Source organism: Ranitomeya variabilis, chromosome 1 (genome assembly GCF_051348905.1).
Source record: "Ranitomeya variabilis isolate aRanVar5 chromosome 1, aRanVar5.hap1, whole genome shotgun sequence".
Classification (NCBI taxonomy): Eukaryota; Metazoa; Chordata; class Amphibia; order Anura; family Dendrobatidae; genus Ranitomeya; species Ranitomeya variabilis.
In genome coordinates, this window is record NC_135232.1 from 183,049,820 (window position 1) to 183,193,998 (window position 144,179).

The 144,179-nt window shown below is 44.0% G+C and overlaps 1 long non-coding RNA gene across 1 annotated transcript; it reads left to right on the top strand.

Moving 5' to 3' along the window:
* Window positions 1-57,401: 57,401 nt before the first annotated feature.
* On the top strand, window positions 57,402-118,862 carry LOC143793832 (uncharacterized). Its single transcript, XR_013220285.1, has 3 exons — window positions 57,402-57,585; window positions 111,569-111,733; window positions 118,800-118,862. It is a non-coding gene; the product is annotated as an uncharacterized LOC143793832 (long non-coding RNA).
* The last annotated feature ends 25,317 nt before the right edge of the window (window positions 118,863-144,179 follow it).

Here is a 144,179-nt window from a genome sequence, read left to right on the forward strand (position 1 = left end):
CTTTTGCATATGGGGGGGCACGTTGGAAGCCCTCGCGTCTTTCTTTGATTGGCTCAACACAGCGTGGCCTGGCATTTCTTTTACTATGTCACAGGATCCCAATAAAATCAACTTTCTGGACACTATGGTCATCCTTCATCCTGATGGCTCTATCTCCACTGACCTCTACACAAAAAACACCGACCGTAACAGTCTGCTGCACTTCACGAGTTTCCACCCCACATCCACCAAGAAATCGGTACCCAAATCCCAATTTCATCGGGTCTCAAAAATCGTGTCAGATGCAGATCGGCGACCAGTTCGCCTACAAGAAATGGCCACTAAATTTACCCAACGTGGGTATCCGTTATCCATCCTACAGGACGCTAGCTCACCTTCACCCCCACGACCCAATAGAGCCACGAACCGTATCCCATTCATACATTCATACCACCCATTCGCCTATATTCTACACAGGTCTATACGTAGGCACTGGCATCTACTAGCAAAGGCCCACCCTAATGTTCCAGAATTCCATAATCCATTCCTTCCCTGCTTTAAGCGCCCCCCAAATCTAAAAGATACACTAGTCCGGGCGGATGTGGGATCAAATAAAGTAGGCCCACGACAACGTTTCCTACAAAACCCCCGCACGGGAACATTTCCATGCCTCAACTGTTCACAGTGCCATAATGTCCTGAAGGGCTCCTCTTTTCATCACCCTCGCTCTGGTAAAACATTTCACATCCCTGACTACTTTACTTGTTCCTCCTCATGGGTCATATACCTGATAAAATGCCCATGTGGTCTCCTATACGTAGGAGAGACCACACAACCCATACGCGATCGGATCTCGAAACATAAGTCCACGGTTCGCTGCAAGCATCTTCTACTACCCATCCCGTCTCACTTTAATACTCAGGGTCACAACATTTCACAATTACGGTTCCAAGTAATTGAGCACATCCCTCCGATGAGACGGGGTGGGGATCGTGTGGCCCGTTTAAAACGTAGAGAGGCCTACTGGATTCACACTTTGGAGACTCTCCATCCGTTGGGTCTAAATAGGGAGTATGACTTGGCTTCATTTATCTGAATCCCCCATTTGATCAGTGATATTCGGTTTTTATATCTTTGGTTAAACTTCTCATCCACAGTAAAGCGGACATTCAGTGGTTCCCTTGATGATGTTGGCAACCTTATATATATATATATATATGTGTGACATTGTAACCTCGCTCCCTGTGTTTACTTCACACGGTCTTACATTGTATATAATGCTGTTCTCATATTGCTTAACATATGTACCATTATACCATGTCATTTTTCTTGCACACAGGCGAAGTTTCAGTATTAAGTGGTTGTATTCATATAACATATGCCATGTGTGTAATTATGTTCTTTCTCTATTACTAGAGCCGCTTATATTGAAGTCACTTCTACCATTCTATGACCACACTGGATCAAGCTCCTCTTCCACTTTCACCATCCCTACAACCTGCACGGCTGAATCCAGCACTGAATACTGGCATAAATCACGGAGTTCCTTCACCATTCACAGGAGCTCCGTTAGGCACCGCCCCCTTTTCTCTATCTGTGTCAGCACTGAGAGACAATCCTACTAGGTGGAACCTAGTTGATCGTAGCATGTTCCCTAGGAACAGCTACACAGAAATACGTCACTTCCGCCGGCCCCTGTCATGCTGGTGTGCCGGCTTCTCAGCCGCACACATGCTTGACAGATACATGCAATTTCTCATGAGGTCACTTCCGGTACTACGAGCGCAAAATTTGTATTGGTGTTCAGCGCCAAAAGGGATACTCCCCAGGCCTATTTAGTAGCGGCACTCTCACTCCCACATCAGACCAGCGGCGGATACCGCGTCTGACCACGGCACATCACGTCTGGCCGCTATCAGGTAATGTTTATTTTGCGCTGCCTTACACCACTCCCATACAGCCCTTTCCATTATAGCGCTCACCTTATGTTTTCTTTACCTCTAGCATTTACATCAGTTCAGCGCTTTGATAAGGTATCTCCACACCGGTACTTTTTCACAATACAGCAACTATTAGTCACACTCCTAACTTACCCCTTATGTGACTTATAGACGCTGCATGTATGTGTGCCCTGAGACACTTCTGTCTCTTATGCCCAAGCCTCACCCTGGTACGGTACGTGTCTCACATTACCACCTTCTAATATCTCACCTAGTGGATAGATTATGCCTTTATATATCGTACGGTCCTCTTCAGCATGTACTCTCACCTATTCTCTTGACCTGCTACCTCATTGATGCCGCACTATAACTGAATCTCATTTATGTATATACTTTTGTTGTTCATATTATTTTTGTTGTTATATTATTTTGGTTTTCTCACCTGTAGTAACTGATGAAGGTCCGTATGTGGGACCGAAACGTTTATTGGGTACTACAAATAAAAATTCACACACGCATCAAGTTGAGTGCTAGGTTTTTTCTTTATCTGACTTAAGGTGTGGGAGCCTACCTTAGCACCATCCATACAGTAGTGCACACGGTTTTTTTCTATAGTCTCTCTGTAATAACGCTGTCACAAACACACTGGGCAGTTACTTATCACACTCAGGGATCTTTGCTTGTCACTGCGGTCATCAGGGCTGCACAGTCACTGTCTCTGATTCAGGAGGCTTCCAAATCTACACCCCCGCATCCAGCCTTGACTCTGGTGGGTATCTCAGCCTCAGTGCCCTCACGGGGAGCACTCTTTTTAGGGGAGCACGGCGCTGCATCCTGCCCTCTCTTTGGCGCGCTGCCTTCTCTCTGCTCTCCCGCTCTTTTCTGACCACTCCCCTCTCTCTTCCCAGCAGTCCCCTGGTCCCCTCTGTCCAGGGCAGAACATCTTCCCCCCAACAACCCAGCTGTCTGACTATGTGGTTCCAGGCAAGGAGCAGGGAAAGCAACCTCCTTACAGTACTCCTCCACCTCTCCCCTTGGCCAATCCCTCCACTAGCTATTTCCAAGTGAATCCAGTTTCAATGATTGATAATGGCTTACAAGGCCGTCTATAATCTTTCTCCTCCATACAGCTCCAATCTAATTTCCCAGTAGGTGTCACAACACAGCTGTCGGGTGGCCTGGGACCAGGGGCTCTTTCCCTGTCCCTAACACTAGGGGGCGCCCTAGCTTGCCCTGCTCCCTGGGATACTTTCGAAGGTGAAGATGCTATTGGCCTCCCCAAGTGCCTTATCTGTTCTCATTCCCCACCCAGGCAAGAGGGGCGCTACTGTGCACCATAGTACACTAACCTGACAAACAAAGCAACACAAACAAGGGTTAGCAGGAAACTCCAGGCATACAAAATATTCACTCACATATAACAGAGGAATGCACCGGGGTGTGAAAGTAGGGGAATAAACCAAAATAGAGAAGGATAAGGAATTATTATTAATAATAATAATAATAATAATAATACTACGCATATAAGCCAAGCAACAGTCACTAATAACTCCTCCAACTCTTCTCATAAGAACTCCTCTCCCTAGGTTAGCCATGCAGCAATAAAGCTAGCTCTGAAAAGGATTTGTATCAGAGCCTAGATTATAAAGAGAAAAGGAGCGGCTAACGAAGCTCAGCTGTGAGCACAGGGATTTTCAACATGTCCGATTAACCCCTGTTCCGCTAGAAGAAATAAACACATTTAAAATGAAGGAGAAGTGGTTCTCAGCGCCAGAGGAAAAGTAATCAGATGCTATGGTCTTCTGGCTCCACACTGTTGCGGTAACCCCGTGACAGTACTCCTCCACTTTCATACATTGCACAACCAATTTCCTCCAAAATTTTTCCCAAGGACCCCCCATTCTCAAGAACTCAGTGCCTCAGCACATCCAATTGTCTCCCACATTTGATACCTTCAGACACAACCTGCAAAGTCATCTCTGTAGGAAAGCCTATGTGACGCCCTAGGGTCCTGGTCGTCACAGTGGCATTGCTTTCCCCTTGGTGAGAGTGATGTCACGCTTGGAAGTGATGAAGGATAACTTTCACCAGGTAATCACTCACATACAACACGTTCATACTGCAGGCCAGAAGGGGGAGCTCTAACCCGGATTAAGGGGAATTTCCCTTATATATTCTGGCTGGAGAGGAAGTTAGAGAGGAGTCTGTCAGAGGACAGAGACGAAGGCAGACGGACATAGAGTGTCAGAAGATCTGAAGGGGCCTGTAGTCAGAGGTACTACAGCTCCAGGATTGAGAGAACTAAGAAAGAACGAACAGCTTGTAGAAGGAGTGCAGGAGAGAGAAAGCGCAGGAGAATAACACCAGTGGAGCAGAGCTGAGAAGTGGCTACCTCCCTGGTTTGTGCAGATTCCGGTAGCCAGAAGACCAGGGCTGTGCTGAACTCTATAGTGGCATAGCTGAAACCAGCAGGACAGCTGGATTGTACATCACCTGTCCGCATTGATACCCAGGAGACACAGTGATATCTATAGGGCCCGGGTCATGATAGAGACCCTGTAAAAAAGCCCAGTTCACCTGCCATATGGGTTGTGTCCTAACTAGTGATGAGCGAATATACTCGTTACTCGAGATTTCTCGAGCACGCTCGAGGGTCCTCCGAGTATTTTTTAGTGCTCAGAGTTTTTCTTGCCGCAGCTGAATAATTTACATCTGTTAGCCAGCATAAGTACATGTGGGGGTTGCCTGGTTGCTAGGGAATCCCAGCATGTACTTATTCTGGCTATCAGATGTAAATCATTCAGCTGCAGCAAGAAAAACTAAAACTCCGAGCACTAAAAAATACTCGGAGGATCCCCGAGCATGCTCGAGAAATCTCGAGTAACGAGTATATTCGCTCATCACTAGTCCTAACCTTTATGGGGGACAGAGAGGAACTGTGAGGACCTTATTGTAAGCCTTAGGCAGTAAAGGACTACAACACTACCGCACTTGGAGGAAGGCTTTGATCTCCACCTGGTAAAGGGGACTCTGAATTCACTTCCAAGCCGGCCGGACCCTGCCTGTCCTGTGATCTGGTGCCCTGGACTGCGGTTGCCTGAAGCCTTCAGTAAACCAGGTAAAGAGACTGCAAACATGTGTCCTCGTTCTTTACTACACCATTTACCATCTTCCATCTACACACTGGGAACCCTGGGGACCTACTTCACCTGTGGGAAGTTATACCATCTAGCTGCCATACCATCACTCCAGAGGACCCCTTTAAGCAGCGTCGGTCCCTACTGACCAAATACCACAGGTGATGTCATGAACACGAACCTTATTCATAAAACCCCTAAAAGACTTCTACTTTAATTGGGCACCCAGGGCCACGGACCGGGTCCCAGCCACCGTGACATCCCTTTTAAGATCGGACCCAGCACCGAGTACCCCACGGCCCTGGCGGGCATTCCACCTACAGTCTGCAATGAACCCACTGCCACTTCACAACCACCAGAACTGTGCCAACCCCTTGACCTACTGTCTCATTCACCATTACCCTGCAGATTGGAAGCCTGTGAGGGTTGGGTTCTCTCCCCCTCTGTAGCAGGCTGTCAGTTTGTCTACTTTATTTTATATATGTCTTACATATGTTATATGTATTTAATGCCTTAACCCCGGAGCTTTTTACGGTTTTGCGTTTTCGTTTTTCGCTACCCTCCTCAGAGCCATAACTTTTTTTATTTTTCTGTTAATATGGCCATGTGAGGGCTTATATTTTTCGGGATGAAATGTACTTTTGAAGGACACCATTGGTTTCACCATGTCATGTACTAGAAAACGGGAAAAAAATTCCAAGTGCGGTGAAATTGCAAAAAAGTGCAATCCCACACTTGTTTTTTGTTTGGCTTTTTTGCTAGGTTCACTAAATGCTAAAACTGACCTGCCATTATGATTTTCCAGGTCATTATGAGGTCACAGACATCAAACATGTCTAGGTTCTTTTTTATCTAAGGCTAGTTTCACATTTGCGTTTAAAAACGCATTTTTTAAAAAAATGCAGGTGGTGAAAAAACGCATGTAAACACGTGCAAACGCTGCGTTTTTTAGACGCATGCGTTTTTGCATGCAGTAAAAAAACGCGGCGTTTTGACGCGTTTACATGCGTTTTTTCATGCGTTTGCGTTTTTGAAACGCATGCTGAGAAGTGTGTGACAGCTGCCAATCATCAAAATTAACTAGAAAACCCACTATAAATAGAAATAGCTAGGGTTAGGGTTAGGGTTATGGATAGGGTTAGGGTTAGGAGTAGCTTTTTATTAGAAGAATGTCCTGGTCACCAGGTCACTGATAAGCCAGCCCCCACCATCAAGGTGATAAAGGGATCCAAACCCTAACCCTAACCCTAACCCTAGGGATCCAAACCCTAACCCTAACCCTAACCCTAACCCTAGGGATCCAAACCCTAACCCTAACCCTAGGGATCCAAACCCTAACTCTAACCCTAGGGATCCAAACCCTAACCCTAACCCTAACCCTAGGGATCCAAACCCTAACCCTAACCCTAGGGATCCTAGGGATCCATAGGGATTGGCTATTATGTTGACCTGGTGACCAGGACTTTCTTCTAATAAAAAGCTTTGTTCAATGTGGACACCCCAAGATATACGGTATTGCTATAGAGTACTATAAATATTAACTCGTAGAGTATTCACTGTCATATTGTTAGGGTTAGGGTTAGGGGTAGGGTTAGGGTTAGGGGTAGGGTTAGGGTTTGGATCCCTAGGGTTAGGGTTAGGGTTAGGGGTAGGGTTAGGGGTAGGTTTAGGGTTAGGGTTAGGATCCCTTTATCACCTTGATGGTGGGGGGTGGCTTATCAGGGTGTATTCTTGCTTTTTTCTATAAAAACGCAAGCGTTTTTAACGCAAGCAAACGCATGTTCTTAAAAACGCATGCGTTTACATAGACAACAATACATTTTTTTTGCCGCAAAAAAAAGCATGCGTTTTTTTGCCGCAAAAAACGCCTCTAGAAATAACTACATGTTGCATTTCCGCAAAAAAACTCAAGCATAGAAAAAACGCATGCGTCGTCAAACGCGGCAAAACGCATGCAAAAAAACCGCATACGTTTTTAATGTTAAACATAGGAAAAAAAACGCATGCGTTTTTTTGCGCAAAAACGCAGCGGCAAAAAACGCAAATGTGAAACCAGCCTTAGTGGTGAAAAAAATTCCAAACTTTGCTTAACCCCTTCCCGACCCATGACGCCACGTAGGCGTCATGAAAACCCGTGCCAATCCGACCCATGACGCCTATGTGGCGTCATGGAATGATCGCGTCGCTGCAGATCGGGTGAAAGGGTTAACTCCTATTTTACCCGATCTGCAGAGACAAGGGGAGTGGTACTTCAGCCCAGGGGGGGGTGGCTTCACCCCCCCGTGGCTACGATCGCTCTGATTGGCTGTTGAAAGTGAAACTGCCAATCAGAGCGATTTGTAATATTTCACCTAAAAAACTGGTGAAATATTACAATCCAGCCATGGCCGATGTTGCAATATCATCGGCCATGGCTGGAAAACCTGAAGTGACCCCCCCCCACCCCACCGATCGCCCCCCAGTCCTCCGTTACGGGGTCCGGTCCCCTCCGTCCTGTGCTCCGCTCCCCCATCCTCCTGCCCGCTCCCCCCTGCTCCTATGTCACCCCCCGGTGCTCCGACGCCCCCCCCGTGCCCCGATCTCCCCCCCTTATACTTACCGAGGCTCCCGGTGTCGGTCCGTCTCCTCGCTGGGCGCCGCCATCTTCCAAAATGGCGGGCGCATGCTCAGTGATCGCTGTGGTCGGTTCTATCACAGCGATCAAAATAAAAAAATTAATAAATAAACCCCCCCCTTTATCACCCCCATAGGTAGGGACAATAATAAAATTAAAGAAAATATATTTTTTTTCTTTTTCCACTAGGGTTAGAACTAGGGTTAGGGTTAGAACTAGGGTTAGGGTTAGAACTAGGGTTAGGGTTACGGGTAGGGTTAGGGGTAGGGTTAGGGTTACAGGTAGGGTTAGGGTTATGGCATGTGCGGATTTGGCTGCGGATCCGCCGCGGATCCGCAGCGGATTGGCCGCGGATCCGCAGCGGATTGGCCGCGGATCCGCAGCGGATTGGCCGCTGCGAATTCGTAGCAGTTTTCCATCAGGTTTACAGTACCGTGTACACCTATGGAAAACCAAATCCGCTGTGCCCATGTTGCGGAAAATTCCATGCAGAAACGCTGCGTTGTATTTTCCACAGCATGTCAATTCTTTGTGCGGATTCCGCAGCATTTTACACCTGTTCCTCAATAGGAATCCGCAGGTGAAATCTGCACAAAAAAACACTGGAGATCTGCTGTAAATCCGCAGGTAAAACGCAGTGCCTTTTACCTGCAGATTTTTCAAAAATGGTGCGGAAAAATCTCACACGAATCCGCAACGTGGGCACATACCCTTAGGGTTAGGGTTGGAATTAGAGTTAGGGTTGGAAATAGGGTTAAGATTAGGCTTGTGTTTAGGGTTACGGATAGGGTTAGGGGTGTGTTGGGGTTACAGTTGTGGTTAGGGTTGGGATTAGGGTTAGGGTTGGGATTAGGGTTAGGATTAGGGTTAGGGTTGGAATTAGGGTTACGGGTGTGTTGGGGTTAGGGTTGTGGTTAGGGGTGTGTTGGGGTTAGGGTTGGGATTAGGGTTATGGCTACAGTTGGGATTAGGATTAGGGGTGTGTTGGGGTTAGTGTTGAAGTTAGAATTGAGGGGTTTCCACTGTTTAGGCACATCAGGGGTCTCCAAACGCAACATGGCGCCACCATTGATTCCAGCCAATCTTGCATTCAAAAAGTCAAATGGTGCTCCCTCCCTTCCAAGCCCCGACGTGCGCCCAAACAGTGGTTTACCCCCACATTTGGGGTACCAGCGTACTCAGGACAAACTGGGCAACAACTGTTGGGGTCCAATTTCTCCTGTTACCCTTGCAAAAATAAAAAATTACTTGCTAAGACATAATTTTTGAGGAAAGAACAATTATTTTTTATTTTCACGGCTCTGCGTTATAAACTTCTGTGAAGCACTTGGGGGTTGAAAGTGCTCACCACACATCTAGATAAGTTCCTTCGGGGGTCTAGTTTCCAAAATGGGGTCACTTGTGGGGTGTTTCTACTGTTTAGGCACATCAGGGGCTCTGCAAATGCAACGTGATGCCCGCAGACCATTCCATCAAAGTCTGCATTTCAAATGTCACTACTTCCCTTCCGAGCCCCGGCATGTGCCCAAACAGTGGTTTACCCCCACATATGTGGTATCAGCGTACTCAGGAGAAACTGAACAACAACTTTTGGGGTCCAATTTCTCCTGTTACCCTTGCAAAGATAAAAAATTCTGGGCTAAAAAAATATTTTTGAGGAAAGGAAACACATTTATTATTTTCACGGCTCTGCGTTATAAACTTCTGTGAAGCACTTGGGGGTTGAACGTGCTCATCACACATCTAGATAAGTTCCTTGGGAGGTCTAGTTTCCAAAATGGGGTCACTTGTGGGGTGTTTCTACTGTTTAGGCACATCAGGGGCTCTGCAAATGCAACGTGATGCCCGCAGACCATTCCATCAAAGTCTGCATTCCAAAACGTCACTACTTCCCTTCCGAGCCCCGGCATGTGCCCAAACAGTGGTTTACCCCCACATATGGGGTATCAGCGTACTCAGGAGAAACTGGACAACAACTTTTGGGGTCCAATTTCTCCTGTTACCCTTGCAAAAATAAAAAATTCTGGGCTAAAAAAATATTTTTGAGGAAAGGAAACACATTTATTATTTTCACGGCTCTGCGTTATAAACTTCTGTGAAGCACTTGGGGGTTCAAAGTGCTCACCACACATCTAGATAAGTTCCCTTTGGGGTCTAGTTTCCAAAATGGAGTCACTTGTGGGGAGTTCCTACTGTTTAGGCACATCAGGGGCTCTGCAAACGCAACCTGACGCCCGCAGACCATTCCATCAAAGTCTGCATTTCAAAACGTCACTACTTCCCTTCCGAACCCCGACGTGTGCCAAAACAGTGGTTTACCCCCACATATGGGGTATCAGCGTACTCAGGAGAAACTGGACAACAACTTTTGGGGTCCAATTTCTCCTGTTACCCTTGGGAAAATAAAAAATTGTGGGCTAAAAAATCATTTTTGAGAAAAGAAAAATTATTTTTTATTTTCACGGCTCTGCGTTATAAACTTCTGCGAAGCACTTGGGGGTTCAAAGTGCTCACCACACATCTAGATTAGTTCCTTAGGAGGTCTAGTTTCCAAAATGGGGTCACTTGTGCGGGAGCTCCAATGTTTAGGCACACAGGGGCTCTCCAAACGTGACATGGTGTCCGCTAATGATTGGAGCTAATTTTCCATTCAAAAAGCCAAATGGCATGCCTTCCCTTCCGAGCCCTGCCGTGCGCCCAAACAGTGGTTTACCCCCACATATGGGGTATCATCGTACTCAGGACAAACTGGACAACAACATTTGGGGTCCAATTTCTCCTATTACCCTTGGGAAAATAAAAAATTCTGGGCTAAAAATCATTTTTGAGGAAAGAAAAATTATTTTTTATTTTCACGGCTCTGCGTTATAAACTTCTGTGAAGCACCTGGGGGTTATAAGTGCTCACTATGCATCTAGATAAGTTCCTTGGGGGGTCTAGTTTCCAAAATGGGGTCACTTGTAGGGGAGCTCCAATGTTTAGGCACACAGGGGCTCTCCAAACGCGACATGGTGTTCGCTAACGGTTGGAGCTAATTTTCCATTCAAAAAGTCAAATGGCACGCCTCCCCTTCCGAGCCTTGCCGTGCACCCAAACAGTGGTTTACCCCACATATGAGGTATCAACATACTCAGCAGAAATTGCCCAACAAATTTTAGGATCCATTTTATCCTGTTGCCCATGTGAAAATGAAAAAATTGAGGCTAAAAGAAATTTTGTGTGAAAAAAAAGTACTTTTTCATTTTTACGGATCAATTTGTGAAGCACCTGAGAGTTTAAAGTGCTCACTATGCTTCTAGATAAGTTCCTTGGGGGGTCTAGTTTCCAAAATGGGGTCACTTGTGGGAGCGCTCCAATGTTTAGGCACACAGGGGCTCTCCAAACGTGACATGGTGTCTGCTAGCGATGGAGATAATTTTTCATTCAAAAAGTCAAATGGCGCTCCTTCCCTTCCGAGCCTTACCATGTGCCCAAACAGTGGTTTACCCCCACATGTGAGGTATCGGTGTACTCAGGAGAAATTGTCCAACAAATTTTAGGATCCATTTTATCCTGTTGCCCATGTGAAAATGAAAAAATTGAGGCTAAAATAATTTTTTTGTGAAAAAAAAGTACTGTTTCATTTTTACGGATCAATTTGTGAAGCACCTGGGGGTTTAAAGTGCTCACTATGCTTCTAGATAAGTTCCTTGGGGGGGTCTAGTTTCTAAAATGGGGTCTCTTGTGGGGGAGCTCCAATGTTTAGGCACACGGGGGCTCTCCAAACGCGACATGGTGTCCGCTAAAGATTGGAGCCAATTTTTCATTGAAAAAGTCAAATGGCGCTCCTTCCCTTCCAAGCCCTGCCGTGCGCCCAAACAGTGGTTTACCCCCACATATGAGGTATCAGCGTACTCAGGATAAATTGGACAACAACGTCCGTGGTCCAGTTTCTCCTTTTACCCTTGGGAAAATAAAAAAAATTTCGCTAAAAGATAATTTTTGTGACTAAAAAGTTAAATGTTCATTTTTTACTTCCATGTTGCTTCTGCTGCTGTGAAACACCCGAAGGGTTAATAAACTTCTTGAATGTGGTTTTGAGCACCTTGAGGGGTGCAGTTTTTAGAATGGTGTCACTTTTGGGTATTTTCAGCCATATAGAACCCTCAAACTGACTTCAAATGTGAGGTGGTCCCTAAAAAAAATGGTTTTGTAAATTTTGTTGTAAAAATGAGAAATCACTGGTCAAATTGTAACCCTTATAACTTCCTAGCAAAAAAAAAAATTGTTTCCAAAATTGTGCTGATGTAAAGTAGACATGTGGGAAATGTTATTTATTAACTATTTTGTGTCACATAACTCTCTGGTTTAACAGAATAAAAATTCAAAATGTGAAAATTGCAAAATTTTCTAAATTTTTGCCAAATTTCCGTTTTTTTCACAAATAAACTCAGAAATTATCGACCTAAATTTACCACTAACATGAAGCCCAATATGTCACGAAAAAACAATCTCAGAATCGCTAGGATCCGTTGAAGCGTTCCTGAGTTATTACCTCATAAAGGGACACTGGTCAGAATTGCAAAAAACGGCAAGGTCATTAAGGCCAAAATAGGCTGGGTCATGAAGGGGTTAAAAAATAAAAATGCACAACTTTCGCAGGCCCGTAGCGTTTCAATTTTTTTGGATCTCGGGTCGGTTGAGGGCTTATTTTTTGCGCACCAAGCTGGCGATTTTAATTCTACCATTTTGGCGCAGATACGTTCTTTTGATCGCCCGTTATTGCATTTTAATGCAATGTCGCTGCGACCAAAAAAAGTAATTCTGGCATTTTGAATTTTTTTCTCGCTATGCCATTTAGCGATCAGGTTAATGCTTTTTTTATTGATAGATCAGGTGATTCTGAATGCGGCGATACCAAATATGTGTAGGTTTGATTTTTTTTATTGTTTTATTTGGAATGGGGCGAAAGGGGGGTGATTTGAACTTTTATATTTTTTTATTTTTTAAAACATTTTTTTTATCTTTTGCCATGCTTCAATAGCCTCCATGGGAAGCTAGAAGCTGGAAGCCTGATTGGCTCTGCTACATAGGGGCATTGCTCAGATCGCCCCTATGTAGCTGAATTACAGCATTGTTATGAGCACCGACCACAGGGTGGCGCTCACAGCAATCTGGCATCAACAACCATATATGTCTTCAGGAGACACACGATGACCCCCGATCACGTGACGGGGGTCAGCGGTGCTCGCATTTCCGCCCGATGGCCAGAAGCGCTTGTTAAATGCCACTGTCAGCTTTTGACAGCGGAATTTAACTAGTTAATAGGCACCGGTGGATTGCGATTCCACCTGCGTCTGTTGCGGGCATATGTCAGCTGTTCAAAACAGCTGACATGTTCCGGATTTGATGCGGGCTCACCGCCGGGCCCGCATCAAAGTGGGGGTTCTGCCATCGGACGTACTATTCCGTCCGATGGCAGAAAGGGGTTAATATATGTGTAACTGATTTCACATTTACAGCACCATGGGATTAATGGTGCTTTAAAATAAATTATTATTATTAATAATAATAATAATAATAATAATAATTAATACAACATTTATAAAAGGCTTATACATTGTAGTAATGACAGCTGCCCAGCAGATGGCAATATAAATGCATGTTACTGAAAACTTCTTTCAAGTAGGAGTCTGATGTTTCAAAAACTCTGGACATTAGGATTAAATATAATAACTTACATAAGCAACAAGGTAAGTAAAGTTCATTTGCATTTGCTCAGTAGAATCATATTACTGCCTATAATGTGATAAAAGTGAGTTTTATTTTTATGGATTTTTTTCATAATGTACTTTTTTGGTTAACAAATTTCCATGTTTATATTTAATTTCACCATGGTTGTCTTTCTCGTAGCCTATGGCACTTGCTCACATACTGCGCTGCTATCTCCACCACGCTCTCTTCTTCCCCCAGCAGGATATATCTGTAGTCTGTAGTCTCTCTGTAGACTCTGGTACATGGTCAGTTTCTATGTTCTGCTGATCTCATTGATCCAGTCATTGACATACCTCTCCTGCCCCTTGTCTGCCATCTTCTTGATTGTTGCTTTTGTCAGGTTGCTTTGGTTGACTGTTCGGTCAGGATGGGTTTGGTTGAGCTGTGTCAGGGGTCCTGGTTTGTGGGGACCACCTATATGTACCATGACTTTATGGTGATGGGAGCTTGGGTTGCTACTCTGTAGGTGAGCCTGGAAAGACAGCGCCCTCTTCAGGACTGCTAGGTGCAGTGGGAATCTGCCCAACTCAGTCCGACAGGCACTGTTGGTGGTGCTCCGATGGACCTGGAGAAGGTGTTTACAGAATTCCAGGTGGAATATTTCTGTTGGGCTGGAATCCCACTTTGACCAGTCTGGGTATGTGTGAGGGCCCCAGACTTCACTGCTGTACAGGAGGATTGGGGTGATTATGGCATCGAAGATTTTTAGCCAGATCCTCACTGGTGGCTTCAGATGGTAGTTTCCTTCGGATGGCATAGGTTTTGCAGGCCTTGTCCTTCAGGGTTTCTATGGCTTGTTTGAAGCTCCCTGACTGGTGAATTTCCAGACCTAGGTTTCTGTTTCTGTAAGAATGCAGTTTAGAACAAATGGAAGGTGCTGGTTCAATCTTGGCTTTCTCCTCTGGAACACCATGATGTTGGTGAATGATGAGGTGAATACGCCTCCTTACCTTGACATGCCAGAGCTGGTATGTCACTCTCCACAAAGAGAAACCTTAGCCCTTAGACCCCAGTCCAGAGCCTCTCACCTAGCCAAATCAGTTCGCATACTTTGCACTGACGAGGGCCAACAGCCCGAAACACCGTGTCTGCGAATTGAGATACCGATTTGTCATTTTTCCTGTCATATTGCATGACTCGTTAAAGGGTTGATTGTGACTTGCATGATCGCTACTTCCAACAGGTGGCACTATAGAGTTCAATTCCTTTGTCTCTGAAGAGGCAATTAGCATATTAATTACACCAAAACTAAGTTGTGACACCAGGGGTCTATAACACTAAGATATGGGGAGTTGCTTGATGAATTACGCCATAGCTGAAGACCATCAATGATTTAAAGGGAATTTGTCACAAGGTTTTTGCTATGTAATCTGACACAGCACAGGATAGAGACCTTTATTCCAGGAATATGCTTCCTGGGTGCAGCAGCTGTGACCGAATAACAATTTTCTCTGTTGCAGTTCTAGCAGAGCTCAGAATGTTGAGTTGTGTACAGTTCCATCCATAACACTGATTGACAATATTCTGTGTGCATTGTATATTGATAGAAGCTGATGGCGGGGATGTGGTTGAACTAGGAGGCACAAGGGCAGCTTATCCTGTAGTGGAGCGCCCCCAGACGCAGGGCCGCGGGGTACTCGGTACCGGGCCCCTCTGTATCAGTTCTGTGGTTGTCACGGTGGCTAGACCCGGTCCGTGACCCAGCTTAGGGGCGTCCAATGAAAGATGTGATGATGGTGCGTGGTGCAGGTCGCGATGAATAACGAGGACACAGGGTTGCAGTCTCTTTACCTCTTTACTGAAGGCTTCAGGATCCTCAATCCAGAGTACTGCTAACAGGGCTGGCTGAGACCGGCCGGTCCGAAGGCACATCCAAAGTTTCCTTTGCAGGTGGAAATCAGTGCCTACCTACTAGCGCCTGTGTGTTGTAGTACCTCCCTGCTGAGCACCACGGGATAGTCCTCACAACTGTTGTGTCTGTTTCTGATGTTCTTCTCTCTCACAACTCGTATCTATTCTGATGTTCTTTCTCCGTCGCCCAGATGATATGGATAGGACGCACCCGTATGACGGGTAGGCCTGGAGTTCTTCCGGGACCCTAGCGTCGCCCCTCTCCCACAATTGCCCCCTATGTCTGCTTAGGTGATTTAGGTGAGACAGCCAACCTAAAATTAACTGTCCTGCCGCTGTTTGAAGTATTGCTTGGTGCCTAATACTTCCTCGGCATTCCGGCCACCGGCTACGCGCCTCAGTAGGATGTTGCCTCGATCTTACGGCACGACTCCTACTGGCTTTATCTCCTTTTTGCTGCGATCTCGTTTCTCACTTCTCCACAATAAACCTCGCTTCTTTTCCTTTCTTAGGATGCCACCGCATTCGAGTGCAGGTGCGGCTCCTTAACGTTCTGTTCTGTTCGCTAGGCCACTGTCAGAATCCCACCCCTGACAGAGACCCCCCCTGAATCTTCCCCTGCAACACCCTCTGCCACAGGATGTTGCCTGGTTCCAACCCAGTCAGCTTCTGACTAACTTCCTGTCCAGCCCCCAGTTTTACCAGATTGTGAGGAGTGGCCTAATACATAGAACCCTTTGCTCCCCCCGGTGGCCAGAGTGTGAAGTGTAAAGTGTGACTGTGATACCTGGTCAGGTGAACTCCTTAAGTGCCATCAGACGTACCATCACTCCCCTTAGCGGCGGAGCGTCAGTACTGCAACGACCAGGACTCTGGGGCGCTGCACTCCCCCCCGGTTAAATCCAGTACTCCCAGACTGGGAAGAAAACAACAATACATGTCAGCAAAAGACATACAAATTTTGAAATGGAATGAACAAGTAATAATAACAGTGCTTCCCTTTATGGGAGGTGAGGACTCTTGAACGTTACAAACAAAACATGGTTAAATATTTTAAATAACATACTATAAATAACTTCTATTACCCAGCCGGGTATTCTACTAAGTGCAAATTCTGAACAATAATTTAACTTTTCCTTTAAGGGCGTATAAGCTGAACCCACTAAAGGCTTACTATAAAACTTCTAAAATATAAATTAACTTCTTCTTTATTCTTCGCTTCTAAGTGCAACATTTTCTTTTTACTCTCTGATTTTTCATATGCAGGACCGCCTGTCTATCTGCCCAGGCTTACTGCCTCTTTTCTTAGTACAGGATCACTGAGCCATCTCTCTATGGCTCTCAGGAGGACTTCACTAACTAACCCCTACGGGTTTACTTTATTGAAACTCGGCTTTCAACTCTTTCCTGTCCTCATTCTCTAGTAACATTATTAAACATTCTCTATAACTATCTAGCTAACTACATACTACTCCTATGTAAAACATTATTACCATCTACTTTCTTTTAAGACAACATTATACTTCAAGTGCAACTAGTGAACGTTCCCTTTAAGAGGGAACCAAGTCTCTTTGAGGTAATGCAGACTCTCTCTATCTGCAAGTCCAGTTAAGGCAAGAGCTTCCATGCTGTACTCAGGAACAATCTCTTCGCAAAGCTCTCCTTCTTGTAAAACCAGTAAGGGGCACCTTTAAGAAGGTGCAAACTATTTACATTACAGTTTGTGAACCATTCACCATCCATGATTCGACAGTCTTGGTAACATTGTGGAACAAAAGCAAAAATGAAAACAAAAGCAAAAATAAAAAGCAATAGGGATCCCGGGTAAACGAAGGGATCCCTTTAAGAACAACCCTGGTCGGGTATTAGCAGCAAAAAGCAGGGAAACAAACAGTTAACTATGTACAGTTTCAGAGCATTAGGATCTTACTCCAGTTCTGGCGGCCGTAGCTCTGCAGGCAGCAGTAGGCGGGGCCATCCGCCTGGGTACCTGCGGCTACCAGGTGTTGTACCAGAAGCCCCCTCGCTCCAGTCAGGGGTCTGGGTACCCACAGTTTTAGATCCTGTAATGACCTGGGTACTGGTCATCACTGCGGCCAAGATTCCGGCTACCACGGTGGTAGCAACAGTGCAGGTGGTGGTCTTGACAACGGTGCAGGTTGGAGTAACCACCGTGGTCTTTGTGGTAATGGTAGACTGGTCACAAGAGGGCGCCTTCGCCATAGGGGACAACTTCACTGGCACCGTGGTCGGGGGCGTCACAGGACCTCGCCTCTTGTGGACATTTAGGGCGAACCACCCCTTTTCCCCAAAGTGCTGGGTGTAGGTGACTTCATCCTCTGGGTAGAGATCCCGATCCGGGTGGCCCTCTCTTAGGTGGGACTCGACATCCCTCCGGTTCACGAACACTTCAGCGCACAGGCCCGGCTCCTTGATAAAGCCCCAGCCCCCGCGGAGTTTAAAGGCGATGACAATGCCCTGCCGACGCGGGACCTGGTGAGTGGTGCGGTCCTTGCGGGCCCGGTCCTTCACTGCTAGGTCCCACTGGTGATGGGCCTCCCACCCGGCCTGGTACTCTCTTTCTTCTCCCACTGTTGGTTTAGCTGGACCTGGTACTCTTCCCAGCTGAGGGCCTCCACCATCTCTCCTTCCTGGGTCGTCACCCCGGGGAACCCCATAAAGTTGGACCCTGGGTTCACCCAGCGGCACACCGTGTGCTCTGCATAGACCGCGCCCGGCAGGGTGATTGGCGAGATCGGGGCCTTTAGGAGGTGCTCCATGCCCGTGGCCTGGTCCCAGGGAAGGAGGCGCTGGAGTCGATAGGTCCCAGGGGGAGGTGGCGCTGCAACTGGGCCTATCAGCAGGTCCTCCGCTATTGGGGCAGGGCCGGCGGGCTTACCGGCTGGTGCAACGTCCTCCCTCGCAGCTGGCTCCGCTGGTGGTGACATCGGTGGAGACGTCGGCAGCAACTCGATCAGTGGTACAGGAACCGAGGTCGGGGAATCCTCCGCTGGCATCTCCTGGGGTGCAACCTTGGTCTCCACCCGCAGCTGGAGGAGTTGTCCAATTAAGTCTTCAATCTCGAGCTGCAGGAGACCCGCATCGGCCGTGGAGACTGGGCCTCTAGACTCCTCCGGGTAGCTGGGGGAGTTCTCCACTTCAACCCCACACTCTGGGTCTGAGCGGTCAGCCATCATGTCCTCCACGTGGGTCACTTCCTGGTCTTTTTCCCGCTCTCTCCTTTGTGGCCGGTTTCTTTTTCGTTGTCTCCGCCCTCCATTGAGGATTAGGAGGCAGATCTCGGCTGCTGACGGACACGTCATCACGGTACAGAAATATTTAGACTGGGCGGCCATTGTCTTTCGCGCTCTTCAGCTTGTCTACGCCCACTTCCATGCCCTTCTTCTTCTCCTGCTCTCCTCTTAGCGCTGTAATGGTGGTGGTTTTGGCGGGAACTTTTGGCGGCAAGTGGCAATTCACAGTCTTTGCAATAAATCACAGTTCAAGCACAATTCAGTCACAGTTCCAAGGCACACATGACCTGATTCTTCAGGATTAAGTAGATCCTGTTCGTGATACCAAGTTGGAGCGCCCCCAGACGCAGGGCCACGGGGTACTCGGTAACGGGCCCCTCTGTCTCAGTTCTGTGGTTGTCACGGTGGCTAGACCCGGTCCGTGACCCTGCTAAGGGGTGTCCAATGAAAGATGTGATGATGGTGCATGGTGCAGGTCGCGATGAATAACGAGGACACAGGGTTGCAGTCTCTTTACCTCTTTACTGAAGGCTTCAGGATCCTCAATCCAGAGTACTGCTAACAGGGCTGGCTGAGACCGGCCGGTCCGAAGGCACATCCAGAGTTTCCTTTGCAGGTGGAAATCAGTGCCTACCTTCTAGCGCCTGTGTGTTGTAGTACCTCCCTGCTGAGCACCACGGGATAGTCCTCACAACTGTTGTGTTTGTTTCTGATGTTCTTCTCTCTCACAACTCGTATCTATTCTGATGTTCTTTCTCCGTCCCCCAGATGATATGGCTAGGAAGCACCCGTATGACGGGTAGGCCTGGAGTTCTTCCGGGACCCTAGCGTCGCCCCTCTCCCACAATTGCCCCCTATGTCTGCTTAGGTGATTTAGGTGAGACAGCCAACCTAAAATTAACTGTCCTGCCGCTGTTTGAAGTATTGCTTGGTGCCTAATACTTCCTCGGCGTTCCGGCCACTGGCTACGCGCCTCAGTAGGATGTTGCCTCGATCTTACGGCACGACTCCTACTGGCTTTATCTCCTTTTTGCTGCGATCTCGTTTCTCACTTCTCCACAATAAACCTCGCTTCTTTTCCTTTCTTAGGATGCCACCGCATTCGAGTGCAGGTGCGGCTCCTTAACGTTCTGTTCTGTTCGGCCACTGTCAGAATCCCACCCCTGACAGAGACCCCCCCTGAATCTTCCCCTGCAACACCCTCTGCCACAGGATGTTGCCTGGTTCCAACCCAGTCAGCTTCTGACTAACTTCCTGTCCAGCCCCCAGTTTTACCAGATTGTGAGGAGTGGCCTAATACATAGAACCCTTTGCTCCCCCTGGTGGCCAGAGTGTGAAGTGTAAAGTGTGACTGTGATACCTGGTCAGGTGAACTCCTTAAGTGCCATCAGACGTACCATCACTCCCCTTAGCGGCGGAGCGTCAGTACTGCAACGACCAGGACTCTGGGGCGCTGCACTTGCTGATAATACACTGTTTACGTGAGCAACAGAAAACAGTCAAGTAAGTGACACATCACTGTAATCAGGGTCTCAGTGCCTACTTCATGGTGCTATCAAATTACACAGCAAAAATCTACTGACAGATTCCTTTTAAAGGAAGATTGTTACCCCTAAAAAAAAGTTAATTACCGTATATACTCGAGTATAAGCCTAGGGTGGAAAATGCAGCAGCTGCTGGTAAATTTAAAAAATAAAAATAGATACCAATAAAAGTCAAATTAATTTAGACATCAGTAGTTTAAGTGTTTTTAAATATCCATATTGAATCAGGAGCCCCATATAATGCTCCATACAGTTCATGATGGCCCCATAAGATGCTCCATACAAAATATGCCCCATATAATGCTCCAAACAGTTTATGATGGGCTCCATAAGATGCTCCATATTAAAATATGCCCCATATAATGCTGCACAAATGCTGATTATGACCCCATAAGAAGCTCCATACAGACATTTGCCCCATACAATGCTGCACAAATGCTGATTATTGTCCCATAAGATGCTCCATAGACACATTTGCCCTGTATAATGCTCCACAAATGCAGATTATGGCCCCATAAAATGCTCCATAGAGATATTTGCCCCATATAATGCTGCACATGGCCCCATACAGATATTTGCCCCATATAATGCTGCACTTGGCCCCATACAGATATTTGCCCCCATATAAAGCTGCACATGGCCCCATAAGATGCTCTATACAGATATTTGCCTCATATGCTGTTGCTGCAAATAAAAAAATAAAAAATTACATACTCACCTCTCAGGCCCCCGGCACTTGCTATATTCACCTGCTCCCCATTCCAGCGCCAATCGCTGCTGTGTCTTCCCCGTCCTCTGCACTGACTGTTCAGGCAGAGGGCATCGCGCCCTCTGACCTGAGCGTCAGTGCAGAGGACGGGGAAGACGCAGCGGCGCCGATGGTGGAACGGGGAGCAGGTGAATATCGCGCACTGCCCCCGCCATACTCACCTGCTCCCGGCGCTGTCCCTTCACGTCTGTTCCCCGGTGCCGGCAGCTTCTTCCTGTAGTGAGCGGTCACATGGTACCGCTCATTACAGTAATGAATATGCGGCTCCACCCCTATGGGAGTGGAGTCCGGTCCATATTCATTACTGTAATGAGCGGTACCATGTGACCCCTCACTACAGGAAGAAACTGCCAGCGTCTGGGAACCAGGGACTGCGCCAGGAGCAGGTGAGTATTTTTAGACAGCTGCCGCTCCCCCTCCCCTGCCGACCTTAAGATATGACTCAAGTATAAGCCGAGAGGGGCAATTTCAGCCTAAAAAAATGGGCTGAAATTCTCAGCTTATACTCGAGTATATACGGTAAGCTACGTAAGCATTTATATAGGGGACTTAGCCCCTATAAAGACCATACCAGTAATATACATTTTAAAGTTATAATTGCAGACAAATTCATTTTAATCTATGTGAGAGTCTTCAGTGCACCCTTGATGTGGTCAATATCTCGGTGCACCATTACGCCCTCCAATTTACATATTCAGCACTGTACATGACTTGAGTTTCTCAGAGTGAGCACTAAATTTAATGCAATGCATGTGCAGCTACACTGGAGGGCCACAGCGGTGCACTCAGTGTCAGGGTGCAGACAGTCTGATCTGCGGCTCCTCTCTGAAGCAGCTTGCATGCAGCTCTGAAGCAGGAATGCAGGAAAGATACGTTCACGTGTCAGTGTTAGCTGATGCCGAAAATTCTGTTTTTCATATACAGCTAACTAAAGAGAAATCGGGAATATTGCTGTCTGCTTGACCAGAAAACAATGTAATGTTGTTGCACTGAGCTGGTGGTGACATTTAAGGCCATGTGCACACGTTGCTGATTTTTCCGTGCATCCGCAGCGTTTTTGATGCTGAGGATCTGCAGCAGTTTTCCATGCGTTTAACAGTAGCATGTTAACCTATGGAAAACCAAATCCGCTGTGCACATGCTGCGGAAAAAAACATGCGGGAATGCAGTGCTGTTTTTTCCACAGCATGTCAATTCCTTGTGCAGATCTGCAGTGTTTCTACACCCATAGACTTGCATTGAGTCGGGCACATCCGCAGCAAAACCGCAGATGTAAAAAAGATCTGTGGTTTAACTGCGGGGGAAACGCTGCAGATCAGGAGGAGGTAAGTGTGTGGGTGGAGTGTGGGCGGAGTGTGGGCGGAGACTGTGCGTGTATGCGTGTGCGGGTGAGGTCTGCGGGCTGTCTGTGGGTTTGCAGGGGTCTATGTGGGGCTGTCGGGGGTCTGTGCGGGGCTGTCGGGGGTTTGCCGGGGCTGTCGGGGATCTGTGCGGGGCTGTTGGGGGTCTGCCAGGGCTGTTGGGGGTCTGCCAGGGCTGTCGGGGGTCTGCCGGGGCTGTCGGGGGTCTGTGCGGGGCTGTCGGGGGTCTTCAAGTCCCATCGGGCTATGCCTACTACAGTGACAGTGATTGACACATTAGCCAATGATGGGACAGTAGTAGACCCATCATCCGGCTAATGTGTTGAATGTAAAAAACAAAAAACAAAACACATACACATATATACAGTACATACAACATACAGTACATACAACATATAACATACAGAACATATAACATACAACATACAGTACATACAACATATGACATACAGAACATACAACATACAACATATGACGTACAGAACATACAACATATAACAAGTACATGCAACATTCAACAGAACATACAACATATAACATACAACAGAACATACAACATATGACATACAGCACATACAACAGTACATACAACATTCAACAGTACATACAACATAGAACATACAACAGAACATACAACATATGACATACAGCACATACAACATACAACAGTATATACAACATACAACATACAGTACATACATACAGTACATACAACACATACATATAGACATACAGTACATATACACAACACATACAGTACATACTACATATGTCAAGGTGAAAATATACTTTCTTATATACCTTTTGTACTTTTATATATCTTATACTGTGAAACAATAAGTTTTCCCTTGCTAATGCAAATGTAACTGTATTAAAGATGGCTGCCAGTGTTCATTCTTCACTTCAGTTTAGAATCTGAAAGGTTAAAGTTTCATTTCTTCTGAAATCGAAACTTGGAAATAGAAAGAAGAGGAGGAATCCACCAGGAGACGTCCGACGAATCAGAAGGACTGAGCACTAGACGGATACTGCTTAAACCCCGCCTGTTGCATTCCTTTTTAGTACCGTGTATTTGGAAAGTAAAGTTCAGTTGGTATGACTGTGGCTGACACATATAGTCACATGAGCATGCACTGAGATTGAACTAGCTACCTGTCTGACTCATTCTTACCCGGTACCACATGCTTATAGTTTAATTTGGAATGACTGGTGAATGAGGGTATATTGTCGTTACGACCCCGACACATAGAGTATATACTCACCATCACCTTGATCCCCAAAGTCATTGTCGACCTGTAAAAAATATTAAAATAATAAACAAACAATATACTCCCTGTGTCCGTAGATATCCAATTAATATGAGGGTCCCATGATCTCCCGTGGAGAGCAGGCACATCAGCTGATGCGACCGCTCACCAGGGCTCCAGGATACAATGACGGAAGATATCCTTCCGCACTGTATCCCTCCGCCTCTGTGAGAAATAGTTCCTACTCTCACTTGTGGCACTGCTGTGTGGGAAAATTCCCACGCAGCTTTGCCATAAAGTGAGACCAATGAACTCAGGTAACCTCTTCAGTGATGCATTGCAGGAGCCATTATCTCCTGTCAGTTCATCACTGGGAAGCATATAGAGCAGTAACATCACCCAATGTCACTGTTCTATAGGGGAGATCGTCATGGGACACTCGTTATTAATTGGACTACGGCGGAAAGGTAGTATACGGTTGGTTTATTATTTTTTATTTTTTTTTGAGTATGGTAAGTATGGTGAAATTAAGAATATTAAAATACTTTTTTCTGTCTGAGTCTTTTATTTTTAAACTCTTTCACTACTATAGGATTAGTAATGGATAGGCGTCTTATTGACGCCTCTCCATTACTAACTGGGCTTAATGTCACCTTACATTAGCAAGGTGACATTAACCCCTTATTATCCCATATCCCACTGCTACAGGGAAGTGGGAAGAAAGGGGCTAATTTCCGGAATTGGCGCATCTTACAGATGCGCCATTTCTGGGGCGGCTGGGGGCTAGTATTTGTAGCCGGGGGGAGGGCAAATATCCATGGCCCTTCTCTAAGCTATGAAAATAAGCCTGCAGCTGTCTGCATAGCCTTTCTGGCTATAAAATATAGGGGGACCCCATGTTATTTTTTTGGGTGGCCCCCCTATTTTAATAGCCAGCTACGCAGACAGCTGCGGGCTGATATTCATAGCCTGGGAAGGGGCCATGGGTATTACCCCATTCCTAGGCTTCAAATATTGGCCCCCGGCTGTCGGCTTTCCCTCTCTGGTGCGGAAAATTGCGCGGGAGCCCACGCCATTTTTTTTCCATTTTTTTTTAAATTAAGCATGTTCATTAATCAATATCTGCCTTGCTATTATATATCTATCGATAAATCTATAGATCGATATCTATGGATATATCCATAGATATATCTATAGATATAACTATGGATGTATCTATAGATATAATTATGGATATATCTATCTATAGATATATTTATAGATAGATGAGCTAAATGATTTACTAGAAAAGACCTACGATAAGAAGAAATCTTTGCCTGAACTGAAAAACTACAGATGGAAATCTTTTTGTCCACCACAGAACCAGCCCCTTCAATACAGAAGGAAGGGAAAATCGACACGATGGATTTACCCCAAAGGGGGACGAGGCAGAAACATATTTCTCAGAATCAGCAACAGGATAAACAATGACACCAAAACAGTAGGGGGCCAGATCTCAGGATTCTTCCCCCAGTGGCAGATGATTTGTTCAAATCAGTAGATCTTGAAATCCATCAGAGAAGGAATAAGAATAAAGATGAGCAGCACGGTGGCTCAGTGGATCGCACTATAGCCTTGCAGCGCTGGAGTCCTGGATTCAAATCCCACCAAGGACAACATCTGCAAGGAGTTTGTATGTTCTCCCCGTGTTTGCGTGGGTTTCCTCCGGGTTCTCCGGTTTCCTCCCACATTCCAAAGACATACTGATAGGGAATCTAGATTGTGAGCCCCATTGGGGACAGCAATGATAATGTGTGCAAACTGTAAAGCGCTACGGAATATATTAGTGCTATATAAAGATTATGATTATTATCTGGCTACTTTCACTCATCAGGTTTTTGCCGTCAGGCACAATCCGGCGAGTTTTGAAAAAAAGGATCCATTTTTTTTCTGCCGGATTCGTTTTTTTCTCATAGAGTTGTATTAGCGCCGGATTGCGCCTGATGGCCACACACTTCATCAGTTTTTTGCCGGATCCCTCAAAAAAGCTGTTTCCGGTGGATGGAGAAAACATATAGAGGAACATTTTTTCTGTCCAGCGAAAAAACGCCCAGCGACTGATCCGACGAAAAATGTATGAAACTGAGATGTGAAATGATGAATCCGGCCTCCGAATCCGTTTTTTCATGCATTTTTCCATTCAAATCATGCACATTTTCCGTTCTCTCTCTCTCTCTTAATAGCAAATATTGTGTGCATTGTATATTGATAGAAGCTGATGGCGGGGATGTGGTTGAACTAGGAGGCACAAGGGCAGCCTATCCTGTAGTGGAGCGCCCCCAGACGCAGGGCCGCGGGGTACTCGGTACCGGGCCCCTCTGTCTCAGTTCTGTGGTTGTCACGGTGGCTAGACCCGGTCCGTGACCCTGCTTAGGGGCGTCCAATGAAAGATGTGATGATGGTGCGTGGTGCAGGTCGCGATGAATAACGAGGACACAGGGTTGCAGTCTCTTTACCTCTTTACTGAAGGCTTCAGGATCCTCAATCCAGAGTACTGCTAACAGGGCTGGCTGAGACCGGCCGGTCCGAAGGCACATCCAAAGTTTCCTTTGCAGGTGGAAATCAGTGCCTACCTACTAGCGCCTGTGTGTTGTAGTACCTCCCTGCTGAGCACCACGGGATAGTCCTCACAACTGTTGTGTCTGTTTCTGATGTTCTTCTCTCTCACAACTCGTATCTATTCTGATGTTCTTTCTCCCTCGCCCAGATGATATGGATAGGACGCACCCGTATGACGGGTAGGCCTGGAGTTCTTCCGGGACCCTAGCGTCGCCCCTCTCCCACAATTGCCCCCTATGTCTGCTTAGGTGATTTAGGTGAGACAGCCAACCTAAAATTAACTGTCCTGCCGCTGTTTGAAGTATTGCTTGGTGCCTAATACTTCCTAGGCATTCCGGCCACCGGCTACGTGCCTCAGTAGGATGTTGCCTCGATCTTACGGCACGACTCCTACTGGCTTTATCTCCTTTTTGCTGCGATCTCGTTTCTCACTTCTCCACAATAAACCTCGCTTCTTTTCCTTTCTTAGGATGCCACCGCATTCGAGTGCAGGTGCGGCTCCTTAACGTTCTGTTCTGTTCGCTAGGCCACTGTCAGAATCCCACCCCTGACAGAGACCCCCCCTGAATCTTCCCCTGCAACACCATCTGCCACAGGATGTTGCCTGGTTCCAACCCAGTCAGCTTCTGACTAACTTCCTGTCCAGCCCCCAGTTTTACCAGATTGTGAGGAGTGGCCTAATACATAGAACCCTTTGCTCCCCCTGGTGGCCAGAGTGTGAAGTGTAAAGTGTGACTGTGATACCTGGTCAGGTGAACTCCTTAAGTGCCATCAGACGTACCATCACTCCCCTTAGCGGCGGAGCGTCAGTACTGCAACGACCAGGACTCTGGGGCGCTGCACTCCCCCCCGGTTAAATCCAGTACTCCCGGACTGGGAAGAAAACAACAATACATGTCAGCAAAAGACATACAAATTTTGAAATGGAATGAACAAGTAATAATAACAGTGTGTAACAACCCTGCCGGCATCACTGCATGGCCTTCCATTCCCCACCTGCCTGTTACATCAACTCACTCACCCAGTGCCATGCTGTGAGATCTGTCTGCTGCCGGCTCCATGCCATGTGCTTCATGGCCGCCTGCTCTGTGTACACTTCCTGGCTGTGTGCATAGGGGGGCAGCGCCAGCCACTCCGGATTCTTATTGAGACTGTGTGCACCTCCCTGGGGTGTTCCTGACCAATAGCCTTGAGGCCTCTGATACTTAAGGCATCCTCACCCATTGGAGGATGCCTGAGCAAACTATTTCCCTCAGTTAGCACTTGCTACTGAGCTGCCAGGTCGTGTCTGTTCCTGTCTCTGAGGGCTGCAACTAGCAGGCCTTCATCTGTGTTCTGTTCGTGTATCCTTATCCGTATCCGTGTCCGTTCCTGTCTGTACTCTGGTCTATGTCCGTTCCTGTTCCTTATTTGTCATTTGTCATTTCCCACTCTGCTGTGTGTACCTCCGCCTTATCTTTCTGCTCTGCTTGCCATTATCTGTGGCTCTGCATCTCTCTGCCTTGTTCGCCACTACCCGTGGCTCTGCGCTACTCTGCTCAGTTCTTCCACAACCTGTGGATCTGTGCCTCTCAGCTTTCCTCTCCACAACCTGTTTCCTCACTCTCTTGCTCTTGGCGTTACCTCCTGCGGTTCTGGCTCTTGGCTCCGCCTCCAGCACCTCCGCCTCCAGCACCTCCGCTCTTGGCTCCGCCTCCAGCGCCTCCGCTCTTGGCTCCGCCTCCAGCGCCTCCGCTCTTGGCTCCGCCTCCAGCGCCTCCGCTCTTGGCTCCGTCTCCAGCGCCTCCGCTCTTGGCTCCGCCTCCAGCGCCTCCGCTCTTGGCTCCGCCTCCAGTGCCTCTGCTCTTGGCTCCGCCTCCAGTGCCTCCGCTCTTGGCGCTACCTTCTCCTTCTCTACTCTTTGCTCTATCCTCTCCTCTGCTCTTCCTGGGCTCTGCCTTCTTCTCTACTCTTAGCTCCTCCTCCTGCTCTTACTCTACCTGTTTCTTTATATTCTCCAGTCTGAACAGGTTCTTGCCTGTTTCCATACACCCACCTGAATACCAGTTCCTATCAGAGTATCAATCCTGTCTGCCAGTGCCAGCTGTGCCCGCCTGTCTGCCTGTATCTCTGTCAAGCCAGTCTGCCCGTCAGGGCCTCAGCCATACCCGTCTGTCAGCCAGTGTCACAGCCGTGCCTGCCTGTGTCTTGTTCCCGGTGGGATCAGCATCCACAGTCCGACTCCACCCTGGAGTGGTACCTGGTAGCTTCCTATTGCACAAGTCTGACCTCACCATCAGAGGCTCCAGCGAACACCTAGGAAGCTACTTAGTTACGCCCCTTCCAGGGAAGTTCGGTCTGTGGTCCAGTGGGGCCACACCCCCAGGCGCCCGCGCCATCCAGTCTCGGCGCGAGCGTTATACAGTGCTTTCCTTTATGGGAGGTGAGGACTCTTGAACGTTACAAACAAAACATGGTTAAATATTTTAAATAATATACTATAAATAACTTCTATTACCCAGCCGGGTATTCTACTAAGTGCAAATTCTGAACAATAATTTAACTTTTCCTTTAAGGGCGTATAAGCTGAACCCACTAAAGGCTTACTATAAAACTTCTAAAATATAAATTAACTTCTTCTTTATTCTTCGCTTCTAAGTGCAACATTTTCTTTTTACTCTCTGATTTTTCATATGCAGGACCGCCTGTCTATCTGCCCAGGCTTACTGCCTCTTTTCTTAGTACAGGATCACTGAGCCATCTCTCTATGGCTCTCAGGAGGACTTCACTAACTAACCCCTACGGGTTTACTTTATTGAAACTCGGCTTTCAACTCTTTCCTGTCCTCATTCTCTAGTAACATTATTAAACATTCTCTATAACTATCTAGCTAACTACATACTACTCCTATGTAAAACATTATTACCATCTACTTTCTTTTAAGACAACATTATACTTCAAGTGCAACTAGTGAACGTTCCCTTTAAGAGGGAACCAAGTCTCTTTGAGGTAATGCAGACTCTCTCTATCTGCAAGTCCAGTTAAGGCAAGAGCTTCCATGCTGTACTCAGGAACAATCTCTTCGCAAAGCTCTCCTTCTTGTAAAACCAGTAAGGGGCACCTTTAAGAAGGTGCAAACTATTTACATTACAGTTTGTGAACCATTCACCATCCATGATTCGACAGTCTTGGTAACATTGTGGAACAAAAGCAAAAATGAAAACAAAAGCAAAAATAAAAAGCAATAGGGATCCCGGGTAAACGAAAGGATCCCTTTAAGAACAAGCCTGGTTGGGTATTAGCAGCAAAAAGCAGGGAAACAAACAGTTAACTATGTACAGTTTCAGAGCATTAGGATCTTACTCCAGTTCTGGCGGCCGTAGCTCTGCAGGCAGCAGTAGGCGGGGCCATCCGCCTGGGTACCTGCGGCTACCAGGTGTTGTACCAGAAGCCCCCTCGCTCCAGTCAGGGGTCTGGGTACCCACAGTTTTAGATCCTGTAATGACCTGGGTACTGGTCATCACTGCGGCCAAGATTCCGGCTACCACGGTGGTAGCAACAGTGCAGGTGGTGGTCTTGACAACGGTGCAGGTTGGAGTAACCACCGTGGTCTTTGTGGTAATGGTAGACCGGTCACAAGAGGGCGCCTTCGCCATAGGGGACAACTTCACTGGCACCGTGGTCGGGGGCGTCACAGGACCTCGCCTCTTGTGGACATTTAGGGCGAACCACCCCTTTTCCCCAAAGTGCTGGGTGTAGGTGACTTCATCCTCTGGGTAGAGATCCCGATCCGGGTGGCCCTCTCTTAGGTGGGACTCGACATCCCTCCGGTTCACGAACACTTCAGCGTACAGGCCCGGCTCCTTGATAAAGCCCCAGCCCCCGCGGAGTTTAAAGGCGATGACAATGCCCTGCCGACGCGGGACCTGGTGAGTGGTGCGGTCCTTGCGGGCCCGGTCCTTCACTGCTAGGTCCCGCTGGTGATGGGCCTCCCACCCGGCCTGGTACTCTCTTTCTTCTCCCACTGTTGGTTTAGCTGGACCTGGTACTCTTCCCAGCTGAGGGCCTCCACCATCTCTCCTTCCTGGGTCGTCACCCCGGGGAACCCCATAAAGTTGGACCCTGGGTTCACCCAGCGGCACACCGTGTGCTCTGCATAGACCGCGCCCGGCAGGGTGATTGGCGAGATCGGGGCCTTTAGGAGGTGCTCCATGCCCGTGGCCTGGTCCCAGGGAAGGAGGAGCTGGAGTCGATAGGTCCCAGGGGGAGGTGGCGCTGCAACTGGGCCTATCAGCAGGTCCTCCGCTATTGGGGCAGGGCCGGCGGGCTTACCGGCTGGTGCAACGTCCTCCCTTGCAGCTGGCTCCGCTGGTGGTGACATCGGTGGAGACGTCGGCAGCAACTCGATCAGTGGTACAGGAACCGAGGTCGGGGAATCCTCCGCTGGCATCTCCTGGGGTGCAGCCTTGGTCTCCACCCGCAGCTGGAGGAGTTGTCCAATTAAGTCTTCAATCTCGAGCTGCAGGAGACCCGCATCGGCCGTGGAGACTGGGCCTCTAGACTCCTCCGGGTAGCTGGGGGAGTTCTCCACTTCAACCCCACACTCTGGGTCTGAGCGGTCAGCCATCATGTCCTCCACGTGGGTCACTTCCTGGTCTTTTTCCCGCTCTCTCCTTCGTGGCCGGTTTCTTTTTCGTTGTCTCCGCCCTCCATTGAGGATTAGGAGGCAGATCTCGGCTGCTGACGGACACGTCATCACGGTACAGAAATATTTAGACTGGGCGGCCATTGTCTTTCGCGCTCTTCAGCTTGTCTACGCCCACTTCCATGCCCTTCTTCTTCTCCTGCGCTCCTCTTAGCGCTGCAATGGTGGCGGTTTTGGCGGGAACTTTTGGCGGCAAGTGGCAATTCACAGTCTTTGCAATAAATCACCGTTCAAGCACAATTCAGTCACAGTTCCAAGGCACACATGACTTGATTCTTCAGGATTAAGTAGATCCTGTTCGTGACACCATGTTGGAGCGCCCCCAGACGCAGGGCCACGGGGTACTCGGTAATGGGCCCCTCTGTCTCAGTTCTGTGGTTGTCACGGTGGCTAGACCCGGTCCGTGACCCTGCTAAGGGGTGTCCAATGAAAGATGTGATGATGGTGCATGGTGCAGGTCGCGATGAATAACGAGGACACAGGGTTGCAGTCTCTTTACCTCTTTACTGAAGGCTTCAGGATCCTCAATCCAGAGTACTGCTAACAGGGCTGGCTGAGACCGGCCGGTCCGAAGGCACATCCAGAGTTTCCTTTGCAGGTGGAAATCAGTGCCTACCTTCTAGCGCATGTGTGTTGTAGTACCTCCCTGCTGAGCACCACGGGATAGTCCTCACAACTGTTGTGTCTGTTTCTGATGTTCTTCTCTCTCACAACTCGTATCTATTCTGATGTTCTTTCTCCGTCCCCCAGATAATATGGCTAGGACGCACCCGTATGACGGGTAGGCCTGGAGTTCTTCCGGGACCCTAGCGTCGCCCCTCTCCCACAATTGCCCCCTATGTCTGCTTAGGTGATTTAGGTGAGACAGCCAACCTAAAATTAACTGTCCTGCCGCTGTTTGAAGTATTGCTTGGTGCCTAATACTTCCTCGGTGTTCCGGCCACCGGCTACGCGCCTCAGTAGGATGTTGCCTCGATCTTACGGCACGACTCCTACTGGCTTTATCTCCTTTTTGCTGCGATCTCGTTTCTCACTTCTCCACAATAAACCTCGCTTCTTTTCCTTTCTTAGGATGCCACCGCATTCGAGTGCAGGTGCGGCTCCTTAACGTTCTGTTCTATTCGGCCACTGTCAGAATCCCACCCCTGACAGAGACCCCCCCTGAATCTTCCCCTGCAACACCCTCTGCCACAGGATGTTGCCTGGTTCCAACCCAGTCAGCTTCTGACTAACTTCCTGTCCAGCCCCCAGTTTTACCAGATTGTGAGGAGTGGCCTAATACATAGAACCCTTTGCTCCCCCTGGTGGCCAGAGTGTGAAGTGTAAAGTGTGACTGTGATACCTGGTCAGGTGAACTCCTTAAGTGCCATCAGACGTACCATCACTCCCCTTAGCGGCGGAGCGTCAGTACTGCAACGACCAGGACTCTGGGGCGCTGCACTTGCTGATAATACACTGTTTACGTGAGCAACAGAAAACAGTCAAGTAAGTGACACATCACTGTAATCAGGGTCTCAGTGCCTACTTCATGGTGCTATCAAATTACACAGCAAAAATCTACTGACAGATTCCTTTTAAAGGAAGATTGTTACCCCTAAAAAAAAGTTAATTACCGTATATACTCGAGTATAAGCCTAGGGTGGAAAATGCAGCAGCTGCTGGTAAATTTAAAAAATAAAAATAGATACCAATAAAAGTCAAATTAATTTAGACATCAGTAGTTTAAGTGTTTTTAAATATCCATATTGAATCAGGAGCCCCATATAATGCTCCATACAGTTCATGATGGCCCCATAAGATGCTCCATACAAAATATGCCCCATATAATGCTCCAAACAGTTTATGATGGGCTCCATAAGATGCTCCATATTAAAATATGCCCCATATAATGCTGCACAAATGCTGATTATGACCCCATAAGAAGCTCCATACAGACATTTGCCCCATACAATGCTGCACAAATGCTGATTATGGTCCCATAAGATGCTCCATAGACACATTTGCCCTGTATAATGCTCCACAAATGCAGATTATGGCCCCATAAAATGCTCCATAGAGATATTTGCCCCATATAATGCTGCACATGGCCCCATACAGATATTTGCCCCATATAATGCTGCACTTGGCCCCATACAGATATTTGCCCCCATATAAAGCTGCACATGGCCCCATAAGATGCTCTATACAGATATTTGCCTCATATGCTGTTGCTGCAAATAAAAAAATAAAAAATTACATACTCACCTCTCAGGCCCCCGGCACTTGCTATATTCACCTGCTCCCCATTCCAGCGCCAATCGCTGCTGTGTCTTCCCCGTCCTCTGCACTGACTGTTCAGGCAGAGGGCATCGCTCCCTCTGACCTGAGCGTCAGTGCAGAGGACGGGAAAGACGCAGCGGCGCCGATGGTGGAACGGGGAGCAGGTGAATATCGCGCACTGCCCCCGCCATACTCACCTGCTCCCGGCGCTGTCCCTTCACGTCTGTTCCCCGGCGCCGGCAGCTTCTTCCTGTAGTGAGCGGTCACATGGTACCGCTCATTACAGTAATGAATATGCAGCTCCACCCCTATGGGAGTGGAGTCCGGTCCATATTCATTACTGTAATGAGCGGTACCATGTGACCCCTCACTACAGGAAGAAACTGCCAGCGTCTGGGAACCAGGGACTGCACCAGGAGCAGGTGAGTATTTTTAGACAGCTGCCGCTCCCCCTCCCCTGCCGACCTTAAGATATGACTCAAGTATAAGCCGAGAGGGGCAATTTCAGCCTAAAAAAATGGGCTGAAATTCTCAGCTTATACTCGAGTATATACGGTAAGCTACGTAAGCATTTATATAGGGGACTTAGCCCCTATAAAGACCATACCAGTAATATACATTTTAAAGTTATAATTGCAGACAAATTCATTTTAATCTATGTGAGAGTCTTCAGTGCACCCTTGATGTGGTCAATATCTCGGTGCACCATTACGCCCTCCAATTTACATATTCAGCACTGTACATGACTTGAGTTTCTCAGAGTGAGCACTAAATTTAATGCAATGCATGTGCAGCTACACTGGAGGGCCACAGCGGTGCACTCACAGTGTCAGGGTGCAGACAGTCTGATCTGCGGCTCCTCTCTGAAGCAGCTTGCATGCAGCTCTGAAGCAGGAATGCAGGAAAGATACGTTCACGTGTCAGTGTTAGCTGATGCAGAAAATTCTGTTTTTCATATACAGCTAACTAAAGAGAAATCGGGAATATTGCTGTCTGCTTGACCAGAAAACAATGTAATGTTGTTGCACTGAGCTGGTGGTGACATTTAAGGCCATGTGCACACGTTGCTGATTTTTCCGTGCATCCGCAGCATTTTTGATGCTGAGGATCTGCAGCAGTTTTCCATGCGTTTAACAGTAGCATGTTAACCTATGGAAAACCAAATCCGCTGTGCACATGCTGCGGAAAAAAACATGCGGGAATGCAGTGCTGTTTTTTCCACAGCATGTCAATTCCTTGTGCAGATCTGCAGTGTTTCTACACCCATAGACTTGCATTGAGTCGGGCACATCCGCAGCAAAACCGCAGATGTAAAAAAGATCTGTGGTTTAACTGCGGGGGAAACGCTGCAGATCAGGAGGAGGTAAGTGTGTGGGTGGAGTGTGGGCGGAGTGTGGGCGGAGTGTGGGCGGAGACTGTGCGTGTATGCGTGTGCGGGTGAGGTCTGCGGGCTGTCTGTGGGTTTGCAGGGGTCTATGTGGGGCTGTCGGGGATCTGCCGGGCTGTCGGGGGTCTGTGCGGGGCTGTCGGGGGTCTGCCGGGGCTGTCGGGGATCTGTGCGGGGCTGTTGGGGGTCTGCCAGGGCTGTTGGGGGTCTGCCAGGGCTGTCGGGGGTCTGCCGGGGCTGTCGGGGGTCTGTGTGGGGCTGTCGGGGGTCTACAAGTCCCATCGGGCTATGCCTACTACAGTGACAGTGATTGACACATTAGCCAATGATGGGACAGTAGTAGACCCATCATCCGGCTAATGTGTTGAATGTAAAAAACAAAAAACAAAACACATACACATATATACAGTACATACAACATACAGTACATACAACATATAACATACAGAACATATAACATACAACATACAGTACATACAACATATGACATACAGAACATACTACATACAACAGTACATACAACATACAGTACATACAACATATGACATACAGAACATACAACATATGACGTACAGAACATACAACATATAACAAGTACATGCAACATTCAACAGAACATACAACATATAACATACAACAGAACATACAACATATGACATACAGCACATACAACATACAACAGTACATACAACATTCAACAGTACATACAACATATAACATACAACAGAACATACAACATATGACATACAGCACATACAACATACAACAGTATATACAACATACAACATACAGTACATACATACAGTACATACAACACATACATATAGACATACAGTACATATACACAACACATACAGTACATACTACATATGTCAAGGTGAAAATATACTTTCTTATATACCTTTTGTACTTTTATATATCTTATACTGTGAAACAATAAGTTTTCCCTTGCTAATGCAAATGTAACTGTATTAAAGATGGCTGCCAGTGTTCATTCTTCACTTCAGTTTAGAATCTGAAAGGTTAAAGTTTCATTTCTTCTGAAATCGAAACTTGGAAATAGAAAGAAGAGGAGGAATCCACCAGGAGACGTCCGACGAATCAGAAGGACTGAGCACTAGACGGATACTGCTTAAACCCCGCCTATTGCATTCCTTTTTAGTACCGTGTATTTGGAAAGTAAAGTTCAGTTGGTATGACTGTGGCTGACACATATAGTCACATGAGCATGCACTGAGATTGAACCAGCTACCTGTCTGACTCATTCTTACCCGGTACCACATGCTTATAGTTTAATTTGGAATGACTGGTGAATGAGGGTATATTGTCGTTACGACCCCGACACATAGAGTACATACTCACCATCACCTTGATCCCCAAAGTCATTGTCGACCTGTAAAAAATATTAAAATAATAAACAAACAATATACTCCCTGTGTCCGCAGATATCCAATTAATATGAGGGTCCCATGATCTCCCGTGGAGAGCAGGCACATCAGCTGATGCGACCGCTCACCAGGGCTCCAGGATACAATGACGGAAGGTATCCTTCCGCACTGTATCCCTCCGCCTCTGTGAGAAATAGTTCCTACTCTCACTTGTGGCACTGCTGTGTGGGAAAATTCCCACGCAGCTTTGCCATAAAGTGAGACCAATGAACTCAGGTAACCTCTTCAGTGATGCATTGCAGGAGCCATTATCTCCTGTCAGTTCATCACTGGGAAGCATATAGAGCAGTGACATCACCCAATGTCACTGTTCTATAGGGGAGATCGTCATGGGACACTCGTTATTAATTGGACTACGGCGGAAAGGTAGTATACGGTTGGTTTATTATTTTTTATTTTTTTTTGAGTATGGTAAGTATGGTGAAATTAAGAATATTAAAATACTTTTTTCTGTCTGAGTCTTTTATTTTTAAACTCTTTCACTACTATAGGATTAGTAATGGATAGGCGTCTTATTGACGCCTCTCCATTACTAACTGGGCTTAATGTCACCTTACATTAGCAAGGTGACATTAACCCCTTATTATCCCATATCCCACTGCTACAGGGAAGTGGGAAGAAAGGGGCTAATTTCCGGAATTGGCGCATCTTACAGATGCGCCATTTCTGGGGCGGCTGGGGGCTAGTATTTGTAGCCGGGGGGGGAGGGCAAATATCCATGGCCCTTCTCTAAGCTATGAAAATAAGCCTGCAGCTGTCTGCATAGCCTTTCTGGCTATAAAATATAGGGGGACCCCATGTTATTTTTTTGGGTGGCCCCCCTATTTTAATAGCCAGCTACGCAGACAGCTGCGGGCTGATATTCATAGCCTGGGAAGGGGCCATGGGTATTACCCCATTCCTAGGCTTCAAATATTGGCCCCCGGCTGTCGGCTTTCCCTCTCTGGTGCGGAAAATTGCGCGGGAGCCCACGCCATTTTTTTTCCATTTTTTTTTAAATTAAGCATGTTCATTAATCAACATCTGCCTTGCTATTATATATCTATCGATAAATCTATAGATCGATATCTATGGATATATCCATAGATATATCTATAGATATAACTATGGATGTATCTATAGATATAATTATGGATATATCTATCTATAGATATATTTATAGATAGATGAGCTAAATGATTTACTAGAAAAGACCTACGATAAGAAGAAATCTTTGCCTGAACTGAAAAACTACAGATGGAAATCTTTTTGTCCACCACAGAACCAGCCCCTTCAATACAGAAGGAAGGGAAAAACGACACGATGGATTTACCCCAAAGAGGGACGAGGCAGAAACATATTTCTCAGAATCAGCAACAGGATAAACAATGACACCAAAACAGTAGGGGGCCAGATCTCAGGATTCTTCCCCCAGTGGCAGACGATTTGTTCAAATCAGTAGATCTTGAAATCCATCAGAGAAGGAATAAGAATAAAGATGAGCAGCACGGTGGCTCAGTGGATCGCACTATAGCCTTGCAGCGCTGGAGTCCTGGATTCAAATCCCACCAAGGACAACATCTGCAAGGAGTTTGTATGTTCTCCCCGTGTTTGCGTGGGTTTCCTCCGGGTTCTCCGGTTTCCTCCCACATTCCAAAGACATACTGATAGGGAATCTAGACTGTGAGCCCCATTGGGGACAGCAATGATAATGTGTGCAAACTGTAAAGCGCTACGGAATATATTAGTGCTATATAAAGATTATGATTATTATCTGGCTACTTTCACTCATCAGGTTTTTGCCGTCAGGCACAATCCGGCGAGTTTTGAAAAAAAGGATCCATTTTTTTTCTGCCGGATTCGTTTTTTTCTCATAGAGTTGTATTAGCGCCGGATTGCGCCTGATGGCCACACACTTCATCCGTTTTTTGCCGGATCCCTCAAAAAAGCTGTTTCCGGTGGATGGAGAAAACATATAGAGGAACATTTTTTCTGTCCAGCGAAAAAACGCCCAGCGACTGATCCGACGAAAAATGTATGAAACTGAGATGTGAAATGATGAATCCGGCCTCCGAATCCGTTTTTTCATGCATTTTTCCATTCAAATCATGCACATTTTCCGTTCTCTCTCTCTCTCTCTTAATAGCAAAGAGAATAAAATTGAAATATAACTTTTATTATTTTTATATTAAAATTACTACCTATATAGAAAGAATGATAAAGTGCACACTATTTCACTCATCAAAGGGAGTCTCAATTGGACCCAGACATTGGGAGTTCCAACCACTTCCAATAGAGTCCCTTTGTGATAATAAATTGACTAATCCAATCCCGATATACATTAAACTGGAAAAAAAACTTTTATGATCATGTACTGCGACAATTATTGCACAATCCCAGTGAAACCCAAGATCTCAATCCTGCAGCCAACAAATCGCAGTCCATGTATGGACTTGATCATGTACTGCGAACAATATTGCACAATCTTATACACATTCAAAGTGTCGATCCTGCAAAAAAAGACACAGTATATAGATAATCCTATTTCTTTTGGGTGCACATGTTTTCACATTTTTTTGTATACAACATATGGAAAGATCTCACCCATTATAGGAAAGGACTCCGACATCAATACTTCAATTCAGCATCGCTGGTTTCCGAGTAGAGGAGTGGGGTGGTCTTGCCCTATTACGCCCTGTAAAGGCTATAGCGGCCCTGACCCCAAAGACTCCCGCCCTTACAAGGGCAGTCCACAGCTGACCCTTACAGCATTCACCCTAATCGTCCCTGTACATCCCGATGCATTTCATCAGTACTCTTGAATCCTCAGGGGACTCCTATGCACTATTTGGGTACACTACTCATTGTAGGGGATATTCTTTTGTTACTCTCGGGCTCTCTTTGCGGTCATTTGGCCACGCCCGATTCTGTTGCCCTTTAAATAGGTTTAACAATTCATTGGTGAGAAAAAAATATATTAAAAAATCTCTCTTCCAATGATAATGACTCACCCATTCATCTGTAACCGCAGTATTCTTCATTATGTGTTGCGGCGCGTGTAGCCAAAATGGCCGCTAAACTTCCGGTTCATGACCTGGAAATTCACATTAGAGCGTAGTATGTGCTCTAGGGAAGAACTGACCTCGGGCTCACTAAAAATGGCCGCTTACCTTCCGGTTCAATCTCCGGACACTACGCCTGGAACGCATTATGCACTCCACGCATATCATGTGAGGCTATTGTGAGTGACGTAATGTTTCGTTATACGCCTCTAGTTTGTCACCAAACGAGCTTCCAAGGCTATTGCAAAGGCGGGGGTTTGTTTTGCTCCTTCATTCAAGCGTTTTATATATTTACATACACGGAGCTGCTGACTTAGTTTATCCCAATCTGATCAATTAGAGAGGTAGAAAAAACAGGGTTCATCCATTTAATCATATAGAGGATACTTCACTAGGTTTTCTTCTCATTTATATACCATTTATACCAAATCAGGTATCAGCCTTATTAAAGTTAGTTTTGGATCAGAGGATATTGCTCCAAAGTCATCAACATTCACCCTTCTCATAATGGGTATAGATTACAGAATTGGTGTTGTCAGGTAGTTTCATATTTTAAATTTTGAATCATGGTATTGGCAGTTTACTAGCTAATTAAAATCAAGGCAGACCCCTATCTTTAGTATCTCAAATGAAGCAATTATAACTAAGTTGCTCGTTGAGCCCTGCTGGAGCTACTGTATTCAGATGAAATATCCATCTTGTTTCTTTTTGTAATATAGTTTTGTCCCAATTACCACCTCTCGGTGGTTTGGTTACTTTCTCGATGCCCATAAACTTAATGGAGTTCGTATTACCACCTTGACACATATTCACATGTCGAGCGATGGGGGTCTCTCTCTTGTGGACAATGTCCCCAATGTGCTCACCTATCCTGCGTTTGAATTCTCTAATGGTTTTACCCACGTATTCTTTCCCACATGCACATGTGGCTCTATAGATTATTCCTTTGCTACTGCAGTTGATGAATTCTCTGATGGCATAATATTTGCCAGTGACATTACTGGCAAACCCATTTCCTACATCAACATGTGAGCACATTGTACAGTGCCCATATCTAAAACATCCCCTCGTATCACTCGTCAACCACGTTTTGACCGTTGGACTTTTAAAGTGACTCCTCACAAATCTATCTTTTAATGAACGACCTCTTCTGTAGGTAATCAATGGTCGCTCTGTTAGTTCTTTTCCAATATCTGGGTCCATCAACAATATGGACCAATGTTTGGTTTAGGGTACCGTTACACTAAACGATTTACCAACGATCACGACCAGCGATACGACCTGGCCGTGATCGTTGGTAAGTCGTTGTGTGGTCGCTGGAGAGCTGTCACAGACAGCTCTCCAGCAATCAACGATGCCGAGGTCCCCGGGTAACCAGGGTAAACATCGGGTTACTAAGCGCAGGGCCGCGCTTAGTAACCCGATGTTTACCCTGGTTACCATTGTAAATGTAAAAAAAAACAAAACACTACATACTCACATTCCGGTGACTGTCACGTCCCTCGCCGTCAGCTTCCCGCCCTGACTGTGTCAGTGCCGGCTGTAAAGCACAGCACAGCGGTGACGTCACCGCTGTGCTCTGCTTTTACTTTACGGCCGGCGCTCACAGTCAGTGCGGAAAGCTGACGGCGAGGGACATGACAGTCACCGGAATGTGAGTATGTAGTGTTTTTATTTTTTTACATTTACAATGGTAACCAGGGTAAACATCGGGTTACTAAGCGCGGCCCTGCGCTTAGTAACCCGATGTTTACCCTGGTTACAAGCGAACACATCGCTGGATCGGTGTCACACACACCAATCCAGCGATGACAGCGGGTGATCCAGCGACGAAAGAAAGTTTCAAACGATCTGCTACGACGTACGATTCTCAGCGGGGTCCCTGATCGCAGTAGCGTGTCAGACACAGCGAGATCGTATGTATATCGCTGGAACGTCACGGATCGTGCCGTCGTAGCGACCAAAGTGCCACTGTGAGACGGTACCCTAAGACATTCCGTACTTCCTGGGCTCCATTGTCAAATGTGGTGATTAATCTCATTTCTCCTCCCCTGTCTGTCCTCTGAGTAGGTCTCAATAGCTCTGACCTGCTTTTGCTCTTTACTTCCTTATAGGCCCGTTTGAGGACATCCATAGGGTATCCTCTCTCTAGGAACCTATTTCGAAGTTCCTGTGCCTGTGCTTCAAAGGATTCTTACGTAGAGCAGTTTCTGCGGATCCTGAGGTATTGACTTTTTGGTATCCCGCTTTTTAAATGTGTTGGATGATTACTATCCCACCTGAGGAGTGAGTTAGTTGCTGTTGGTTTTTTATATGTGCATGTTGTTATCATGTCTTCCTCATTTTTCTTGATCAAGATAACCAGGAATGGGAGTGTGCCGGGATCTATCACGGATGTAAAGAAAAGACCAAGGTCATTGTTGTTGAGTGCCTTTACAAATGTTGTAAAACTTTCCACTGAATGTCCCCATATCACCAGGATATCGTCTATATAACGAATCCAAAAATCAATACATCCGATGTCCTCCCTCTCCACTCCCAATATCTGTGTTTCCTCCCACCAGCCCAGGAACAGATTTGCGTACGTGGGGGCACAAGGGCACCCCATCGCGGTGCCCCTGAGCTGGGGTCTCTCTCTCTCTCTCTCAAAAAAAAATTGATCAGTTGCATCAGTTTTTCACTATTTGCAGAGGATCCGTTTTTTCAAAAATTCGCCGGATCCTGCCTGACGGAAAAAAACTGATGTGTGAAAGTAGCCTAACTATCCATATATCTATCTACATCTATCCATAGATATATCTATCCATACATACAGTATATCTATAGATACATAGATCTATCTATTCATATATCTATAGATCTATCTATATGTAGATCTATCTATATATCTATCTATCTATCTCATTCCTTCTATCTATCTACAGTATATGGGATAGATATGGGATAGATAGAAGGAATGAGATAGATATATAGATAGATGTAGATAGATATATGGATAGATAGAAAGATAAATGGATAAATATAGATATATCTATCCATATATCTATCTACATCTATCCATATATATATCTATAGATAGATATATGAATAGATATATCTATCTATCTCATTCCTTCTAGCTAGCTATCCCATTCCTTCCATCTATCAATCTATCGATTAGATAGAAGGAATGAGATAGATAGATAGATGATAGATATAATAGATAGATAGATAGATAGATAGATAGATAGATAGAAGGAATGAGATAGATAGATGATAGATAGAATAAATAGATAGAAGGAATGAGATAGAGAGATAGATGATAGATAGATAGATAGAAGGAATGAGCTAGATAAATAGATAGATGACAGATAGATCTATAGATAGATAATATCTATCGATCTATGTATAGATCTACTGTATTTATAGATCTATCTATCATCTATCTATCTATCTATCTATCTAGCTCATTCCTTCTATTTATCTATCTGTTCTATTTGTCTATCTATCTATCTATGTATCTCATTCCTTCTATCTATCTATCTATCTATCTATCTATCTATCTATCTATCTATCTATACCATTCCTTCTATCTATCTATCTATCTATCTATCTATCTATCTATCTATCTATATATCTATCTATCTATCTATCTATCGATAGAAGGAATGAGATAGATAGATAGATAGATGATAGATATAATAGATATATAGAAGGAATGAGAGATAGATAGATAGATAGATAGATAGATAGATAGATAGAAGGAATGAGATAGATAGATGACAGATCCATAGATAGATAATATCTATCGATCTATGTATAGATCTATCTATAGATCTGTCTATAATCTATCTATCTATCTATCTATCTATCTATCTATCTATCCCATTCCTTCCATCTATCTATCTATAGAAGAAATGAGATAGATGATAGATATAATAGATAGATAGAAGGAATGAGAGATAGATAGATGATAGAATAGATAGATAGATAGATAGATAGATAGATAGATAGATAGATAGAAGGAATGAGATAGATAGATAGATGATAGATAGAATAGATAGATAGATAGACAGATAGATAGATAGAAGGAATGAGATAGATAGATGACAGATAGATCTATAGATAGATAATATATATCGATCTATCTATAGATCTATTATCTATCATCTATCTATCTGTCTATCAATCTCATTCCTTCTATCTATAGATCTATCTATCTATCTAGCTATCTTTGTATCTATGTATCTATATGTCTATCTGTGTGTGTAATTGAGTGTGGGATGGACAAATGTAAAAGAGGAGATTGGACAAGAAATGACATCACAATTTTGTTTTTGTTCAATAATACATCTTTATTTAGCTTTCAAAAACGCATACAAAAACGCATAAAAAAACGCATCAAAACGCGCAAAAAACCGCATCAAAAACATGCCTGAGTTTTCTGCCAAGAGATGCAGATTCAGTGCAGAAAAATCCGCAGGCAAATCTGCAACGTGTGCACATACCCTAAGGCCATGTTCACACTTTGCGGGTTTTACCGCGGATCCGCAGCGTTTCTGGAGCTGCGGGTCCGCAGCAGTTTCCATTGCGTTTACATTTACATGTAAACCCTATGGAAACCGCAATCCGCTGTGCACATGCTGCGGGAAAAACCACGCAGACACGCAGCGGTTTACATTCCGCAGCATGTCACTTCTTTGTGCAGAATCGCTGCGATTTTGCACACATAGGAATGCATTGAACTGCTAACTTCCCGCTGTGCCCACGATGCGGGAAGTGCAGATGGTACCCGGGGTGGAGGAGAGGAGACTCTCCTCCAGGCCCTGGGAACCATATTTGTGTAAAAAAAAGAAATAAAATAAAAAATAATGATATACTCACCTCTCAGCGCTGCACGCTGCCGTCCGGTCGCAGGGTTGCTGTGCGAGCAGGACCTGCGGTGACGTCGCTGTCACATGACCGTGATGTCACAAAGGTCCTTCTTGCACAGCATCTTTGGAACCAGACCGCCGCGTGCAGCGCCGAGGAGATCGGGACGTCGGAGGGTGAGTATAACCATTTTTTATTATTTTTAACATTACTATTGATGCTGCATATTGCTGCATATGCAGCATCAATAGTATAGGAGTAATCCCGCAGCGGAAACCGCAAAACAAACCGCGATAAATCTGCAGGGATAACCGCAGCGGTTTTGCCCTGCAGATTTATCAAATCCGCTGCCGGAGAACCCGCAGAGGACCCGACCTACGTGTGCACATAGCCTAAAAGGGTTTTTCACTTTCAAGAAAGAGGAGCCCAAACGCTCTGAAATACCTAAAATAACAAATAAAGCAGATACTCACTAGAGGTTATGGAATTTGATGCAAATCATATTCAGGTTGAATTTTATGGTATTCGCAAGTCCCAGCAAATTCGAACAATTTAAGATTCAATTTACGTGCGCTGCTACAAAATGCCTAACTCCTTTTTATACAGTACAGACCAAAAGTTTGACACACCTTCTCATTTAAAGATTTTTCTGTATTTTCATGACTATGAAAATTGTACATTCACACTGAAGGCATCAAAACTATGAATTAACACATGTGGAATTATATACTAAACAAAAAAGTGTGAAACAACTGAAATTATGTCTTATATTCTAGGTTCTTCAAAGTAGCCACCTTTTGCTTTGATGACTGCTTTGCACACTCTTGGCATTCTCTTGATGAGCTTCAAGAGGTAGTCACCGGGAATGGATTTCACTTCACAGGTGTGCCCTCTCAGGTTTAATAAGTGGGATTTCTTGCCTTATAAATGGGGTTGGGACCATCAGTTGTGTTGTGCAGAAGTCTGGTGGATACACAGCTGATAGTCCTACTGAATAGACTGTTAGAATTTGTATTATGGCAAGAAAAAAGCAGCTAAGTAAAGAAAAACGAGTGGACATCATTACTTTAAGAAATGAAGGTCAGTCAGTCCGAAAAATTGGGAAAACTTTGAAAGTGTCCCCAAGTGCAATGGCAAAAACCATCAAGCGCTACAAAGAAACTGGCTCACATGAGGACCGCCCCAGGAAAGGAAGACCAAGAGTCACCTCTGCTTCTGAGGATAAGTTTATCCGAGTCACCAGCCTCAGAAATCGCAGGTTAACAGCAGCTCAGATTAGAGACCAGGTCAATGCCACACAGAGTTCTAGCAGCAGACACATCTCTACAACATCTGTTAAGAGGAGACTTTGTGCAGCAGGCCTTCATGGTAAAATAGCTGCTAGGGAACCACTGCTAAGGACAGGCAAGAAGCAGAAGAGACTTGTTTGGGCTAAAGAACACAAGGAATGGACATTAGACCAGTGGAAATCTGTGCTTTGGTCTGATGAGTCCAAATTTGAGATCTTTGGTTCCAACCACCGTGTCTTTGTGCGACGCAGAAAAGGTGAACGGATGGACTCTACATGCCTGGTTCCCACTGTGAAGCATGGAGGAGGAGGTGTGATGGTGTGGGGGTGCTTTGCTGGTGACACTGTTGGGGATTTATTCAAAATTGAAGGCATACTGAATCAGCATGGCTACCACAGCATCTTGCAGCGGTATGCTATTCCATCCGGTTTGCGTTTAGTTGGACCATCATTTATTTTTCAACAGGACAATGACTCCAAACACACCTCCAGGCCGTGTAAGGGCTATTTGACAAAGAAGGAGAGTGATGGGGTGCTACGCCAGATGACCTGGCCTCCACAGTCACCAGACCTGAACCCAATCGAGATGGTTTGGGGTGAGCTGGACCACAAAGTGAAGGCAAAATAGCCAACAAGTGCTAAGTATCTCTGGGAACTCCTTCAAACTTTTGGTCTGTACTGTATATTGCAGAAGGTTGCATCAGCCTAACATAAGGCTAACAGAACCACAGGGGCTTGCTTCCCCATAATCTTGTAATTCCTTACATCTATGACATCACATGGTATAACATCATGAATCAAGAAGGGATATCATAGCCTGTGAAAATCCTAAGCAGGGAACGCAGCAGCCATTTTATAGTGGACTTAGGATAGTGAGAGGATGTGAGAGCTCAAGCTCAGCAGTAAAGATAGGATGAGAAAGCCATAAAACATAAAAACATAAAACATAAAACAACAAATATTCCAGGCAGTAATAAGTTATATAACTGCAGCTGAGATGTTAGCATTAGTCTGTGAACAATATAGAGATTCAATTGATAAAGGAAGTACGAGATAGTAATGATGGCAACATCACTGCCAGCGTGATTGATCAGTGTGATATGGTGCTTCTGTCCTGACACATTTGAATTACAATTAAGCTTTTTTTCTTCATTCTTAATACACTAAAAAGCAAAAGCAAGGCAGCACAATAGACTTTAAAGAAGAAAATAATCTGAAATCAGTGTCAATCAGAGATAGTTACATAGTTACATAGTTACATAGTTATTAAGGTTGAAGGAAGACTGTAAGTCCATCTAGTTCAACCCATAGCCTAACATGCCCTAACATGTTGATCCAGGGGAAGGCAAAAAAAACCCATGTGGTAAGAGTAAGCTCCATCATGGGGAAAAAAATTCCTTCCCGACCCCACATACGGCAATCAGACTAGTTCCCTGGATCAACGCCTTATCAAGGAATCTAATATATATACCCTGTAACATTATACTTTTCCAGAAGGGTATCCAGTCCCCTCTTAAATTTAAGTAATGAATCACTCATTACAACATCATACGGCAGAGAGTTCCATAGTCTCACTGCTCTTACAGTGAAGAATCCGCGTCTGTTATTATGCTTAAACCTTCTTTCCTCCAGACGTAGAGGATGCCCCCTTGTCCCTGTCACCGGTCTATGATTAAAAAGATCATCAGAAAGGTCTTTGTACTGTCCCCTCATATATTTATACATTAACATAAGATCACCCCTTAGTCTTCGTTTTTCCAAACTAAATAGCCCCAAGATGGTGTGCTTGCTTGTCACGAGTGACTGAACTGAGTTTTTGCATTTCTTGTGCAATCATTTTTGTGAAGGGGAAATAATTGCTTTTAAAAATGCAAATTCCCCCAAATCCAGATATTTAACTACAACTGTCTAACTCACAAAGTGAGTGTTGCAAACATTTTTTTTTCACATTTGTTTTATTAGACAAATTTTACATCCATACATGCCAAACCAATATAACATCCTATTGCAGGTACTTGGCCGGTCCAAGAAGAGCGACGCCCATTGGACCGGACCGCCCCGCCCCGCAGGTGTGTATAATAAAGTTATTTTTCTTCTCCTACAGGTCGGGTTGGGGGCAGATAAACAGCATTATAGAATGCTGTATATCAGCCCTGAAAGGTGATGGCCATGTCTCTGATTGGCCAAACCTGGTGACCGGTTCACTGTAAAGAACCACCATGGGCAGCATGGTGGCTCACTAGTTAATGCTGTAGCCTTGAAGGTCCTGGGTTCAAATCCCATCGAGGAAAAAAACTTCAATGAGTTTGTATGTTCTCTGATTTCCTCCCATACTCCAAAGACAAACTGATGAGGAATCTAGATTGTGAGCCCCAATGGGTACAGTACTGATAATGTTTGTAAAGTGCTGTGGAATTAATGGCGCTATGTAAGTGAGTAAAATAAATAATTAAAACCTCTTTAATACATTACTGTAGATTATTTGGATATATCACATAAATGACAAGAGCTTTCCAGTTACCCAAATCCACAGTTTGGGAGTTATATTAAATACTTACCCTAAAAATATGATTGCTCTTTGACAAGTCGCATATATTAGATATTTTTAAACAACTGAAGCTGACTTTAAAGGTGCCTGACACACTGTTATATTTGTCATCTCTCAGCTTTGATTCATATGTGATATACAGTAAATTTATTCTTAATTAGAATAGACAAGCCACCAAGGCAGAATGGTTTGTGACTGGCGGATTGGTCAGACCCTATGTGATCAGATAGTTATCACCAATCCTTCGGATGTGCTTCGGGCAGCACGGTGGCTCAGTGGTTAGCACAGCAGCCTTGCAGCGCTGGAGTCCTGGGTTCAAACCCCACCAAGAACAACATCTGCAAGGAGTTTGTATGTTCTCTCCGTGTTTGCATGGGTTTCCTCCAGGTACTCCGGTTTCCTCCCACATTCCAAAGACATACTGATAGGGAATTTAGATTGTGAACCCCAACGGGGACAGCAACAATAATGTGTGCAACCTGTAAAGCGCTGCGGAATATGTTAGTGCTATATAAACATAAAGATTATTATTATTATGTGCTATGCATTATAATTATGAGACAAACCATTATAAAATAAAAATGATAAATAATAGGTAATCATATTTTCTTTGCCTTGTGATATGGTCACATAAAGTCGACAACTAAGCGTATCTGCCTCTTATGCGTTTGCTCATGAGTTCCCTTCTAGCCAGATCTATAAATCAGCATCTCAGCCAGAGAGTCAGAACCCTAATCTGTACTAGTGAGGGGCAACAACTTCAAAACAGCACTGACTACCAAAAGGTGTTATTTAGAGATGAGCGAATTGCTTTGAGACAAATCATGAAAAAAAAAAAAAATGTCACTCACCCAGCCCTCACCTGTTTTCTTTGATCTGCACACTAGTGCAGTCTTCCCTGAGCCATCCCTGGCATCGTCCAGCACCTAGCATCTTTAACGCCTCATGTGCCGACTAGTCCAGTACATCATAAAGTTGCAGTGTAGTCAGCCCAAGACACACGGAAGATACCACGTGTTACAAGATACTAAAGTAGGTCTGGTGATGACCGCAGTAAGAACCGAAGAAGACAACCAGACCAGAGCTGGGTTGTGTGGTGGGACAGATGAGGGCAGGGTGAGTATAATTCTTTTTTCCTCATTTATTTATTTTGCTCTGGGTCTGGAGAGACATCAGAGCATGATAACGTACTGTACGACTGACTAGCATTGAATAAATTCAATGCCAGTCAAATTCCATTGCAAAATTTGAGCAACCATGAAAGACTCCAAAGACATACTAATAAGGAATTTAGATTGTAAGCCAAATTGGGATCAGTGATGACAATATCTAAATAAGCAAGCCAAATAACATTAAACCTGAAAAATTCAAATTTTGGCCAATTTGCTCATCAATAGTGTTGTGATGCAGTAACCAGCTGTCTGGGTATAGCAATAGCATCCATCAGCCAATGAGAGGCCAGCAGCTAACGTCAGCGGTCCAGCAGCATATCATGTCACTGCAATGCTCTGTCCTGGCTGTGGAAGAAGAGGACACTGTTCACCGAGGGAGCAGAGAAGGATTTTTCTAATGTGTAATGTGAAGAGCGGCACAAAGAGGATCATGGCTAGTATATGGGGACCAGGCTGGGGAACATGGCTACTATATGGGGACCAGGCTGGGAAACATGGCTTCTATATGGGGACCAGGCTGGGGGACATGGCTGCTATATGGGGACCAGGCTGGGAGACATGGCTGCTATATGGGGACCGGGATGGGGAACATGGCTACTATATGTGGACCAGGCTGGGGAACATGGCTTCTATATGGGGACCAGGCTGGGGGACATGGTTAGTATATGGGGACCAGGCTGGGGAACACGGCTTCTATATGGGGACCAGGCTGGGGGACATGGTTACTATATGGGGACCAGGCTGGGGGACATGGCTACTATATAGGGACCAGGCTAGTGGACATGGCTACTATATGGGGACCAGGCTGTGGCCCCCTGACGAAGGTGTTATCGCCGAAACGCGCGTTGGGGCGGAAGCGCGTCCCCAGGACTCCAGTCTTCTGTACGGTGGGTACCTTGTTTCAGCGGCATTTATTGTGTTGGTCTAATGGGCAGCGGCATGTATTTGTGGTAGTATTATGGTAGCCACTGTCCAAGCACCTATCTATACTTTGTTAATGGTTGCTGATAGCTCGGTTGCCCCCCTTGCACAGTCCATCTATTTTTGTTATGTCTACTTAGTTTGTTATATCTTTAGTTTTCAATTTTGTTTATTTTTTCTAATTCCATACATTTAATTCCCAATCTTGGAGGACTGGTAGTCCTGGGTGCGCCCTTCCTGCTATCCTCTCAGCAGTGTTTCTGTGTTTGTACTATCTTCCCTCTTCCGCCTGGTTTTACATTGTTAAAAATCATTAATAAAGTTTATAGTGTTTCTTACATTTGGTCTGACCAGTTATCATCTTTTTTTCGTTTTTCGTTTATATGGGGACCAGGCTGGGAAACATGGCTTCTATATGGGGACCAGGCTGGGAGACATGGCTGCTATATGGGGACCAGGCTGGGAGACATGGCTAGTATATGGGGACCAGGCTGGGGAACATGGCTACTATATGGGGACCAGGCTGGGAAACATGGCTTCTATATGGGGACCAGGCTGGGAAACATGGCTTCTATATGGGGACCAGGCTGGGAGACATGGCTGCTATATGGGGACCGGGATGGGGAACATGGCTTCTATATGGGGACCAGGCTGGGGGACATGGTTAGTATATGGGGACCAGGCTGGGAAACACGGCTTCTATATGGGGACCAGGCTGGGGGACATGGTTACTATATGGGGACCAGGCTGGGGAACATGGCTACTATATGGGGACCAGGCTGGGAAACATGGCTTCTATATGGGGACCAGGCTGGGAGACATGGCTGCTATATGGGGACCAGGCTGGGAGACATGGCTGCTATATGGGGACCGGGATGGGGAACATGGCTACTATATGTGGACCAGAAAAACAGAAATCGGAAGCCAAAGTCATGAGTACAAATTTGCACAGAAAACTTTATTAAATATTTTTAAAAACACTCCTTTAAATATATTAAATATATTAAAAATGGAGACAACACATGTCAGAAAAACTACACAAAGTAAGCCACGGATGACATATCACCGTTACACCATTAAGTTGGTTGCTCCAAAGAGCTGCTGACCACCCCTATTGCTTTTGAGTATGTGGACTCAAATTTTACCCACTGATCTATAGTTCTGTGGTGGACATAACACAATGTCTATGCTGTATATAAATATAAAGTGCATAGTGCTTCACTAGACATTAAGCAGTAAATAGTCCACAGATTGTTACCATAAATATTGGCCAAATCCTATTGTGAGCCAAACCCTATCACAGTATACTGCTGGGCAAAATAACCGAGTACCGTTTTAAGCAAATACATTGGAGTTTTAAATATCATACATGACCTGCACGTGTAGTCCTGAGCCCCAACGCACGTTTCGCGTTAGCTTCGTCCGGGGGAATGTGTGCCTAGATGCTATATTTAGCTCTATTTATAGTGTTTCCTTTCATAGGTGGCAGCGGTGTTGTAATGGCGCTCACATCGCTGGCCCCGACCACAGCGCATGCGCAGCTCGGCGTCCCACGTCACCGCTCCACTTCCCTGCTCGACGCGTCAGAGCAGGGGGCGGAGTCAGAGACGCGTGTAGACGCGTTGCCACGGCAGCACGGCCGTCCAGGACAACAAGGGAGCGCACCAGCCGCATGGTGGAATATGTACGGGCACGAGTGATCTGTAAAGACAAAGTACAGCAGGATGTATCTAAGATGCATGTATGTAGGTAGATAATTGCTTTTGGATTGTGCGATGTGTATTTTACAGAGGGTAAACCCATATATCAATTAGCTTACAGCTAAGGGGTGTGAAGGGGCGGGATCAGAGATGTGACAAAACATGTTGCTGCAGCAATACGGCAATGCAGAACAATAGAACATATTTGCTGCAGTGAAAGAGGTGTTGCAGACACAAATAATAATGGATACAAAGTGCTAAAAAATGTGTCTAAAATACACCCATGTAAATGAGTCATTGCAATTTACTATTGCAATATGTTTTGGAAAAATATAAATATATATAAATCTACATAAAAGTGAACCTCAATATAGAAAAAGGCTAAAGGCCAAGATTTAGTGTGTGAAGGCCAAGTGAAAATACATATATACAGATAAGTGATGAATAAATAATTAAATTGTGCAGTGTATATATTTTTTAGAAAAATAAGTCTCCATATCCGTTTGTGAAGCTAAAACCAGACGTGCAAGTCCTATATGCCATCCAATATAATAGATGTTGATAAGAAATATACAAATTGATTTAACCACTAAGATGTTAAGCACATACCGGTATCCTAAAAATTATAAGCTAATAATATACAGTTGTGTAAATTGTGGGTACATTTTTTTTTTTTTTTTTTTTTTTTTTTTTTATATGAATATATGTGGACCAGGCTGGGGAACATGGCTTCTATATGGGGACCAGGCTGGGGGACATGGTTAGTATATGGGGACCAGGCTGGGGAACACGGCTTCTATATGGGGACCAGGCTGGGGGACATGGTTACTATATGGGGACCAGGCTGGGGGACATGGCTACTATATAGGGACCAGGCTAGTGGACATGGCTACTATATGGGGACCAGGCTGTGGAACATGGCTACTATATGGAGACCAGGCTGGGGGACATGGTTAGTATATGGGGACCAGGCTGGGGAACATGGCTACTATATGGGTCCCAGGCTGGGGAACATGGTTAGTATATGGGGACGAGGCTAGGGAACATGGCTACTATATGGGGCCAGGCTGGGAAACATGGCTACTATATGGGGACCAGGCTGGGGAACATGGCTACTATATGGGGACCAGGCTGGGGAACATGACTACTATATGGGGACCAGGCTGGGGGACATGGTTACTAAATGGGGACCAGGCTGGGGAACATGGCTTCTATATGGGGACCAGGCTGGGGAACATGGCTTCTATATGGGGACCAGGCTGGGGGACATGGTTACTATATGGGGACCAGGCTGGGGAACATGGCTACTATATGGGGACCAGGCTAGTGGACATGGCTACTATATGGGGACCAGGCTGTGGAACATGGCTACTATATGGGGACCAGGCTGGGGGACATGGCTACTATATGGGGAACCAGGCTGCAGGACATGGCTGCTGTATGTGGACCAGGCTGGGAGACATGGCTGCTATATGGGGACTGGGATGGGGGACATGACTGCAATATGGGGACCAGGTTGGGGACATGGCTGCTATATGGGGACCAGGCTGGGGACATGGCTGCTATATGGGGACCGGGCTGAGGGACATGACTGCAATACCCATAAAATTAAGTCTGTTAAATTAAAACTTTTTCTATGTGTGGCCCATATACCCAGAAGAGTTTCAGACACCTAGTTTAATGTATAATTAATGTCACAAGGCTCTATAACCTATTTCCTGACAGTTTGTTTTCACCTTCCTGATCAGGCCAAATTTTTCATGTCTACAATCACTTCATGTGTCTTTTTACGGGGTAATGATTCTGGAATGCTTCTACATATCCCAGTGGTTGACAAGCACCCTGTAAATTGTTAAATAGGTTTTTCCCTCTACAGTAATGCTCCTAAAGCTAGATACACATCTACCTTGTGCTCTCCACTGAGCATTTATGTTTCTGAAATATTCCATTCAGACAGACCCCCCCAACAAAGCCAATCACTACACTAAATTGAGACAGGCAAAGTCTCACTTGTACTCCGTTTGGCCTCCATTCTGCAGTGTTCATCTTTATAGAGGTATACAAAACTGTCAACTGTGCCTGTGTCAATGATTAAGAAGATGGGACAACACTGGTTAGATGGAACTCAAAATGCCTCCATCTGCCATATTATATTGAATGTTCTGTCGGAGTTTTGCTGTTTTGCTTGAATCATGTCTTTCAGAGATTTAGGTGGAAACCCCAATGTAAGTGCCTAGTGTAGGGAGCAGGATAAATGTGAACCGAGCCTTAGGGAAGCAGAATGTACAAATCAACAGCAGTTCAAGATTTGCTTTTATTTATTTTTGTTATGTTCCATATAACTGATAAGACAGCTTTACTCTTTGGTTTAGTACAAATCAGTGATTCCAGTTTTGCAACCTTTACACCCTAAAAATGCTTTTTGGAATAAAAAGTTTTGTATTTTGAGAGCTATAATTTTTTTTTTTTTTTGCCTGCAGAGCTTGTTTCTTGCAGGATGAGTTACTCTTTATTAGTACCATGTTTTTACCATCTTGGGGTGCATAATATTTCTTTCTATTCTGGTCTTGGATAGGCTAAACAAAGAAAAAATAGAAATTCATGAATTGTTTTAATTTTTTATGGAATAAAAGCGTTAACACAACTTTATTAATCTGGTCAGTATAATTACAGTGATACCAGGATGCCAGATTTAATTATTTTTTGCTAAGTTTTTATACTTTTGCACTTTTGATCAATTTTGTAGAAAAAGAAAATTGTTTATAAATCAACATTTTCTGAGAGCCATCACTTTTTTTTTATTATTCCTCTGAAAGGGCTTAATAGGGTTTTGTTTTATGTGGGAAGAGATGTCAATATCAGAGATAACATTTTTATTTCCATATACATTTTTGATTACGTTTTATTGCACTTTCTGTGCAGCAGAATGATGGAAAAACAGTGTTTTTGCCATGTTTTTTTTCATGGTGTTTACCATAGGGGTTAAATACTGTGAAAGTTTAGAGATCTGATAGTTCCAGATGTTGCAATACCAAAATGTGTACTTTTTTTTTGTTTGCTTGTTTCTATGTAAAAAAATGTATTTATCGGCAAAATATTTTTTCCTGATTTTTATGTCCTCTAATTTTTTTGGGGGGGTTAATATTTTTACAAATTTCTCAACTTTTTTTCACTGTTTTACATAGTCCTTCTTTGGAAATGTTTTATACTCTGCTGGATTAATAGCTTGAAACACTTCTGCGTTGCATTATCAGTCTTCCAATGACAGCAGGCCTCTTAGATGCTGTATTTGGTAGGGCCTAATAAGGCAAGTACCCGGCAGACTGGTTGGTCATTCTTTAACCTCCAGCTTCCACAGCACCCATTTGGGTCACCAATAGGAGAGAGTGAGTCCCGTTTCTTTCCCAAGACTCTGGATGTCATGATCGCTATTGAACCTGAGCTCCAGTGGTGATCACATTGGGCACAATGTCCTTTGCTAGCACAATCAACTGGAAGTACTGGATTGTCCTTTTTCAATATGTACTTCTAAACTAGGATGCACCAGTTTGGCCAATGTCAGGAACTAGTTGAAAGATTAGACATTGACTTACAGTTTGAGCTGAGCAAAATGATTAATGGTTCTGGTCCGATGTCCATAAATCAGCGCTCCTTAGCAGCTGAACCAGGAAATGCGAAATTCTAAAATGCAAGTATCTTGGACAAAATTGTTGGCACCCTCAACTTAGTAATTGGTTGCACACACTTTGGAATAAATAATTGCAATCAATCACTTCTTATAACCATGAACAAGCTTCTTACACCTCACAACTGGAATTTTGGACCACTCTTCTTGTGCAAACTGCTGCAGATCTTTCATATTTGAAGGTTGACTTCTTCTAACAGCAATTTTAAGATCTCGTCACAGTTGTTCAATGAGAGTTAGATCCGGACTCATTGCTGGCCACTTCAGAACTCTCTAGCGCTTTGTTTCCATCCATTTATGGGTGATTCTTGAAGTATGTTTGGGGTCATTGACCTGCTGAAAAACTCAAAATCTAGGATGCAAACCCAGCTTTCTGACACTTTGCACTACATTGCAAACGAAAATCCTTTGGTAATCTTTAGATTTCATGATGCCTTGCAGACAGTCAAAGCACCCAGTACCAGATGCAGCAAAACAATCCCAAAACATCTTTGAACCTCCACCATTTTTGCCTGTAGGTACTGTGTTCTTTTCTTTGTAGGCTTTATTCCATTTTTGGTAAACAGTAGAATGATGTGATTTACCAATAAGCTCTATGCTGGTCTCATCTGTCCACAAGACGCTTTCAAAGAAGAATATGGCTTACTCATGTGCATTTTGGCAAACAGTAGTCTAGGTTTTTTATGTCTCTGTGTCAGCATGCCATACTATTTCATTTCATTCAAATGTCGACAGATAGTTTGCGCTGACGCTGATGCACCCTAAGCCTGCAAGAACGCTTATATTTGTTTGGAACTTGATTAGGGCTGCTTATCTGGACTATTCTGCATTGCAAGCTCTCATCAATTTTTCTCTGCCGTCCACATCCAGGGAGATTAGCTGCAGTACCATGAGATGTAAACTTCTTGATCACATTGTGCACCATGGACAGAGGAACATCAAGATCTCTGGAGATGGACTTGTAACCTTCAGATTGTTGATGTATTTCCACAATTTTGGTTCTCAAGTTCTCACTCAATTCTCTTCTCCTCTTTCTGTTCTCCATGCTTAGTGTGCTTATACACAGACACATAATGCAAAGACTGAGTCAACTTCTTCCCTTTTTATCTGGTTTCAATTGTGATTTTTATATTGCCCACATCTGTTACTTTCCACAGGTGAGCATCACATGCTTGAAACAAAGTTTTTTACTCACAATTTTAGAAAGGTACCAACAAATTTGTCTGGCCCATTTTGGGGGGTTTGTTTGAAATTTTGTTCTATTTGCTTTTTTTTAGATTTTTTTTGTGTTGTTCCAATAGACACAATGGAAATAAACATGTCTATAACAAAATATGTGTATTTGTAATAATTTCTGGGAGAAATACTTCACACTTTCGGCCATGACTGTATATCTCTAAATGAGGAATCGGTACCTTTTTTTTTATTAATAAGAACATGACATGAAGCCGACAAATCATGCACAAGAGAGTTCCTTGTAAACATAGAGCTGGCCTGTTACATGTGCATTCCTCAATTCCACAATGGCAGCTGAAGTGTAGCTCTTGATAAGTAAAGATTATATTTATTGTGTTGACATTAGCTCATGTTGACAGATAAAGGTAGTGAAATTCCTCCATCAGTTGTCGGGTACTAAATTTAAGAATCTAGGAATGTGTTGAAAAATACCTAAAATGTAATTACAAGAGCAATGTCATTCATCAGATTAAAAATGTTGTCTATAAATTAAAATGTGAAAACTAGTTAAGTGAAACAATATCACCCAACATGCAGTAAATCTGAGTCGCAAATGTAAAATAAATTATCAATGGTTGTATTTTAGTCACAGTAAAGATATATATCTTTGTACCGTGTTAGCCAGTTGTGCATAAATATGTGATTCTTCAGAATTTGCATTAGTCTATGCCTGATGAGGAGACCTGAGTAGTCTCGAAAGCTTGCAATTTGTTACCATCTTTTCAGTTAGCCATTAAAAGGTATCAACCACTGAGGACTCTCAATTCCAAATATTTTTGTATTTTAGTCGTAATCTGAAGCTATTGGGCCTTAATGAATATAAAGGATTTCCCAACCAAATGCCATGTAACATTTTGTTTTTATTGTTGTGCTTTTCTGTAACACCAGATAAAACTTTTGACAGATTTTGTAAGCCAGAAGAGAATTGGATTACAGTTGTACAAAAATTGTATGACATATAGAAAAGACGCAAATTATGATTTACGCTAAAATATTTAGATAAAGAAAACGATGCCCACATTGTTGAAGAAGAAAAAACAGACAAAATCAAGTAAAGTTTGCTTTAAGAGGTTATCCAGGACTGTTTAATTTTTTTTTACTACAGGCCAGTAGCAGTAGTTGCTAACTACCTATATGATTTCTGCTGAGACAGAGCAGTCAAAGACTACGGGGGTCAATCAGCATGAAGTCGGCAGTCACACTCCATCTACCGAGCAACCCAAAGGAAGGAGAGCTGCTCTGTTGATGTGGAGCAGCTGAATCGCTGTCAGGAGTGGATGGTTACTGCTCAGAGCCAGTGCCAGGCAGAACAGGCAGGTAGGGCTTGGCTCTGCTCTAATGCGGCGGTTGTCAATTCCGATGTATGCTCCATATGAGCTCCAGGCTCACTGTGCGATATTCCTTTTCGATGTCCCCTGATGATGTTCCGTTTGAGTATCTCAAATGAAACATCATCGAAACGGGAGTAGAAAAACTGCTAAAAAAGAAAGCATTTAGATAGGTCGGGACTGGTCTCTGCTTGCTCGTTCTCTTCTTACAACGTGCAATCACAGTGCGCTCTGTTGACGGCTCGTCACTTCTAATCATAGCTGGTAAGAGATCGCATTTTCACTGTGCTCTGCAGTGAGGGAATGGTAGGGACTTTTTAATTAACCCCTTCACCCCCAAGGGTGGTTTGCACGTTAATGACCGGGCCAATTTTTACAATTCTGACCACTGTCCCTTTATGAGGTTATAACTCTGGAACGCTTCAACGGATCTTGGCGATTCTGACATTGTTTTCTCGTGACATATTGTACTTCATGTTAGTGGTAAAATTTCTTCGATATAGCTTGCGTTTATTTGTGAAAAAAACGAATATTTGGCGAAAATTTTGAAAATTTCGCAATTTTCCAACTTTGAATTTTTATGCCCTTAAATCACAGACATATGTCACACAAAATACTTAATAAATAACATTTCCCACATGTCTACTTTACATCAGCACAATTTTGGAACCAAAATTTTTTTTTGTTAGGGAGTTATAAGGGTTAAAAGTTGACCAGCAATTTCTCATTTTTACAACACCATTTTTTTTTAGGGACCACATCTCATTTGAAGTCATTTTGAGGGGTCTATATGATAGAAAATACCCAAGTGTGACACCATTCTAAAAACTGCACCCCTCAAGGTACTCAAAACCACTTTCAAGAAGTTTATTAACCCTTCAGGTGTTTCACAGGAATTTTTGGAATGTTTAAATAAAAATGAACATTTAACTTTTTTTCACACAAAATTTATTTCAGCTCCAATTTGTTTTATTTTACCAAGGGTAACAGGAGAAAATAGACCCCAAAAGTTGTTGTACAATTTGTCCTGAGTACGCTGATACCCCATATGTGGGGGTAAACCACAGTTTGGGCGCATGGCAGAGCTTGGAAGCAAAGGAGCGCCATTTGACTTTTCAATGCAAAATTGACTGGAATTGAGATGGGACGCCATGTTGCATTTGGAGAGCCCCTGATGTGCCTAAACATTGAAACCCCTAACAAGTGACACCATTTTGGAAAGTAGACCCCCTAAGGAACTTATCTAGATGTGTGGTGAGCACTTTGACCCAACAAGTGCTTTACAGAAGTTTATAATGCAGAGCCGTAAAAATAAAAAATCATATTTTTTCACAAAAATGATCTTTTCACCCCCAATTTTTTAATTTTCCCAAGGGTGAGAGAAGAAATTGGACCCCAAAAATTGTTGTGCAATTTGTCCTGAGTACGCTGATACCCCATATGTGGGTGTAAACCATTGTTTGGGCGCAGGGCAGAGCTCGGAAGGGAAGGAGCGCCATTTGACTTTTCAATGCAAAATTGACTGGAATTGAGATGGGACGCCATGTTGCATTTAGAGAGCCCTTGATGTGCCTAAACATTGAAACCCCTAACAAGTGACACCATTTTGGAAAGTAGACCCCCTAAGGAACTTATCTAGATGTGTGGTGAGCACTTTGACCCACCAAGTGCTTCACAGAAGTTTATAATGCAGAGCCGTAAAAATAAAAAATCATATTTTTTCACAAAAATGATCTTTTCACCCCCAATTTTTTATTTTCCCAAGGGTAAGAGAAGAAATTGGACCCCAAAAATTGTTGTGCAATTTGTCCTGAGTACGCTGATACCCCATATGTGGGTGTAAACCATTGTTTGGGCGCAGGGCAGAGCTCGGAAGGGAAGGAGCGCCATTTGACTTTTCAATGCAAAATTGACTGGAATTGAGATGGGACGCCATGTTGCGTTTGGAGAGCCCCTAATGTGCCTAAACATTGAAACCCCCCACGAGTGACACCATTTTGGAAAGTAGACCCCTTAAGGAACTTATCTAGATGTGTGTTGAGCACTTTGACCCAACAAGTGCTTCACAGAAGTTTATAATGCAGAGCCGTAAAAATAAAAAATCATATTTTTTCACAAAAATGATCTTTTAACCCCCATTTTTTTATTTCCCCAAGGGTAAGAGAAGAAATTAGACCACAAAAGTTGTTGTGCAATTTGTCCTGAGTACGACGATACCCCATATGTGGGTGTAAACCATTGTTTGGGCGCATAGCAGAGCTCAGAAGGGAAGAAGCGCTATTTTACTTTTCAATGCAAAATTGACTGGAATTAAGATGGGATGCCATGTTGCGTTTGGAGAGCCCCTGATGTGCCTAAACATTAAACCCCCCCACAAGTGACACCATTTTGGAAAGTAGACCCCCTAAGGAACTTATCTAGATGTGTTTTGAGAGCTTTGAACCCCCAAGTGTTTCACTACAGTTTATAACGCAGAGCCGTGAAAATAAAAATTATTTTTTTTTTCACAAAAATGATTTTTTAGCCCCCAGTTTTGTATTTTTACAAGGGTATCAGGATAAATTGGACCTCAAAAGTTGTTGTCCAATTTGTCTGGAGTACGCTGATACCCCATTTGTGGGGGGGGACCACTGTTTGGGCGCATGACAGAGCTCGGAAGGGAAGGAGCGCCATTTGGAATGCAGACTTAAATGGATTGGTCTGCAGGCGTCACGTTGCATTTGCAGAGCCCCTGATGTACCCAAACAGTACAAACCCCCAACAAGTGACCCCATATTGGAAACTAGACCCCCCAAGGAACTTATCTAGATGTGTTGTGAGAACTTTGAACCACCAAGTGTTTCACTACAGTTTATAACGCAGAGCCGTGAAAATAATTTTTTTTTTTTTCACAAAAATGAAATTTAGCCCCCAGTTTTGTATTTTCACAAGGGTATCAGGATAAATTGGACCCTAAAAGTTGTTGTCCAATTTGTCCTGAGTACGCTGATACCCCCTATGTGGGGGGGAACCACTGTTTGGGCGCATGACAGAGCTCGGAAGGGAAGGAGCGCCATTTGGAATGCAGACTTAAATGGATTGGTCTGCAGGCGTCACGTTGCATTTGCAGAGCCCCTGATGTGCCTAAACATTAAACCCCCCCACAAGTGACACCATTTTGGAAAGTAGACCCCCTAAGGAACTTATCTAGATGTGTTTTGAGAGCTTTGAACCCCCAAGTGTTTCACTACAGTTTATAACGCAGAGCCGTGAAAATAAAAATTATTTTTTTTTTCACAAAAATGATTTTTTAGCCCCCAATTTTGTATTTTTACAAGGGTATCAGGATAAATTGGACCTCAAAAGTTGTTGTCCAATTTGTCTGGAGTACGCTGATACCCCATTTGTGGGGGGGGACCACTGTTTGGGCGCATGACAGAGCTCGGAAGGGAAGGAGCGCCATTTGGAATGCAGACTTAAATGGATTGGTCTGCAGGCGTCACGTTGCATTTGCAGAGCCCCTGATGTACCCAAATAGTACAAACCCCCCACAAGTGACCCCATATTGGAAACTAGACCTCCCAAGGAACTTATCTAGATGTGTTGTGAGAACTTTGAACCCCCAAGTGTTTCACTACAGTTTACAACGCAGAGCCGTGAAAATAAAACATATTTTTTTTCCCACAAAAATGATTTTTAGCCCCCCAAATTTTTATTTTCCCAAGGATAACAAGAGAACTTGGACCCCAGAAGTTGTTGTTCAATTTGTCCCTAGTACGCTGATACCCCATATGTTGGGGTAAACCCCTTTTTGGACGCACGGGAGAGCTCGGAAGGGAAGGAGCACTGTTTTACTTTTTCAACGCAGAATTGGCTGGAATTGAGATTGGACGCCATGTCGCGTTTGGAGAGCCCCTGATGTGCCTGGACAGTGGAAACTCCCCAATTCTACCTGAAACCCTACCCCTAACCTCACCCCTAACCGTTTACTGAACATTTTCTGACAGTCATAAGTGCCACGTATATAAGTGCCACGTATATAAGTGCCACGTATTTAAGAGCCACGTATTTAAGTGCCACGTATTTAAGTGCCACGTATTTCAGTGCCACGTATTTCAGTGCCACGATATTTCAATGCCACGATATTTCAGTGCCACGATATTTCAGTGCCACGTATTTCAGTGCCACGTATTTCAGGCACTGAAAAATACGTGGCACGTAAATACTTCAGTGCCACGATATTTCAGTGCCACGATATTTCAGTGCCACGTATTTCAGGCACTGAAAAATACGTGGCACGTAAATACGTGGCACGTAAATAAGTGGCACTGAAATACGTGGCACTTAAATACGTGGCACTTAAATACGTGGCACTTAAATACGTGGCCACTGAAATACGTGGCCACTGAAATATCGTGGCACTTATATACGTATATACGTATATAAACGTATATTTCAGTGCCACGTATTTCAGTGCCACGTATTTCAGGGTAGGGGTAGGGTTAGGGTTTTTTGTTTTTTTCTTGTTTTCTTGTGTTTTTCTATAAAAACGCATGCGTTTTACCGCGTTTACATGCATTTTTTCACACGTGGTTTTTTTAAAAAACGCATGCAGATAAAAACGCAAGTGTGAAACCAGACTAAAAGACGCTTTTTATAGCAAAAAAGTTTTTGCGTCTCCACATTTTGAGACCTATAATTTTTCCACATTTTGGTCCACAGAGTCATGTGAGGTTTTTTTTTTTTTGCGGGACGAGTTGACGTTTTTATTGGTAACATTTTCGGACACGTGACCATTTTTTATCACTTTTTATTCCGATTTTTGTGAGGCAGAATAACCAAAAACCAGCTATTCATGAATTCTTTTGGGAGAGGCGTTTATACCGTTCTGCGTTTGGTAAAATTGATAAAGCAGTTTTATTCGTCGGGTCAGTACGATTACAGCGATATCTCATTTATATCATTTTTTTATGTTTTGACGCTTTTATACGATAAAAACTATTTTATAGAAAAAATAATTATTTTGGCATCGCTTTATTCTGAGGACTATAACTTTTTTATTTTTTGCTGATGATGCTGTATGGCGGCTCGTTTTTTGCGGGACAAGATGACGTTTTCAGCGGTAACATGGTTATTTATATCCGTCTTTTTGATCGCGTGTTATTCCACTTTTTGTTCGGCGGTATGGTAATAAAGCGTTGTTTTTTGCCTCGTTTTTTTTTTTTTTTTCTTACGGTGTTTACTGAAGGGGTTAACTAGTGGGCCAGTTTTATAGGTTGGGTCGTTACGGACGCGGCGATACTAAATATGTGTACTTTTATTGTTTTTGTTTGTTTTTTTTAGATAAAGAAATGTATTTATGGGAATAATATTTTTTTTTTTATTATTATTTATTTAGGAATTTTTTTTTTTTTTTTTACACATGTGGAAATTTTTTTTTTTACTTTTTTACTTTGTCCCAGGGGGGGACATCACAGATCGCAGATCTGATAGTGTGCACAGCACTCTATGAGATCCGCGATCATCCTTTCATCGGAGCAGGCTGCAGCTTTCATCTGCAGCCTGCTCCGACCCGGAAGTGCTCCCTGCAGGACCCGGATACAGCCCCTCGGCCATTTTGGATCCGGGGCCTGCAGGGAGAAGACGTTCGGTACGAGGTGAGTACATCACCTTGTACCGATCGTCTCAGGGAAGCCCGCAGGGAGCCCCCTCCCTGCGCGATGCTTCCCTGTACCGCCGGTACACCGCGATCATGTTTGATCGCGGTGTGCCGGGGGTTAATGTGCCGGGGGCGGTCCGTGACCGCTCCTGGCACATAGTGCCGGATGTCAGCTGCGATATGCAGCCGACACCCGGCCGCGATCGGCCGCGCTCCCCCCGTGAGCGCGGCCGATCGCGTATGACGTACTATCCCGTCGGCGGTCATGGGGGCCCACCCCACCTCGACGGGATAGTACGTCAAATGTCGGGAAGGGGTTAAAGTACCATATTTTCCGGCGTATAAGACGACTTTTTAACACCTGAAAATCATCTCAAAAGTTGGAGGTCGTCTTATACTCCGGGTACGGTGTGTGCAGGGAGCCGTCCTGTATGTGTCACGGAGGGACTAGGTGAGCGAGAGCTAATAACCCGGGCCCCTGCAATTTCCCTCAGACTAGGGAAATCCTGACTGACCCTCTACCTGGAGTTTACACTGATGGTGTGCATGTCCAGGCCTCGAACCTCACCCTGTCTCCTGTTTCAACCCTAGGCTGAAACCTCCGCCCACCACCCAGTGAAGAGGTAATACACCAATACCCACAGTTAGCACAGACAAGGATAACGGAAAATATACACCACGCCGCAGTCACTCAGGAATACACTATAAATGTGCAGGGCAAAATAAATACAAATATAGAAAGGAGTAAATAAGACTAAGGAAAATACACCACCAGCAACGAATCTCCAACAACCAGCTGTCCACTCCAGACCGAGATAACAACGAACAAGACAGAAGCTATAATCGGCGACGCCCAATGATCAGGAGAACTATTTAAAGGCAATGGGCATGGCCCAGCTTCCAATCCGAGGATCAGGTAAATTAACCCCGGAACAGCTAGATAAAATCTAGCCGACGCCAATGAGCAAATAGTGGTCAAAAGCGGAATTACCGTTGTCTGTCGAACGACCTGGTCTGAACAGCATCCGACATGACAGTATGGTTCCCAGGATCTGGAGGAGAGGAGACTCTCCTTCAGGCCCTGGGATCCATATTCATGTAAAAAAAAGAATAAAAATGAAAAATATGGATATACTTACCCTCCGACGGCCTGCTGCTCTCGGTTGCGTGACCGTGACATCATCGAAGGTCCTTTGCTCAATGCATCCTTAGGAATGGAGGCCGCCGCTTGCACCGCTGAGAGCCGCGGGCCGTCGGAGGGTAAGTATATCCATATTTTTCATTTTTATTCTTTTTTTTACATGAATATGGATCCCAGGGCCTGAAGGAGAGTCTCCTCTCCTCCAGACCCTGGGAACCATCCGCACCGCACACGCCGTATAAGATGACTGGGTGTATAAGATGACCCCCATCTTATACGGCGACTTTATCCCAAACTGCATATTTTATATAGAAAAGTTGGGGGTCATCTTATAAGCCCAGTCGTCTTATACACCATAAAATACAGTATATTAGAAAAGCAATTAAATTATTACATTAAATAGACAGAGATTTTGGATTAAAATCAAGTTTAGTTTCAGATTATCCCTTTAAAAAGTAGACGCAAATTAAATAATGAATAAATTGCAAACACAAAAATCAGACTATGATGATTTGGACCCTAGTTTTTTCCATAAATAAAAAAAAAAGTATTTAGGTGACACCAAAAATAAAGCCCGTCTTGTAGAAAACATGATATAGTCACTTGTATATGCTTCAGTTTATGCATCCGTGAGCATTAGCACCATTCCAGGTTTCCTTTTTTGATTATTTGTGTTTTACTACAGAACTGATTCTATACTTGATTTCTACATTTCCTAATTGTCTCACAAAACAACTTCACATATGATTAGTAACATTGATTCTTCTATTAGGGCTGAGTAAAGTAATCATATTGTCAATTGCATTTTTGCACATTTTCAAAATTACCCTAATTATTTCTCATGAAACGCTTTACCAAATAAAAACATATGTATAGAGGCTTAACCTAAAATATAGCTGATACACGATGAACAAAGAAAAATATGCGGCTCATGGATTCTCAACAAAGCCGAGCGCTTACATGAGAAACAGCCAAGCGGAACTAATTTGAATTTCAAAAACTGCCTTATTCTCTTTCATCCATGAAGTTAGTCGCTGTGACCAGAGACTTGCAAAATAAATTGTTTATCCCCTCATACAAAGAAGAAGTATACAGTGTACATTACAAAATAAATATGGTGTCATGCAAATCCAATAGTGCGCTGCGTTTTCCAATTACGTGTGCCGTAAATGTTTGTCTCTTGTATATGTACAGTTTTGTTAAAGAGCTTCTGGCGATTGTTTTTCATGTATCACAGGCTGCATTTTAATCTGTTCTGCTAATGCTGCGCCTAGCAGATATGCAGACAGTCTTATCTTTCATTTTGGCCACGTGCTAAAATCCACATTATCTGTTGTAATTGGTATTAATGTTATTTTTTCATTATCATAGAAATACAGTAACCTGTGATCAAATGTCTTAATCCTAGGAAAACAAAGCGGAGAGAAAGTTAAAAGGAAAAAGAAGGAGGGGAAAAAGTGAATCTTCCACAGTTCAATATTCACACCATCTTGTTTGATGTATCGTGTTACCAGAATTTTAGGCATTGCTTTTTGCCAGGAGTATAGGGAAACCACAGACAAATATGAAATATGAGCTAATGCAAGCAATACATTTTTGACCTTGGTTATATTTTTGTTAGGATCTAATGAGATATAATCATGTTCACATTTGTTTGGATTACAGGATTTTATGTTTGTTCAATTTAGTCTCAATAAAAAAGAGGGCAGGACTCAAGTAGAGATGAGTTTAATAAAAATAATTCCAAATTCACCTAAAGGGAAACTCCTATGAAACATCAATGCATATTTATATGGGAGATCTTCAGATTCTTTCATACATACTGCTTGATAGCTAGGAGTTGCCCAAATTAAACTGATCAGTCGGCTAGAAACCAGTGGAGGCAGACCTACATGTGCCTCCTATGCCTGAGGAAGGCCAACCAGTATAGCTAAAATATGGGGAAACTATTCATCAACACTAGAGTGAGACCAATGGGGTCCAAACTCTGAGCCAAGAGAGGAACACATATATATTCTAATGGAATTGAATTCTACTTGAATGTTATAAAAATCTGCATTTGTAACAATGCAGACTTTTTTTAAAATTCAATCTCGCGTGGATTCAGCAAATCGGCAGCCCCGGCATTTTTCTAAGCCATAAACGTCCATCAAAAGTTTAAAAAAACTCCTTATACTCATACTTGTAGATTCTTACTTATTAAGTTACTCTTGTGGCATGTATCTTTTGAGTACCCATTGATTATCCTCTTTTTCTAGGGACCCATATGCTCCTCTAGATAAACTACCTAGTGTGACCAGGGAATGTTTACATATATAGTGATACATATTTCGGCAGTCCTGGAAAACCAAAAGGCTCTAGGTGTTGCTCTTGGTCTGAGCACTGAGGTAATCCGTCTTTGCGTCCCCCAGACATGGACATTAAAGGGGACCTCCATTATGTGGGGATAGCAGTAACAATGGTGAGCCATCCCCCAGGACACCCTTTGGTACTGCACCCTAGATCCCACCATCAGTGGGGTCCAGGTATTGTATCAAAGGTATAGGTGGTGCGCCCTTTTGATCGGATGAAAACCATTAGCACCCATCTCTTTATTTTGTTTAAGGACATTCCCTTTAACCCCTCTCTGTCAGCTGACGGAATAGTACATCAGCTGGCAGATCCCCTGCTTTGAGGTGGGCTCCGGCGGTGAGCCCACCTCAAAGCCGCGACATGTCAGCTGTTTTGTACAGCTGACATGTGCGCGCAATTAACTAGTTAAATGCCGCTGTCAAACGCTGACAGTGGAAGTGCTCGCACCGCTGACCCCCGTCACATGATCAGGGGTCATCGGTGCATTGCCATAACAACCAGAGGTCTCCTTGAGACCTCTTTGGTTGTTGATGGCCGATTGCTTTGAGCGCCACCCTGTGGTCGGCGTTCAAAGCAACCCTGCATTTCTGCTACATAGAGGTGATCTGTGCTTCACCTCTATGTAGCAGAGGCGATCGAGTTGTGCATGCTTCTAGCCTCCTATGGAGGCTATTGAAGCATGCCAAAATTAAAAAAAAAAGTGTTTAAAAATATTAAAAAAATAAAAAATATATAAAAGTTCAAATCACCCCCTTTTCGCCCCAATCAAAATAAAACAATTAAAAAAAATCAAACCTACACATATTTGGTATCGCCGCGTTCAGAATCGCCCGATCTATCAAAAAAAACAAAGGATTAACCTGATCGCTAAATGGCGTAGCGAGAAAAAAAATCAAAAAGCCCAAATTACGTTTTTTTGGTCGCCGCGACATTGCATTACAATGCAATAACGGGCGATCAAAAGAACGTATCTGTACCAAAATGGTATCATTAAAAACGCCAGCTCGGCACGCAAAAAATAAGCACTGACTTGACCCCAGATCACGAAAATTCGAGACGCTACGGGTATCGGAAAATGGCGCAATTTTTTTTTTTTTTTTTTTTTTTTTTTAGCAAACTTTGGAATTTTTTTACCACTTAGATAAAAGAGAACCTAGACATGTTTGGTGTCTATGAACTCGTAATGACCTGGAGAATCACAATGGCAGGTTAGTTTTAGCATTTAGTGAACCTAGCAAAAAAGCCAAACAAAAAACAAGTGTGAGATTGCACTTTTTTTGCAATTTCATCGCACTTGGAATTTTTTTCCCATTTTCTGTTGCACGACATGGTAAAACCAATAGTATCGTTCAAAAGTACATCTCGTCCTGCAAAAAATAAGCCCTCACATTGACGGAAAAGTAAAAAAGTAATGGCTCTAGAAATAAGGGGAGCGAAAAACGAAAATGAAAAAAATGAAAAAAGCTCCGGGGGTGAAGGGGTTAAAATAGCCTGGAGTTCTTTTATATTTTCCTTTTAATGACACCTAGTGGTCACATCGTATAGCAGTTTTGTCAGTATGGAACCCTGCTGTCTTATTTATCTGTAAAGACCCTTAGTGGCCTTATTGTGCTACAGATCCTTAATTATAGAGTATGTTACCTGCAGCGCCCCAGAGTCTGGTCGTTGCAGTAACGTCGCTCTTCCACCAGGGGGAGTGATGGTACGTCTGATTGTACTAAAAGAGTTCACCTTGCCAGGTATCACAGTCACACATTACACTTCACACTCCGGCCACCAGGGGGAGGAAAAGGTCCTATCTACTAGGCCACTCCTCACACATGGGTAAAACTGGGGGTTGGATAGGAAGTTAGGGAGAAAGCAGCCTGGGAGAGTTCCAGGGAGGACCTGTCAGGTGTGGGATCCTGACAGAGGCCTAGCAAGAGACAGATCGTTATGGAGCCGCGCCTGCACTTCATTGCGGCGGTATCTTAAGAAAGGACAACAAGCGAAGTATATTGTGGAGAAGTGAGAAACGAGATCACAGCAACAAAGGAGATAATACCGGGAGGAGTCGTGCCCTAAGATCGTGGCAACATCCTTCTGAGGCGCGTAGCCGGTGGCCAGAACACCGAGGGAGTACTGGCTCTACGCTTTACTTCAATCACGGCAGGGCAGTTGACTTTAGGTGGGCTGTCTCACCTTTTCACCTAAGCAGACAACGGAGGCAAATTGTGGGAGAGGGGCGTCTCTAGGGTCCCTATAAAATAGCTCCAGGCCTACCCCGTCATACGGGTGCGTCCTATCCAAACTGGGGGACGGAGAGAGAGAACATCAGAAACAGATACAAGAGTTGTGAGGACTATCCCGTGGTGCTCAGCAGGGAGGTACTACAACACACAGGTGCAAGTAGGAAGGCTACTGATTTCCACCTGCAAAGGGAACTCTGGATGTGCCTTCGGACCGGCCGGTCTCAGCCAGCCCTGTTAGCAGTGCTCTGGATTGTGGATGCCGAAGCCTTCAGTAAAAGGTAAAGAGACTGCAACCTTGTGTCCTCGTTATTTACCGCGACCTAAACCACCGCCACCTACACCTTTAATTGGACGCCCCTTAGCAGGGCCACGGACCGGGTCGGGCCACCGTGACATCCCCAGAATCCTGCAGAGGGACCTGGTACCGAGTACCCCATTGCCCTGCGTCTGGGGGCGCTCCATTACCTGCAGCATATAGATGGTAATTAATGTTATATCTTGCTGTGAGCATCATTTGACATGTGTGATAGCCCTTTATGGAATATTCCCTTTAAGTGCACGTTTTTTAGGTGTAGACATTAATTATGGACTATAACCCCTATTTTTTCCTCCTCAAAAATTGTCGCTGAAATAGATTTTTTTGGTCTACATACGCTAATGTTATGATGTACAGGAAATTCCCTAGGATTTTATACTTTGTCTTCTTTACCCTTTTTTCTTTTTCTTCTTCACTATGGATAATATAAAATACTCATTGACATACTCCATTTTGAGCATGCTGTGGACACTATGAATATTCAGTGGAGTCATTTTATAGAATGACATCAGTGACCATTTGAAATGTTTTTTATTAATGGCATCACTAATTGGTTTGGACACACTTGTTAATTCTACATTTATTGGAATACTATATCCTTTTCACATATTGTCATACATATACAGTGGGGGAAATAAGTATTTGATCCCTTGCTGATTTTGTAAGTTTGCCCACTGACAATAACATGAACAGTCTATAATTTTAAGGGTAGGTTAATTTTAACATTGAGAGATTGAATATCAAAAATAAAATCCAGAAAATCACATTGTATAAATTATATAAATGTATTTGCATTTTGCAGTGAGAAATAAGTATTTGATCCATCTAGCAAACAAGACTTAATACTTGGTGGCAAAACCCTTGTTGGCAAGCACAGCAGTCAGACATTTTTTGTAGTTGATGATGAGGTTTCCGCACATGTCAGGAGGAATTTTGGTCCACTCCTCTTTGCAGATCATCTCTTAATCATTAAGATTTTGAGGCTGTCACTTGGCAACTCGGCGCTTCAGCTCCCTCCATAAGTTTTCTATGGGATTAAGGTCTGGAGACTGGCTGGGCCACTCCATGACCTTAATGTACATCTTTTTGAGCCCCTCCTTTGTTGCCTTGGCTGTATGTATTTGGGTCATTGTCTTGCTGGAAGACCCAGCCAAAACTCATTTTTAATGTCCTGGTAGAGGGAAGGAGGTTGTCACTCAGGATTTTATGGTACATGGCTCCATCCATTCTCCTATTGATGCAGTGAAGTAGTCCTGTACCCTTAGCAGAGAAACACCCCCAAAACGTAATGTTTCCAACTCCATGCTTGACAGTAGGGACGATGTTCTTTTGGTTATAGGCAGCATTTCTCTTCCTCCAAACACAGGGAGTTGAGTTAATGCCAAAGAGCTTAATTTTTGTCTCATCTGTCCACATCACCTTCTCTCAATCACTCACAGAATCATCCAGGTGTTCATTGGCAAACTTCAGACAGGCCTGCACATGTGCCTTCTTGAGCAGGGGGACCTAGCAGGCACTGCAGGATTTTAAACCTTTACTATATAATGTGTTATCAATGGTTTTCTTGGTGACTGTTGTCCCGGATATCTTGAGATCATTAACAAGTTTCCCCCGTGTAGTTATAGGCTGATCTCTCACCTTCCTCATGATCAAGGATACCCCACGAGGTAAGATTCTACATGGTGCCCCAGATCGATATCGACTGATAGTCATTTTGTATTTCTTCCATATTCTTACTATTGCACCAACAGTTGTCTCCTTCTCACCCAGCGCATTACTTATGGTTTTGTAGCCCATTCCAGCTTTCTGCAGGTCTATGATCTTGTCCCTGACATCCTTAGAAAGCTCTTTGGTCTTGCCCAAGTTGTAGAGTCTAACTTATTAATTGAGTCCGTGGGCAGGAGTCTTTTATATAGATGACTATGTAAGACAGCTGTCTTTAATGCAGGTAACAAGTTGATTAGGAGCGTCTAACTGGTCTTTAAATGCCAGAACTCTTAATGGTTGGTAGGGGATCAAATGCTTATTTCTCACTGCAAAATGCAAATAAATTTATATAATTTATACAATGTGATTTTCTGGACTTTATTTTTGATATTCTATCTCTCAATATTAAATTTAACCTACCCTTAAAATTATAGACTGTTCATGCCTTTGTTAGTGGGCAAACTTGCAAAATCAGCAAGGGATCAAATACTTATTTCCCCCACTGTATGTACGGTAATTGTTTTACACAATATTTACTGAAATGCTATGACACACAAAATGTTGATATGATGATTGATTGCTGTTTGACACTTTCCTTTTTTCCTCTTAATGACACAATGATGATGTAATTTCATTATGTTAGCACATACTGGTAACTGCTGCTTTATTGTTACGCTTGAGAAAGTTCACTGGCGTTGAAACATTACATGGGTTAATAATAAGCTAATTTCACTGGATGTCCTGACGCAATATTCAGTTGAGGTGGTAGGTAAGCCGCTGTCTAGAGAAAAGACTGTGAAGGGGATCCGCTGTCTGTGGCGATGAACCAAATGACCTTGTATATGTATACAATGTGTCGAGATCACCAGCGAGTTCATCAAACCTTTGAATTCTTAATTTCTTCTTTACTCTTTTTGATTAATGCCTGACAGCCTGAAAAAAGATACATAACACAAAACATTGCTGTAATCTATTGTATAACAGATGTGAATTTGGGATTGAAATTATCACTAAATAAAGAGTGTTTCGAAGCATAGTCTGAGCCCAGCATGGTGGCTCAGTGGTTAGCACTGTTGCTTTGCAGCCCTGGGGTCTGGTTTCAAATCCTACCAAGGACAACCTCTGCAAGGAGTTTGTATAATCTCCCCATGTTTGGTGGGTTTCCCCCGGGTTCTTCGGCTTTCGCCTTAAATCCATATACATACAGATAGGGAACTTAGATTGTTAGCCCCAATGGTAACAGTGATGAGATGACCAATCTCCAGATATCATTGCATCCAATACAAAGCGGGTTTCATCACTGAAAAAGACATTCCTCTATTCCAGGCACCATTGCCGTATTGCTTTGCACCAAGATAACCTTTGAGAGCAGTGGAGAAAGATCAATGGAGCACCTGCACCTGTAGCTGGACATCAGCTTTTAAGCCCAGTGTCATGGAAATGCCCTCTAATGGTTTGTCTAGACACTGTATGATGCCTTATTCTTTGCAGGTGACATCTGATTTCTCTTGCAGTACAGAGTGGATTACTATGTGGAGTTTCTCGAGTCTCACAAAACCACATGGGCAACATCATGAAGAGGCCTTCACAGGGGAACGTCATACTGGACCTAATCCAGGGATTATGGTGTTGGATTGGAATAACATATGATAGTCAGACCCCTCTAGTATTCATTCCAGGTCCACTAAAATCTCTGAGTTGCATTGATTTGGTTGTGAAACCAGTAGTATGGATTTTTCTGTAAAGTGTTCCAGTGGTCGTTCTTCATCACAACAAAGCAAGGCTGCATGTTGTTCATGCTACTGTGAACAGCCAGCATTGCCTAAACATGCTACCATAGTGCACAACAGGCCAAGGCACTCCTTGGTTGCAGAGAAAAAAATACTATTGATCTTTTGGCTGGCACCATAATTTACAAGAGGATCAACACTTCGGACATTGATTATGGCCTGATAGAAGCAGTGTGGTGGATGCGCAGTAGATAGGTTAACAGAACACTGCAGTAGCCTGTTCCAGCAGCAATGTGCTGTCATTCTCTGAACTGAGCGCCCATCACGCTGCTTCTAACATGCCGTGAACAAGGTCCAGAAGGACCAAAACAATGGCTGTCTTGTAAAGTGTAAAAGAAAAAAAAAGGAGAAGCCAGCACTGCTTATGGTCCGAGCGCAATACAAATGATGCACATGCACATACTGAATTCTAACTGTAGTTCAAATATGAGACATTTAGCAAATAATTGATCAATTTTTTGAGCTACCCCGCCACTTCACGGCAATCTCATAATGGGGCAGTCCTACGCTACGTATTTTATTAACATTGTGCCATTACGGCCTCCTAGATGTATAAAAAAAGCATAAAAAGAAAGACACCATTACTTTACTATGACATGCAAGCTGTACCTGGAGCATTTTCAGAATCACTCCCTTGGTGCCAGGAAGGAAAAGCGTAGGTGAAGGCCGATCAGGTCCTGTACGGACATATCAGATCTGGCCTCCACGCCTCCAAACCAGCACCAAGGTTAAAGGGTGAGACAGGCTCAGGTACAGCTGCAAAATTAACTAGAGCCTGAGGCAGGGCAGGGTTGCTGTGTGTGTGAACAGCAGCCTATCAATCACAGAGAACACAGAAAGAATGGCGTACGTAACCCAGCATGCGCGGCAACAGTGGTGGTCAGTGGCCAGATCTGATATGTCCGTACAGGACCTGCTCCAGGTACAGTTTGCATTTTTGCTAATGTTATTTAATGTGGTCTTTCCTTTTTTTTTTTTTTCTCTCACTCTTTATACATTTAGGAGGCCGTAATGGCACAATGTAAATAAAATACGTAGAGTAGGACTGCCCCATTATGAGAATGCCGTGAAGTGGCGGGGTAGCTCAAAGAATTGATCAATTGTTTGCTAAATGTCTCATATTTGAAATACAGATAGAATTCAGTATGTGCATATGCACCTTATGTATTGTGTCCTGACCTTAAGCAGTGCTGGCTTCTCCCTTTTTTTTGTCTTGTAAAGTGTGGTACATGCTAACAAATCAATAACATTTTCTCAACTTCAGCTTAAGAATACTGTGGTCTTTTGTATAGTACTGTCTAACATCCATCTTACCACTGAGCACCACCATCCAGGTAGAATACAGACACTACCCTTTCTAAACATGTTACTATGACCTATAGCATCTCTGTACCGGTCTCCCATCGAGCACATTTGTGACATCATTGGTTGGCAATTGCAAAGGGAGTTACCAAGGTTCATCTCTTTCTGAGTGTGGTGCTTCAATACTGAATAAATCGAGATGTTTTAAAAATGTTGCTTCAATTTTTTCAGAATTTGGCACATTATTAACATAAAACGTTCAAAATTCCACAATTTTTCATTCTTGGACTTGCATTCCTAATGTCGAGAGTTGTATTAGGCACTATTATGCATTAATGTAGATCCAAGTTCAAGAACAATAAAGGTTAAGAAATCCGATTATTACATGCCTGATTTTACTTTATTAGATGTCTCAGTAATCATTGTTTATATGATTGGATCGCCCCCACGTAAGGGGAATGGGGTACTCGGCACCGGGTCCTCCGGTTCGGGGGATGTCATGGTGGCCTGACCCGGTCCATGGCCCTTTGAGGGGTGTCCAATAAAAGGAATAGTTTTTATAGTTTTGGGAAAGGTCTTTAAAGGGGTAGTTCGTGACGCCACCTGTGGTATTCGGTCAGGGTGACCGACGCTGCTTAGGGGTCCGCTGGGGTGATGTTATGGCAGCAAAATGGTATACCTTCACACAGGTGAGGTGTGTCCCCGGGGCTTCCCAGAAGTTTAGGTGGTGATGGTGGATGATGTAGGACGCGGAGAATAACGAGGACACAAGGTTGCAGTCTCTTTACCTTTACTGGAGGCTTCAGCATCCACAGTCCAGGGCACAGACCACGGAGTAAGCAGAGTCCGGCCGGTCTGAAGGCAAATCCAGAGTCCCCTTATCCAGGTGGAAATCAGTAGCCTTCCTTTAGCGCCTGTGTGTTGTAGTACCTCCCTGCTGAGCTTCTCGGTAAGGTCCTCACAACTGTTGTAGATGTTCTAGATGTTTTGTCTTCCTCTCTGTCCCCCAGATGGTATGGATAGGACAAACCCATATGACTGGTGGCCTGAGGCTTTTTACAGGGACCCTAGAGATGCCCCGGCCCCCACAGTTGCCACCGTGCCTCCTGGGTATATGGTCGGGCAGCCAACGTGGAATTAACTGTCCTGCCAGTCTCTGAAGTAATGCGTAGAGACTATTACTCCCTCGGTATGCTGGCTACCGGATTACTGCGCCTCAGAGGGAAGCAGCTTGTTCCTGGCTGATCTCCCTCTGATATTCCTCTCCTGTGCTCTGCTTTCCTGCACACTCTCAGCAATAGGCTCACTTTTTAGTGTCTTTTCCCAGGAGTTGCAGCACTTCATGCCAGCAGAGCTCCTCTCTCTCTGTCTTCCTGACAGGAACTGAACTCTGAACCCCTTTTCCCTCCAGATCAGGATGTTATCTAGGGGAGTTCACCTTAAACAGGCTTAGAGCTCCCCCTTCTGGTCTGGAGTGTGAACATGTTGCATGCATTGTGTTTACCTGGTGAGAAGATCTCCTTTATTGCCTTCAGACGTAATATCACTCCCCCTAGAGGAGAATAATATTACTGCAGCAACCAAGACCCTGGGGCGCTGCATGTTCCATTAACCAAAATTTCCAATTTTCTTGGATATTTTTTCAGTAAGTGGATAATATTTTTTTTTGTAGAAGTTTAAAAAGAGATAACATCTTAACATACGGTATATCAAAACCTCCTTCCTATGGAAATAAGTAGATGTAAATTACAAAACTTGGATACATTCACTTCTTTCTATCAGTGGCCACAAGTATAATTGTTACCATGAAACGTTAGCTCATAAAACTGCACGTGAAATCAGGATCTGCTATGGAAACCAGGGAAACATTATTACACTACAAATCAGAATCAAACAGTAAACAATGTGGATCATGCAATCACTATGTTTCCTAAGGTCAGAATTACCAGTGCGCAGTTCTCTGCATACGGTAACAATTGGATACAAGCTGAGCTCATTCAATATAGACCATTTTTACAATGCCACCTTGACTTTTTCACATGACTAATTTTTAATGAAATTTTCATGTTTATTTCTCTTTGATTATGTCGCCCGCTGCATAAGAGGTCTAACCCAGACCTTCACACATTTAGATTTACAAATAAATTCACGAACAGTGGTGGCTAGGGTTGAGCGAAACGGGTCGATCATTTTCAAAAGTCGCCGACTTTTGGCTAAGTCGGCGTCTCATGAAACCCGATCCGACCCCTGTGCTTGTCGGCCATGCGGTACGCGACTTTCGCGCCAAAGTCGCGTTTCAATGACGCGAAAAGCGCCATTTCTCAGCCAATGAAGGTGAACGCAGAGTGTGGGCAGCGTGATGACATAGATCCTGGTCCCCACCATCTTAGAGAAGGGCATTGCAGTGATTGGCTTGCTGTCTGCGGCGTCACAGGGGCTATAAAGGGGCGTTCCCGCCGACCGCCATCTTACTGCTGCTGATCTGAGCTTAGGGACAGGTTGCTGCCGCTTCGTCAGAAGCAGGGAGAGCGTTAGGCAGGGTCCACTAACCACCAAACCGCTTGTGCTGCAGCGATTTCCACTGTCCAACACCACCTTCGGTGTGCAGGAACAGTGGAAGCTATTTTTTTTTTTTTTTCCCCTCAGCGCTGTAGCTCATTGGGCTGCCCTAGAAGGCTCCGTGATAGCTGTATTGCTGTGTGTACGCCACTGTGGAAACCAACTGCTTTTTTCAAAGCACATATCCTCTTGTTCCTTCCTTTCTGCACAGCTATCTTTTTTGTTTGTCCACACTTTTTATTTAATTTGTGCATCAGTCCACTCCTATTGCTGCCTGCCATACCTGGCTTACATTACTGCAGGGAGATAGTAATTGTAGGACAGTTTTTTTTTTTTTTTGTTTTTTTTTTGTGGGAGATTAAGATTGGCATTTCTGCTACAGTGCCATCCCTGTGTGTGCCATCTCTCACTGAGTGGGCCATAGAAAGCCTATTTATTTTTTCCGTGATTTGTGTTCTAAAATCTACCTCAACACAGAAACACTACATCAATCAGTGGGAGAAAAATATTGGCCTCAGTCAGGGCTTGTGTGCCACTGCTGTGTGTGCGCTATCATTCAGTGGGCTATAGCAAGCCTATATTTTTTTTTTTTTTTTTTTTTTAATATTATTTGGTTTCAAAAGTCTCCCTGAAAAAAAAAAAAAACCTAAAAAAACAGTGGGAGAGTAATATTGCCCTTTCAGCTTGTGTGCCAGTCTTGACTCCTGGGTGTGCCACCTCTCTCCCTCTCATTCAGTGGGCCATAGAAAGCCTATTTATTTTTTTTTTTAAATATTATTGGGTTTCTAAAGTCTCCCTGAAAAAAACAAAAAATACATAAAAAAACAGTGGGAGAGTAATATTGCCCTTTCAGCTTGTGTGCCAGTCTTGACTCCTGGGTGTGCCACCTCTCTCCCTCTCATTCAGTGGGCCATAGAAAGCCTATTTATTTTTTTTTTTAAATATTATTGGGTTTCTAAAGTCTCCCTGAAAAAAACAAAAAATACATAAAAAAACAGTGGGAGAGTAATATTGCCCTTTCAGCTTGTGTGCCAGTCTTGACTCCTGGGTGTGCCACCTCTCTCCCTTTCATTCAGTGGGCCATAGAAAGCCTATTTTTTTTTTTTTAATATTATTTGGTTTCTAATTCTCCCTGAAAAAAAAAAAAAAACCTAAAAAAACAGTGGGAGAGTAATATTGCCCTTTCAGCTTGTGTGCCAGTCTTGACTCCTGGGTGTGCCACCTCTCTCCCTCTCATTCAGTGGGCCATAGAAAGCCTATTTATTTTTTTTTTTAAATATTATTGGGTTTCTAAAGTCTCCCTGAAAAAACAAAAAATACATAAAAAAACAGTGGGAGAGTAATATTGCCCTTTCAGCTTGTGTGCCAGTCTTGACTCCTGGGTGTGCCACCTCTCTCCCTTTCATTCAGTGGGCCATAGAAAGCCTATTTATTTTTTCCGTGATTTGTGTTCTAAATTCTACCTCAACACAAAAACACTACATCAATCAGTGGGAGAAAAATATTGGCCTCAGTAAGGGCTTGTGTGCCACTGCTGTGTGTGCTATCTCTCATTCAGTGGGCTATAGCAAGCCTATTTTTTTTTTTTTTTTTTTTTTTTTTAATATTATTTGGTTTCTAATTCTCCCTGAAAAAAAAAAAAAAACCTAAAAAAACAGTGGGAGAGTAATATTGCCCTTTCAGCTTGTGTGCCAGTCTTGACTCCTGGGTGTGCCACCTCTCTCCCTCTCATTCAGTGGGCCATAGAAAGCCTATTTATTTTTTTTTTAAAATATTATTGGGTTTCTAAAGTCTCCCTGAAAAAACAAAAAATACATAAAAAAACAGTGGGAGAGTAATATTGCCCTTTCAGCTTGTGTGCCAGTCTTGACTCCTGGGTGTGCCACCTCTCTCCCTTTCATTCAGTGGGCCATAGAAAGCCTATTTTTTTTTTTTTTAATATTATTTGGTTTCTAATTCTCCCTGAAAAAAAAAAAAAAACCTAAAAAAACAGTGGGAGAGTAATATTGCCCTTTCAGCTTGTGTGCCAGTCTTGACTCCTGGGTGTGCCACCTCTCTCCCTTTCATTCAGTGGGCCATAGAAAGCCTTTTTTTTTTTTGGTTTTTTTAATATTATTTGGTTTCTAAAGTCTCCCTGAAAAAAACAAAAAAAACATAAAAAACAGTGGGAGAGTAATATTGCCCTTTCAGCTTGTGCGCCAGTCTTGACTCCTGGTTGTGCCACCTCTCTCTCTCTAATTGTGGGCCATAGAAAGCCTTTTTTTTTTTTTTTTTAATATTATTTGGTTTCTAAAGTCTCCCTGAGAAAAAAAAATAAATAAATTAGGTGGGAGATTAATATTGACATTAGTGCTTGAGTGACAGTCCTGCGTGTGTGTCATCTCTGTGATTTTGTGCCACAGAAAACAGAGTGTGTAACATTGTGCCTGATTTTCCTTGTGGTCTCACCAACCTGTTAAGGGATATTGAAATCATACTGAAGTTATAGCTCACCGTGTAAGTTGTTTGATAGCAACAAATAAAGTTACTTTGGTTAAGATTTTAAAACAATGAGGAAGTCTGGTGCAAGAGGTCGTCGTGGGCGTTCATTGTCAGCTGGTAATGATGGTAGTGGTAGTGGAGCATCAGGTGGTCGTGGGGATAAAAATATTCCACCTAAGTCTGGAGCTGTGGAGCCAGTTTCGTCGTCAGGCTACACAAGGCCTCGAACGCTCTCTTTTCTGGGAGTAGGAAAACCGCTTTTAAAGGCGGAGCAGCAACAGCAAGTTTTGGCTTACATTGCAGACTCAGCCTCTAGCTCTTTTGCCTCCTCTTCCGAAACTGGTAAATGTAAAAGCAGCGCGTCGCTTGTGGATGTTCACGGTCAGGGACAAGTCGCTTCCTTGTCCTCCTCAGCAAAAACTACAACAAGAGAGAAGGATGCAGCAGGCGACACAACGGGTCACTCCATGGAGCTCTTTACACATACCGTCCCTGGCTTAGAAAGTGAAACATTTAACAGGCCATGCCCATTACAAGTATATTCTGACATGGAGTGCACTGATGCACAGCCACAGCCAGAGTACTATGCTGCTCCTTTGACTCAGACCACCACATTGCCCTCTCAGGGTACAGATCCACAATCAGACCCTGATGAGACTATGTTGCCCCGCCACGAACGCTATACCACCGACCGACACAGTGACACAGACGAAGTTGCACACGAGCTCGAAGAGGAGGTAATAGATGACCCAGTTATTGACCCCGATTGGCAGCCATTGGGGGAACAGGGTGCAGGCGGCAGTAGTTCAGAAGCGGAGGTGGAGGAGGGGCCGCAGCAGGCATCAACATCGCAACAGGTTCCATCTGCCGGGCCCGTATCTGGACCAAAACGCGTGTCAAAGCCAAAACCTGTTGGAGCACAGCGTTGCCATCCGGTTAAAGCTCAGTCTGCAATCCCTGAAAAGGGATCAGAGTCTAGGAAGAGTGCAGTCTGGCATTTTTTTAAACAACATCCAACTGATCAGCGCAAAGTCATCTGTCAAAAATGTTCAACTAGCTTAAGCAGAGGTCAGAATCTGAAAAGTCTAAATACTAGTTGCATGCATAGACACTTAACCACCATGCATTCTCAAGCCTGGACTAACTACCAAACGTCCCTCAAGGTTGTAGCACCCTCGGCCAATGAAGCTAGTCAGCAACGCAACATCCCTTCCGTCACTGTAAGGCCACCATTTTCCGCACCACCGGCAGTATCTGTGCAGGTTTCTTTGCCAGCCAAAAGCAGTCAGGGTCAGGGAATCACCAGTTTTGTAGGAGGAAATATTGCATGTAGGGCACCGGCGGAAACAATACCGTCTCCAACCGTCTCTCAGTCTGCCATGTCCACCGGCACACCCGAAAGTTCCACGATCTACAGCTCTCCAGTCCAGCTCACCCTACATGAGACTCTGGTTAGAAAAAGGAAGTACTTATCCTCGCATCCGCGTACACAGGGTTTTAACGCCCACATAGCTAGACTAATCTCGTTAGAGATGATGCCCTACCGGTTAGTTGAAAGCGAAGCTTTCAAAGCCCTGATGGAGTACGCTGAACCACGATACGAGCTACCCAGTCGACACTTTTTTTCCAGAAAAGCCATCCCAGCCCTGCACCAGCATGTTAAACAGCGCATCGTCCATGCACTCAGGCAATCTGTGAGTACAAAGGTGCACCTGACTACAGATGCATGGACCAGTAGGCATGGCCAGGGACGTTATGTGTCCATCACGGCACACTGGGTGAATGTGGTGGATGCAGGGTCCACAGGCGACATCAATTTAGGGACAGTTGTGCCTAGCCCACGGTCTAGGAAACAGTTGGCTGTAGGCGTTCGCACCCCCTCCTCCTCCTCCTCGTCCTCCTGCAGAAGCTACAGCTCTTCCACAGAACGCAGTCGGCCAACCACTCCATCGGCAGATGACACTGTTGCACACCAGTTGTCCCATTATGGGCCAGCTACTGCCAAGCGTCAGCAGGCTGTATTGGCTATGAAGTGTTTGGGCGACAACAGACACACCGCGGAAGTTCTGTCCGAGTTCTTGCAACAAGAAACGCAGTCGTGGCTGGGCACAGTAGATCTTGAGGCAGGCAAGGTAGTGAGTGATAACGGAAGGAATTTCATGGCTGCCATCTCCCTTTCCCAACTGAAACACATTCCTTGCCTGGCTCACACCTTAAACCTGGTGGTGCAGTGCTTATTGAAAACTTATCCTGGGTTCTCCGACCTGCTCCTCAAAGTGCGTGCACTTTGCTCACATATCCGACGTTCGCCTGTACACGCCAGCCGTATGCAGACCTATCAGCGGTCTTTGAACCTTCCCCAGCATCGCCTAATCATAGACGTTGCAACAAGGTGGAACTCAACACTGCACATGCTTCAGAGACTGTGCGAACAGAGGCGTGCTGTTATTTATTTGTGGGAGGATACACGGGCAGGCAGTAGGATGGCAGACATGGAGTTGTCAGGTGTGCAGTGGTCGAAGATACAAGACATGTGTCAAGTCCTTCAGTGTTTTGAGGAATGCACACGGCTGGTTAGTGCAGACAACGCCGTAATAAGCATGAGCATCCCCCTAATGCGTCTGCTGATGCAAAGTTTGACGCACATAAAGGAGCAGGCGTCTGCACCAGAGGAAGAGGGAAGCCTTGATGACAGTCAGCCATTGTCTGGTCAGGGCAGTGTACAGGACGAGGTAGCGGGCGAAGAGGAGGTGGAGGACGAGGAGGATGATGGGGATGAGTATATTTTTAATGCGGAAACTTTCACGGGGGCACAGGAAATTGGTTGCGTGTCACGGCCGGGTTCTGGTTTTTTGAGGGACACAAGTGACGTAGATTTGCCTGCAACTGCCCCTCAACCAATCACAACCGGAGATTTGACAAGTGGAACTTTGGCCCACATGGCGGATTATGCCTTACGTATCCTACAAAGGGACACACGCATTACGAAAATGATGAACGATGACGATTACTGGTTGGCCTGCCTCCTTGATCCACGCTATAAAGGCAAATTGCAAAATGTTATGCCACATGAGAACTTGGAACTAATATTAGCAACCAAACAATCAACTCTTGTTGACCGTTTGCTTCAGGCATTCCCAGCACACAGCGCACGTGATCGTTCTCACACGAGCTCCAGGGGGCAGCAGACTAGGAGTGTTAGGGGTGCACACATCAGAAGTGGCGTTGGACAGAGGGGTTTTCTGACCAGGTTGTGGAGTGATTTTGCTATGACCGCAGACAGGACAGGTACTGCTGCATCAATTGAAAGTGACAGGAGACAACATTTGTCCAGTATGGTTACTAACTATTTTTCATCCCTTATCGATGTTCTCCCTCAACCGTCATTCCCATTTGATTACTGGGCCTCCAAATTAGACACCTGGCCAGAATTGGCAGAATATGCATTGCAGGAGCTTGCTTGCCCGGCAGCAAGTGTCCTATCAGAAAGAGTATTCAGTGCTGCAGGGTCAATATTAACCGAAAAAAGGACTCGTCTGGCTACCCAAAATGTTGACGATCTAACATTCATTAAAATGAACCACAACTGGATTTCAAAATCTTTTGCCCCACCTTGCCCGGCCGACACCTAGCTTTCCTATGAAAAGCTCTTGCCTGTGAATTACTTTTCTAATGTCTAATTTGCTGCTGCAGATTGTACAGCATACGACATGTTTACACCTCCCTAAATGGCCAAACTCCCCACACGGGGCCGTGGTATCGCGACTTGGCGCAAGCACCCGTGAGACTGCTGTTTGTCTGAAGAGGTGGGTGTGCTCGCTTTTGGTTGACGGCATTGCTACTGGGTCCCTCATAGTACAATGTAGTGTCTCTGGCGGTGGTGGTGCGCACCCAACGTCAGACACACCGTTGTAACATGAGTGGCCCTGGGGCGGTCCCGCCGGCCTCAAGAGAGTTCCCCCCTACCCCAGCTCAAACTGGGCTGTACTACGTGCAAAATTATGTCGCACAGCTCCACCAATCTTTAGTCTATTCGCTGACATCATTCAATGTCTGGCACTGACAATACAAATTTGTAGACATCTATGATGCAACTTAAAGTAGTCTGTGTCTGTGTCCTATATTGGCACCATTAAATAGTTACTGCCAAATTACTATGTCAGAAACACAGCAGATGAGCCCACCCCTGTACCTAAGTATGCCATCTTTTTTTTTGTTTTGGTTGTTTTGCGAGACATTAACATCTATTTATATTTTGGGAGTACTGGGACAGACACTCCTTGCACTACTCCTCCACTCAGCACCAAGCTGCCTGCCCGTGTATCCATGTAACCGCTGTAAAACTGCCATGAGCCTATTGTTTGTTATTTTAGGCCTTTGATAGCCTGTCTGCGGTCCCTACTCCTCCACTGACCACCAAGCTGCCTGCCCGTGTATCCATGTAACCGCTGTAAAACTGCCATGAGCCTATTGTTTGTTATTTTAGGCCTTTGAAGCCTTTCTGCGCTCCCTCCTTCCACTAGTCCTCCACTGACCAGACCACTGCTGCCCGTGTACCCCTGGAACCAATTTTAAAGTGCCTACAGCCAGCCCATTTTATTGTGTTAGGCCTTCGAAGCCTGTCTGCGGTCCATACTTCCACTAGTCCTCCACTGACCAGACCACTGCTGCCCGTGTACCCCTGGAACCAATTTTAAAGTGCCTACAGCCAGCCCATTTTATTGTGTTAGGCCTTCGAAGCCTGTCTGCGGTCCATACTTCCACTAGGCCTCCACTGACCAGACCACTGCTGCCCGTGTACCCCTGGAACCAATTTTAAAGTGCCTACAGCCAGCCCATTTTATTGTGTTAGGCCTTCGAAGCCTGTCTGCGGTCCCTCCTTCCACTAGGCCTCCACTGACCAGACCACTGCTGCCCGTGTACCCCTGGAACCAATTTTAAAGTGCCTACAGCCAGCCCATTTTATTGTGTTAGGCCTTCGAAGCCTGTCTGCGGTCCCTCCTTCCACTAGGCCTCCACTGACCAGACCACTGCTGCCCGTGTACCCCTGGAACCAATTTTAAAGTGCCTACAGCCAGCCCATTTTATTGTGTTAGGCCTTCGAAGCCTGTCTGCGGTCCATACTTCCACTAGGCCTCCACTGACCAGACCACTGCTGCCCGTGTACCCCTGGAACCAATTTTAAAGTGCCTACAGCCAGCCCATTTTATTGTGTTAGGCCTTCGAAGCCTGTCTGCGGTCCCTCCTTCCACTAGGCCTCCACTGACCAGACCACTGCTGCCCGTGTACCCCTGGAACCAATTTTAAAGTGCCTACAGCCAGCCCATTTTATTGTGTTAGGCCTTCGAAGCCTGTCTGCGGTCCATACTTCCACTAGGCCTCCACTGACCAGACCACTGCTGCCCGTGTACCCCTGGAACCAATTTTAAAGTGCCTACAGCCAGCCCATTTTATTGTGTTAGGCCTTCGAAGCCTGTCTGCGGTCCATACTTCCACTAGGCCTCCACTGACCAGACCACTGCTGCCCGTGTACCCCTGGAACCAATTTTAAAGTGCCTACAGCCAGCCCATTTTATTGTGTTAGGCCTTCGAAGCCTGTCTGCGGTCCATACTTCCACTAGTCCTCCACTGACCAGACCACTGCTGCCCGTGTACCCCTGGAACCAATTTTAAAGTGCCTACAGCCAGCCCATTTTATTGTGTTAGGCCTTCGAAGCCTGTCTGCGGTCCATACTTTAAATACTCCTCCACTCACCACCAAGCTGCCTGCCCGTGTATCCATGTAACCGCTGTAAAACTGCCATGAGCCTATTGTTTGTTATGTTAGGCCTTTGATAGCCTGTCTGCGGTCCTTACTTTAAATACTCCTCCACTCACCACCTAGCTGCCTGTGTATCCATGTAACCGATGTAAAACTGCCATGACTGCCTACTGTTTGTTATTTTAGGCCTTTGATAGCCTGTCTGCGGCCCCTACTTGCAATACTCCTCCACTGACCACAATGCTGCCTGGAGTGCCTGCCTGTGTATCCATGTAACCGATGTAAAACTGCCATGACTGCCTACTGTTTGTTATTTTAGGCCTTTGATAGCCTGTCTGCGGCCCCTACTTGCAATACTCCTCCACTGAGCACAATGCTGCCTGGAGTGCCTGCCTGTGTATCCATGTAACCGATGTAAAACTGCCATGACTGCCTACTGTTTGTTATTTTAGGCCTTTGATAGCCTGTCTGCAGCCCCTACTTGCAATACTCCTCCACTGACCACACCAATGCTGCCCGTGTACCCCTGGAACCTATTTAAAAGTTCATAGAGCCTAGTTATATATTTTATTTACTATTAATAAGGCCATGATGGACTACGCTGTACCACGCTACAAGCTAACCAGTCGACACTTCTTTTGCGAGAAAAGCCATCCCAACCCTCCACCAGCATGTAGAAGACCGCATTGTCCATGCACTCTGGCAATCTGTGAGTACAAAGGTGCACCTGACAACAGACGCATGGACCTGTAGGCATGGCCACGGAAGATTACGTGTCCATTACGGCGCAATGGGTTAATGTGGTGGATGCATGGTCCACAGGGGACAGCCTACTAAGTCTGTCTGCAGTCCCTAATTCAAATTGTCCTCCACTGTCTAAATCGGAACTTCCACCTTCTGGCTTTCGGCCTATAGTATCAGAAATTAAACTGCATTTGGCCTTCAACTTTGGTTAGGGCCTACTAACGGCTTCTGCCCCTCCCTGGTGTTGTCCTCAACTAAATAAAGCTGAGCTTCAACCTTCCGGCTCTCATTAAGTGGTTTTAAAAAAAAAAAAATTGGTGGTTAGGGCCTACTAACGGCTTCTGCCCCTCCCTGGTGTTGTCCTCAACTAAATAAAGCTGAGCTTCAACCTTCCGGCTCTCATTATGTGGTTTAAAAAAAAAAAATGGTGGTTAGGGCCTACTAACGGCTTCTGCCCCTCCCTGGTGTTGTCCTCAACTAAATAAAGCTGAGCTTCAACCTTCCGGCTCTCATTAAGTGGTTTTAAAAAAAAAATGGTGGTTAGGGCCTACTAACGGCTTCTGCCCCTCCCTGGTGTTGTCCTCAACTAAATAAAGCTGAGCTTCAACCTTCCGGCTCTCATTAAGTGGTTTTTAAAAAAAAATGGTGGTTAGGGCCTACTAACGGCTTCTGCCCCTCCCTGGTGTTGTCCTCAACTAAATAAAGCTGAGCTTCAACCTTCCGGCTCTCATTATGTGGTTTTAAAAAAAAAAAAAATGGTGGTTAGGGCCTACTAACGGCTTCTGCCCCTCCCTGGTGTTGTCCTCAACTAAATAAAGCTGAGCTTCAACCTTCCGGCTCTCATTAAGTGGTTTTAAAAAAAAAATGGTGGTTAGGGCCTACTAACGGCTTCTGCCCCTCCCTGGTGTTGTCCTCAACTAAATAAAGCTGAGCTTCAACCTTCCGGCTCTCATTATGTGGTTTTAAAAAAAAAAATGGTGGTTAGGGCCTACTAACGGCTTCTGCCCCTCCCTGGTGTTGTCCTCAACTAAATAAAGCTGAGCTTCAACCTTCCGGCTCTCATTAAGTGGTTTTTAAAAAAAAATGGTGGTTAGGGCCTACTAACGGCTTCTGCCCCTCCCTGGTGTTGTCCTCAACTAAATAAAGCTGAGCTTCAACCTTCCGGCTCTCATTAAGTGGTTTTAAAAAAAAAAAAATTGGTGGTTAGGGCCTACTAACGGCTTCTGCCCCTCCCTGGTGTTGTCCTCAACTAAATAAAGCTGAGCTTCAACCTTCCGGCTCTCATTATGTGGTTTAAAAAAAAAAAATGGTGGTTAGGGCCTACTAACGGCTTCTGCCCCTCCCTGGTGTTGTCCTCAACTAAATAAAGCTGAGCTTCAACCTTCCGGCTCTCATTAAGTGGTTTTAAAAAAAAAATGGTGGTTAGGGCCTACTAACGGCTTCTGCCCCTCCCTGGTGTTGTCCTCAACTAAATAAAGCTGAGCTTCAACCTTCCGGCTCTCATTAAGTGGTTTTAAAAAAAAAATGGTGGTTAGGGCCTACTAACGGCTTCTGCCCCTCCCTGGTGTTGTCCTCAACTAAATAAAGCTGAGCTTCAACCTTCCGGCTCTCATTATGTGGTTTTAAAAAAAAAATGGTGGTTAGGGCCTACTAACGGCTTCTGCCCCTCCCTGGTGTTGTCCTCAACTAAATAAAGCTGAGCTTCAACCTTCCGGCTCTCATTAAGTGGTTTTAAAAAAAAAAAAAATGGTGGTTAGGGCCTACTAACGGCTTCTGCCCCTCCCTGGTGTTGCCCTCAACTAAATAAAGCTGAGCTTCAACCTTCTGCTCCAAATTACCATTTTAAAAAATGCAATAGGCTTTTCCGGCCTACTAAAGGTGTCTGCCCCTCCCTGGTGTTGTCCTCAACTGAACAAAGCTGAGCTTCCACATTCTGGCTTTCGCCCTATACTATCAGATATTAAACTGCATTTGGCCTACTAGTGTGGTTAGGCCCTTGAAACAGTGTCTGCTGCTCTTGGGTTTGCTACTCCACTGAACAAAGCAATGCCGCCTGTTTAGTCCTGTTACCAATTTTGAACTGCATGTAGCCTACTTTATTCTTTGGCCCTATATCTGTTTCCTCCTCATCCTGCCCATTGCCCAGCCACTGCTAAATGAGTCTGCTGGTACATTGACCTAGACCACTACATTCCCCTTGTACTCTACACAGCCAGAATCTGACCCTGCTGAAAGTAAGGTTCCCCTTCCCGCATGTTATACCACCTTACACAGGGACAAAGAGGAAGGTGCAGATGAAAGTGCAGGTTCCTTCATCAGGTGGGGGGGCATACTCGTTGGCGACGTCACTGGCACAGGGCCCCTCAGAGTACGCAAAAGTGTCGCTGCTGGTGGGAGGCGCCCCCGCCATGCAAACACACCGCCGTACTTTGAGGGGCCCTGTGCCAGTGGCAATGCGAACGAGTGGGCCCCCCCTGCTTGCTCAGGATCACAGCACTTGCAACTTTTAAATACTTACCTTTCCCTGCAACACCGCCGTGACGTAGTCCGCATTTCCTGGGCCCACGAAAAACTTGAGCCAGCCCTACTCCCCCCACAACTTTCCCCCAATTCCTTATGCCCAACTATTATTATACAGTTAATTAAGATTGGCAAGCTTCAGAAACAAGAATGGATGTTTTTGGCATTAAAATGGGCACTGTAGGTGTTTTCCTGGCCTCCACTCACTGCCGACTATGCTTCCCCATTGACTTGCATTGGGTTTCGTGTTTCGGTCGATCCCCGACTTTTAGCGATAATCGGCCGACTGCACTCGACTCGACTCTGGACAAAATCGGGTTTCCCAAAACCCTACTCGATCTTAAAAAAATGAAAGTCGCTCAACCCTAGTGGTGGCTGTCCAGCGCCATTAGTCAGCTTGTCTAGAAAGCTGGAAATATACTGCCTACTCTGACAGCACAAACAAAAAATTTCAAGGTGAAAAATCACATAAATTAAAGAAAGAGGGTGACTTTGCTTTCAGTGGCTGGCACAGGAAAAATAGTGGGGTGATTTTTTCAGGCGAAAAAGCGTTGTTAATGATGTTACGGTAACTCATCACTCACTCCGTGATTGTGAAATATGAACAAACCCTTTCACAGCCTCCATTGTTCATATGCAGAATATGCTTTCTTATATGGGTAAAGAGAGGTACATGAGTGTTCCTTAGGCATCTGTCAGATCTATAGCACCATGGACCCGTTTAACCGGATTGTGTGACGCCGGCCTTATAGTCATGTACCGGCTAGCTTCTCCTCCCCATTCTCTCAATGTCCAGAGAAACACTACAGTCCCTGCTTCACTCAACTTGACCATAACGCCAGGGTCACACTAAACGTATGAACAATCAGTCCAAGTCTCCCTGCCGAGAGTCACACAAGTGTTCTCCGTATGGTCATCCATGTGTAATGCGTTTGCAATGCGATGATGCGATTTTCTTGCACCTATGCATCCGTATGGCATCCATATGACATGTGTATGGCTTTACATTTCTCACTGATTATCCCCATTGAATTGAATGGCTTAATGGGCTGAAATGAGGAAAATGTGTGCATATTTGTCGCAAGCTAGACGAATGGTCCGTGTGGTTTTCCTCGCACCTATAGGCTTGCTTTGGCGAGTCTCAGATGATATACATGTACAATTGCAGTATGCTGCGATTTTACACGCACGTCTCATACACCTGAGAAAAAATACGGTGATGTGAGCTGCCCCATAGATTAACACTGGTCTGAGTATTTACTCACATAGCACTTGTCCGTATTCTACGGTAATGTGACTCCGGTCTTAGTGTTAAAATCGCATGTGAATGGCCATGTAATGACCACTAGAACTGGCTAGCATAGCCAAATCCTGTCAGTGAGTATATTACAAGCTATTAGAAATAGATGTTCCTGTAACCTATCGAATGAAGGACCTGATTGGAAGCTTATTGAGTGAACAGGTGAAAACTGCTATGACTGCTCAACACACAAATGAATAAAATAACACATGATAGCACCACTAGTGCAGCGCCCCAGAGTCCTGGTCGTTGCAGTAATGTCGCTCTGCCACTCAGGGGAGCGATGTTACGTCTGATTGCACTAAAGGAGTTCACCTGACCAGGTATCACAGTCACATATTACACTTCACACTCCGGCCACCAGGGGGAGCAAAGGGTTCTATGTATTAGGCCTCTCCTCACACTCTGGTAAAACTGGGGGCTGGATAGGAAGTTAGGGAGAAGCTGACTGGGTTTTGCCCAGGTAACATCTAGTGAGAGGAGAGCGTTACTTGGGAAGATTCAGGGGGGTCCCTGTCAGGGGTGGGATCCTGACAGTTACCTAGCACAGGACAGATTGTTACGGAGCCGCGCCTGCACCTCATTGCGGCGGCATCTTAAGAAAGGACACGAAGCGAAGGATATTGTGGAGAAGTGAGAAACGAGATCACAGCACAAAGGCGATAGAACCAGTAGGAGTCGTGCCCCGAGATCGGCAACATCCTTCTGAGGCGCGTAGCCGGCGGCCGGAATGCCGAGGAAGTAATAGACTCTACGCATTACTTTGAACCAACGGCAGGGGCAGTTAACTTTAGGTTGGCTGTCTCACCTTTTACACCTAATGAAGACAACGGAGGCAATTGTGGGAGAGGGGCATCTCTAGGGTCCCTATAAAATAACTCCAGGCCTACCCAGTCATACGGGTGCGTCCTATCCATATCATCTGGGGGACGGAGAGAAAGAACAGAAACATACACGACAGTTGTGAGGACTATCCCATGGTGCTCAGCAGGGAAGTACTACAACACACAGGCGCTAGTAGGTAGGCTACTGATTTCCACCTGCAAAGGGAACTCTGGATGTGCCTTCGGACCGGCCGGTCTCAGCCAGCCCAGTTAGCAGTGCTCTGGATTGTGGATGCCGAAGCCTTCAGTAAAGAGGTAAAGAGACTGCAACCCTGTGTCCTCGTTATTTACTGCGACCTACACCGTCACCTACATCTTTAATTGGGCGCCCCTTAGCAGGGCCACGGACCGGGTCAGGCCACCGTGACATCCCCAGAACCGAGAGAGACCCGGTACCGAGTACCCCGCTGCCCTGCGCTTGGGGGCTGCTCCACTACCTGGTATTTATACCTTGGCCTTCACATTGTGGGAAACCCCTGGAAGTGGTTTTCCCCACTCCACCAGATTGGCAGCAGTTTCTTGCAATAAAACCCATTCCAAAGTCCAAGTTGTGCTTCAGATCGCACAAATTCATCAGGTAATCAAGTTTACAACTCACCTTTTCAAAATTTTACTATGCTTTTTTCTCCTTTGGGAACATTTTACCATTTTTCACTATTAGAATTTGGCATGCTCCAGTGTTTAATTTTGTAAGTAATGCTTCTAACATAAATACCGAACTAGTAATCCTTAACTTGTCAGATGACTTAATACTTTATTAACATGGCCATGTATCACATTATCTGATAAATGGATTGCTACATGTGCAGAATAACATCCAATAACAGTATAGGAATACTGCACCAGAGCCACTATCAGTACAGAAATACAGCAAATACAGCACCGCAACCACCATCAGTACATGAATACATCACCTGAAACATCATCATTTCATTAATAAATCACCAGAAGCACCATCAGAACATAAATACATTGCCAGAAACATGATCAGTATAGCTATAAATCACCAAAACCACGATCAGTACATGAATATCACCAGATACATCATGAATACATAAGTAATGCACCATCAGGGCATGAAAACATCACCAGAAGCACCATTAGCATATGACTATATCACCAGAACCACCATAAGTACCATAAGTACATGAATATGACTCAAAATATTATCTATTTCTACAATCCATTGGAGCACATACGTTATCACCGTCTTCTCTCCCTCTTTGTTGGGCTCTCCATGCATGTATTGTGACTGTCACACAGCCGTGACAGATGCACCTGCGGTGCTGAACAGCTGATTATCGGGAGCGCTCCAGGTATCCGGGCTCCCAATGCAGCTATTCGGTAAGAGTTATAGCTATTCGGATAATGAATTAACCGAAGCTAAGCGCTCATCCCTAATAAAGAGTTCTATAAAGATAAACCATTTATCTGTGATTTATTAAATGATTTTCAAAAGAATACTGACAGAAGATGTATAAAATTTTAGTGTAACTCATAGTTGCAAAAACCTTAGTAAATTTTGCCACTCTTTACTCCACCGCCGGGGTACTCTTCCACGTTTTTGAAAAGTGGACAAATCTAAGCTGTAAGCGTCATGGAAGAGCATGGCCAACAAACTCATCATAATTTATGCCACAAAAGTGTCATATATTATTACAAAGATGTACTCTAATGTATGACAGGTGTACATCTCTGGTACACGGCAGCTGCAATATGCAACAAATTCATTAGGAGGTGCATGATTTTGTTACATCCTGCAATAGCAAACAATTAATCAAGGCTGACTTGCAAAATATCTGTCTGAAGCAGGGCCTTTGTTCTGTCCTTGCTTGCATCTAGTACAGTAGGTATTAAAGGGATGGTCCAAAACTAAATTGTACTTTAATTCTAAATCTCTAGCTATTAAATGTCATAATTTATCCTTTTTCTAAGGCTACGTTCACATTAGCGTTTCTGTGCACAGCGTACCATATGCATGCGCAAACGCATGCCAAAATGCATGCAAAAGCATGCTTACGCCTGCGCATCATCTTGCTCATGACGCAAACAAAAACGCTACGTGTTCATGCATTTAAATGCGTTTTGCCATGCATTTGCGTTTTTTATGCTCATGGTGGAGGCGATGACATCATTTTCTGGACATGCGCAGTCTAAAGTACGCATGTCATTGCGTACGATGCATTCCCATAGACAGTAATGCTTTTTTCTGACGCAATCATCCACAGTTGTCCACATGCGGACGATTGCGCAATACTTGATGCCTCAAAATATGCAACCTGTTGCGTTTGCCGGAAACCGCCGCACATCGCGAAACGACGCATGCGTACGCATCCGCATGCAAAAGCATGTCCCTTCGTACACCATGTTAAAGATATCTACGCATGACTCATGCGGATCATACGCAGCGCACAGAAACGCTAATGTGAACTCGGCCTTATATACTGTACGTTAATTAAAAATTCCCTATCCTTCCCTCTCTACTCTAACTGCTGATTTTTTAACTTTTTCCTTTGTGATGATGCTTTGTTTTGATATTCCCCATTGCATGATGGGATACTCAAATGGATGTCATTAGGGGGCCATAGCTGCTGTCACTGCCGCAGCATCTGATCTTACCCTGAAACGAAGTGTCCTCAGTGATATCCATTTCAGGGGTTAGTCTAGTCCCTGCTCTACTGAGCATGCATAGCTTGTTAATTCCAATGGATGCTCAGTAGGATCTTGTGAATGGGCACTTTTCTCAGTGCACCGTAGCGGAGCGCTCTTACACCGGCTTTGATCAGAACTGAAAAGATAGCAGCAGATCACACTGCTATTTTACATTGTAAGAAGAGAACAAGTGGGTAAAAACCAGTCCGTCTCCAAAAGGAACGACACTCGTAGGGTTGGGGCTAGTCTGTGATCGCTCATTCATTTTTTAGAATGTGCAATCACAGTGCGCTCTGTTGCCGGCTCGTCACTCCTGATAAGAGCCGGCGAAAGACCGCATTGTCACTTTGTTCTCAGAAGAACACTATAGTGAGGAAAGGGTAGGGAATGTTTAATTAAAGTATATTAGAAAAAAAGATTACATTATGACATTAAATTAAGATTTAGAAATAAAATAAAATTAAGTTTTGGACCAGCCCTTTAAGCACTGTTTCTTTAAGGATCAAATATTTCTTCAGAATATAATGTACATATACTGTATAACAATATATACATGTCATTCAATGCTCATTTTCCTAAATCAGGACATATAAAGTCCATTAGAAAAATTCTGAACAGTGACCCTTGTATGAAGCTGAAATGGTTGTGAAAATAGAGAACTACCGTACTTAAATAGCAATTCTATAAGAAGTTGTCAAAAATTTGTATTCTGGTTGCTGGAAGGATCCAAAAGTATAAAATGTCTGCATAAAAAGTACAGTTTGTGGTCTGGATCACATTTTACACAATATGAAGTGTTATAAGCTTTAGTCTGTCTGCAGTCAGAGAAGGCAGCTGTGGGATAGTTGAACGATCTTTTGGAAATATCAGTAGTTTCAGATAATTATATACACTTCTCAACATTGCGACACCAAGAAAGAAAAGTCATGGAATTATGGAAATCACATGATTAATAGACATGGTAGTAATAAGCAAATGATGAAGAAATGGAAAAAGAAAGTGTCTCAGGAGCCATTTTTCACTGATGAAACTTGGTCCGCTACTCTCGTACGTGAAAAAAACTGACATCTAAATGAGACCTTAAAAGGAACCTGACAGATGATACATTCTGCCCAAACCGTGGACAGCGTGTACCAGCCATTGGCTGTGCCATCACATTCATGTATGTTTGACTCTGTAACGCCGCAATGTTATAGCTGCTGGAGACCGAGGCGCACAGGTGACTAGTCCTACAGGTGGGTCCACGGTGGCCTCAACCGCCCAATGACACTGGCTGACAAGCCTCTGTATACGTGCACGAATAGGCAGAGGCTTGCGAGTCACTGTCAGCGGGCAGCGAGAAGCTGCCAGAGACCCGCCTGTAGGACTAGTCACCTGTGCGGCTCGGTCTCCAGCAGCTATAACGCTGCGGCGTTTCAGGGTCAAACATACATGAATGTGATCGCACAGCCAATGGCTGGTACACGCTGTCCACGCTTTGGGCAGAATGTATCATCTGTCAGGTTCCCTGTAAGGAAATTACATGGACAATTAGCAGGAACATATCAGGAGTTTATTTTAGAATAGATTTAGTTTGGATAGGTTGCAACATTCAAGACAACCTCCCTCGGGCCGCGTTTATTTTAGCTTTGGCGTTTATTTTTGTTTAGGTACATGCGGCAACTGATCCATGTTGTTCTGGCTTTTTTGGATAGTGACAAAACTACTGTATATTAAGGCCCTACTGCCGTGGGCTTGTTTCATTCCTCTGCTATATATCAATGTGCTGGATTTAAGCAGCATTTATTTAAAAAAAAAAACTATTTAATCACATGCAGCTGAGCGGCATTCCTCCTCAAACTGTGTTTCACATACCAGCATTAGACCTTTAATCCCCTCGCATGTGTGAGTGTGAAATAGTAGTGTCAAGACGGACCTCTAATTCTTCAGGCAAGCATTTAAAACAAAACAGTTCTTCACATACTGCCGAATACGCTGCGTCCCTGGGCAATAAACAATCCTGTTTCCAGACATCACAAATGAATGCATCTGCGTTTATGTTCTAGTTTTATCCAAAAAACGAATTCTATAGACTGAGAATGTGAGTATTTCAGCATATCCAGGTTTGAAAATGGATTTAATTACACCGAGGCCATAAAGTTGAGGCACATCTAAAATTATTGCAGTGTTAAGTATAGATATCTGTCAGCCAAAATTCCCTAGGAATTAATTTCCAATGACAAGTTGCTCTGACACACCCATACTCTGTAGCTTTACACATAACAACCTTTCCCTCCTACGATATTATATGTAAATATAGGGACAGGTCGTATAGTAGCAGAGAACGTTCTGTAAAATGTCTGTTTGGCATTAAATGGTGAACATTCCAGGGTGAAATAATAGAAATAGTGTGAGTTATTTATGACTATCTAAATGTGGGCCGAACGTCATTGGGACAGCTGCCTATATTTTAGTGATGAGCCTTACAGTAAATTTGTCTTTGCACGAGTAGCATCATCCATTTGGAAATGCACAGAAGGTCCAAGAAATAATGATGTGATTGAGATGGCGGACTTAGTGTTCATTCAGATGAGAGTATTTGCACTTGTGTCCCTAGAGTCTGATGGGCCCCAGTGCAAAATTTGAACCTGGGCCCCCAATTACAGGTTGGTCAGATGTATGGGCCCTTGTAGCATTCTAGTTACTATAAAGACATGCATGTTCGCCCATAAAGTAATAATGTCCTTCATCCTGGCTGTTTTCTGTAATTATCTCCACCATCCTTGCCCCTTCCTGTAATAGTATCCTCATCTGGGCCCTTCCAGTAATAATGCCCCTGATCCTGGACCCAAAGGTATAACAATATCCCCTGTCAAGGACGACACCAGAGAGCCACCACTTTGTCAGTGGGATACAAATCGAATTGTTAGGACCATTACACAATTGACTGATGAGTGATGGATGTGGCTGTGGCTATTTCCACTACTAGGCCAGTTATTGGGGAACTCACAGTGAATGTATAGTATTTACACCTCCGATTCCAAATATATACCTCGGTACGATCACTACCAACTCCACAATAATAAAAAGTTTATACAGGCCGATTGGACACCACTTACAGGTAGCATATGGTTTCAGGAGTACAATTTACAGGGGTAGAGGAACAGGGCTATTAAAATTTATATATTTAATCCAGAAAGATAGGCAGTGTTTATAAAAAATATACAAAGATGTTACAAAATGGGAACACAATACAGTATATTGAAATACATAAAATAAAAGGGATAACACAATAAAATTACTAAACCTCTAAACCAGTGTGATGAAAATGCCTCAGAGTCTAGCAGAGGGAGGTCCTCCTTTGGAAATTGGACAGAATCCATAGCAAGCTGTACCTTCCAGGACTTGGCAAATGACTAAAACCCAAACCCTGCTTTTACTAGATCAAGATTATGCCCACATACCTTCCCTTGGTGAGCTCATATGGGGGCTGGTTGTGGGATGTGCTAGGTCTTTTAGAAATCTATGAGATCCCCAGCTTTCAGGATAACTTTGCCACTGGAGACACCAGACGGTAGATATTGTCTTCATGTTTCCTATCGCAATTATACCTTTCTATACAAATGAAGCGAAGCATTGATAGCATCATCTATCAGAGTGATATTAAATTGGAGGGGTTATAATAACCTTTTATGTATACAATCAGCCAATAATCCTTTTTATTATTATACTAGATAAAAATATTAAATCTTTAATTAATAAACTTAAAACCATGAACCACAACCACATACATAACACAACAGACAGCCGTGCTCTCTAAATGTATCCCTATATGAGATGTCCTAGATATCCACTACCTGGCTGCGGAGGTTGGCACCCTATACACAATCGAGATTGGCACCCCCGCTCGGCGTCGACTAGCCCCAAAACTCCTGTTATTACCCTAAATATGTGTCTCAATTGGACTCTCAAGTATACAACAGGAATTGATTGGATAGAGGTAGACTAAAGCCGTTATGGCTATTGGTTTGCCAATACTACGGCTAGAAGATTGATAATAGGGTGAGAGACACGGACACACAAAGTGCAAAAATAGTGCAAAAAATAGGTGCTCTAGTGAAAAAGAAAAAACATACCTTGCTAAAATTAGTCCTCTGTGTTATATTTTATTGACACCAGTGTTTTTATTGAAAGATGATTGCTCAATACGCTGCATGTTATATGGCTTTTAATAGTAGGCCTTATTAAGATAACATAGTGAGACATCTACTTCTTATATATATCCGAGGTATTTATAGGGAATCCAAGGGATAGCCGACGTGGAGTGGGGGCGCCATATCCGCTGTACAGTAGGGTGCCAACCCCCACAGTCAGGCAGGATTCCAAGTAATAGGCAGCAGTTTAGCAAGGTATGTTTTTTCTTTGTCACTAGAGCACCTATTTTTTGCACTATTTTTGCACTTTGTGTGTCCGTGTCTCTCACCCTATTATCAATCTTCTAGCCGTAGCATTGGCAAACCAATAGCCATAACGGCTTTAGTCTACCTCTATCCAATCAATTCCTGTTGTATACTTGAGAGTCCAATTGAGACACATATTTAGGGTAATAACAGGAGTTTTGGGGCTAGTCGACGCCGAGCGGGGGTGCCAATCTCGATTGTGTATAGGGTGCCAACCTCCGCAGCCAGGTAGTGGATATCTAGGACATCTCATATAGGGATACATTTAGAGAGCACGGCTGTCTGTTGTGTTATGTATGTGGTTGTGGTTCATGGTTTTAAGTTTATTAATTAAAGATTTAATATTTTTATCTAGTATAATAATAAAAAGGATTATTGGCTGATTGTATACATACTTGATTTCCCTTGGCCATTATACAGTATTCAGTTATAATAACCTTACAATGATGTGAGTGAATGTGTTATTTTCGTGCCTTTGCTATGACGCCTCTCATAAATATCGGATCAATGCAAACCCTAATTTCATCACTGACCACTGGCTCCAAAGTGTCTCAGACAAGCCCTTTGAACCAAGGAAGCTCTTGCATTGGAAGTGTACTTCTCTGCCTTTGAGTAAAGGAATCCTGGACTTAGTGTCTGGTTCTCACAGCAGATCTCCTGTTGTAATTACCTGGTCACTGCAGGAGGTTCCTATTTCAATGGAGTTTGAAGTGTTAGCTCTTTCTCACTTTCCCAGATATAATTAATCCCATATGTTCAATCTGAGGGTGATATGTTCTCTCTCCGGAGATGTCTGTATGGATTTTATAAATTTTCCTCTATGACAACCTCCATCCAGGGCCCCTTCCTGGTATAGTGATCCCCATCTTTGTGTAGTCATCCTATATATATTAAATCTTTGCTTGTTGTGTGTTGATTCAGTAATTTTTTTATTTTAGCTTCTCTTTCTTCTATTTGGCTAACGTCTTTGTGCAGTTAGCTTTTTGTGAAACCTAATGTTTGTAGAATGGCTAATATTTAGTTTAAACCTGTATATTATAGGTACTTGTGCTGTCCGTGTAAGATACTTGCACATGACACTAACAATATTATTCAATAGGGCTATTCAGAGGCGTATATAGGAGGAGGCAGCGAGGAATGTGCCCCAAGCGCAGCCGGCGGGGGGTGTATTTGGGCCTCCTAATGCGGTGATTCGAAGTATCTCCCCTGCGACTGCATTCTGCCATCCCCTGGACTGGAAGCGCGCCGGCTCCCAGTGATCAATTGTACTCATGTCTTTAAGAGCAACATCTGCAGCATGATCAGGTCATGTGATCACGCTGCTGACATCACTCGGATAGCATTGGTGGAGCTGAAGACTCGAAAGATGGGGAGATTTAGTGTAACGGGGCTAAGGGGTATTTACTGCCTGGGGTGGTATTTACTGCCTGGGGGTATTTACTGTGTGTGAGTGGGTATTTACTGAGTGAGGGAGGTATTTACTGTGTGTGTGGTGGTTTACTGCTTGGGGGTTGTCACGAATCATAATGCCAAAAAATGTCCTATTGTGAGTTTAGTTTCAGAAGGACATGGCTTTCTACACACACACAATGCAGCTGCAACCCCCCTTTCCCCCCTCTGCTTTCCCCCACTCAAAGGCAAAGCCTACTGGGTAACTTGAAACTAGTGTGTGAGCAGGGTGTGGCTTTAAACTGCAGGTGGCCAATCCTGCAAAGCCACCCATTGTCCCTCCCCTCTCACTCAGGAATGCCTTGTCTCCAGACTCTAAGAACATTACAAATAATCAGATCAGTGAATATCATTACTCAGCCCCTTAGTGATGTCACAAGCCCAGTAGTATAAGTTACTACACTTAGCCCAGCCTTCATTCTTGCCTGGGACCTTAATGCCCTTTGTCATGCATTGTGATGTATGGATCCTCAACCAGCATGTTTAGCTGGCAATGACTTAAGCAAAATGTGAGTGTAATCTTTTATTTTAATCCTTATTTTATTTTGTAATCTGTAATGTATATGCAAATTGTCTCCTTTCTAATATCTTTTTATACTTTGTAAACACTGCCTAATTTTTCAAGGAGTAAAATATTTAATTCAACTGTGTCCTCTGAAGTGAATTGCGCTACTGATTTGGGGTGGCTTCGGATCCTTTATTCGGAGCTGGTGGCTGCAAACTTTGTCTGTGCGATTGGGAATCTTTGCAGCGATGGCGACGTTGATAATTATCGTTCCCGCCTGTGTGGGAGTAGTTATATTGCCCTCGCTGCAGTGTGCCCAATAGTCAGTACACAACAGGCAGCCTTTCTGGTGACTAATTACTCTAGGGGCAGTACATAGTCTGACCCGAGGGTAAGGGGGCGCCAGAGAGCTGCAAGTTCCAAACTGGAACTGGGAAGTTGGATATAGATAAATCCCCTTCAGAAGGAACCAAGGGCAACCAAACTACCCCAGTCCATGACAAATTGGTGTGAGCAGTGGGGACGATAAAGATATCCTCCCCGGGATCCCTGACATACTGCTGAGATCCGTGACATAGTGTTGGCAGCACGGTGTGAACCGTGACAAGGGTATTTACTGTGTGTGGGGTATTTACTGTGTGTCAGGGGGTATTTACTGTATGTGGGGGAGGTATTTACTATGTGGGGGGTATTTAATCTAATGGGCCTGGGGCGCATTTACTGTGATGGGGCATTTAGTTGAACGAGCTAGGGTAGATTTAGTGTAACAGTGCTGGTGGGGTATTTACTGATTGAGGGTATTTACTGGGTGTGGGGGGGTATATACTGTGTTTGTGGTATTACTGTGTGGGGGGTATTTACTGTGTGGGGGTATTACTGTATGTGTGGGTTTATTTACTATGTGGGGGTATATTTACTGAATGTGTTGGGGGCATTTACTATATGGGGTTATTTACTGAGTATTAAGGGGTGCATTTATTGTGTGTGGGGGGTATTTACTGTGTGTGGGGAGGTACTGCATGTGGGGGAGAGGGGGTGACCGCTCACGCGACCAATCACAAGCCGCGACGTCATCTAAGGTCTTTCAAGCGCTCATTCTTAGGAACGGAAGCTGCCGCTTACATCGGTAAGGTCCAGGCTGCGTCGGAGAGGTGAGTATATCAATATTTTTTATTTTTATTCTTTATTTTACACATTAATATGGATCCCAGGGCCTGAAGGAGAGTTTCCTCTCCTTCAGACCCTGGGAACCATACAGGATACCTTCCGATACTTGGTGTCCCATTGACTTGTATTGGTATCGGGTATTGGTATCGGCGATATCCGATACTTTTCGGGTATCGGCCGATACTATCCGATACCGATACTTTCAAGTATCGGACGGTATCGCTCAACACTAGTTAGGAGCATTAAAGGAGTTGTCCAAGTTTGTGCTGAGTCTGCAGTTATTCTATGTGACTGCAGACTTCTGAATTCTCACAGTACACACTGCACGCTGTCAGGACTCACTCATGCCAGTGATTTACATACATGTGGTCATGTGCCGACTAGACATGCGTGGTCTCACTCAATGAACATAAACTTAGCGATGCTGGACATGTCTAATCGAAATGTGGCCAGAAGTATACAAATCTTATACTTTTGCAAGGGAGAATCCCAAAAGTGTACAGTGCATGTGCTGTGAGAATTCAGAAGCCTGCAGCCACCTATAATGACTGCAGACTTTCACTTCAAACATGGACAAGCCCTTTAATTCTAAAATGAAGCCCTGTAGCATGCCTATCATAACAGCCTGTAATATCCTCACTGTCAGGAGTCAGCTCTGCAGATTCCAGTAGTCATCACATGGCCGCTTCACTCATATGCGATTTTAATACTTACGGTCATTCTTCCTGTTTCTCTCAGTTTTTCACTGAACATTGACTTAGGACGAGCAGCTTGTTGGCACGTGACTAAGTGTACAAATCACATATGTGCTTGGGGAGGGGGGCAAACTGAATTCTTGCTCCGGGTGCCAGAAAAATTAGATACACCTCTGTAGCTATTCGTATGACAGGTTTTTCTTATAGTCATCTAAAGGTATTAAATGTATGAAAAATTGTCTGCTATTCTTTCAGATAAAATGATTAATCTTCATGCGTGTTGTCATCTGTTTTCAATCGAGCCATCCGTGTGTCATCCATGCTGACATTTTTTACATCCGTATGACATCCATTTTTATTCATCAGCAGTAAAGAAAATGTTTTTCTTATTACCTCGAGCCATGGTCAGTTGATAGATGAACGCTCTGTAGAAAGATTGATCTTGTTAAGCCTAGATAGGTCCACTAGGGTCTTCTCTACCATTATCTTGACTATATCAAGCCATTGTGTTGCAGGGTCTTCCTCTTCACATTGTTCCTTCTATTCTTCAGACCATGATGTTCTTCTCCAGTGATTGCTATCTTCGTATGATGTGTCCAAAGCAGACAAGTCGTATCTTGGTGATCCTTGCTTCGAGTCACATATCTGGCTTGATTTGTTCCAAAACTGATTTGTTTGTTCTTCTTGCCATCAATGGTATTGATAACATCCTTCTTCAGCACATTTTAGAGGCATTCTTTCTTCTGTTTTGTTTCTTTATTGCCCAGGCTTCGCATCCACTACTACAGAAATGACCAGACTATGTACATGCTGTGTCTTTGTCCCCGGTGAAATATCTCTAGCTCTGAAGACCTTGTCCAGTGACCACTGTTGATTTGCTCATAGCTATTTTCCTATTCACTTCCGGTGCCATCACTGCATCTTGAGAGATTATTGATCCGAGTAGGTTGAAGTTCTTTACAACTTCCAGTTTGAAGTTGACCATCTCCAATGTGTCCCTGTTGTAGCTGGCAGTAGTCAATTTCTTTGTCTTCTTTGTATTGAGTGGCAGTCCCATGCTCAAGCTTTCCATCTTGGGACTCCATAATAAGTCCTTTATTCCATCTATGCTTGTTGCTATTTATGTTGTATCATCTGCGTATTTTAGATTGTAGCCGAATCGTCCAGTAATTTTGATTCCTTTTTCTTTTTTGACAAGTCCAGGCTTCCTGAACAAAGCTTCTGCATATAAATTGAAGAGAAATGGTGACAGGATGCAGCCTTGTCTGACGCCTCACTCTACTTTTATCCATGGAGTGTCATTGTGTTTCGTTCGGACTGTTGCTTCTTGGTCCATATATGTGATAATATAGAGTTTCCTATGTTAATAATTGCGATGCATCAGTAAAATTTGGATTCTACACAGATGATCTTAATGGGATCTAAATGTTTTTGTGCACCTGTTCTCATACGAAATTCTGGAAGAGTATAGGGCATGCTGTGATTTTTTTCACATGGACCCTCAGTTCGTGTAAAAAAACTGCCATCTGAGCAACCCTATTGAACTACATTGGACAGTGTGCTATCTGATTTTAATACACATAGCATACATACGTACAGTCCACTTGTCTGAATGAGGCCTTAAACTGAGTTCATGTTGCATATTCACTTTTAATTTTCCACAGATTTAGGCCATGTTCCTAGGTAGCTTAAATTCTGTGCTTTTAATGCTGATTTTCATCCACATATTTCCTTCCGGTGTCTACCCGAAATTAATGCAATGTTTAGTAGATAAAAGCTATGATTGTGTATGTAAATAACCTGCAACATTTTTAACGAGCATTTTTTTATTCTTCCCATAGAAGCCTATAAAGAAAAATCACTGTTCAACAGCATCTTTAAACACATAGTGGCATGAGTTTTTATGGAATCATATCCACTTTACTCAATTAAATACACACAAAAAGTGGAAAAATGCAGCAGTATTTAAGCTACGTGTGAATGGGACTTTACAGCCACTCTGCATCACAAATCTGCTCATATTTTCTCCACTTATTGTTTAATCTGCACTTTTGGTTGTGGAAATGCAACAAAAAAAGAACATGTCAAGCCAGAGGTTTAACCTGAAAATTCAGGGTCCGAATTCAAATAAATAATTAAAATCCACAAAATTCACACCCCAAAGGCGCATTTTCACAACAGAAATTGACATGCTGGTTTAAAAAATGCAACAAAAGCCAATTTCCTTGCAATCTTTACCCACCAAACTACCTCACAAGATGAAAAAATGCAGCATATAGATGAGATTAAGTTAAAACTCTTCTACATTGCTAGTACTGTAAAATGCTAGTATAGAACCTGCTCTGAAAACGGAACATGTATGTCTGGCCTTAGTGTATAAAATATATTCTTCTGAAAAATTAATAGGAAAAGGTGCAAAAGTGGTACATATATTATGCTAAGGGTTAAAAAGAAAACTGCAGACTGATAGGCAGCAATGGAACCTAAAAGTCACAGTGAGCCCAGACTAATGCAAAAAACTGTCCAATGTGTCTGTATATTGACCACTACATTCGTGCACCTACACATTAATGTAAAATTATAGGAGAACTGGCCTCATATTTTTTTTGCATTGAGTAGGGTTGAGCGACCTTTACTTTTATAAGCTCGGGTCGGGTTTCACGAAACCCGACTTTTTCAAAAGTTGGGTCGAGTGAAATCGGCCGATCCTATAAAAAAGTCGGGGTCGGGGTCGGCCGAAACTCGAAACCCAATGCAGTGCATTGGGTTTCCAATGGTTCCCAGGGTCTGAAGGAGCGGAAACTCTCCTTCAGGCCCTGGGATCCATATTTAAGTGTAAAATAAAGAATTAAAATAAAAAATATCGCTATACTTACCCTCTGACAGGCCCTGGTACTAACCGGGAACCTTCCTTCCTTAGAATCAGCCTTCCAGGACCTTGCGGTGACGTCGCGGTGACGTCGCGGCTTGTGATTGGTCGCGCGGCCGCCCATGTGACCGCTGCGCGACCAATCACAAGCCGCGACGTCACCGTGACGTCACCGTAGGTCCTGGAAGGGCTGATTCTTAGGAAGGAAGGCTGCCGGAAAGAAGCAGGGCATGTCCGAGGGTGAGTATATACCTAATAGGAATATACTCACCCTCGGCTTCGTTCTGGCAGCCTTCCTTCCTAAGAATCAGCCCTTCCAGGACCTACGGTGACGTCACGGTGACGTCGCGGCTTGTGATTGTTCGCGCAGCGGTCACATGGGCGGCCACGCGACCAATCACAAGCCGCGACGTCACCGCGACATCACCGCAAGGTCCTGGAAGGCTGATTCTAAGGAAGGAAGGTTCCCGGTTAGTACCAGGGCCCGTCAGAGGGTAAGTATAGCGATATTTTTTATTTTAATTCTTTATTTTACACTTCAATCTGAATTCCGATACCAATTCCCGATATCTTAAACATATCGGGAATCGATATCGGAATTCCGATTCCAGATTCAGAAGATCGCCGACTTCATGGCCGACCCCACACAGGGGTCGGGTCGGGTTTCATGAAACCCGACTTTGCCAAAAGTCGGCGACTTCTGAAAATTGCCGACCCGTTTCGCTCAACCCTAGCATTGAGCATTGGAGGTTAGGTCCAGAAATGTTTGGAAAATGACCTAATCTTCGCATGCCACTATTTTTTATTTAAAATGACACAACTAAGATGCAATTGAAGTGTAAACTTTCAGTTTTAATTAAAGGGGTTGAACAAAAATATCTTGTGAAGTGTTTAGGAATTGCAACCATTTTTCTATGCCAATTGTCCCTTCAGAGAGAAAGAGGACTAGAACTCTAGCGCCACCTATTGGAAGCAGCGATCCTAAAAGTTACTATCGACTCTAACAAGTCTTGCAATATGACTTAGGATAAAAGCCAAACCAGAATCTCAGTTTGCAGACGTAGTGTTTCGAGGTGTTGCCCCTCTTCAGTGCAAAGTATGAGATCTGATTTGGCTAGCAAATTGAGATCCTGGTTTGGCTTTTATCCTAATTTATGTTTCAAGGCTCGTTAAAGAGTCGATATTGTCACGGGGAGACTAGGTGAGCGAGAGCTAATAACCCGGGCCCCTGCAATTTCCCTCAGACTAGGGAAATCCTGACTGACCCTCTACCTGGAGTTTACACTGGTGGTGTGCATGTCCAGGCCTCGAACCTCACCCTGTCTCCTGTTTCAACCCTGGGCTGAAACCTCCGCCCACAACCCAGTGAAGAGGTAATACACCAATACCCACAGTTAGCACAGACAAGGATAAAGGAAAATATACACCACGCCGCAGTCACTCAGGAATACACTATAAATGTGCACGGCAAAATAAATACAAATATAGGAAGGAGTAAATAAGACTAAGGAAAATACACCACCAGCAACGAATCTCCAACAACCAGCTCTCCACTCCAGACCGAGATAACAACGCACAAGACAGAAGCTATAATCGGCGACGCCCAATGATTAGGAGAACTATTTAAAGGCAATGGGCATGGCCCAGCTTCCAATCCGAGGATCAGGTAAATTAACCCCGGAACAGCTAGATAAAATCTAGCCGACGCCAATGAGCAAATAGTGGTCAAAAGCGGAATTACCGCTGTCTGTCGAACGACCTGGTCTGAACAGCGTCCAACATGACAGTACCCCGCCTTCTACGAGGGACCCCAGGGCCCTCCCGGCTTATAGGACCCGGCTTGTCTGGATGGCGACGATGAAAAAACCTGACCAGCCGATCTGCATGAATATTCGAGGCTGGTACCCAGGAACTCTCCTCAGGCCCATAACCACGCCAGTGTACCAAGTACTGTAAAGTGCGACGCACTACACGAGAGTCAACCACCTTGGAGACTTCAAACTCCAAATTACCATCCACCAAGACTGGAGGTGGCATAGGCGCCGCGTCCACAGAACCCACCACCTTCTTTAGAAGAGACCTGTGGAACACGTTGTGTATCTTATACACCGTAGGGAGCTCCAATCGGTACGCTACTGGGTTAATGACGGCGGTGACCCTAAATGGACCAATAAACCGTGGACCCAATTTAAGGGACGGTATTTTGAGTCTTATGTTTTTTGTGGATAACCACACCCAGTCATCCACACTCAGGTCCGGACCTGGCACACGCCTACTGTCAGCCACACGTTTGTACCTAGCACCCACATTCAACAGGCGCTGTTTAACTCTCCTCCAGACTGATGACAATTGTGCTCCTAAGTGATCCTCCTCCGGAACGCCGGAAGAGCCCCTCTAACTCAAGGTACAAAATTGAGGATGTAGCCCGTAAACACAAAAAAACGGAGACTCCCCAGACGACTCCTGGCAGTGATTATTGATGGCAAACTCAGCCAAAGGAAGAAAGGTAGACCACTCCTCCTGGTTATCAGAGACAAAGCAGCATAGGTACTGTTCCAAATTTTGGTTCATACGCTCAGTCTGACCATTTGACTGAGGATGGAACGCCGAAGAATGAGACAACTTGATCCCCAGCTGTGAGCAAAATGCTTTCCAAAATTTTGCCACAAACTGAGACCCCCTATCAGACACGATGTCAGACGGAACCCCATGAAGTCTGACCACCTCCTGCACAAATACCTGAGACAGAGTCTTAGCGTTAGGCAATGAAGGCAAAGACACAAAGTGCTACATTTTAGAAAACCGATCAAAAATCACCAAGATGACCGTGTTCCCAGCTGATGAGGGCAAATCAGTGATGAAATCCATGGAGATTTCTGTCCATGGCTTACTAGGTACTTCAAGAGGAAGTAGTGTGCCAACAGGACGGGAGCGGGGCGTCTTAGCCCTAGCGCACGTGGTACAAGCTGACACGTATGAGACCATGTCCTGTCGGATCTTGGGCCACCAAAACCGACGTGACACCAACTCCAAGGTACCTCTAACCCCTGGGTGGCCAGCCAGGACAGCATCATGATGCTCTGCCAAAACTTTTAAGCGGAGATGAAGCGGTACAAAAGATTTGTTGATGGGAAGCTCAGATGGTACCTCCTCCTGAGCCTCGGCAATCTCAGCCTCAACCTCGGTAGTGAGAGCCGAAACCACAACACCCTTTTGGAGGATGGGTACTGGATCTTCCCGAGGTTCACCCCCTGGAAAACACCTGGACAGAGCATCCGCCTTAGTGTTTTTAGACCCCGGTCTGTAAGTGACAACAAAATTGAACCGCGTGAAAAACAATGCCCAGCGAGCCTGCCTGGGGGACAGACACTTGGCTGACTCCAAATACAGCAGATTCTTATGATCGGTAATAACAGTAACCTGATGTACCGACCCCTCCAAGAAGTGTCGCCATTTCTCAAAGGCCAACTTGATTGCCAACAACTCCCTGTTGCCGATATCGTAGTTACGTTCGGCGGACGACAGTTTCTTGGAGAAATAGGCACACGGACGCAAACCACTCAAAGATGAGCCTTGAGATAGTACCGCCCCCACACCAACCTCAGACGCATCGACTTCCACAACAAAGGGTTTTGATACGTCTGGCTGCACAAGAATGGGGGCTGAAACAAAACTGTTCTTAAGAAACTCAAATGCGCGCACAGCAGCCTCAGGCCAATCGGAGAAATTGGTACCCTTTTTAGTCATGTCAGTTAGCGGTTTAGCAATGATGGAAAAATCCTTGATAAATTTCCTATAGTAGTTAGAAGACCCAAGGAACCGCTGAAGTGCTTTCAGGTTATCAGGACGTTCCCAATGCAGCACCGCTTGCACCTTAGCGTCATCCATTTTAAACCCAGAAGCAGACACAATATAACCCAAGAAAGGCAACTCTTGAACAGAAAATACACATTTCTCAAGTTTAGCATACAGCTTATTCTCTCTGAGGAGCTGTAACACCTGCCTGACATGATTTAAATGAGCATCACGGTCGCAAGAATATATGAGGATGTCATCTAGGTACACGATAACGAATTTCCCCAAAACATGCGAGAACACATCATTGATGAAATGTTGGAACACTGCAGGTGCGTTAGTCAACCCAAAAGGCATCACCAAATTTTCAAAATGACCCTCAGGGGTATTAAAAGCCGTCTTCCACTCATCACCTTGACGGACTCTTATGAGGTTGTACGCCCCCCTGAGGTCAAGCTTGATAAACCACTTAGCACCCGCCACCTGGTTGAACAAATCTGGTATCAGTGGCATCGGGTATGGATCACGAACCGTAATCTGGTTCAACTCCCTGAAATCCAAACACGGGCGTAATCCGCCATCTTTCTTCTTCACGAAGAAGAACCCTGCTGCCACCAGCGAGTATGACGGCCTGATGTGCCCTTTGCTCAAGCTTTCAGCAATATAATCTTTTAACGCCTGTCTCTCCGGACCGGAGATGTTAAACATCCTTGCTTTAGGCAACTTGGCCCCTGGTTTAAACCTGATAGAACAGTCATAGGGACGATGTGGCGACAACTCTGAACAACCCTTTTCAGAGAACACATCCACAAAATCCAGAAGTGACTCCGGAATGCTTGAAGTCACCGCAGCCACACATGTGGCCAGGCAATTCTCCTGGCAGAACTCGCTCCACTGAATTATGTCCTGAGTTTTCCAGTCAATTACCGGGTTGTGCATGGACAACCAAGGAAAACCCAAAACCACCTGAGCAGGAAGATTCCTGAGCACCTTACATGTAACCCGCTCGGAATGTAGAACCCCAATGTGGAGTTTCACCTCAGCCACAAATTCAGTAATCTCCCCCTGAGAGAGAGGAGCAGCATTGATGGTGACCACGCGGATAGGATGAGACAGTTTTTCAATCCTAAAACCTGCTGTGCACGCAAACTCCTCATCAATGAGATTTGTGGCTGAACCACTATCCACAAAAACAGTAATTGGCAGCTCACTGCCAGCGATAAAAACCTTAGCAGGGAGCATGCATTGAGAAACCACCATGGAGGATATACATAAGCTCAGATTGGTCTCCTCCACACCCTCTGAGCTTAGAAGTTTTCCGTCGTTGCGTTTTTCTTAGACAGCAGAGGACAGATGTTAATAAAATGACCAGATTTACCACAGTAAAAACAGGCTCCCTGCTTCCTGAGCTCAGGGGCTCGACGCTTCACATGTGACACCCCTGCGATTTGCATAGGCTCCGTGGGCTCACCTGCAGCAACCTCACGTGAACCTAAACCCTCTCCCATAGGCGGTGTCTCATGCTCCCCCTGACGCAAACGGCAATCAATGCGGACAACCAGACTCATAGCGGAATCTAGAGAAGCAGGAGTCTCGTACATCAGAAGGGCTTTTTTAACCCTTCCAGAAACCCCATGAATAAACTGACTCCGCAATGCTGGATCATTCCATTGTGTATCGATCGCCCAGCGACGAAATTCAGAACAGTAATCCTCTGCAACTCGCTCCCCCTGGCGAATAGTGCGTATCTTACTGTCATGTCGGACGCTGTTCAGACCAGGTCGTTCAACAGACAGTGGTAATTCCGCTTTTGACCACTATTTGCTCATTGGCGTCAGCTAGATTTTATCTAGCTGTTCCGGGGTTAATTTACCTGATCCTCGGATTGGAAGCTGGGCCATGCCCATTGCCTTTAAATAGTTCTCCTGATCATTGGGCGTCACCGATTATAGCTTCTGTCTTGTGCGTTGTTATCTCGGTCTGGAGTGGAGAGCCGGTTGTTGGAGATTTGTTGCTGGTGGTGTATTTTCCTTAGTCTTATTTACTCCTTCCTATATTTGTATTTATTTTGCCCTGCACATTTATAGTGTATTTCCTTTATCCTTGTCTGTGCTAACTGTGGGTATTGTTGTATTACCTCTTCACTGGGTGGTGGGCGGAGGTTTCAGCCTAGGGTTGAAACAGGAGACAGGGTGAGGTTCGAGGCCTGGACATGCACACCATCAGTGTAAACTCCAGGTAGAGGGTCAGTCAGGATTTCCCTAGTCTGAGGGAAATTGCAGGGGCCCGGGTTATTAGCTCTCGCTCACCTAGTCTCCCCGTGACATTATAATCGGCCCAACAAAAAAAAGAAAAAAAAAAGGGGGTTTCTTTTTTTTTCTTTTGTCATGGATCCCATGACTTCCATAACCCGCCAGTTGGAGGCGCTGTCCCTACAGGTCACTGAGTTGAGGGGGGCAGTTCAGCAACAGGGACTAGCAGTATCTAATGTGCAAGCTGGAGCAACAGGAAGAGTTGCTGAGCCTAAATTCCCTTTGCCTGAAAAATTTGCTGGGGAATGCAGTAATTTTGTTTCTTTTCGTGAAGCTTGCAAACTATATTTCCGTATGCGCCCGATCTCCTCGGGTAATGAGGCTCAGCGTGTGGGCCTGGTGTTGTCATTGTTAAGCGGGGATCCCCAAGCATGGGCGTTTTCTTTGCCATCTGATTTTGCTGCATTTGACTCTGTGGAGAGTTTTTTTTCCTCTCTTGGAAAAATCTACGATGAACCTGACAGAAGCTATAATCGGCGACGCCCAATGATCAGGAGAACTATTTAAAGGCAATGGGCATGGCCCAGCTTCTAAAACGAGCATCAGATAAATTAACCCCGGAACAGCTAGATAAAATCTAGCCGACGCCAATGAGCAAATAGTGGTCAAAAGCGGAATTACCGCTGTCTGTCGAACGACCTGGTCTGAACAGCGTCCGACATGACAGATATTGACTTTCAGGATCGCTGTTTCCATTTAGTGGCACTATGGTTCTTATCCTCTTCTTTTCTGAAGAGACAATTTGCATATTTAATTTCTCAGAGAAGCATCCATGGCTTATAAGCCTCCTCACTTTCACATGCCAGGCTTGGCTTGCCAGTCTCCACAAGGACAGAAGGAGAAAAGTTACCCCTTAGGCCCCAATCATTTTTCTACAAAGCATCCTTATTTAAGGGAATCAAAAGTAATTGATAAAATTCACTTTATCATAAATAAAATGTCCATTTTTAATAAGTTGTAGAGAATCCTTTGGAGGCAATGACTGTCTGATGTCTGGAAGACATGGACGTCATCAAGTGCTGGGTTTCCTGCTTTGTGATGTCTGCCAGGCCTTTACTTCAGATGACTTCAGTTGCTGCTTGTTTGTGGGTCTTTCTGCCTTAAGTTTTGTCTTAAAAATCTAAAAGGCTTGATGGGGATGAGATCTGGAGAATTATGCAGAGGACTGAAGTCTGCATATGGACTGTGGGAATTTATTGCCTTTTCATTGAGGTGATTACCTAGCAATCTTTGAGCAGGCAGATATTCTTTGTCATAAATCCGCAGTTGGATTCCAATTTACTCACGTTGCATTCCTTGATCTGCCCATTTAATCCTAAATACAATGGGGCTGATTAATTAAAACTGATGTTTTGCACCACAGTGTTAATGAAGGGCTCGCTGGAGAACAGTGCTCCAAATCCATAAAGAGACGCATGCACCACTTAATGAATTTCGCTCATCTTCTTAGTGCTGTCGGGCTCTGTGTGCCTCATCAGAAATGCTCCTCCTGTCATGTATCAAGCACTGGCTCTATCAGTTCAGTCAGGTATGTTTTTTTCTGAAATAGAAATGAGCAGATTGATTTGCAGGACACCGGTCCAGCGTCCAGCACAGTGGCACCTGGCTGCTAGACGTGAGGACTGAGAATCGCTAACCTTTCTGTGTCCTTAGTGTGGCTTTTGATTAGCCAGAGCTGGCGGAACATCCTGACAAATCAATGTAGTTATGTAGTGGTCCGATGTGCCAGTGCTCAGAAATCAAGCTTTAAAGTCATATGCAAATTAGCTTGGAAATTCATTAGGGGTGGGGCGATCTACTCAGAGCGCATCAACAAGATCCCGATGCACTTCCAGGCTAATTTAATGTGGTTCACTGTTTGATTTCTCAGCACTGTCACATCGGACCACTACAAAACATTTATCATTTTTATTATGCTTTACTTATATAGCGCTACCTTATTCTGCTGACATTATCACTGTCCCCAATGGGGCTCACAATCTACATTCCCTATCAGTATGTCTTTGGAATGTGGGAGGAAACTCGAGAGCCCCGGAGGAAATCCACGCAAACACGGGGAGAACATACAAACTCCTTGCAGATGTTGTCCTTGGTGAGATTTGAACCCAGGATGCCAGCCTTGCAAGGCTGCAGTGCTAACCACTGAGCCACCATGCTGCCCTCTATTGTTGCATTAGGAACTTTACATGCTACTAGTTTTAGTAGTAAAATTGTTTTGGCAAATTCCTTTTAAAGATGAAAAAATACTATGTACATGTTTTCCTTCATGTTTGAGGCCTTATATGCATAACTGTGATGTTTTGCAAGAAGATTTTAATCATGGCCATAAATTTCGGGGTGGTACTTATATATTTTAGATGGGTAATCCTGACATATTCATTAAATTGGTGCCCGATTACAACTTTTCACAATGTATTTTTTAATTAAAGGTGTTATCCAGGACTTCACATTGATGGCTTATCCTTAAGATAAGTCATCAATGTCTCATTGGTGGGGGTGCAACACCCGTCACCCCAGGTGATCAGCTTTTCCCATGTTGGCGGTCGCTGAAACAGCTCAATTATAGAGCTGTACAACTCCATCATCAGAGTAGTGGCCACGGCCAGGTACTGCATAACCACCCCCCTATTGATTGACTAGTACAATGCTGTGGCCACTATACAGTCGACAGAGCTGTGCTGTACAGCTAAGGAGCTGAGCAGTTCTGGGTGCTGCCAACATGGGAACAGCTGATCATCTGGGGGTGCCGGGTGTCGCACCCCCACTGATCAGACATTGATGACCTATCCTACAGATAGGCCATCCCGGATACCCCCTTTAAAGAAACATTTTCTTCACAAGAACGGAGTCCTGTATTTGTGTGATGTCTCTTTCATCATAACAAACTGAATACAATTCTAAAGCTTTTATTAAAGTTTTGCGTAATACTTAGAAGCACAAGTCTCTCATCACTCACTTCTATCTTAGACGGTTTCTGTAGGAACAGCTTAGCCGTAAAGCTTAGAAGGAAAGTATGCCATGGAATTTTAATCTTGCTTTGCCTTGTTTCCGTTTTTGTAACCTTACTCATGGGATGTCGGGAGCTTGCCAAGCGAATGCCTTAATGCCATTATATCACATAACAATAACAAAACAGAACATTGACAAACAGGCGCAGTGGCAGAAAGATTACTGCAATCAAAAAGGAGAAAAAAAGCCAGCTCACCGTTTCATGTAGAGAGCACGGAACTAGATCCTGATGAGACTGATGAATGAAAGAAAAAAAGTTGCTCCAGCTCGATCTTGATAAATAAAATATAAACTTTTAATGAATTAATTTAAAATACAAAATACAAAAATGCATGAATGCTCCTAGGACAACACCATAGCCCCTGTGAGTATGGCTACGCGTTTCGACTGTGCTGCGGTCTTTGTCAAAGCTGTATTTTGTATTTTAAATTAATTAATTAAAAGTTTATATTTTATTTAGCAGAAAGATTACAACAAGGGCTGTTCACAAAGTTGTTTTGTTCCATAAGCCCCTTATTGGCCACTGATAGTATCACCCTCCTTTTACTTCTTCAAGAAAGGAGTATTTGTATTTGTTTTTTCTTACTTGTCATGGTGGGGGTGACATATGGGTATAGTTTCCTGTGTGCATTAAAAAGCCTGCTTTGTATACCTGCCTGTTTATATAAGTATAGTACCATGCCACATAGCCTGAGGGCATCATCATATACTCCCCAGGTGGTGCGTCTTGCCTGGATGGAGTTCATTATATATGCTGGTTATGGACTGCAGAAAGCAGGGTGAATATAATGTAACATACATATCTACAGTATGAAAGGAGGCCTTTAATGATTGACTCTGAAAATCTTGCTGACAATTTTGATAAGTGAAAGGAGACCATTTCTTCTGTGCATTAATGTATACATGAAATCAGCATTACACTATACATCTAACTGGGTTAAATATGACCAGGTTGATTTGTATAAACAGTTGCTCCTGTATACATATTGTGAGGTCCAAAATCCAGGACCATTATATGTTATGCGGGATTCTACATTTTCATTTCCAATAATTTTTATTGAATTTTAACATACATATTAAGGGAAGGGGGAGGAGAAAAAAAGGGAGTGGAGGGAGGGGGAAGAAGGGTGTCAGGGTAGGATAAGGGAACATAACAACAGAAAGGACTAAAAAGTCCAAGCAGGTTCTATATAACATATACATATTAACACTCAATTTTAATACATTTGAGTGTAAATTGAGCTACTACACACCATTCCATTAATTCACTGATTCCGGATAAATTTCCAACTATTTCGCCTGGGATTCTACATTTTCAAACCTTGACTGAGTCTTCCAATTTAGCTAGAAGGATTATGCAATGCATGTACATGGCCTAAAGTCTTCAAACTGACACAAACGTTGGTTTTCACATAGTTTGCTGCGCCAGTGAATCCAAGTACATGTGTGTGATAAGTAAGGCAAAGCGTATCATCCCTAACCTTTCCACGGTCTTCATCCCAACCCTAACGCACCTCTTCAATCTCTCACTCACAACAGGTGTCTTCCCCTTATCCTTCAAGCATGCCAAGATCACACCCATCCTCAAAAAGCCCTCCCTCGACCCATCCTCTGTGTCTAGCTATCGCCCGATATCTCTTCTCCCCTATGCCTCCAAATTGCTGGAGCAACACGTCCATCTTGAACTGTCCTCCCACCTCTCCTCCTGCTCCCTCTTTGATCGGTTACAATCTGGCTTCCGTTCCCATCACTCAACTGAAACTGCCCTAACTAAAGTCACCAATGACCTATTAACTGCCAGGAGCAAGCGACACTACTCTGTCCTCCTTCTCCTAGACCTGTCTTCTGCCTTCAACACTATGGACCACTCCCTTCTGCTACAAATCCTCTCATCTCTTGGCATCACCGACTTGGCCCATTCCTGGATCTCGTCATATCTGACAGACCGAACATTCAGTGTCTCCCTCCCCCACACCACCTCCTCACTTCGCCCCTTGTCAGTCGGTGTTCCTCAAGGCTCTGTTCTAGGACCCCTACTCTTCTCCATCTACACTTTCGGCCTGAGACAGCTCATAGAATCCTACGGTATGCAGTACCATCTCTATGCTGATAACACGCAGATCTACCTATCCGGACCTGATCTCACCTCCTTACTTACCAAAATCCCGCACTGTCTGTCTGCTATTTCAGCCTTCTTTTCTGCTCGCTTTCTACAACTGAACATGGACAAAACAGAATTCATCATCTTTCCCCATCTCACTCTACCCCTCCACCAGACCTATCCATCAATGTCAATGGCTTCTCACTTTCCCCGGTCCCACACGCCCGGTGCCTTGGGGTGATCCTCGACTCTGCCCTCTCTTTCAAGCCACATATTCAAGCCCTTGCCTCCTCCTGCCATCTCAAACTCAAAAATATTTCCCGGATCCGCGCATTCCTTGACCGCGACACAGCAAAAACGCTAGTGCATGCCCTTATCATCTCCCGCCTCGACTACTACAACCTCCTAATCTCTGGACTCCCCTCTAGCACTCTGGCACCACTCCAATCCATCCTACACTCTGCTGCCCGACTAATCTACCTGTCTCCCCGCTATTCCCCAGCCTCTCCCCTATGTCAAGCCCTTCACTGGCTTCCTATCGCCCAGAGACTCCAGTTCAAAACCCTCACAATGACATACAAAGCCATCCACAACCTGTCTCCATACATCTGTGATATGGTCTCCCGGTACCTACCTACACGCAACCTCCGATCCTCTCAAGACCTCCTTCTCTACTCCCCTCTCATCTCTTCTTGCTGTTATGTAGCAATATTATTGGTATTATTAGGAATATTGGTCTAGCTTTCCTCCATCCAGGGTAATATTAGTATTATATCCCCATCTGGTGCTTGGGGACTGGGACACCATGGGCCTTTGTGATTTCAAATGCCAGGACTGAATTTCTGTCCCAATCTGTCCGTGACTCAGATAGGCAAAGGGATCATAGGTGTATAGCACAGCTGAGAGAATATAATGAACAAAGTCCAATTTAGTCTGTGAGCTAATGCCACATGACCACTATGCGGCAACTCAGAGGTCTTGTAGGGTGAGAGCACAGAATGCACTCAAAAACATGACTAGATGTCTAAATCCTAAAACACAGGTGTGTGTCTTAAGTTATGTTCACATCACGTTTATCACTATGTTCAGTGACTTCGTTGAGGCTTACGTGCAAACCTCCGTAAAAAGGGATTCGGGAGTATGCGCTGACAAGGCCATTGACTACAGTCATGCAGACGGAGTCACAGTGTGCCCTGTCGTAGATCATTTTCTCACCCATTTACGCCTCGTTAAGGAGGGTAAGAAGACAATTTATTAAGATTAAAATATTAAAGAGGCTTGTCCGTTCAAAACAAATTGTTGACCCATCTAGTGAATAGGTCATCAATATTATATTGGTAGGTGTCTGACACTTGATACACCCACTAGTTATTTGCTTCGGGAACAGCCAGATGTAATCACATGGAATGGAGCTGCAGAGCACAGCGCAATTCATTATACTGCGGAAGCTGCCGGATGCTGCAGCACAGTCTCTATTCTTTTGGATAGTTTGTAACAGCTGATCAGCAGAGATGACAGGTGTTACCCCACTAGGACATCCAAGGAACAGAGGTTGGAGTCATGCCATCTATACTAGTCCTATCCTATAACAGTTCTGTAGATTGGTGGAAGATAAGTTACTATAAGGCTTGTTGCAACATGTATTCAGAACCATATACTTTACTGCTTTTTATAAAGTTTGTAAAAAACAGTAAATCATAATACTCCTGTTATTCAGCCCTTGTACCTTGATCAACAGCTCCCCATACAATATGATGCACCCAGTGTTCACCCACACAGTGTGATGTCCACACATAATCCCTAAAACAGTATGATGCTCCCTGAAACAGTATAATGTCCCATCCCATCCCTTCAATCAGTGTAATGTCCCCAAAAAGCCTCCAACACAGTAAGATGTCCCCACAAAGCACCTCACACAGTATGATGTCCCAAAACATCCTCTATGCCATTGGATGTCTCCAGTCTCCCACGGTTTGATTCCCCACACATTATGATATCTCTATAGAGCCACCCACACAAAATCATGTCACCACAAAGCCCCTATGCAACATGATTTCCACACAGCTTCCCACACAATATGATGTCCCCACATAGCATGATGTCCCCAGTCACCCACGCAGTATGATGTCCCCAGAAAGCCACCCATGCAGTAGGATGTCCACTCACAGTATAATATTCCCAGGCACTCAAACATGATGATATTGGTACACAGCCCCTCACACACTATGAGGTCACCACAAAGCGAACCACACAGTATGATGCCGGCACACAGCACTTCCCACATTATGATGTTCCCACACAGCCCCCTTCATAGTATGATGTCCTTTCACAACCCCTCACTCAGTATGATGTCACTTCACAACCTCTCATGCAGTATGATGGCTCCTCTTAGCCCCCAATGCACTGTAATATCTCTTCATATCTTTCAACACAGTGTAATACTCTCACAAGTACTGACAAATTAAAAAAATAAAATGACTTATCTAACTCTGCTCCAAAATGTACTGGCTCAATTTTGGGAGAGGGATCTGACAGCTCCCTATTCCATCAATGTATTCACTGGTATCTGCATCCCCATTGAGATACTGGGCAGCACCACTGTTTACAACACTTTGGTTGGAACAATCCAAGTGACCTGCAGACCGCACTTTGCCCAGGTCTACTTTAGACAAAGGAAATTTGTTATACATTGATACATTATTGCATTTACACCTACTTTGTCCTTTTTAAGTTCATCTTTTTTTGTTTTGCTGTTTGCCATTGTTGCCATTTGTTTTGTAATCCAGTGGTTAGTGGTGAGTACATTATTTCAGTCTTTTTAACAAGCAACAACATTTTTGCAGAACTGTACTCCAGTCCTCCCTTTGGAGAATTTTTTGTTGCATGTCGGAAATGTTTGAACAAATGTTAGAGTTGTATGCAATTGTATGCAAATTTTCTCTAAAAAGAGGTTAAAAAGGTGAAAGAGAAAAATAAATGGCATTTTTTGTTTTGTACAAAACTCACCAACCTGTGTTCGACATTTTGATGAATTTAGAGCCAAAAACGGCAACGATTACAAGGTAAAAAAAAGAAAAGTGACTTAAAAAAGTTGTAATTGATGAATTGGGCCCACAATGCTCTTAGTAGAGGTGTTCCAGGTACTTCAAGGTCCTGAACATTAAGAACTTAGTGAAAATGAACCATAAAGACTTGTCTTAATTACAACTTAGTTTTTCTTGATATTTTTAATTCCAGTCCAACACAAAATTGCATGATGTAGCATGTTTCCGTTCCTCTTTTGAATAAACATATGGGCAGCACATCTATTTTTATCCAACTAATTACTAGAAAATTGTATAAATCTGTACATATGCCACACAAAATTACCGAGAGAGCACGCAGAAAATGTAATGTTCTTTTTTCCTTAATTGTAAATATGAACATTCTTTGGAAACATCTGGTCTAAAATTGATACAGTAAAGAATTCTCTTCGTACTTTTAGACTTTAGACACTGCGGAGAATAAATCATCAGGGTAATGTGCCAGGCAGCTGCCTGAAGATGCTGTCTAGAAACAAAGCCAAGGACGTCACTGGTAGCGGGTGACACTTGGATTTCCAGCTTTCTGTAGAGATGAAGTCACAAACCATACTAATAAAGGTTTGGTTGCATTTATTCAGATATATCACCAGTCTTTCTTCATACTCCAGAATAAAGAAGATGGCTGCCTAGTTGTAGTGTTGCAGTGTGAAATTACTTTGTTTATATTGAATTGTCCACTAGTTCGACATAATGCAAGCCAATGATGCCCTGCTTTGGAGTTGGAAGCATACCTCCTTATCTCTTGAGCCGCTGCGCAGATTGCAAACAATGGTACAGTATGTCCACTCTGGATGAGACCATATCATCACCTTTAGGACCCCTTGTTCTTTTGTTAAAGACAATTGTTAATTGCATTATTATTTATTATTATTATTTATTATTATAGCGCCATTTATTAGCTGGATGTCTGAAGTCACTGACCTGCTACTGAATAAGTTTGAAGCCCATCAGATGCCTGATAGTATTGCATGATGGGTAACTATCTGCCTGTATTTCTCATCTTTGAAGACACAATAATTCCTGAACAAATCCCCAACTCCATTTGCTGAAATGCAGCCCCAAACTTGCAAGGTACCTGCACCATAATTCACTGCTTAGCTACAGACACTTATTATTGTACCTCTTTCAAGCCCTTTGGTCAACAAACTGCCTTCTGCTACAGCCAAATATTTAACATTTTAGCTCATTAGTCCAGAGCACCTGCAACCATTTTTCCGCAACCCAGTTCTTATGTTTTCATGCATAGTTAAGTTGTTTGGCCTAGTTTCCATGTGAAAGATATGTTTTTTTGCCCACAATCCTGCCATTAAGACCACTTCTGAAAAGACTTCTCCAAACAGTAGATGTAGCTGGGTCCTACTGGTTGCTTTTGGGTCCGATTTGCAGCTGATGGTCATTTTCTGATTAGGGAGAGATGCAAGCATTATGTGTTTTTCATTTGATCCACTAAGTTTTCTTGGCCAACTACTGCATCTACAGTCTTCAACATTTCCCATTTCTTGATGCTTTTTGAACAGCACATCTTGATGCCCTTGACTGCTTTGAAATCTTTGCTTTGGAGATACCTTGCTCATGGATTATAACTACCTTCTGTTTTCTTGCCGTGCTCAGTCTTGCCACAGTTTATGACCAATGACCTTGTCTTTCACAGCCTCACCTTTGTAGCAGAGTGACATCAACCCTCACAACCATTACACCACTTGCCACCACTACAGGGCAAGTTCGAAGAGCTAAGTGCCAGAATTGGCACATCTTAAAGATGGGGCGGCTGAGAGCTGATATTTTTAGCCGGGGGGCAGTATCCATGGCCCCTTCCTAGGCTATTAATATCAGCCTGCAGCTGTCTGCATAGCCTTTGCTGGTTATTAATTATGGGGGAACCCTACGTCATTTTTTGGGGGTCCCCCATTTGAATAGCCAGTAAAGGCTATGTATAGAGTTGTGAGCTGATATTAATAGCCTGTGAAGCTCTATGGGCATTACCCCCTTCCCAGGCTATAAACATCTGCCCCCAGTAGCTGGCTTTCCCTCTGCTGGTTTTGAAAATTGCATGGGAGCCCACGCCATTTTTTCCCAAAAAATAATCTTTAATTAATTAAATACATAAAAATAATAAATAATAATAATCTTTATTTATATAGCGCCAACATATTACACAGCGCTTTACAGTTTAACAGTTTCAAACACAACAGTCATAAGTAACAACGTTAACAATACAATAATTAATGCAAACTAAGACGACCCTGCTCGTGAGAGCTTACAATCTACAATGAGGTGGGGGAGATACAAAGTACAGGTGTGTATTTAAAATGATGGTCAGTCCAGTAATTTGCACACACTGTACTAATTGTATTTGTCACTGACATCTATAAATCTACCTATTCTATATGTATTTACTGTGTGTAATTCATCTCTTCTATCCTGTCGGCTCCTGCAGTGATTTTACAGAAGTCGGCAGATATATTACCGGCTTTTCTTCTATCTTTCTGTGCAATATAAAGACATATATATGTGTGTGTGTGTTACTGACATGTATATACAGCTCTGGCAAAAATTAAGAGACCACTGCACAAAAATTAAGAGACCACCGCACACCATTCCAGTGTCAGTTGAATTCCAACCAAAGCACACCTCATTCTACTTAATGCCTTCTGATTAGGTGATCAAGACACATGCCAAGAAGCATGAAAGCTATGATTACAAATCATGGTTATTCCACCAAATATTGATTTCTGAACTCTTCCTGAGTTAAAACACTAGTATTGTTGTTTCTAATGAATAAGAACCTGTTTTCTTTGCATGATTTGAGATCTGAAAGCACTGTTTCTTTTTTATTATTTTGATGATTTTTCATTTGCTGCAAAAAATACAATATTTTTAGCTTTAAATTTCGGAGACATGATGTCAGTAGTTTATAGAATAAAACAACTAATGTACAATGTACATTTAAGGCAAAAATATACCTATAAAGAGAAAAATCAGAGAAACTGAAAATTTTAAAGTGGTCTCTTAATATTTGCAAGAGCTGTATATACAGGGTGGGCCATGTATATGGATACACCTAAATAAAATGTGAATGGTTGGTGATATCAACTTCCTGTTTGTGGCACATTAGTCTATGGGAGGGGGCCATTTTGAAGTTGGCCATTTTGGATCCAACTTTATTTTTTTAATGGGAAGAGGGTCATGTGACACATCAAACTTATTGAGAATTTCATAAGAAAAACAATGGTGTGATTGGTTTTAATGTAACTTTATTCTTTCATTAGTTATTTACAAGTTTATGACCATTTATAAAATGTGTTCAAAGTGCTGCCCATTGTGTTGGGTTGCCAATGCAACCCTCTTCTCCAACTCTTGACACACTGATAGCAACACCATAGAAGAAATGCTAGCACAGGCTTCCAGTGTCCGTTGTTTCAGCTGCTGCACAGCATAGACAATTGCCTTCAAATAAAAGTCTAATGGGGTCAGATCGGGAGACCATGGTGGCCATTCAACTGGCCCACGATGACCAATCCACTTTCCAGAAAACTGTTCAGTTACGCACTGAAGATGGCACGTTCCCGGACTTTTTCCAGCAGGATGGTGCACCTCCACATTATGGGTGTCAGGTCCGAGCATTCCTACATGAACAATCCTAACAGTTGCAGACAGAGCTTTTCTCCATCTGTGTCTGTTAGAGGCGGAAGCCATGATCTGCTGAATGTGGGGCGGGCTCGGCCTGTGAGCCTGCTTCATACACCTTCTTCTGACTTGAATGTCGGGAAGGAGGTAAAGGAAAAAGTTCAAGAGATTTTTTGGTTTTGAAAAGGACAATTATTATGCAAATTAAAACTTTTAAAAACTTTATAATATATTTTATATTACACTTCTTCAACAATTTTTTTTATTAAATAAGAATACTGTTATTGAAGGCTCTCATACACATTAGAAGTGGCCAGTCGATTTCAATGGGGCCGGCAGACCATCTGATGTTGGCATCTGGATTCTCTCCCGACAAACAATGTTAGCGGAGAGAATAATCGTTGAGTTGTAATTTGAACCGCCAATCCTTTTGTAATCAGGAGAAGTGGTGAAACACATGAACGCTCAGCTAACAGTTACTGTATCTCAAGCGTATGACCAGCTCTACAATCAGAGGCTGGAAGCCATAATTATTCCTGCTCACTGTAAAGTGGATACAATTGCATCTAGCCCAATTAAAGCGCTGATAGCCTTGGACTGTGGAAGGAAACAATGTGACAAACCAGCAGCTACTATGATATGTGCAATTTAAAGAGTATTGCCTACACTGGATGCAATAGTATCTACCTATACTCTGCAGATAAAACAGTAACGCTCACGGACAGAAAACGAGTATCTTGAAAATGGTGAGATTAGCAACCTAAACACTATGAGGGCGTGGGCACACCACATCTTTTTCAGGCAGGTCAGTACTGAAACATGCTGAAAAAGCGCTTAAAAGAATGAACATGCACTGCAATGCCAAAACAACAGCCTTTGTGAGCTTTTCAGGCTTTAAAATCCACAAAGCTGGCAAAATAAGTGATCTGACATTAATAAGTGATCTACCGTATATACAGTACATAATGTTAAAAAAAAATAAATGCTGGTGGCAAATCTGCTGCAAAAATTATGGAAAAGTTGCAAAAAAGGACAAAAACAGTGCTTAGGGTACGTTTCCTTAAGCATTTTCTTCCCACAAAACTTGGCCAGTCACACTGGCGTCTAAATGACGTAGTGTGCACAAACCCTTAAAGGTGTAATCATTTTTCATTTACACAATTATTAAACATTATTAACCTAAAACCAGAAAATCCCATCAAATGAATAAAAAGGAGGGCAAGAGGTATGAATTATTGGCTCTTCAGAAAAAGAGACCATGGTGCTGTTAACCTTTGACTCCGCAGTATTTGAAACAAAGCAGAAGGTGGGAGGTATGTGGAAGGGTCGGCATTACCCTGCTCTGTTCTCCTTCTTATAAAGGGCCTCCATGTCAGTTTAAGCTGTTTTACATGGCATTCCAAGCCTATCTATCTAAGAAGGTGACACAGAGTTGTACAAGGAATGTAACTGACAGGGTCTGTATATAGTATGCGAATAGTGTATAGATTTATGTTCCTACAATGTATGAGTGAGTAGGAACGACAGCTATCATTATGTGACTGCCCATAATTATTTGTTTCTAATCTTCTAGAAGTGATAGTTACAAGCCTGAACATTGTGTGACATCTTCTATGATACAAAACCAAGCGGACAGTGAAGAAGTATTTCCAACAGTACATTATGCTGGAAGGATTGCCTATAACGGTACTGGACCATTAAGGCAAAGTCAACAAATGTGCCTGTTTTCAATTAATTCCAAGACATGATCCATACAGTATATTATAAAGCTGTGGATCCACTTGGCAGCCTCAATCTCATTTCTTCTAGACAAACCTCATAGTTGCCTGCCCCACATATCCATCTGAGCGTAACTGCCTGAGGAATATCTAGCACACATCATAAATACAGAGCAGATAGACCGCCAGGGAGAAATAGTCTACAGTTATGCATGAGCCTTATCAGGCTTTATGGTACACTAACTAGATGACTTTTCATTATTTATCTAAAGGGGACTTGTCAACAGATTTCTGTCTGATTTCAGTAATAGACAAAACAAAGGGAAGTCCTATGGCAGGTCGACCATGTGGTTGACACATAAATTTCAAACATCAAAGAGATGTGCCACATTTTATTCTTACAATTCTTTCTTAGAATGTATAAAACATTTTTTTTTTTTTTAAATTGCAATCATTTAGTGTTATTACTTGTTATGTTACCTTGTGGAGTTCTTTTGATTTCCTCTGAAAATATCCACATGTACAAGCCACTAGTACGGCCACACATAGAACAGCCCCTTCTTGATCTGAATGTTTGGCGCTGTTATAATATAAATACTTATACTTACCTCCGCTCCTGGCGCTGTTCCAGCAGTGTTGGTCCTTGTGTTCCCGGTATTCATCTGCATTTGATATGTTACGTGAGCCCTGGGCCCAATCAGCGCCGCCTTCGCTGTCCCCGCCTTTGGATGTATTGAACATCAGCAGGAAGCCAGGACTGCGGCTGCTCTTCACTTCCTTCTGATGTTCGATTTGTCTGAACACAGAACAGCACTGATTAGTCATAGAGCTTACGTGTCATAACACCCTCACATGAGCCCTGGAAACGTGAATACTTACATCGCTGGAATGGTGCCGGCACGGGAGGTGAGTTTGGGTGTTTTTATTTAATCAGCTCCAAAAATTCAGATGGAGAAGTCGTTGTCCTAGTAGTGGACAAACCCTTAAGGCTATGTACACACGTTCAGGATTTTTTGCGCATTTTAGCTATAAAAACGTGATAAAACCGCAAAAAAAATGCATACATTAAGCATCCTATTATTAGAATGCAATCCGCAATTTTTGTGCACATGTTGTATTTTTTTCCGTGGAGGAATCGCATTCTGGAAAAAAACGCAGCATGTTCATTCCTTGTGCGGAATCGCGGGGATTCCGCACACATAGGAATGCATTGATCTGCTTACTTTCCGCATGTGGCTATGCCCACCATGCGGGAAGTAAGTGGATCATATGCGGTTGGTACCCAGGGTGGAAGAGAGGATACTCTCTTCCAGGCCCTGGGAACCATATAATTGTTAAAAAAAAAAAGTATTAAAATAATAAATCGTGCTATTTTCACCTTCCGGCGTCCCTCGCAGCATTCCCGCGCCTCGCGATGCTTCCGTTCCCAGTGATGTTTGCGGCAATGACCTGTGATGATGTAGCGGTCTCGCGAGGTCATCTGAGGTCATTGCCGCTAGGCATTATTGGGAACGGGAGCATCGCGAGGAACGGGAACGCTGCGAGGGACGCCGGAAGGTGAGAATATCACAATTTTTTATTTTTTTTATTATTTTTAACATTAGATCTTTTTTCTATTGATGCTGCATAGGCAACCTGTCAGTCAGTTTTCCAAGCGATGCTACAGATCACTTGGAAAACGCTAGCATTCTGCAAGCTAATCACGCTTGTAAAACGCTAGTGTTTAGCGGTAAAACGCTAATTAGTGAATCTAATAAACACAAGGGGGCTTAATGATACATATGTAACAATAATATAGAGACACAAGACCTTTTTTTAAACAAAAAAAATGGTGAGAAAAAATATTTAATAATGGACATTCCCTTTAAAATGTTTTTTTTAATGTTCCTCTGGTTAGCTACATGTAAACATTGTGTCTCAGCCCAAACATGGCCCTCTCTTCTCCCTTTACAATGGGATAGTAATAGAGGATGGTGTCCGCTGTTCTCTGTACAATCTATCTTGTGAATATATAGAGATTTAAAAAATATTAAATGTGACATGTTTTAATAAAAATCAGTTCCATCCAATGTAAAATTGCTCCCAAAAAACTAATAGTAATTAAAAAACCCTACTTTTTAAAAGTAATTACCTGTGTCCATTTTCGCAATCAGGCATCACTGCTCTGACTCTGTGTCCAGTGCAGACAAGGATGCAGACGTGATATCACCACACCCTATTTAAACCCCTCTAATACACATTGTCACTGTGCAATTATTGCATTGTATTTCTCCTTGTGCATCGATTATTAGATTAACCCTTTGACCCCAAGTCATCATTTGCTTTCTTTTTTGTCTTCTGGTATTCGTTGCCATTTTTTGTACTAAATGCTTCAGAATGGCGCTCACAGTTCATGAATTTTGCGAAAAGTCAAAAACAGTATTATCTTTGTCTTTAACCTTTCTTTTCTCATTATTTAGTGAAAAAAGTCACACATTTTGCAAAAATTGCACCAAAATATCTGCTGCATAAAATCACTCTGAGGGAATCTGGTGTACATATAGCCCTTCATTTTTTACCTTTTATAAAGGTCGCAAATAATGGATCAGTCAAAAAGATCTGGAAACTCTAAACTCTGTTCCTAGTATCAAATAATATAACACATAAAACATATTCATGAAAAGGCGCATTGAAAATATGAATATGGTGCAAACAAAAAAGGTACAAAACACTACAAACTCACAAAATACAAGTGCCTTTGCAATAATGAATCAGGCCCATTTGTGTTCTGAACCAGCTTGTGTGCAGATTAACCAACTGGATACCCTTCTGGAGCAACTTGAAACTGGTAGTTTACTCCTCTGGATTCAAATCCCACCAAGGACAACATCTGCAAGGAGTTTGTTTGTTCTCCCTGTGTTTGCGTGGCTTTCGTCTGGGTTCTCCAGTTTCCTCCCACATTCCAAAGACATACTGATAGGGAATTTAGATTGTGAGCCCTATCGGGGACAGTGATGATGTGTGCAAAACTGTAAAGTGCTGTGGAATATGTTGGCGTTATATAAATACAAAGATTATTATTATTATCCTCTGTATTGGGTCTTCTCCTGCCCCCCTGGACTTGACCATGGCTGTCCAGTGACTATTCCTAACTCTCTGGAACTGAGTTGGCTTGATGACACCTCTTTCCTTTAAAGCGGTTGTCAAGGTTTATCACAAAAGTCTGCAGTCACCATCACATGCAGCTCTCATTGCCACGGTTTTTCAGTGCCGTCATCGAGACTGAGCTATCAAGTGACAGGAAGTATGTGATATACATACTCCTGGCCACATTCTGAGTAGACGTGCATGGCGGCCTCACGCAGTTCACTTGCATGTGCGGCGCCTCAGGGTCCTGGTCATCGCAGTGGTATTGCTTTCCTCTCGGGGAGAGTGATGCTACGTTTGGAGGCAAAGAAGGATAACTGCATCCAGGTATCACAAACATGCAACACATTTCACACTCCAGGCCACCAGGGGGAGCTCCTGCTCCTATTTATTAGGTCACTTCCCACATTGGTAAAACTGGTTGCCTGTAGGGAAAGTTAGATAATTGCTGGCTGAGCTCCGCTCAGTGAGTTGGTCCCTGGCAGTGGTGGGATCCTGTCAGAGAACGAAGGAGAAGGACACGGAGCTGTGCATGCCCTCAGAGCTGCAGCTCTTAGAAAGAGACAATGAAAGGCAGAACTGTATTGCAGGGAGCGTGAAGGAAGTCAAAGCAAAGGAGAGGATACCAGAAGGGGACCAGCCCCGCTCAAGCTGTCTCCTTCTGAGGTGCAAAATCCCGGTAGCCGGAACACCGAGGAAGTAAGGACCTCTACGGTCTTATTTCAGAGACCGGCAGGACAGCTAATTGCAGGTTACCTGTCCGCACCTACACCCAGGAAGCACGGTGACACCTACAAAGCCGGGTTATCTAAGAGACCCTATAAACAGGCTCAAGTCACCAGTCATATGGGTTTTGTCCTGTCCTATATGGGGGAGAGTGGGAAACATCGTATCTGTGAGACCCTTATGTGAAGCCATAGGCAGTAAGGGACTACACCAGTGCAGCACAAAGGAAGGCTACTGATTTCCACCTGGACAAGGGAACTCTGGACTTGCCTCCAAACCGGCCAGACTCTGCCTGCCCCGTAATCTGGTGCCCTGGACTCTGGATGCTGAAGTCTTCAGTAAAGATAAAGAGACTGCAACCTTGTGTCCTCGTTCTTCTCTGCGCCTCTCACCATACCACTATCTACACACCGGGACGCCCTGGGGACATACTTCACCTGTGGGAAGGTATACCATCTAACTGCCATAACATCACCCCAGCGGACCCCTTAAAGCAGCGTCGGTCACCCTGACCGAATACCGCAGGTGGCGTCACGAACATAAACTTTATCTCTTTAAAGACCTTTCCCTTTTATACAGACATCCCAGGGCCACAGAGCAGGTCAGCCACCATGACATCCCCCTGTGTACTGCAGGACCCGGTACCGAGTACCCCACTGCCCTTGGGGGGCGATCCTCATGTCTAGTCGGAAAGTGGCTGGTAGTATGCATATGGCATATTTGTCACACTACCGCTTGGTTTCCCTGACAACTCCAGAGAAACCTCACAGTGCATAGTGTGTGTGTGTCACCCACCAGGGCAAAGGGGATACTCGGTACCGGGTCCGGATGCTCTTAAAGGGGATGTCACAGTCCTTGGCCCTGGGACTCAACAAAAAAGGAAAGTCTTTAAAGGGTTTAATAAAGTCTATTCATGACACCACCTGTGGCTTTCGGTCAGAAGGGACCAACGCTGCTTAAAGGAGTCCTCTGGGGTGGTGTTGTTGCAGCAAGATGGTGAAGATTCCCACAGGTGAAGCGGGGTCCCCAGGGCTCCTAAGGTAAGAATGGTGTATGCCAGCAAATAAGTGGAGGACACAGAGTTGTTAAGTCTTTACCTGGTTTACTGGTAGGAGCAGTTCACAGTCCAGGATACCAGGCATGGGTGGTGATGTGGTCCGGCCAGCTTGGAGGCAAGCTTGGAGGTGATCCCTCTCCCAGGTGCGGTCCGTAAGCCTTCCTACTGCGCTAATATGCGAGGCCCCCATGGCCTGTAGCTTGCTGGCAAGTCCTCTCACTCCCGTCGTAGAACAGGTACCCATATGATGGGCAGCTTGAGCTGTTTTACAGGGTCTCTATCACGACCCGGGCTCTTCAGGTGCTGCTTCACCTCCAGGTGTGGTGTGGGCAAATCACATACATTTCTAAGCCCTCAAGTTCTGCTAAGTGTCCTAGAGTTCCACTAAAGCCTCAGGCTCCTGGTGCCTGGTCTCTGCACTTCGGCTCTAAGGGTGCCCGGTCACAGTTCCCCTCTGAGCGCTTTTCCACTCCTGTGCTTCTTCCCTCAATTGCTCCACTGCATACAACAACCCCTCGGGTTCTAGTCCTTTCTTGGAGCTGCAGCTCAGTCCTGGCTGCACGGCTCCATAGTCTGTACCCTCCTCCAGACTTCTTTTCTCCTCAGTGTCTCTCTCCAACTAACCTAACTCCTCCTCCAGACCAGAATACTTAAAGCCGAGGGAAGCTCCCCTGAATCCGGGTCCTGAGCTCCCCCTTTTGGGCTGGATTCAGAATGTGTTGTGTGTAGGTGCTTACCTGGTAAAGAGAATCCTCCTTGCCTCCCAGCATGATATTGCCCTCCCCGAAAGGAAGACAACATCGCTGTAACAACCGGTTACCTGAGGTGTTACACGTGCTATGTGAAGATTAATTAGTCTGTAGTCACAGAGTGGAAAGCCTGGACAACCCCATTAAGTTACTCTAACAGTCAGCAATGACTCTATTCCCACATCTTGTAGTGAAAGCAAGATCCCTGTATACTTGTGGAAAGGTGAACACTAGACGGCCCTTGGAGACTTCTAAACAGATTGACTAGTGCAAACTATGGAAGCCTTTTTCAGTTAATTGATATGCTACAATTCCTTAAAAAAGAAGGCTACCATTCCTCCAAGTCTTCCTTTCACTTCTAACTTGCAGATATTGCCAGCAAATAACCACAGGAGGTTAAGATTTGTGCGGAGCTCATTCTGGACATCTCCACAGGACACTTGCACGCTTCACACTTTATTTAAGTAAAATAGATCCTTATTCACATTCTGAAGCAATTACATCAAAGACGACCCCTCTTTAATAAACACCACTTTGGCTTCAGTCCTTCTTCAACAATTCCTGTGGGTTGTGGGCTCACAGTCATTGTCAACTGTGTTCAATAAGTCATGTTGCGTGAGGTGTTTTTCTGACATGTATGACAATAGCAGGGGGTGGCTTGTTCTTTTCATTGATTTTGTTAGCCTGTAAGGGCCAACACTTTATTCTACTTCTAATGTTGCACACTATAAATTATATCAGTGAGGCTAGCGGTCACCAATGCAGAAACATATTATGTTCTCAAGTATCACAGCAAATGCAGATCACATACAGTACAGAGCAAAAGTTTGGACACACCTTCTCATTTAAAGATTTTTCTGTATTTTCATGACTATGAAAATTGTAAATTCACACTGAAGGCATCAAAACTATGAATTAACACATGTTGAATTATATACTTAACAAAAAAGTGTGAAACAACTAAAAATATGTCTTATATTCTAGGCCACCTTTTGCTTTGATGACTGCTTTGCACACTCTTGTCATTCTCTTGAGGGGCTTCAAGAGGTAGTCACCGGAAATGTTCTTCCAACAATCTTGAAGGAGTTCCCAGAGATGCTTAGCACTTGTTGGCCCTTTTGCCTTCAGTCTGCGGTCCAGCTCACCCCAAACCATCTCGATTGGGTTCAGGTCTGGTGACTGTGGAGGCCAGGTCATCTGGCATAGCACCCCATCACTCTCCTTCTTGGTCATATAGCCCTTACACAGCATGGAGGTGTGTTTGGGGTCATTGTCCTGTTGAAAAATAAATGATAGTCCAACTAAACGCAAACCGGATGGAATAGCATGCCGCTGCAAGATGCTGTGGTAGCCATGCTGGTTCAGTGTGCCTTCAATTTTGAATAAATCCCCAATAGTGTCACCAGCAAAGCACCCCCACACCATCACACCTCCTCCTCTATGCTTCACGGTGGGAACCAGGCATGTAGAGTCCATCTGTTCACCTTTTCTGCGTCACACAAAGACACGGAGGTTGGAACCAAAGATCTCAAATTTGGACTCATCAGTCCAAAGCACGGATTTCCACTGGTCTAATGTCCATACCTTGTGTTTTTTAGCTCAAACAAGTCTCTTCTGCTTGTTGCCTGTCCTTAGCAGTGGTTTCCTAGCAGCTATTTTACCATGAAGACCTGCTGCACAAAGTCTCCTCTTAACAGTTGTTGTAGAGATGTGTCTGCTGCTAGAACTCTGTGTGGCATTGACCTGGTCTCTAATCTGAGCTGCTGTTAACCTGCGATTTCTGAGGCTGGTGACTTGGATAAACTTATCCTCAGAAGCAGAGGTGACTCTTGGTCTTCCATTCCTGGGGCGGTCCTCATGTGAGCCAGTTTCTTTGTAGCACTTGATGGTTTTTGCAACTGCACTTGGGGACACTTTCAAAGTTTTCCCAATTTTTTGGACTGACTGACATTCATTTCTTAAAGTAATGATGTCCACTCGTTTTTCTTTACTTAGCTGCTTTTTTTCTTGCCATAATACAAATTCTAACAGTCTATTCAGTAGGACTATCAACTGTGTATCCACCAGTCTTCTGCTCAACACAACTGATGGTCCCAACCCCATTTATAAGGCAAGAAATCCCACTTATTAAACCTGACAGGGCACACCTGTGAAGTGAAAACCATTCCCGGTGACTACCTCTTGAAGCTCATCAAGAGAATGCCAAGAGTGTGCAAAGCAGTCATCAAAGCAAAAGGTGGCTACTTTGAAGAACCTAGAATATAAGACATATTTTCAGTTGTTTCACACTTTTTTGTAAAGTATATAATTCCACATGTGTTAATTCATAGTTTTGATACCTTCAGTGTGAATGTGCAATTTTCATAGTCATGAAAATACAGAAAAATCTTTAAATGAGAAGGTGTGTCCAAACTTTTGGTCTGTACTGTATACTGTAACTATATTGATGGAAAAACTAAGTTAGAAATAGCGATAGGTACTGTTACTGTACAATTTAGTCAGTCATCTACAGATTATTATTATTGTTATTCAAAGTATTACACAATGGGTACAAAATGTCTACACACCCCTGTTAAAATGCATTTCAGGACTTTTTTGTCATCTATAATTTGTAAAAATCATTTGAGGGGAAAAGTAAAAAGAGAAAAACTAAAATAATGTGGATACATAAGTGTAAACACCCTCTTATAATTGAGGAGATGGTTTTGTTCAGAATTAAATGGTAGTTACTGCACAGCTAACATCAGTTAAAGTGATTCTGATTAACCTCTTGGATTGTTGAGCTGCTCTAGTGGGACTTTACTGACATTTTCTTAGTTGCATTTTACCGAAACCATGGTACATAAACAGCTTACAACACAGCAAACGTACCTCATTGTTGAAAGTTATCAGTCAGGTGAAGGGTGCAAAATATTTCCAAGGCATTAGGTATACCATGAAACATTGTGAGGACGGTAATCAAGAAGTGGCTTAAATTTAGCATGGCAGTGAAATTACCTAGAGCTGGACATCCCTGAAATATCAATAAAAAGAGGAATATTGGTCCAAGAGACTACCAAAAGGCCTGCAACAACATTAAAAGATCTGCAGGAATTTCTGGCAAGAACTGGTGGTGCACTGCATGTGAACATAATCTCCCATATTTTCCATGTGTTAGGCCTGTGGTGTAGAGTAGCAAGATGCCTTTTCATACAAAAAAATCATCCAAGCCTGGCTATTTTCTGTCAAAACTTACATCTAGTCTGCCAAAGGCATGTGGTAAAATGTTTATTTGTGTGTTTAAAGCTAGGTTGAACTTTTGGGCCACAAATCCAAAAGGTATATTTGGAACAAAGCCAACATTGTGCATCACTAAAAGAACACCATACCCACACTGAAGCATGGTGGAGGCAGCATTATGCTTTTGGGGCTGGTGTTTGGCAGCTGAAACTGGGGCTTTATTGAAGGTAAAGGGAATTATGAACAGTTCCAGATATCAGTCAATCTTGCACGAAAACGTTCGGGTTTTTTCTAAAAAACTGAAAATGCAGAGGAATTTCACTTTTCAGCACAATAATGGCCAAAAGCATCTTGAAATCAACAAAAGAATGGCTTCATCAGAAGAAGATGACAGTTTTGGAATAGCCCAGCTAGAGCCCTGACATGACTCCAATTGAAAATCTGTGGGTTGACCTGAATAGCGTAGTGTACTCAGGTGATGCCCTTGCAATCTTTCAGATTTGGAGCGATACTGACAGGGAAAGTGGGCAAAAATAGCCAATTCTAGATTTGTTATGCTGATAGACTTCTACCCAAAAAGGCTGAATGTAGTCATAAATTAAAGAAGTTGTCCACTACTATAACCTTTTTTTTTTTTTTTCATAAATCTTGCTATTATGAGTAATTCAACAGAGTATTAGTTTTAGGCTGGAGTCACACTAGCGATTTTAAAATCGGGCCAATTTTGATGCAGGAGAGTCAGATGAGTGTAATGCAAGTGTCTTGCCAGTGTCATGTGTTTTTTATGCGAGTACAATCCGATTTTTCTCACCTAGCGTCCGATTTACATTCAAATGCAGTGTGATTGCTATCGGACTGAAATGCGATTTTAACATGAGCTTTTACATAGAGAAATTCTCTAAGTCATTTATACATCATTTTCAAAGGAAATATTCTTCAAAACATATATGTAGATATATAAATATATATAACAGGTAGATAGAATAAAAGCTGGCAATTTATGTGGCGCGTACAGTAAAATCACAGAGTGACAGGTTAGAATAGATAGAATAGATATATACACATACAGTACATAGATATATAGATGTCAGTGACACACACATATACAGTGGGTATGGAAAGTATTCAGACCTCTCTAAATTTTTCACTCTTTGTTTCATTGCAGCCATTTAGTAAATTCACTCTAATACACTCTGCACCCCATCTTGACTGAAAAAAACAGAAATGTAGAAATTTTTGCAAATGCATTAAAACAGAAAAACTGAAATATCAAATGGCCATAAGTATTCAGACCCTTTGCTCAGTATTGAGTAGAAGCACCCTTTTGAGCTAGTACAGCCATCAGTCTTCTTTGGAATGATTCAACAAGTTTTTCACACCTGGATTTGGGGCTCCTCTGCCATTCTTCCTTGCAGATCCTCTCCAGTTTCATCAGATTGGATGGTGAACATTGGTGGACAGCGATTTTCAGTTCTCTCCAGAGATGCTCAATTGGGTTTAAGTCAGGGCTCTGGCTGGGCCAATCAAGAATGGTCACAGAGTTGTTCTGAAGTCACTCCTTTGTTATTTTAGCTGTGTGCTTAGGATCATTGTCTTGTTGTGTAAGGGGTTACAAGGACTATGCTACACTCCTAACCCCTTAAGCAAGTCCTCCTTTGTAATGTAATAATGTATGCTGCTGTATCTATTTATATAATTGTCTAAGGGATACTTCCGTCTGTTTGACTGTCTGTCTGTCTCTCTATAATGGAAATCCCGGGTCGCTGATTGGTCGCGGCCGGCTGGCTGCGACCAATCAGCGACAGGCATAGTCCGGCCGCAAACTGGCCCCTCCCTACTTCCGTCCAGTCAGTGGCCCCTCCATACTCCCCTCCAGCCAGTGCCCACATAGCATTTTAGGACTGCGTTACACTGCAGCATAACGTGGTGTAACGCAGTCCGTTAACACTGCCATTAGCCGTGTAAGTGTGCCCAACTTTTTACTATTGATGCTGCCTATGCAGCATCAATAGTAAAAACATATAATGTTAAGAATAATAATAATAAAAAAACATTATATTCTCACTTTCCGCCGTCCGCGCTAGCCTTTCCCGTTCCTTGCGACGCTCCGGTCCCAAGAATGCATTGCGGCAATGACCAGAGATTTCGTAGTGGTCTCGCGAGGAGCATCACTAAAAACCTGCGCTGGATGCGGGGGCCGCCGGAAGGTGAGTATATAACTTTTTTATTTTAATTCTTTTTTAACAGGGAAATGGTACCCACATTGCTACATACTACATGGCCTGTGTTATATACTACGTGGGCTGTGTTATATACTGAGTGGGCTGTGTTATACACTACGTAGGCTGTGTTATATACTGCATGGGCTGTGTTATATACTACGTGGGCTGTGTTATATACTGCGTGGGCTGTGTTATACACCATGTCACTGTGCTGTATACTACATGGGCTGTGCTATATACTACGTGGCTGTGCAATATGCTACGTGGCTGTGTTATATACTACGTGGCCTGTGTTATATACTGCGTGGGCTGTGCTATATACTACATGGCTGTGCAATATACTACGTGGGCTGTACTATATACTACGTGAGATGTGCTATATACTATGTGGGCTGTGCTATATACTATGTGCCTGTGCTATATACTACGTGGGCTGTGTTATATTCTGTGTGGACTGTATTATATACTGCGTGGGCTGTGCTATATACTACGTGGGCTGTGTTATATACTGCATGGGCTGTGCTATATACTACGTGACTGTGTTATATACTACGTGGCTGTGGTGTATACTATGTGGCTATGTTACATACTATGTGGCTGTGCTATATACTACGTGGCTGTGCTATATACTACATGGGCTGTGTTATATGCTACGTGCGCTGTGAGACGCTTTCACACGGGGCCCTCAAAAACCTGCAACTGGTCCTGGCTTCACTAATTGTTCGTGGCCGGCCGGGCATGACCAATCAGTAACAGGCTCAGTCTGGCCGCAAATTGACGCAGGATTTGAATCACGCTTCGCTAATTAGTCGCACCCGGCCGGCCTAATCCTGTGTATTCATTGCATTATTCTGAAATCTTCATAAATAAACTACATACATATTCTAGAATACCCGATGCGTTGGAATCGGGCCACCATCTAGTATACATATATATATATATCTATATATATGTGTGTTACATATCTTCTTGCTGCACAATGTATATTATAAGGACAGTGCAGATAGTGCTAAAGCCACTAGATGTGGGTACAGAGTCCTTAGTCTAGTCCCCCTTTTAATAGTTAACCATAGGAGGTGTTTGCTGGGGAGTAAGAGAATAGGACTTCCTAGTTTGAACTCAGTTACGGTGGGAAGCCCACAGTGCTCGGGTGGGCAATATGCCCGAGCTGCCCAATACCCCGTGACATTGAAGGAAGTGCCCAGCCATCCAGAAATAGCAAGACACCTAAAGAAGTGGCAGTGTCAGTGTCAGGCAACAGAGATTCCCAGAAAAGAAGACTGCGGAACAGGACAGGTGGCCGGGTCGCTGAAGGTGTGAAAATTGCTAGCATGGGTAGACTCCCTTGAAGTGGAAGCTGTCACAGATGATGGAATGTATCTGGATGTGCTGCGAATTTCTGAAAGTAAAGTTTTACATTTTGAGTTATACTTGGACTGTGTCTCTGTTCATTCGCGTAAGGCCAAAGGCGACCCCACGAAAAGGAGGGTAAGCCCCATGGGCACTAGGAATAAAGAGGCAAGTAGAGTACAAGAGAAATGCGAGTTTTCTGTAACGGGAGGTCAGGGTATATCTTGCCAGAGAAACCTAGCCACGATTACTGCCTTGGCTGACCTTTACAGTTGGAACGTGAACCTTTAGCCAAGTCTGAGGTTCAGAGCACTCTGGAAGAGGTTTTCATCCAAGATATCTCTGTACTTGGCCACATTCATGTTTCCTTCAATGGCAAACAGTCGTCCTGTCCCTGCAGCTGAAAAGCACCCCCATAGCATGATGCTGCCATCACTATGTTTCACTATTGGGATTGTACTGGGCAGGTGATGACCAGTGCCTGGTTTTCTCCACACATACCGCTTAGAATTATCACCAAAAAGGTCTATCTTCGTCTCATCAGACGCGAGAATCTTATTTTTCATAGTCTGGGACTCGGGAGTCCTTCATGTGTTTCTTACCAAACTCTATTCAGGCTTTCATGTGTTTTTCACTGAGGAAAGGCTTCTGTCGGCCCACTCTGCCACAAAGGCCCAACTGGTGGATGGCTTCAGTGATAGTTGACTTTGTGGAGCTTTCTCCCATCTCCCTACTGCATCTCTGGAGCTCAGCCACAGTGATCTTGGAGTTCTTCTTTACCTCTTTCACCAAGGCTTTTCTCCCACTACTGTATTGCTCAGTTTGGCTGGACGGCCAGGTCTAGGAGGACGTCTGGTGGTCTCAAACTTCTTCTATTTAAGGAATATGGAGGCCACTGTGCTCTTAGGAACCTTGAGTACTGCAGAAATTCTTTTGTAACCTTGGCCAGATCTGTGCCTTGCCACAATTCTGTCTCTGAGCTCCTTGTGCAGTTCCTTTGACCTCATGATTCTCATTTGGTGTGACATGCACTGTGAGCTGTGAGGTCTTATATAGACAGGTGTGTGCCTTTCCAAATCAAGTCCTATCAGTTTCATTAAACACAGCTGGACTTCAATGAAGGAGAAGAACCATCTCAAGGAGGATCACAAGGAAATGGACAGCATGTGACTTAAAAATATGACTGTCTGAGCAAAGGGTCTGAATACTTATGACCGTGTAATATTTCAGTTTTTCTTTTTTAATAAATATGCAAAAATGTCTAAATTTCTGTTTTTTTCAGTCAAGATGGGATGCAGAGTATACATTAATGAGAAAAAAAATGAACTTTTTTGAATTTACCAAATGGCTGCGATTAAACAAAGAGTGAAAAATTTAAAGGGGTCTGAATACTTTCCATACCCACTGTATATATGTATTTATATTGCATAGATAGATACAAGAAAAGCTGGCAATTCATCTGCCACTTACAGTATAATCACAGCAGGAGCTGACAGGATAGAAAAGATGGATTACATACAGTAAATACATATAGAATAGGCAGATATATAGATGTCAGTGACAAATACAATTAGCACAGTGTGTATGCAGCTTACTGTACATGTATTTAATTTAAAAAAAAAATTTTGGAAAAAATGGTGTGGGCTCCCGTGCAATTTTCAGAACCAGCAGAGGGAAAGCTGATGGCTGGGACCTGATGTTTATAGCCTGGGAAGGGGGTAATATCCATGGAGCTTCCCAGGCTATTAATATCAGCTTACAACTGTATACTTAGCCTTTACTGCCTACTAAAATTGGGGACCCCAAAAAGAAAATGATGTGGGGTCCCCCTATAATTAATGACCAGCAAAGGCTGTGCAGACAGCTGCAGGCTGATATTAAAAGCCTAGGAAGGGGCCATGGATACTGCCACCCAGGCTAATAACATCAGCTCTCAGCCACCCATAGTCCGATCTGAGCTGGAAAAAAAAAAGATGAACACACAATCATAGAAAAACATTGGTCTGAATGCAATCCAATTTTGTATTGGATTGCATTTGTCTGATTTCATCACAAGTGGGAATGAGCCCTAAGTGTGTGAATATATATGCAACCACATTATTTTAGTTCTTTAATTTCTTTTTTCACACAAAAAAATATTTCATTTTGTTTTTCGATTGAATTATACAGATTATGGGTGACACCAAAAGGTGGAAAAAGTTCTGAAATTATTTTTCATATCATTTTTTATATGACAAACACCTGTTTTTTTTAAACAGGAATGGGTAAACTTTTATATCTACTGGATATGTTTACAGAATACACTGTTGCATTGAAATATGCTAATAGGCAATAATGCAGATTCCACAGTGGGGTATGTTAATCCAGGTAAATCAGTTTTTCAATAATTAAAAGTGGAATAAAATGTTTTAACGTGCCATATGCAAAAAAATGTTAACAGTCCTCAAGGGCCACCAATAGTTCATGTTTTCAGGATTACCTTAGTATTGCACACGGGATAATTTAATCAACTGCACAGGTGATGATTCCAATACCTTGTGCAATGCTAAGGAAATCCTGAAAACATTAGCTATTTGTGGCCCTTGAGGACTGTAGTTGTGCATTATCTGTCATCAAAATAAACCTTGAATAGATTTTCTTTGGTTGAGATTGTAATAGGAAATATGACACCAGGTTTTTGCCACCTAATCAGCTAATCTGAGAGCAGCACGGTGTTGAGACAGAGATTCTGATTTCAGTGATGTGTCACTTACTGGTCAGCTTGATCTAGTTTTTATAAAATCATTGTTTTATCAGCAGAGGATTATCACCAGAGAACGAGTAAACCTGCTGCCAGGTAGTCCTCCATATTCATGAGCTCTGTATAACCCAAACCCCCACCAATGATTGCCAGCTTTCTGCCTATGCACAGTGTACACAGAAGTCTGTCACTCAGTGGTGGTAGGAGGGCAGGTTTTATAGAACTCAGCTTTCAGAGAACTGGCAAATAAAACAAAAATGTTATCAAAATGACAGCAAGCAGCCCAGTTTGTGTTATATCACTGGAATAAGAGTCTCTGCCCCCACATTATGCTTCTCTCAGTAGCAAGGACATGGTGACAGATTCCCTTTAAGCACTATTTGTCTGGGGTTCCTTATGCTGCCCAGAAGTCATTCTAGAGGTCTATATCTTACTGATATGAAACTTGTGCCTGTCTTTTAATTGCAGTTTAATCAGCCTAGTCTTCTTGCCTAGTGGTTATATCAACATTTTTGTTTTCTGTCACTCATTAAGGCTAGGTTCACACTGCGTTAGCAGCAGCCCATTCAGCACATACGCTAACGGGCTGCTGTTAACGCAAGTGCCGACATTACATCGCGCTAGTGCAGATAGAGCATCTGCTAGCTCTATCTGTGCTAGCAGTGACGGACCCGGAAACGCTGCAGCCCACGTCTCAGGGTCCGTCACTCAATGATGGCACATCCCTAGCGCACGCCCATTGTGGGCATGCGCTAGCGATGCATCAGACATTGCATTCAATGGCGGCGTTAACGGACTACGTTACACCGCGTTATGCCGCGGTGTAACGTAGTCCATCTAACGGACGCCAAGAACGCAATGTGAACCTAGCCTAAATACTTACGGTAGATATTTTCTGCAGGTTTAAGTTCAAAATTCTCCTACTAGACCACGTCTCCATCTTCCAACTACTACTGCTCTTCACTACGTTAATGACATACATCTTTTATCCATGCATGTTCTGGTGTCCCATGGTTGCCATCCTCTGGGCTGCAGCCCTTAAGTGGCCTAAGGCCTACAAGACGCAAGGCTTGGAACATTCAAGTCCTTACTCTGCCATGGGTGCCAACTGCATCACCATCCTGAATATAGCAATACAGATAAAAGTGATTCTTGGCCTGGGAACTGGGTAGCCAGGTGCAAAGAGTATAGTGGCAGATGTAGTGTGTGGGGCTGAACCTCTCCCATCCTCGACGTCCAGTCACAGTTGTAACTGTTGTGACATTTTAATGTACATGATCTGAAAAGAGTTGTGCTCAAAATGCCGTCATTGTCTTCTAAACCTTTAGGATCCTTTTGTATTAGGCACCCATTTTGTGTCAGGGCTTAAGCCCTCCTGGTTATGCCATGCTGGGCCGTTCCAAATTACAAAAATTCTACATCTGTAGAATGCATAGAATGCAAGTAACATAATAAATCACGTGGATTTGTGCAGTTTTATGCATATACTACTGAGTAAGAAACACACAAAACAATGAGCAATTCAGCTTACGTTTTGATTTTACATTTTTCATTGGCAGCTTTGATATTCTGGGTTCCTGCATATGGTAACTATTTATAAAAGTTACATTATTCTACATTTTCCCCACTGATTTAACATCCAAGTTTATAGTTAAAGAATTCTCTTCTTTTTTTTTAAAAAAAAGGTTGTCATTAAAAGTAGCATGAAGGCATTAAATAATCATTACATATAAGAACTACCTGTGGTCTATGGATTATTCATAATTCCTACATGACAAAAATGCATAAAAGCGAGATAGCATAGAGAGCACTATGGATCAGATGTGGAGTGCCCCCACGCGTAAGGGCAATGGGGTACTCAGTACCGGGTCCTTCGGTTCGGGGAATGTCACGGTGGCCTGACCCGGTCCGTGGCCCTTTGAGGGGCGTCCAATTAAAGGTGTAGTTTGTCTAATGTTCGTGACGCCACCTGTGGTACTCGGTCAGGGTGACCGACGCTGCTTAGGGGTCCGCTGGGGTGATGTTATGGCAGCTAGATGGTATACCTTCCCACAGGTGAAGTATATCCCCAGGGCTTCCCAGAAATGGAGATGGTGATGGTGTAAGGCGCAGTGAATAATGAGGACACAAGGTTGCAGTCTCTTTACCTTTTACTGGAAGCTTCAGCATCCACAGTCCAGGGTACAGACCACAGGGTAGGTAGAGTCCAGCCGGTCCGAAGGCAAATCCAGAGTTCCCTTTGCAGGTGGAAATCAGTAGCCTTCCTACTAGCACCTGTGTGTTGTAGTACCTCCCTGCTGAGCAACTCGGTAAGGTCCTCACAACTTTCGTAGATGTTCTAGATGTCTTCCTCTCTGTCCCCCAGATGATATGGATAGGACAAACCCGTATGACTGATGGCCTGAGGCTTGTTTATAGGGACCCTAGAGACGCCCCGACCCCCACAATTTGCCATCATGTCTTCTAAGGTATTAAGGTCGGGCAGCCAACTTGGAATGCCGGTCTCTGAAGTAATGCGTAGAGTCAATTACTCCCTCGGTGTTCTGGCCACCGGCTACGCGCCTCAGAAGGAGGCAGCCTTTACAGGGCAGAACTCCTCCCGGTGTTTTCTCCTTGTGCTGTGACTTCGTTTCTCACTCTCTACAATACAGTTCTCTTTGTGTCCTTTCTTAGGATGCTGCCACATGTGGGGCAGGCGCAGCTCCGTAGCTTTCTATCCCGCTAGGCCTCTGTCAGGATCCCACCCCTGACAGGGACCCTCTGTCTGCAGCTCAGATGTTCCTCCTTTCCCCTTGTCTGCCTGACAGGTACTCTCTGGGTCAAACCCAGGCAGCGTCTGACTCACTTTCTATCCAAACCACCAGTTTTACCTTTCTGTGAGGAGTGCCCTACTAGATAGGAGCGTAGCTCCCCCTGGTGGATTGGAGTGTGAACTGTGGTTTATGGTTTGTGATACCTGGAAAGATGAACTCCTTTATTACCTTCAGACGTAATATCACTCCCCCTGGTGGAAGAATGACATTACTGCAGCAACCAGGACTCTGGGGCGCTGCAGATGCATCATTGGTGATTTCTCTTAAGTCGCTCTTCCTTTTTTGTCTTGTGGTATTCATTGTTTTTGCATCAAATTCGTTAACCTATTTTCTGACTTTTTAGCACAACAAATTGCATTTTCCTCTATCATGTCGCAAAAATGGTGATAAAATTTCAGGTACACAGAAAACCACTCCAGTGGGTGACTAGAGTACATTGTCTCCAAATATTGCAACTTTTTGATAAGTCACAAATGATGAATTAGGTAAAAAGCATCTGGAAACCATAAAACCCTATAAAGAAACAACAGAAAAACACGTAAAAAGTGACTTTAAAAAGGAGCAAATGGAAAAATAAATATGGCACAAAGAAAAGGTGCAAACACCAAAAATAGGTAGATGATGCGGACACTAGAGAACGTCACCATGGGTAAACTAATGATGGATATGAGTAACACACTTACATAAACAAAAATCAGGCATGTAGATTTATACAGGAAGGCAGCCTGGTTCCTATGGCAATGAATCCTATTCCAAAGGAAAATAAATATATATGGACAGAAGTGCAATTGAGCCACTAAGTGGTATACAAGAACAAACATAGTGTTGTCATTATCTAGTCCAAGTGTAAAGTCAGAGGCACAGTTTGCGTAAATGAGATCTGTGTGCATAGTCCTGTAGTGTATTAAAGTGCAAAGTGTTTACCCGTGTTGGAATAGTGGTTAGGTGAACATTCATCCATCGCCCCCACGCACGTTTCGCATGTGAGCTTCCTTGGGGGAGGGGGGCAAATGCAATAATGAAGAAGACACAATGTGTACAGGCATTGCTAAATGTTTTCATAAAAACTGCTCCCTTAGTAAGTGCACTTGAATTCCAATATATTCTACCCCCGAGAAGCTCCCAGTGTCCTGCATATTCCAGGTAGGTAGCCATGAGCAATGAATGACCCTGTCATTCTGTAATAAACTCCATCTTCAATTCCATCTTAAGCAAACCATACTTCTATCTTTAGCTAATTGCTATGTCCTTAGGAACACTTCGGTGTAATCTGTAATTTTCTTAAGATGTACATCCCGCGCACCACCTAAGAGAAGAAAACAATACTTAGGAATAGAAACACTGGTTTTGTTTGAATATCTTAAAATAAAAAGGCACATGCTCAAGAAATGAACATTAAAGGAAAGACTATATCTGGAAAAAGTTATAGAGAACGAGAAACATCTGTTTAAACAAAGTGAATTTGCCATTTTCCTTTTTAGCCGAGTGAAAGAAAAGTGGAAGAAAGTAAAGGAGTAAAATAAAAATAGAATTTACCAGCAAAGACCCTGCACGCAAAACAAACATTTGTGGATATAGCAGAAACAAATACACTCTGTATTTTGTGGTGATGAGTGTCCCGGAAAGGTCACATTTACAATAGCCTTCTGGGTTAGCTGACAGGCCTAAAAAAGTGTTGAAATCTCACTGAATGTGGAGGGGTCATTAACACTAAACCTCTCTGTGGGAGTAGGTCAAAGTTTATTCAACATGTTCACTAGAGTCTATGTATATGGTGCTTGGTAATGTATAGCCGACATGTTCACTTCCATGAAGCAGCTGCCTGGTGTCTCCAGATGTTGTAGATAATTCATAGGACCAGTAGGACTACAGTTTTGGGACAGATTTGCAGTGATTCATTTTCAAGTTTGCATACACCTGATGAACTATGCATCCAGGATTTGGTAGAAGATATCTGCTGTTTTTCAAGTAAGATAGCACTCGACTAGTGATGAGCGAGCGCTAAAATGCTCGGGTCGAGCAAATTGGAATACTCGGGTACTCGATGCGAGCAACGAGCCCAATGTAAGTCTATGGGAAACCCAAGTATTTTTACCGTGATCCTTTTAAGGTCTAAAAACTTCTGAAAATAATGGAAACACTGCTCATTTGACACAGGGACATCATGGGGATCGCCCCTGGAAGCATTTAGGACTCCTAGGTCACAGCTGTAAGCAATGCTGTCAGAGTTTCAGGCCATTTTTACAGGTGAACCAAAAAACATACAAAAACAAAACCAAAATGGATTTTGCTGGGAAATATGTTAAGGAACATCCTTTCCAGGGTAATGACTTGTATATAAGGCAAAATAATTTACCCCAAACCAAAATGTTCCTCCACCACTTGGGCTATGTTCACACGCAGCGTTTTTGATGCGTTTTTCAACTTTAGCATT